This window comes from Muntiacus reevesi, chromosome 1 (assembly GCF_963930625.1).
Source record: "Muntiacus reevesi chromosome 1, mMunRee1.1, whole genome shotgun sequence".
NCBI lineage: Eukaryota > Metazoa > Chordata > Mammalia > Artiodactyla > Cervidae > Muntiacus > Muntiacus reevesi.
The window spans coordinates 56,059,660-56,187,019 of record NC_089249.1 but is presented as its reverse complement, the minus strand read 5'-3'; the positions used below and the strand labels follow the sequence as shown (position 1 = coordinate 56,187,019).

Genomic DNA, 127,360 nt, shown 5'->3' with positions numbered 1-127,360 from the left:
TAAGGTCACCTCGTGGTTGGGGGTGGAGAAAGACTCAGAAGCCTGGTTTGCTGGGCCCAATTTCTGAGATCTCAGAGGACATCGACCTCACAAGAAGTGTCCACTTCTGGTTTCAGTTTGGCTGTAGGCTGGGTTTGTTCCCCCGGAGATCTCTCCCCACCTTGTTACCATCACCTCACTGAACAAGTGTTGGGGTGGATGGACAGGTCTCTGAATGACCCCTGATATGACCAAACACATCAGCTTGGCGGTGGGTGTCTGCGGGTTCAGTCAGGCCATTCCCCTCACAATGGATGTGAGATGCGAGCACTGATCCCATTTTACAGATGGGCAAGTGGGTGCAGAGGTGGCGAGTGGCTGAGCTCTTGAATCCCGGCCATGTTCTCGTCACCACCCAGCTGAGACATCATCATTGAGGCACTGCCTCTTTCCAGTGTGCTAGCTTAAAAATAAAGCAAGAAGGGGTAGGAGGTGGGAGGGAGGTTCAAGAGGGAGGGGACATATGTATACCTAAGGCTGATTCATGTTGATGTATGGCAGAAGCCAACACAATACTGTAAGGCAATTATCCTTCAATTAAAAACATTTTTTTTTTTAAAAAAAGTAAGAGTTTCTGTCTTCCCAGGAGATACAGAGGGCAGGTGGCTTTAGATGACATATTTGCTTCCCAAGAGCTGGCATTTTTAGGGTCAGAAGTCCTTGAGGGGAACCTAGTCAAGGGAGTTACCTGATTGGTCTAGTTCTTAGGATTTGGCGCTTTCACTGCCCTGGGCCGGGTTCCATCCCTGGTCAGGGAACTAGATCCTACACACCACAACAAACATCCTATGTGTGTCAACTAAGATGCTTAATTAATTTCAAAATAACAAACAATAAAAAAATCTGAGAACTAAATGACAAAACGCAGATCTGAGAGAAGCGCATATCAGGCAGAGGGAGCAGCAAGTGAGAAAATGTTGGAGGAACTGAAGGGGACTAGGGCAGTTGGAACTCGAGCAGAGTGGGTGGTGGGAGATGTCAAAGCTGGAGAGTGGGCTGGCCCAGTAGGTCGAAGAATGATGTGACTGGTTTGCACTGTTGAGAACAGGTGGGGGTGGGGGAGTTGGGGTGGACGGACGGCAAGAGGAGCAGCAGAAAATCAGGGAGGAGGGTAGTACAGTTGTCAGGCAAGAGGTGAGGGGCACTGGGCCTCTGCCGTGTGCCCAGAGCTGTGAAGAAGCCCTGGAGATGGGTTTGGTCCCTGCCCCCCGGGAGCTTAGAGTGTCAAGAAAAATGGAACAGCCTCTATGAAACACGCAAAGGCAAGAGCTACCGGGACCGAGGGCTGCTGTCAGCCACACGGCCCACTTCTGTGAGCCTTCACTGCACTATTCCAGCTTTGTTTGGGTGTACTTGGATTTCTTAGTTTGTTTTTTCCAAAAGGAAAAATGTTGGGGTTATATGAGCTTCCCTGGTAGCTGAGATGGTAAAGAGTCTGCCTGCAATGCAGGAGACAGTTTTGATCCCTGGGTCGGGAAGATCCCCTGGAGAAGGGAATGGCTACCCACTCCAGTATTCTTGCCTGGGAAATCCCATGAACAGAGGAACCTGGCGGGCTCCAGTCCATGGGGTCACAAAGAGTTGGACATGACTGAGCGACTAAGCACTTTCATGTGAGTATAAAGGTAACATATATTTAGAAGATGTAAGCACCCCATGAAAGTATAAAGATGAAAAAAAAAAAGTCATCTAAAATTCCATCATCCTAAGATATGTTAACGTTTTGTGAACATCCTTGCAAGATGTTTCTGTTGATTCAATGGTACACATATTAGACATGCTGTGTCATACCTAGTTTTGTTCTCTCAGCATGTAGTGAAGATCTGTACTCAACATGTAGTGAAGATCTGAAGCCCCTAGCAAGGTGGAAGAACCATGGAGGGAGGGGGTGGGGGTGCTGGACAGAGGAAATTCCAAGAGCAAGTCATTCCAGCAAATTTCCCCAAAGCCTGAGGGAGCTAGTAGGAAAGAGTAAGATGCTCGGGACTTTCCTGGTGCTCCAGTGGCTAATAAGCTTGTTTCCAATGCAGGGGGCCCAGGTTCCATCACTGGTCAGGGAACTAAATCCCTCATGCTGCAGCTAAAGACCCTGGGTGCTTCAACTAAGACCCAGAAGAACCAAATAAATAAATTAAAAAAAAAGAATAGAAAAGAGTAAGATGCTCATCAGAGGTGTGTCCCAGGAGATGAGGAGGTGTAAGATGGTGTAGGAGGATTCCTTCCACGGCAGGCATGTCGAACCATGAGACCCATGTCTCCTTATGCTCACATGGGGACCCTGGCCTGAGAGGTCACACCACTGAATGTGAGCCTGCTTGCCCATGAAGACTGGCTGTTTTGGTAAGGGGCAGAGGTTCCCATACTGGTCGTGATCTACAAGTTTGCCTGGGAGCCCAAAGTCCTCTGCCTTTTCCCTAGATAGAGCCCATTAAGATCAAGCTGCAGTGAGGGAGATGAACACCAGGTGGCGCTGTGGACCCACACGGCCCAGTTCACCCTGGGATGTCTTGGGTACCACTGGTGAACCTGATGCGAAGAACTAACCCACTGGAAAAGACCCTGATGCTGGGAAAGATTGAAGGTAGGAGGAGAAGGGGATGACAGAGGATGCAATGGTTGGATGGCATCACTGACTCAATGGACATGAGTTTGAGCAAGCTCCGGGAGTTAGTGAAGGACAAGGAAGCCTGGCGTGCTTCAGTCCATGGGGGCGAAAAGAGTCGGACATAACAGAGACAACTGAACTGAACTGACCACTAGTCACCTGAACTTACCCTGCTCCCCATACATGTCAACTTCTCCGAGACTCCTGTAGAGTCCAAGCAGCAACAGCCAAGCTCTTTGTTCTCATGGATCAAGGTTCTTCCCAAATTTGTCCCCAGACCTACATCCCACTCTCTCCCACCACCCCCACTGGCATGTGCAGGTCCCTATCACTGCAGATCCCCTGGAGGAGGGCATGGCAGTTCACTCCTGTACTCTTGCTTGGAAAATCCCATGGACAGATGAGCCTGGTGGGCTACAGTCCTTAAGGTTACAAGAGGCAGACACGACTGAAGCGAGTTAGCACGCACATCGCTGCAGAGGGTTTCTGGCCTCTATCTCCAGCCTTGGTTTACCTCCTGTCCTCAGAGCAACCCATACTCAGCGCTAAAGCCCCAGCTCATGCATTTCCTCTGTAGAGCCTTCCTGCATGCTATCACTTCAGTCTCTGGTATGGACTGTGGCCCACCAGGCTCCTGTGTCCACGAGATTCTCCAGGCAAGAATACAGAAGTGGGTTGCTATGCCCTCCTCCAGGGTATCTTCCCAACCCAGGGATTAAACCTGTGTCTCCTGCAACTCCTGCATTGCAAGCTGATTCTTTCCTGCTGAGTCTCTGGGAAGCCCAGAGCCTTCCTGACCCCTTCCTGATTTGGGGCAGAACTCTTCCGCCCTAGGAGCCTCCCCACATGCTCCCACCAGCTGAGGCTCTCCAAGGGCAAGGTCTGGCTCTGACTATCTGATGCCCAGCACAGGGCCTGACACAGAGCCGGGTCTGAGTGAATCTGTTAGGTAGTTAGAACAGGAAAAAGGAGTCCAGAATGGCGGTGGCTAAAAGACAAGGGAAAAGCCCGTGAAAACAGAACAAAGGAAGGTCCCAGGACGCGAGTGAGGACCTCAGGTGGAACAAACAGCACTCCTGGCTAGCCCAGTTTACATAGGGAAGGCCCAGAGGGAAGAAGAAAAAACATATAAAAAGAGGAGCAAAGGGCCCGGGGTCTTTCTCTCTCTCCCACACGCATGCTCTCTCTCTTCTCTTCGCACCTTTGGGTCAACATGCCCTCACACCTTGAGGATGTGTTTTCCTTTATTTTCTAAATAAAACTGATCTGTCCAAGAACTATAACACAGACTGAGAGCTGTAACGCGCCAAGGGCTTTTACGTCCATCACTTCAAATCTTTGTTGTGATGAGACAGAACCGAGGAGATTATACTCCCCTAACAAATCAACCCACCAGCTCAGTCTTGGTAGGGCTGACATTTCAGGGGAAGGGCAGGTCATAAAAACCTGAATTTGGACGTAGACCAACCTGGATTGAACCTCAGAGACCTTGATCAAGGCCTTCCCTTCTCCTCTTACTGCATCTGATAGTTTGGGATCAGATAACCTCTAAGGCCCCTCCCAGGGGGTCTCCCCACCACCACCTATTCCCTACCACAACCCCCAGCTTCATCCCCCAAGTGAAGTTGGAAAGTTGAGGAGTGACTTGCCCAGGATCTCCCAGTCCTAGCGCTGCATTTTGATGTGCAAAGACCACTAACTCCAGGTTTGGGGGGCTGCTGCCCCTTCCCCCAGCCCCAGGTAGGGCAGAGTCATCCCTGTCCCCATTGACTTTGGCCAGGGGAGCCCCAAGGGGGCCTCTGACAACCTAGCAACAGCCTCCACCCCCTCCATAAACACCACCTTTGAGCACATGCTGTTCAGCTTAAGCTCAAGGGACTTATTTACTGTGAAAACAATGTAAGCGCTGCTGGCATTTTGAAAAATAGAGGAAAAAAACAGCCAACATCCACAGTCTCTCCAACTTCCCACTGGCCCTGAACTGAGATGAAATTAAAACCAGCAACCAGCCCTGACCTCTTCTGACCTGAGCCTCTTTAAGCCCTTCTCCTTCCCTGCACCCCTCATCTTCCTAACAGCCCAGGGGGGCTGGCAGTGGCAGCCTCATTAATAAATGTGGACCAGGCTCGGAGTGGGAGGGGGCTGTCCGAGGTCACCTGCTGTGACGGGGCAGCCCTGTGAACTCTCAGTCTGACTATACACCTACTACGCCCAGGTTGCCTGTCCATGGGGCCGGAACTGCCTACTCTCGGAAGGTCACATTCCAGGGAGGGAAAAAGAGGGTCAACATCTCCTATATTCATTAACTCAGCAACTGGTGACCTTCTATCAACAATCAGGGTCAGGTGAAAATGTAAGCTTTTAGGGGAACAGAACTGGATGAGAATCCTGCTCTGTTGTGATGCTAGGAGATCCTCTTCTCTGGTGTCAGTACCTACCTCTGGAGATTGAGTATAATAAGGGTACCTGCCTCAGAGGGTTCTTGTGAAAGTAACTGAAACACACAAGATAGGAGCTACACTGCCCAGAGCAAACACAGAAATCACTGACCTCCAAACCTCAGCCACTGTCTGGCCCAGAGGAGCCAAGAGCCTTCCTTTCTGAGCAGGATCCAGCCAGGCTAGGGTCTCAGGCCCCCTGCTTTCAGTCCCGGCTTCCTCTGGTGCTCTGAAAACATCCTTCTGGCCAGACCTCTGGGTCCCAGTTGCCCAACCCTGCTCCTGGCTCTCGCTGGGGCCTCCCCTGGGCCCCACTTGAGCACCTGTTGCCAGGAATGAGCCTGCCTCTTAAAGGAACACACCCATGGCCATAAGGCCTACCCCACCTGCTCTTCCTGCATCTGTGCCTCAGGGCAATTTACTGGCCCCCTCTGAGTGTCAGTGGCCTCATCTGTGAAATGCATTGTGGTGAACATCCAGGGAGACTGTGAAAGGTACTGGTAAGGAAACTTGGGTTCACTGCAGATCTACAGTACTGGCTGATTTTGTTTGTCTTTGGAAAGGTGGATCCCACCCCTGAAAAGAAAAACCTGTCCCGTCCTGTGGGCCCTACCCTACAGCTTCCAGATCCCAGAGATGGGGGTGGGATGGAGATATCTGTATTTAGTCAGCTTCCTAGGGCTTCCCTGAGGGCTCAAACAATAAAGTATCTGCTTGCAATGCAGGCAATCAGCAAAAACAAGACCGGGAGCTGACTGTGGCTCAGATCATGAACTCCTTAGTGCCAAATTCAGACTTAAAATTGAAGAAAGTGGGGAAAACCTCTAGACCACTCAGGTATGACCTGAATCAAACCCCTTATGACTATACAGTGGAACTGAGAAATAGATGTAAGGGACTAGATCTGATAGACAGAGTGCCTGATGAACTATGGACGGAGGTTCGTGATATTGTACAGGAGACAGGGATCAAGACCATCCCCAAGAAAAAGAAATGCAAAAAAGCAAAATGGCTGTCTGAGGGTGCCTTACAAATAGCTGTGAAAAGAAGAGAAGTGAAAAGCAAAGGAGAAAAGGAAAGATATACCCATTTGAATGCAGAGTTCCAAAGAATAGCAAGGAGAGATAAGAAAGCCTTCCTCAGCGATCAGTGCAAAGAAATAGAGGAAAACAATAGGATGGGAAAGACAAGAGATCTCTTCAAGAAAATTAGAGATACCAAGGGAACATTTTATGCAAAGATGGGCTCAATAAAGGACAGAAATGGTATGGACCTAATAGAAGCAGAAGATATTAAAAAGAGTCGCGCAGAAGAATGGATGTTTTTGAACTGTGGTGTTGGAGAAGACTCTTGAGAGTCCCTTGGGCTGCAAGGAGATCCAACCAGTCCATCCTAAAGGAGACCAGTCCTGGGTGTTCATTGGTAGGACTGATGCTGAAGCTGAAATTCCAGTACTTTGGCCACCTGATGCGAAGAGCTGACTCATTGGAAAAGACCCTGATCTGGGAAAGATTGAGGGCGGGAGGAGAAGGGGACGACAGAGGATGAGATGGTTGGATGGCATCACTGACTCAATGTACATGAGTTTGAGTAAACTCCGGGAGTTGGTGATGGACAGGGAGGCCTGGCATGCAGCAGTTCATAGGGTCGCAAAGAGTTGGACACGACTGAGTGACTGAACTGAAGAGAACTGCAATGCAGGAGACGAGGGTTCAATCTCTGGGTGGGAAATATCCCCTGGAGAAGGAAATGGCAATCCACTCCAGTATTCTTGCCTGGAAAATCCCATGGACAGAGGAACCTGGCCATGAGGGTCATAAAGAGTCAGACATGACTGAGCATATGATGGATATTATAGGAATTCTTTTTTTTCTTACTTTTTTTTTTTTTTGCTCAGCTTTATAGTTTTGAGCTCTATGTAGCTGATACATGAGGGCTAATTCACTTCTTTTCATTGTTATTTTGTATAGCATCATAGGAATATATCACAATTTATGCATTTCTCATGCCCATATATCTTCATTTTTTTAACTGAAATCATGGTACATATTACTTTGTAACATCCGTTTTTAACTTATTTTATTTGGCTGCACTGGGTCTTCTTTGCAGCATGTGGGATCTAGTTCTTTGACCAGGAATCGAACCCAGGCCCCCTCCATTGGGAGTACAGAGTCTTAGCCACTGGATCACCAGGGAAGTCCCTATAGGAATTCTTAAGCAAAGGAACAGGTATTGACAGTGAGATATTAGAGATTGATCTAGGCAGTTCCAGCCCCACGCCTGTACCAGCCCCTTGGTAGATCCTGGGAGGGGTCTTGGGCCCTGGGAACACCCAGAGTCCCAGAGACCAGATCTAGAAGGAACAGGAAGTGCAGAAAAAAAGAGTTCAGTCTTCCCTTCCTCGGAGAGGGGTCCATTTGCTATCTGCATCCAACAGAAAACAAAAGTTTCCTGGGACTTCCCCAGGAGTCCCGAGGTTAAGCCTCCCAGGGATCTCTGGTCAGGGAACTAAGATCTCACATGTCCTGTGTGTGCTTAGTCACCTCAGTCCTACAGTGTGACTCAAAAAAAAAAAAAAAAGCAGAGTTCTGGTTTTGTTCCCTGTAGTGTTGCTGGGACCCATAATGGTGTCTGGCCCAATATGTTGTTTAATGACTGAAACAAATGCTGCTGTAGGGCCTGGAAAGAAAGATTTTTCCTTTTGCCTCTCTAGTTATGGCTCGTTTGTTGTAGTTGATTAGTCCCTAAGTCATGTCTTTGGCTCTTGAGCAACCCCATGGACTGGGCCTGCCAGGTTCCTCTGTCCATAGGATTTCCCAGGCAAGAATACTGGACTAGGTAGCCATTTCCTTCTCTAGGGGATCTTCCCAAACCAGGGATGGAGCCTGCATCTCCTGCATTGGCAGGCAGGTTCTTTACTACTGAGCCAGCTGGGAAGCCTTTGGAAGGGATACGTTAATCTCTTCTTTTCACAGGTGGGCAGGGTCAGATAATCTCCTTGTGAGCTAACAAAGGCACTTTAGTTTAACAGGACTTCTCTTGTGGCTCAGCCGGTGAAGAATCTGCCTGCAATGAGGAAGACCTGGTTTCCATCCCTGAGTTGGGAAGATCCCCTGGAGAAAGGAAAGGCTACCCATTCTAGTATTCTTGAGTGGAAAATACCATGAATGGAGGAGCCTCGCAGGCTACAGTACATGGGGTTGCAAAGAGTCAGACACGACTGAGCCACTTCACTCTGCTTTGCATTGGTTTAACAGTCAGGCAGAGGGGCAGGGTCCTCCGTGACAGGCCATTATGTATGATTATAGTAACAGCAATGAAAAGCAAGTCAAAAGAAACAGTTCCAACATAGAGTCAGATATGGTATTCTCTGCAACAGGATGGCAGGCAACACTGTCCTAACAAGCCGGGATTACATCCTCATTTATGTAGATGAAGAAACAGAGGCCCAGCAAAGGAAGGTGACCTGTCCAAGACTCTAAGTTATCAGACACCTGGCTGCAGTTCTCCGGACTCCACCTCCAGGGATCTCCCCAGGGTACCACAGCAACCAGGACTGGAAAGCAAACAGGCCTATCAAAAGCATCTACTCAGAGGAGTGTGGATGTGTTTCAGTAAGAAATGAGTTTTTCTCTTTCCCTTTCCTGAGAAGGAAGAATATAGAGAACAGTGAGCAGCCCTAACATTCCTGGTTGGTTTTCCACTTTCTGTGCTCGGTCACTTCAATCACGCCCCACTCTTCGTGACCCCATGGACTGTAGCCATGGACTCTGTCCATGGGATTCTCCAGCCAAGAATATTGGAGGGGGTTGCCATTTCTTCCTCCAGGGGAGTCTTCCTGATCGGACCCAAGTCTCCAGCGTCTCCTGCACTGCAAGCAGATTCTTTACTGTTTGAGCCATCAAAGAAGCCCTGTTTTTTTAACTGCTCCTAACTCTGCATGTCTATATCTAAGCTTGCTTTTCTGCTTCCTAACTCTGTAGGAGCTACAGTTCATACCTATTTTTCCTTTGACTCTATGCTAAATACACCCAGTATCTGGTGTTTATTCTTACAACACCCTTCCCTTTGTAGTTACATATCAGAAAGGTCACAGAGCCAGACTCAATTATTGAATTACTGACAGTCAGTCTATGACCGTCTTTGAAACAACGCAAGAGGAAGAAATCAAGATCCTAATACCTTTGCTCCTCATCACCGGCTCCTGACTGTGAGTCTTTATCTTATATAAGCCCCGAGACTCGTCTTGAAGCAGGGGAACAGTTCTTGAGGCATTAGCCCACTGTATTCCCCTCTCCACTGGATGAGAATTAAAGCCACCTTTCTATTTCCTCTGAACTCTGTCTCTATAATTTTTATTCTGCTTCAGTAGGCAGAGAAAGCCAAGATTTTGGCCAGCAACAGATGCATGTGTCTCAGTATGACCAAAACGACCAGAAGTGATCACAGGTATCAGGGTAAAGATTGTGGATATAGCAAAAATGCATGCCTACGCAGGCAACCCATGGGAATGCAGAGGGAACTGGAGGTGGGCCTTTGATTCTGGCTTCTGCAAGTAAAGTCGTTCAGTCGTGTCCGACTCTGCGACCCCACGGACTGTAACCTACCAGGCTCCTCTGTCCATGGGATTTTCCAGGCAAGAGTACTGGAGTGGGTTACCATTTCCTTCTCCAGGGGATCTTCCCGACCCAGAGATCAAACTCGGGTCTCCCGCATTGCAGACAGACGCTTTACCATCTGAGCCACGAGGAAGCCCTTCTAAGGTGGAAACAAAGAATCTTAGGAGAAAGCTGGGGCTTTCTCCAAGAGGAGAAAGAACTTCGAAATTTGCCATAAAACCAACATCCACAGAGGGCCTATTCTGTGGGCTCATTCATATTTATTATTTGTTTTCATAAGCAAAGCAACCCTAGAAAACAGGTGGTGTTCTTCCCATTTTACAGATGGAAACACATCTGTAAAAGCCTCAGAGATGTCAAGTAACTTGTCCAAAGTCACGTGGATGGTGAACCTGGGAAGACAACCTAGAACTGACTCCAAAGTCAACATAATGGTTAAATAGTTGTGAATAGAGAGGGGTCCAAGAAGTTTCTTTTTTCCATATATACACTTTTTTTTTTTGGCAGCACAGCGCCTGGCATGCAGGGAATCCTAGTTCTCCGACTAGGGATGGAACCTGTGCTCCCTGCAGTGAAAGCCCGAAGTCTTAACCTCTGGACAGCCAGGGAAGTTGCCATAAAGGTTTCTTAAAGAAAGTAAACCATTTGCGACGCCTTACGGGGTGGACGGGATTCCCTGCTGGCTCAGACGGTAAAAGCATCTGTTTGCAATGCAAGAGATCCAGGTTCGATCCCTGGGTCGGGAAGATCCCCTGGAGAAGGAAATGGCAACTCACTACAGTATTCTTGCCTGGAAAATTTCCCTGGATGGAGGAACTTCGTAGGCCACAGTCGGACACGACTGAACGATTTCAGTTCACTTCACTTCATGGGCCCTTACTACCCTGTGGCTCAGACAGTAAAGCCTCTGCCTGCAATGCAGGGAGACCCGGGTTCGATCTCTGGGTCGGGAAGATCCCCTGGAGAAGGAAGTGGCAACCCACTCCAGTACTTTTGCCTGGAGAATTCCATGGACTGAGGAGCCTGGTGGGCTACAGCCCATGGAGCCGAAAAAGAGTCAGACACGACTGAGCGACTTCACTTTTCAGTTTCACTTTCATGGGGTGGACAAAAGGACAGCGGGAGAAGTAAGGTCAGGGAAGGTCATTTGGCAAAGTCCAGAGCCTTGAGCAAAGGCCATCAGATTTCTTTTTTCTTTTTTTTTCATCAGATTTCTTAAAGCTGGAGATCTGTAGGTCAAAGGCATTAGGAGGGGGCGGGTGAACCCCACAGGCACTGACCGCCCTGGGGTGAGTGGCGGCCTGGGCGGAGCGGGGCTGGGCAGGGGTAGTCCTAGAAGGAGGGGGCGGGGCTCTTAGCCCCGCCCTCTTCCGCGGACTGCACTGCGGGCTCGAGGCCCCGCCCCCGTCCCGCCCCCACTTGCCATCGGAACCATCCCTCCAAGGGCCAACGCTGGCCCCGCCCCTCCCTTCCGGGTTCCATCCCTCACTTCCGGGCCAGGCCCAGGCCCGCCTCCGGTTCGGCTTGGTAAAATCCGAGGGAAACCGGTCCGTGCTGCAGTCCATGGGGTCCGCAAAGAGTCGGACACGACAGAGCGACTGAACTAACTGAACTGAGGGAACCTGCGAGGCTTTGTTCCTCCCGATGCCATGGCCCTTCTCCATCTGTGCCATCAGAATTCTCGTCCTAGGTCAGCGCAGGCCCGGTGTCGGCCGCATCCGGGCCACGCCCCCTCGCCGGGGCCACTCCCCGATCACGCCCCTTCCCAGTTTGGCGCTCTCAGACCTGCCCGCTGGCTCCGTCCCTTAGGCCCCGCCCTTTAGGCCCCGCCCCGTCTGTCCTCTATCCCGAGCGGCTCCGGCGGCCCCAGCCTTCGTCTCAGCTGGGCTCCGGGAACTGCAACCATGGCCGTCACCGCTGAGGGCGCCCGCAGGAAGGAGCGCGTCCTCTGCCTATTTGATGTGGACGGGACCCTCACGCCGGCTCGCCAGGTAGGACCCCACTCGTTCAGAAGCTCCCGTCGCGAGTGTAACGCGGACACGCAGAAGCCGAATGAGTGACTTGCAGCGGCGTAATCCCAGACAACCCGGGACCGCGCGTGGGCTGCCGCAACACCCGGCCCCTGACACCCCAGGGCTGCCCGCTGGGAATGGGCCCTCCTGATTCCTCACGTCACAGCCCACCCCCACCCCCGAGCATCCGCGCCCACGTTCTCTGCATGGGTGCGAGGGGGATGGGTCGGATTCCGGAGGGAAGAAGCTGCGAGCAGGGGCCTAATCCCCTCCCCCGCCAGGTCTGCCTCGGGACACCACCCCCCCCCTCGTCTCCCCAGCCTTGGTTCCCACCCCCAGTTCAGCCCTAGGTCACACCAGTAGCACAGAGCTGGCGTCTGAACCTTGGGTTTCCATACAGGGCAGCGCACCTAAGCGTTAAGAGTCCCGATCGGTGGGCGCAAGGGGGGACTCGGAGCCATCCCTTTGCAAAATCAGGCTGGCCTGCATTTAGTTTCTCAAGCCCCTTCCCTTTCTCTCCCACCTCCATTCTCCTCTTCCAAGGAGGGAGGGCTCTGTACCATTCAGGTTGAGTTTGGGGGCTTCTTCCTCCAGGAAGTGAAGGGTCAGAGGCTGGTCTGGTCTCCCTGGGGATGTTGTGGTACAGGTTGGGTGGGAGTGCGGTATTCTTTCTAAAAGCATCTCTCCGGGTTGATGCTCCAACCTCTGCTCCACACCTAGTTTTTCTCCCTTTGGATCTAACTCAAGATGAGACACCCCACCCCACCCCCACCCCAGATGGGTGCATGGATAAGCAGGCCTCTTTCTTGCCCTCCAGTCTAGGTCTACCAGGACCTATTGAGGGATCTCCTAGAGCAGGAGCCACTAGGTCTGGGTGGCAAGGCAGGGGCTTATAGGAACCCTGGTCTTAGCACCCCCTCCCCTGAATGAGGGCCCTCGGGACACGGGAAGCAATCTGGCCACCTTGCCTTCCCAGGGCTCCCAGGCCTAAACAAGACTAGAGTGTCAATGCTGTCCATCCACCTAGATCTGTCCATAGTACATTTTAAGTTAATTTTTAATTGTATGCATATTCACAAACACATTCTCCTGTAAAGAATGAAAACGTAACCGAGAAGGGTAAAGTCCCTTCTGACTAGTCAGGACTGTGGCCCAGCCCCATCCCCAAAGTCGTGAGTTTGTGTGTGTGTGTGTTTGTTTTTAGCAACCGGTATCATACTGTGTGTGCCCTTCTGCAATTTGCTTTTTTAAAAAAAATAATTGATATCATAATTTTTTTAAATAATTAATTTGGCTGCACCAGGTCTTAGTTGCGGCACACAGAATCTTCGATCTTCACTGCAGCATACAGGATCTGGTTCCCTGAACCCGGAATCAAACCTGGGCCGCCTGCATTGGGAGCTCAGTGTCTTACCCCCTGGACCACCAGGGAAGTTCCTACAACTTGCTTTTAACCATTAACAGCGTGTTTTGGCGCTCTCTCATGTTGGAAACAACCCTGCCTTATTCTGTGCAAGCACAGTATACAATTTCAGAGCAGCTGTGTGCCATTCTCCAGTTGATTAGGTTATTTGCAGTTTTTCACTGTTATAAACCATCCCAGTGAACATATACACCTGGGCAATTCTGGGTGACAGAGTCCTGGCATGTAAAGTTTTACTAGATCTTGCCAGATTACCCTCCAAGTGGCTATACCAATTTACACTCTGACCAGCAACATCTGAGTGCGTTTCTCCTATGTCCACCCTAGATACTGTCAGCTTTGAGTAACAAGGACTGAAACTTATTAGTTTACGTTTCCTTGGAGGGACATTTTTTCAAGTGATTAGTCGCTAGTTGTTTTTGTTTTGTTTTATTTCTTTTTTTATTTTCACTGTGCTGAGTCTTCCTTGATGTGAGTGAGGGCTTTCTCTGGTTGTAGAGAGCGGGGGCTACTCTTCCTTGCAGGTGCTTGGGCTTCTCATTGCGGGGCCTTCTCTTGTTGTGAACACATGCTCTCGGGCTTCAGTAGTTGCAGATCTCCGGCCTTAGAGCACAGGCTCAGTAGTTTTGGCTCACTGGCTTAGTTGCTCCACGGAATACAGGATATTCCCGGACCAGGGAACGAACCTCCATCCCCTACATTGGCAGGCAGATCCTCTGCCCCTGAGCCACCAGGGAAGCCCCAGTTGCTAGTTGTTTTTCCAAGCACTGTCTCATTTAATCCTCAACAGTGACCCTCTCCAGGTTCTACTGTGATCCCCATTTTATAGATGGGACAACTAAGGCAAAGGCAAAGCCATTTGCTCAGGTCATCCTGATATTGAGGAACTTGAACCAGAGTTTGAACCCAAGCGCTTCTAATTTGAAGATCTGGGTTCTGAACCTGACTGGCCCCAGATCTGGGTGGTACATGGACTCCCAGGACTCTGAGCCCTGAGTGAGGGCTGGGTGGAGGGCCCAGACATGCCGATGAAACCTGTGCTTCCCTGCCCCCTGCAGAAAATCGACCCAGAGGTGGCTGCCTTCCTGCAAAAGTTGCGAAGTAGGGTACAAATCGGTGTGGTGGGCGGCTCTGACTACTCGAAAATTGCCGAGCAGCTGGGAGAGGGGGATGAAGGTAAGAGGAGAGGCCAGAACCAATTCCACAGTTGGGTGGTGGGGGTGGAGGGTGTGGGGAGCTTGAGAGACCCCTGGAGCAATGCGCCTTCAAAGACCCAGTCCTGCTTCTACGGGGCAAAGGAAGCAGAGTGAACAGGCAGGTGTTTGCTCCGGGGATTTAACAAACATTTGCTGAACACCTACTATGTGCCAGGCCTCCCTGGTGGCTTAGAAGATAAAGAACCTGCCCGCAATGTGGGAAACCTGGGTTCAATCCCTGGGTTCAATCCCTGGGTCAGGAAGATCCCCTGGGGAAGGGAATGGTATTCTTGCCTGGAGAATTCCATGGACAGAGGATCCTGGTAGGCTACAGTCCATGGGGTCGCAAAAAGTCGGACACAACTGAGTGACGAACACCTCAACATTTACTATATGCCAGGCACTGTGCTGACTAAATGCCAGGCACTGTGCTGACTTTCGAGAAACAGCAGGGAACAAAGCAGACAGAATCCAGCCCTTACATAGTTTCCTTTCTCAGTTCTCCCTGCTGAGTTTTTATTTCCTTATCTTTATGGGCCTAATCAATAACAGCTACCACAGGTTGAAAATGACCTTGTATTAACTTCCTTTCATTTAATCCTCACGACTATGCTTTAGAGTGGGTATGATTATCTCATTTAACAGAGGAGGATTCTAAAGTCATCCTGGCAGTTCTGTGGACCTAGAGACTTCCTCGAGTTTTCCCCAAGGGTGAAAGTGTTAGTTGCTCAGCCGTGTTTGACTCTTTATGACCCCAGGGACTGTAGCCCGCCTGGCTCCTCTGTCCATGGAATTCTCTAGGCGAGCATACTGGAGTAGGTTGCCATTTCCTTCTTCAGGGCGTCTTCCCCACCCAGGTATTGAACCTGGGTCTGCTGCATTGCAGGTGAATTCTTTACCATCTGAGCCATCAGGGAAGCCCCCTTTCCCCAACCCCTTGTCTATTTTATCAGCAAGTCCAAAAATGTCTCCCCGTGTCCAGGTCTCCTGTATCCACGTCTCTGTCACCCCCCCATCGTCCAGGTGCTCTCCCCCTTACCTGGCCCCGCAGCAGCCTCCTGACTGTGGTTCAGCCACTTCTTGGTGGCAGTCAGAGTCAAAAACTGCCCCCGTGCAGCCAGCCTCGATGGCACAGTGATGGAAGTTGTAAAACAAAAGTTCCTGTACCAAGGGCCTATGGGAACGCAGGGCAGAAATGATGTCCTCTGCCAGGAAGTTCTGGGGGACTTCCAGAGGAGGGAACTGGATCTTGGAGAAGTAATGGGGGAGGGCATCCCAGGCAGAAGGAGCTGCAGGAGGGAAGGCCCAGGGGTGTGCTGGGCTTGTGTGCATGTTTGGAAAAAAACCAAGTTGCAAAGGCGAGGAGGCTGGAAAAGCAGGTTGGGGATGGGACAAGGGTGCTTTGAATGCCAAACCAAGGAGTGTGGGTTTCACCTCTCTCCTTGGCTCTGGGTATCTGGTCTCACACTCTCTCTTTCCCCCTGGCCTCTACATGGACCTGAAGTTATCGAGAAGTTTGATTATGTGTTTGCTGAGAACGGGACGGTGCAGTATAAGCATGGACGGCTGCTTTCCAAGCAGGTCAGTCCCCCTGCCTCTCCCCCTGGGTCTTGGGACACTTTGCCACAGTGGAACAGTCCCTGGGTGCCTTCTATCCTGGGGGGAGGGGCCCCGTGCCCACCACCCTCAGAGCCCTGTGTCCCTTGCCCAGACCATCCAGAACCACCTGGGGGAAGAGCTCCTGCAGGACTTGATCAACTTCTGCCTCCGCTACATGGCCCTCCTTAGACTGCCCAAGAAGCGGTGAGAGCCCGCCCCTCCTGGGCACTCCCCCGGCGGGAGGGTGGTAGGCACCGGGTCTCGCAGATGGGCCCTGACTTGTCCAGGGGTGGGTGCGTGTCCCCCGTGAAGTCCCAGGGGGACTGGATTTGAGTTCAGGGTCCTTCTCCTTCTCTCTGGCTCCCCCTCCCCGTCCCTCCACCCGCCCCCTCGCCCCCAGTGGGACGTTCATCGAGTTCCGGAACGGCATGCTGAACATCTCGCCCATCGGCCGGAGTTGCACCCTGGAGGAGCGAATCGAGTTCTCCGAACTGGACAAGGTGCCACCACCCACTGTCAGCCTTAGTCTCTAGGACCTCAGTCACTTGACCTCTCTGAGCCTTTATTTTCTCTTCCGTGAAAAGGATCGGTGGTGGCAGGCTGTTCTGATTTGGACACCTGCTCTGTGCCACTGTTGTTGGCACTTCTGTGTCTTCCTAGCACTGCTGGCTCGGTGACCGCCCTTGGCGACCAGCACCACCAGCTACTCACCTGAGGCAACACCTGGGGCCTCTCTTCCACCTTCCCACCCCCATAGAGACCAACAGTAATTCCTGGGGTTTCAACCTCCAGAGTTGGTCTCAAAAAAATTCCTTCACCCCTGTGTGTGTGCCTCTGCCCCCTGCCCATCCATTCTCCAGCAGCGCCGCTGAGAACCTGCTGAAGCACATCTGGCTGCCCTGCTTAGCAGTCCCTTCCATGGGCCCGCTGGCCAACCTCCCATGGTCTCTGGAGCCCTGAGGGGTCTGCCTGGCTCAGACACCTTCTCCCTGTTCGTCTGTCTCTGGAACACACCAAGATCTCTGTCACCTTTGGGTGCACTGCCCCCGCTGACCTTGACTTGGGTTTTGCTCATAACTCCCTGCCCTCAGCTCTCAGGGATGGGGGCTGTCCCCCAGGCCTTTTCATATCAGCCCATCTCTGACCTTCCCACTGGCTGTCCTTTTTCAACTATATTTATTGGCTGCCTCGGGTCTTACTCGCAACATGTGGGATCTAGTTCCCTGACCAGGGGTGGCACCCACGTCCCCTGCATTGCGAGACACATTATCAGCCACTGGATCGCCAGGGAAGTGCCCTGACCTGCCCTTCTGCTCTCCCCTTTGCTGTCTGCCGCAGCCATGTCCTCCCTGCTAATTCTAGAGACAGCAGACTATCTCCTACTTCCAGGCTGTGTCTTCTCACCTCCATCACATCTGCTCAAGTGTCACCTCTGTGTCACCTTCCTTAAGCATGACACTTAACCCAGCACCACCTTGTACTTCCTCTTCTTCAAAGTTTTCTTTCTTCCCAAGCAGCCTTCACCACCCACTAATCCAGTGAATCACCTATTTTTAAATCTTGATTATCTGTCTCCTTTACTAAAGCTGTAAGCTTCTTAAGGACTGGGATTCCTGTGGCTGTTGGCTGCTAGATCCATGGGCCCAACATATGCCTGACAAAAGTGCTCGAGACATATTTTTTGAATGAAATAGATGATGTTATCCCCATTTTATGAATGAAGAAATTGAGGCTCAGAGAGAGAAAGTGACTTGCCCAAGGTTATGTAGGGAATGAGTTGCAGCCTAAAGATTTGAACTTGGGCTTCTGGTGGCTTCCTTCTGATGTTTCCCAGAGACTGGGTGGGAGTTGGTGACAACTCCCAGCTTATCCAGCTCATCCCCATTTCTGCCCTGGGCCCAAAGGCCCACAGGCAGTGCCTGCGGGCATGGAGACTTCCTTGTTGGAGTGGGTGATTGACCTCTGGCCAAGAACCTCCTCCCACACACATATTGAGAGGTGGCCCTTTCTCAGGCCACCCAGGTTTCCCATCCCAGCTCCACCTCCTACTTGCCCAGCAACCTGGAAAAGTGGCTTCTCTGCTGCATGCCTCTGTTTTCTCACCTGTAAAGTGGGGATGATCACAGTTCCCATCTCATGAGATGGAACACGCTGACTCTTCCCACAGCCCCCAGGGTCTTCTCTTGTATTTTGGGTCTGGTTCTGCCCTCTTCTGATACTGGAGAGGGACATGAACCTTCTGATCTGTGTGCCCTTCACCAACACAGATCTAATACTAATGTTTTACCTTCCTTCAGCCCCTCAGACCCTGAGGACAGGTAGTCCGCCTCCTTAGCTGAGGACATTGAGGCCAGAGAGCACGTGAGCCAGCCTGAGGACACAGTGCTGGTCTCTGCCAAGGCTGGACTTGGCATGTGGAGCTGTCCAGTGGCCAGCCTGGTTCTCTGGAAACAGACAGTGCAGCTGCCCTGGACCATTTATTCTGGGCTTGGGGCACCCTTAACTCTAACACTGGAGCCACAGAGTGGCCTCTGATAGGGGCTGGCCTCCCTGGGAAGCCAAGGCTTTCTGGGAAGGTTATACCCTCATCTCTGCTCCCATGAGAGGCCGTCAGGGTTCATTCAATACACCTCTTATCCTTAAGCCCAGGAAGTCGACTCAGAGTCACGGCCAGGAGGCACCGCAGCTGGGCCTGGGACCTGGGCAGCATCCCTTTGTCTCTCATGTGCTCCCTGAACCACATTTTCAGGCTCCAAACTACTGGCTGCCGCCTGCCTCTCCCCCCTTTCTAGTCCCACCCATCACTGACTGCCTACAGTGCAGACCTGGGCACCTTAACCCCCATGCCCCCATGCTCTGAAATCCTCAGCAGCTCTTGGTTCCCTGGGATGTGTCCAAGCTCCCTAGCCTGGCTTCCAGGCCCTTTGTGAGCTGATCATCCTGCCGAACTCTTGAGGTGGCCAGATGGGGACTGCCCGCCTCAGTGCCTTTGCCACAGCGAGCCTATCATCCGCTCCCGCAGCCATGGCCCCCATCAGCTCAGCAGCTAAGGTGCTCCCCTCCAGGCCCACTGTGGCTGTTCCCCTCTGTAGCCCCAGCAAGGCCAGGTTGGGGAATCCCTGGGCTGGTGAGTGAATGTCCCCTTCTTGGTGGTCGTATATATGCTGCAGACTTCCAAGGTCTGGCCCAGAGGGGTAGGAGCACCACTGTGTTCCCTGGGGCCGGGAGCACATGGGAGGTGCTCAGTGAAGGCACATTGCTGCGTGGTGGGTGCTGTGATCGTCCCCACCTCCTGCTGACTTCTTTGCCCGCTGCCACTTCCCACATAGCTAAGTCGGTAAAGAATCTGCCTACAATGCGGGAGACCTTGGTTCGATCCCTGGGTCAGGAAGATCCCCTGGAGAAGGGAATGGCAACCCACTCCACTATTCTTGCCTGGAGGATCCCATGGACAGAGGAACCTGGCGGGCTACAGCCCATGGGGTCACAAAGAGTCGGACATGACTTAGCATCTAAACCACCAGTGCCACTTACTCACAGGTCTCTGCATGCTCTTGGCTCTTCACACTCTGAGCCATGGCTGGGCTGGGCAGAGCTGACAGGGCTGAGCTCCTCCCTGAGGTGGACACTGTGACTCAGGACTCAGACTGTCCCATCCCCTCAGCCTTCCTCCTTGTCTCTGCTCCAAGACCTCCTTCAGGATATCCTGCCCGAATTCCGCTAGCACACCTGACCCTGAATTTGTTTTCAGGACTTTTGGCCCTGCCACTGAGGCTGGGTGACACTGAAGAAGGCATCGGCCCTCTCTGAGCCTCAGTTTCCTCATCTGTAAAGTGGGGGTCATGACCTCCACCTGGCAGACTCGGTGAGCTCACAGGCACTGTCTGCCCAGCCCAGGGCCCAGCACACACGGCCCCCTGAGCCTCACTCTGCTCCCTCCTCTTCTACAGAAGGAGAAGATCCGGGAGAAGTTCGTGGAAGCCCTGAAAACCGAGTTTGCCGGCAAAGGACTGAGATTCTCTCGTGGTACGTCCACCCATGGAGGACCTGAGAGGTCTGCCACGCAAGCCCACCCCAGGGCCTCACTGCCAAGGCCAGGCTGCACCCCGAGCAGCTTCAGAAACCCTTCCCAGTCCCCCGGGTGCAGCAAGGGCAGGCTGAGCCCACACAGGCAGGGACCCCAGCCCCCAAAGCTTCCCCTAAACCCAGGGAACCCTCACTGCCACCTCCCCCTACAGTCCATTCCCTACAGTGGCCAGAGGGAGCCTTATGGACATACAGCCCCTGTCACACCCTGCTTAGCGCCCTTCCAAGGCTCCTTTTGTCTCCTAATGAAACCCGCCCCCTGCACCCCAGGCCCTGCACGCCCCTTCTCTGCCCTGAGGGTTGTATGGCTCCCGGGCAGCTGCCACTCTGGCTAAGGTCTCAGCTCGGTGTCACCTTCTTGGAGAGCTGTCCCCAGACCACACCAGCTGGGGAGCTTCCCTACCCCTCCACCCCCGACCCCTGCCATTGACTTAAACACGAGCTGAGAGGTGGTCTGGTCACTTCCCACCCCTCCTCCCACCTGGATTGTAACCCTGTGAGGATCCTGAGCCTGTCCATGCCCTGCGCCTGGTGCTCAGTAGGCACTTAGGTGTTGCTGAAATGAATGAACGAATGAATGCAGGGCCTTGCCCAAGGCCCCATGAGCCGCCTCTGCCTCTCTGCTTACCTCGTCTACCCGCCCCTCCCCCCACACCCTGCAGGAGGCATGATCAGCTTTGACGTCTTCCCCGAGGGCTGGGACAAGCGCTACTGCCTGGACAGCCTGGACCAGGACTGCTTCGACACCATCCATTTCTTTGGGAACGAGACCGGCCCTGTAAGTGTGCCTCAGGCTCGGCCCAGGTCCTCCTACCCGCCCGGATCGGGGCCAGGACACGGGGATGATGGGACAGACCTCGTGGAGAACTCCCAGAAAGTAGTCGGTGTTCACCAGCCCCATTACACAGATTGGAAGGCTGGGACCCAGAGCTGGTCGGACACTTGCCCCACGTCACACAGCAAGTCAGGGCCGATGTAGTGAAGAAGGTGGGTCTCCCGGCAGTTCTGAGGAGGGCCGGAGGAGCAGCTGGGTAGGAGCCAGTGTGGGGAGGGGACCCCAGGCCAGGGTGGGCGTTGGGCCCCAAACCTGGGAGCCTTCTCCAAGCACCACGTGTGTACACCTGCCTTCACTGCCCTTCCTCCATGTGCAGGGCGGGAACGACTTTGAGATCTACACCGACCCCCGGACGGTCGGCCACAGCGTGGTGTCACCGCAGGACACGGTACAACGATGCCGCGAGCTCTTTTTCCCAGAGACAGCCCACGAGGCGTGACCAGGGCCCACACCTGCCCCTCAGGACTTCCAGGGAGCTCTGCCCACGCCTGAGAGAGCCCCTGGCCCTGGCGTTGGGGGGTGCCGAGGCACCTCCTCTGGCCCAGGACCCCTGCCTCGTGTTACCTACTGAAGGCCCAGCTCTGTGGGCCCGGGGTCTGTGTGGATGGCCACCCGCAGCTGGTCAGCTCCTGGTGAGCCTGGCTTCCGTCCTCCAGCCTGATCCGATGGCCCTGGCTGCAGCTGCTGCCTGGATTCTTGGCAGAATAGGTTTCTGTCTACGCGGGATGAGTGTGCGAGTGTTGGTACGAGATAGAGCCTGCCCTGCCTGCCTGCCTGCCTTCCGTGGGGTGCAGAGCAGTGGGGACCGTGCACATTCATGAGAACTTTATCTCATGGACATTAAACCCTGTGGAGTGCGATATGAAGTCCGAGTGGCTAATTGGCCCAGTCACAGACACTGTTCCGGCCTCCCACTTGGCAGATGAGAACGATGCATGTGGCAGGGACTTGGCCCAGGTCACATAGGAGGTGCGATGCAGTCCAGGAGGGTGGACCACTGAACCCCAAACAAGAGCTGTTTGGGGTGTCCTCCCCCAGCCCCTATCCCTGGGACCCAAACAGACAGGCAGCTCTGGGCCAGGCTGAGTCACAGTTGAGGGTTTATTGCCAGTGTCAGGAAGGATGGGGCATCCAGGAGGCTGGTGGGGTCTCAGGAGGTCTGACTGGACACTGTGGGGCCACGAGTGGGGCGGCCCAGGGTTGCCGTTACCTCAGTCTGCCTCCTGGTTGGTGCCTAAGAGGGGGGCCTACCCCTGGATGATGGTGGGGGTGTCTTGGGGGTTCCCAGGAGTTAACCTGCACCAGTAAACCTTCCGCAGAGGAAGCCAGGGAGCCTTGTTCCTCAGGGGAAAGGCTTCAGGCCTTGCTTGAGTAGGCCCAGCTCAAACTGGGGCCATTCTGAGTTTTAGGGGGCTGACCAGTGCATCCTAACAGCTCTGGTCTTCCAGCCTCAGGACAGGGGTGGAGTACACATAGCTACAGGGCCGGGATCTTCCTAGACAGTCGCTGACTCCCCATCGTGGGCATTTGGGCCCCTCTTTTACTCAGACTGGATCTCCTAAAGGTGATTCCCTGGCAAGCCCTCCCTTGAGCCCCGTTTTTTCCCCCATCAGGTGATGTGTTCTCTGGAAGGGAGTGTGATGGTGGTGGTGGTGGTGGGGGCCCGCTACCCAAGAGTGCACACAAACACGTCCTGGTCAAAGGGGAGGGGGCTACCACACACTTAAGGGATGGACAAGATGGGGACCACACCTCGGCCACTGGCCTGTTGGTGGTCAGTGGGAGCCTCTACCCCATGGCTTTGGGAACAGGGTCCGGCAAGGGGCCTGCAGGGCTGGTGGTCTCCCGGGCTGAGGACTGTTCTGGCGGGTCCCCCTGCCCAGCCCTGCCTGAGGGGTGTGTGTGTCCACCACTGGGCCCTTGCAGCCGTGAGGGGTCGGCACAGGCCGAGCATCAGTGGGGTTTGTGAGTCAGGGCAAGGGGGTGGCTCCGTCCAGGCTGGGGGAGCTCTGCCCCCAGCCCACTGCAGACCCTTAGCTCCAAGGAGGGCAGAGGCGGCGAGGCCCAGTGCAGCCCAGGGTAGTGGACGTGACCTCAGTTTGGGGTTCACAGCCATCACCAGGCTGCGGAGGAAGGGCTGGCCAGGAGCTCCCCAAACTGCCTCCTGCCTCTCCAGTGTGCTGGGGGGAGAGGAGGAAGGAGCCGGGGCTGGGCCTTGGCAGTGGGGGAGGGGGGCTGTCTCCCTCCAGGTTTCACCCTTCTCCCCTGCAAGAGGCCAGGGGGCTCCCCCAAAGCACTCCCTGGCCTGGCTTCTGGGGGGGGATCCAGGTCCCAAGCGGAGACCCCAGCCCAGAGGGGGAGGTGTGAGTGGCACAGGCAGGGTCTGCCCCCCCGACCCACCCTGCCGGCCGGGCCTGAGGCAGAGGCGAGGGGAGCAAGCTGGTAGGGCAGGGCCCACCGATGCCCTGAGTCCCAGCCCCAGGCCTGACGCCGGCCCTCAGGCTCGGTGGACCCTGGGATGGGTGTTAGGAGGGCAAGAGGGTCCTGTGCGTATGTGGCGGGGAGGGGAGGGAGGAGAGCGCAGATAAGCAGAGAAGGCAGGTCCGGTGGCTTCCGCCTCGGTCCAGCTCACACGAGGGTCACGGGGTGGATGGAGGCCCACACTCAATGTCCACAAGCACAGACAGACAGATGTTCACACCGAGGCCACCCGGGGGGCGCAGGGCTGGCTGCGGCCCGTCTACCCTGTGTGGCTCTGCCCCTCCCCCGGCAGCTGGCACGGGGCCCCCAGCCTAGGAGCCCACGACCTGGCCGGACCACGTCTCGTGGGGAGTGTGTGGGGCCAGCTGGGTGAGCACCACCTCCACGGCTTGGAACTTCTGGTTCTTGGGCGGGATCGGGCACACCTTGTAGGTCACCTCGTCGCCTTCCACTGGCACGTACTCCCCCTCGATGCTGGTGGCGGGGAGAGGGGTGTCAGCCCAGGAGAGGGCCCCTCCCTGGACAGCTCCCGTGGTCTGGCCTGAGGGCAGCCTCACCCTGGGCCTCGCTAGGCGGGGGAGCCAGAGCCAGACTCGTAAGAGAGAAACCAACACCACCCCTCACGATGCTATAACGCAGGGGTCCCCAACCTCTGGGATCTAATGCCGATGATCTGAGGTGGAGCTAATAAAATAATAGAAGCAAAGTACACAATAAACGCAATGTGCTTGAATCATCCCGACACCATCCCTGCCTGGTCCCTGGAAAAATTGTCTTCCATGAAACCAGTCCCTGGTTTCAGAAAGGTTGGGGACCGCTGCTATCACGTGAAGAGTGTGAAAGGACTCAGGGAGGTCCCCAAGGCTCAGGGCTCAGGGACGCCACAGGCCACGCCTGGCATGAGGGTTGGGGTCCAGACCAAGACCACCCCGCCTCTCCTCGCCTCCCTCCAGGCTGAAAGGCCCAGGTGTGGTGGCTGGCCCAGCCCTCTCAGGCCCCCTGGTGTGGGAACAGGATCCAGGACTCAGGCGGTGGGTCCCAGGGCTTCTGGGGTTCCCCCCTCACCACCTGGCCCCAGCCCTCCTCCACCCCTGCCCCTGGAGGCACTAGGAGCGGAAAAAGCTGCCAGGACCACAGACCAGCCAGTGGGGGCAGAGGCCTAGGGAGGCATTTTGGAGGGCCTGCTGGGACCCTGCAGCAGGGCCCAGCTGAGAGCGGGGAGCTGGGAGGGACTCACTCAGACACGTGCACAAAGATGTCCTCCGACCCGTTCTCGGGGGTGATGAAGCCGTGGCCCTGTGAGCGTGAGAACTGCTTACACACGCCCTTGAACACCGGGCCAGCCGAGGCACGGGCTGTCCTAAAGATAGGGTAGGAGGATTGGAAATGTGGCCTGAGCACCCCGCCCCCTGCTTCCCTGGACCCCCACAGCCCTCCTGCACCCTGCCTGCAGAGCCTGCCTAGAAAACCTTCCCTGGCGCAGAAACCACCCACAGTGGGACTAGTTCAGTCCTCTCATTATTCCATTGGACAATAAGGAGACAGGCCCAGAGAGGGAAACTGGTTCCCCCAGGTGGCCCAGCAAGTGGGTCACCTGACTGCCAGCCAGTTCCCCTCTCTGTACACAGAACCCTCTCCAGCTGAGGCTGGTCTGGCTTATGCGGATTCCTGTCGTAAGACTTCTGAGTGAAGAATGTACAGCCTAGGCTTGAATACCTCCCAGAACAGGGAGCTCAGTCTCTCCCGAAGCAGCAGTCTCCATCCCATTCGCTCATTTGTCATTCATCCCTTCATGCATCATTTATTAAGCCTCTGCTCTGTGCCTGGCCTTGGTGTGGACACGGGACAATCAGCACCTCCCATCAGACCCCTCCTTTGGCCAAGCCAAACCAGCCTCCATGTGGCCCCCACAAGTGAAAGTATTGGTCACCAGTTATGCCCGACTATGTGACCCCATGGACAGTAGCCCACCAGGCTCCTCTGTCCCTGGAATTCTCCAGGTAAGAATAGCCATTCCCTTCTCCAGGGGATCTTCCCAACCCAGGGATCAAATCCTGGTCTCCCATACTGCAGGCAGATTCTTTACTGTTCGAGACACCAGAGAAGCCCAAGTGGCTCGCACAAACCCCCTCTTCAATTTGACTCCCCTCAGAGACCTAATTCTGAAGGCCCAGGGCTGGTCTCTGTCCAGCCTGCCCACCTCTCTCCAGAGGTCAGCCACGTGCCATGGCTCTTGCCCAGGCTGTTTCATCCAGCGGGAGCACCCAGCTTCCCTCCTTTCCTGATACATCTTCCAAAGCTAGCTAGGACATCTTCCCCGAAGCCCGATGCTGGGTCCTCACCCCCAACCCTGCCAGCTGTCGAGAATGGTGGAGAAACCCCCTGGATTATAAGCAGCTTGTGGACTGAGGCGTTGCCTTATTTATCCCTGGATCCCCCGGGGAAGGAGCTCCATACAGCTTTGTAGACTGAATGAACGAATGCTCGTAGTTACTAGAAGCTCCTTACACAACTCCCATGTCCTCGGGTGAGGGCAGCAGGGGATGGCGGAGGATGAGGCTGGACGGCCCCAGTTGAAGCCCTGTCCTGGGAAAGATCAGCGGAGCCTGGGCAAGGGGCAGGTACTCACGCTGAATACGTCCTGGTCCGTTTGGTGGGCAGGGGACTGGGCAGATCCCGAGATGAGACACTGCCTCGCTCCCAGACCCTGCTGCCCTCCCGGTGGAAGGGGAAGGTGGGCCAGACAGGGGACTTGGGGGAGTGCAGCGGGGGCACGACCGCGGGCGGCGTAGGCTCCGAAGTCATGGCGGGGCCAGCGGGAGAGCCGGGCGGGCTCCCAGGAGCAGCGGCCGGCGAAGGGCTTGGGCGTCCTGGCGGGCAGGGCCCGGCCTGGCCCTGCTCGGCGGCCTCACCAGCCACAGGCTCCGTCTGGAAGGGGGGAGAGAGAGGTACAGGTGAGTGTGGTCCAGGGTGGGCAGCTTCTGGACACATGTCTGGAGGGCTGGGCCTGCCTGCTGCTCCCGACGGTGAGTTCTGGCCACTCACAGCCCCTCCCTGACACAGGGTCCTCACCAGAAAGACCTAGCAAGGGTCTTAGAACCTTGCTGCGGGGGAATTCATGTGTTGAAATCTGAAGCCCTCAGCCTGAGGGTATTTGGAGATGGGGGTGTTTGGGAGGTGACTGGGTTTAGATGAGGTAGGGAAGGGACCTCCCTGGTGGTCTAGTGGCTAAGACTCCTCGCTCCCAACGCAGGAGGCCTGAGTTTGGTCCTCGGTCAGGGAAATAGATCCCACGTGCCGCAATTAAGAGTTCGCATGCCACAACTAAAGATTCCCAAGTGCTGCAACTAAGACCCGGTGCAGCCAAATAAATAAAAAAGTATTTACATGAGGTCAGGAGGGTGGGGCCCCCATTATGGGATCGGTGTCCTTAGAAGGAGAGACCCTTCTCACCCCTCCCCAAGAGATTGCCTCCTGTCCTCTTGCCTTGTGAGGACACAGCCAGCAGGGGGCGTGCGTGCGTGCTGAGTCGCTTCGTTACTATTCCACTCTTGCGACCCCCATGGACTGTAGCCCGTCAGGCTCCTCTGTCCATGGGATTCTCCACGCAAGAAGTGGGTTGTCAGTCATTCCCCCCTCCAGGGGATCTTCCTGACCCAGGGATCGAACCTGCATCTCCTGTGTTTCCCGCATTGGCAGGCGGGTTCTGTACTGCTGAGCCACCTGGGAACCCCTCGCAGGGGGTGGTCTACAAGTTAAGAAGAGAACACTCCCCAGAACCAGACCAAGTTACCACACGGAACTCGGACCTCTAGTCTCCCGAATCAGAAGAACTAAATGTCTCCATGGAGCCCCCCGTCTGTGGTGTTTTGTTAATGGTGGGCCAAGCTGACAGACTAACCGCAAAGTCCTTCCAGCCTGAAGTTCAGTTCTTCAACATGGGGACCTAGGAGGTGGGATGGGTAAAGGGGCCAATGACCTGGAACACAGTTTGGCACAATTGCCAGCAGCTTCTAATCTACAGACCTGCGTCTGAATCTCAGCTTTGTCACCTGTAACCTGGTGACCTCAAGCAAGCCACTCAATAGTTTCAACACGGTGGGGGGAGGGGAGGGTGGTGTGTGCTCCAGACCCCAATGACCTGGGTTTGAATCCTCCTCTAACTATTGGCTGTGCAGCCTTGGTCAACACTTATAGCCTTTGGCTTGGTTTCCTGTTCTGTAAAATGGGAAGAGTGTTGGTTCTTACTTCATAGAGAGGTCACTGTGAGGATTAGATGACATTCTATGTGCTTAGAGCAGGACTGGGGCATGGTGAGCTCTTTGTAATGGTGGCGATTTTTCCTTAACCCCAGTTTCTTCCTCTCTAAAAGGAAGTTGAGAATGCTTACCATGCAAAGTGACTATGGCTTCAATGGTTTAGTGTGTGTGTGACGGCATCTGACATCTTGTAGACACCCAATAAATTGCTATTATCAATGCTAATCAATAGAAGTTCCCCTGACAACAGCTCAGTGCCTGGATAAACTTAAAAAAAAAAAAAAAATTCATCCTTTTTTTTTGGCTGCATGCAGGATTTCTCCTTGGGTGAGCAGGCTTAGTTGCCCTGCAGCGCGTGGGATTTTAGTTGCCAGACCAGGGATCAAACCTGCATCCCTTGCATTGGAAGGCTGATTCTTAACCACTCGACCACCAGGGAAGTCCCTTGTCCTATATTTTTCTCTGCAGAGGAAGAGAATGTAGTTCCCCCATCCATGCACCCACCCACCCTCTGGGTCCCCTTGGATGGGAAACTCTTGGGCTCCAAGAGACGCTAGACTATTTGTTGAGCCTGGAGCAGGTGGCCTGCCACATCGGGGCCAGCAGGATGCCTGGACCAGGAGAGCTCCAGTTTTGCTGCGTGTTAGATGCTGTCTTGGGTAGCACTTCCACCAGCCTCAGCCTCCTCTTGAGAGTCTCCTGGATTGCAAGATCAAACCAGTTAATCCTAAAGGAAATCAACCCTGAATATTCATCAGAAGGACTGATGCTGAAGCTGAACTCCAATACTTTGGCCACCTGATGCGAAGAGCCATCTCATTGGAAAAGACCCTGATGTTGGAAAACATTGAGGGCAAGGGGAGAAGGGGATGACAGAGGACGAGATGGTTGGATGGCATTACCAACTCGATGGACGTGAGTTTAAGCAAACTCCGGGAGATGGTGAAGGACAAGGAAGTCTGGTGTGCTGCAGTCCACCGGGTCGCAAAGAGTAGGACATGACTGAATGACTGAACATCAACAGCTTCCTCACCTGTACAGTGGAGATGAGAACCCTGCCTCACTCCCTCGTGGGCTATGGTGAGGCTTGACTAAGCAGGGATATAAAGAGTTGCCCATGGCCCATGACATATAGGAGTGACGGTCACAGGTTCTCCACCTCCTCACCCCCATTCCTTCACTCCCCCCACCACCCTGGGACCAGAGGTGAATCTCTGCGCTAAGTCTATTTCTGACCTCCGTCTCTACCCTGCCCCCTGCAAACCCGTAGTTTCCAGGGAAGAGTGTAAGACGCCTTCAGACCCCAGAGCCCTGTATGGACTGGAATAGCTGAGGAGTCACCTCCACTCAACTCCCGTCGTTGGAGCAGGTCTCCTGGCCACTGTTCAATGTCCTACAGTAGGTGGGACTTTTCTGGGTCAAGGTGATGAGCTGGCTCTGCCGTCCCTGGGGGTGGAGATGCAGTGTCCCTGCCCCTCGGCAGGCCCCCAACACACCCCATCCAGCCAGGAGAGCTGCTGGGGCAGGCAGAGGGTCAGAATTGCCCCTCAGGGTCCCTCATGCTGAGGTGCGGTTTTTCTCTCTGAGCCCACTTGAGGAGGCAGGCAGGGGCCAGGTTTGGCATTTTTATCCTCATTTAGTTAACTAATTGAATTAATTAAATCAACCCTTAATATTCATTGAAAGAACTGATGCTGAAGCCAAAGCTCCAATACTATGGCCACCTGATGCGAAGAGCCATCTCATTGGAAAAGACCCTGATATTGGAAAAGGTTGAAGGCAAGAGGAGAAGGGGATGACAGAGGATGAGATGGTTGGATGGCATCACCAACTCGATGGACGTGAGTTTGAGCAAGCTCCGGGAGATGGTGATGGACAGGGGAGCCTGGCATCCTACAGTCTGTGGGGTTGCAAAGAGTCTGACACGATTGAGCAACTGAACAACAACAAACTAATTGATTAACTTTTAAAAGACAGGTATTGAAACTGCCCCCTTGGCAATGAAAGAACAGAGTCCTAACCACTGGACCTCCAGGGAATTCACTTGTCCCCATTTTACAGTGAGGAAAACTGAAACTTCAAGAAGAAAAGCTATCACACAAAACCTGGCACATGAACGTCCACAGCAGCATTATTCATAAAAGCCCCAAAGTGGAAAGAACCCAAAGGCCCATCCCCAGATAAACAGATGAACATGTGGTTTACGTCTATATGTGGCTCACCATGAAATGGAACATGATTCAGCCACAGAGAGAAACGAAGTTTTGATAGAGCTATATGACAGCTGGACTTGAAACCTTGAACCTTGAAGTCACGCTGCTAGGTGGAAGAAGCCAGTCACAAAAGATGGCATATTACCTGATTCCATGTATGTGAAATGTTCAGAAGTGGCAAACCCACGGAGATGGGAAGATTAGTGGTTCTAGGGGTTGGGAAGGGCGAAAGAAAACAAGGAGTGACATCTAATGGGTACAGAGTTTCTTTTTGGGGGTGAAGAAAATGTCGCAAGTTGACTATAGTGATGTTGCATAGCTCTGTAAATACACTAAAAACCACTGACTTGTCCATCATAAACAGATAAATTATATAGTGTGGGAATGATACCTCAATAATGCTATTAGGGAAAAGGAAGACAGGCAGCAAAGCTACCCAGGATGACAGCAGAAAAGCAGGAGATGCCCTGGGGCTCACTCCTGCGTGCCCCCTACCCTACCTAGGTGAGGGTAGCAGGTGGCAGGGAGAGAAACTCAGCCTCCCTTTCTCCAGGAAGCAAGGCAGTCCTGGGCTGCCCACTGCACAGTTTTCCCAGGCCTGGTATTGTGCTTGGCAGTGACAGCCTGTGCTGGGAGGTCGTGGGGGGTGGAGGGGAGGGAAGGAGGTGGGGGAGGGGCTGAGGCGGTCCACAGTGGTTGCCAGGGAGATGCAGCTGAGCTGGGCCCTGCTCCGGCCAGCCAGGCCTCCAGACCCAAGACTGAATGAGCCTGGCTCTCAGGTTCCATGCGATGTGGGCAGTGGGGAGGGGTAAGGGGCACTATCCAAGGTAGGGGTGGAGGGCAGCCTCCTCCTTTCCCTCCCACAGTGGATCAGGCAGCAGAGGAGAAGCGGAAGGGGTCAGAATAACAGCAGTGACAGAACATGTATCCCCTCCAGCTCCCCATCCATCTCCCCACCCACCCAGTGGGGAGAAGGTGGGGAGTTGGCCTTCAGGAAGGAGTTGGGGCTGGGATCCTCCCTCTCTCCTTCCTCTGCTGGAAAATGAGGACTACAAGAGTCCCTCCTCCAAGGGCATCAGTGAGGATGACATGGGATGGAGTGTGGGAAGCAGTGAGTAGGTGCTAGATGAGAGGGTGCTTCTCCCAGGCAGGGTAGCTAAGGTGGGCATAGGGGGAAGAGGGAGTGGGTGGAAGGAGAGACCCTGGAGCCAAACCCACCCTTTATTCTCACCTCTCCTGTTTCCTCAAGGACTCACCCACCCACTAGGTCCCTGCCCTGATCCTCATAGTTTCTCCTTTCATTTAGTTCCTGCGTCAGTACTTTAAGGCTCTTGCTATTATGACCCCATTTTGCAGGTGAGAAAACTGAGGCTCAGGGAGGCTGTCACTCACTCAGGGCCACACAGCAATTAATGTCTGAGCCAGAGCTTGAACCAGGGCAATCTGACTCTGGAGTCATGGAGTGGGGAGTCAGGGGTCCTGGGTTCAGTCCTTGTATTGCTACTGACCTGCTGTGTCACCTTGGACAGAGACTTTGCCTCTCTGGTCCATGCCAGAGCCCTGGACCTGAAGAAGCTGCCCAGTGCAGGGTAGCCTGGGAAGCTAGAGAGAGCCAAACAAGGGGATGCAGAGCAAGCCTCCAGCTCAGAGTCTTTCTCCAGAATATTGCTGCAGAAGGGGGCAAGGGAAGACAGGGCTTTGATCATCTGAATGCTCTATACAGTCTTTACAAAAACGTCGTTTTTAAGTCTTTATTGAACTTGTAACAATACTGCTTCTGTTTTATGTTTTGATTTTGTGGCCACCGTTCATATGGGATTTTAGCTCAGTGACCAGGAATAGAACAGCACCCCCTGCAGTGGAAGGTGAAGTCTTAACCACTGGACTGCCAGGGAAACCCAGAGTCTTTACAGAAATTAGTTTCCATTTTAAAATCTCCCAGTTGCCGAAAGGTTGAAATTACGATTGTGTCCATTTTACAAATGCAGAAGCTGAAGCTCAGAGAAGTTAAGTGACTTGCCCAAGGTCACACAGCAGGTAAGTAACAGAGGCCAGATTTGTCTGAAAGCAAATGGTGTCTTCCTCTGAGGATAAGTTCCCAGAAGAATTTTCCCTGAGAAAGCAAAGGGGAAATAAACTCTGAGAGCAGAGAAATAGATGTGTTTGTAGAACATTTGGTTTAACTCAAACAGAGCTAGAGCCTGACCCCCAAGGGATTTGGTGTGCCTGCCTGGGGGCATCTCTGGCCTGGAATAATAAATACCCTTCAGAACTAGCAGCTCGAGGGCAGGAGGACAGCCTGAGTCCCAGATGACCCAGGATTGACTCCTGGCTCTAGAGTGTCCTAGCTGGGTGACCCTCCCTTAAAAAATATATTTATTTATTTAGATATTTGGCTGTGCCAGATCTTAGTTGTGGTATGTGGGATCTTTAGTTGCAACATGTGGGATCTAGTTCCCTGACCAGGGGTTGAACCCCAAGTCCCCTGCATTGGAAGCTTGGAGTTTTAGTCACTGGACCATCAGGGAAGTCTTGACACTCCCTCTTTGAGACTCAGTCTGGTGGTGGTTTAGTCACTAAGTCATGTCTGACTCTTGTGACTCCATGGACTGTAACCTGCCAAGCTCCTCTGTCCGTGGAATTCTCCAGGCAAGAATACTGGAGTAGGTTGCCATTTCCTTCTCCAGAGACTCAGTCTACCCATCTGTCAAATAGGGTGAATCATAGTCCCTGTCCAGGTTACGAGAGGAACTGAGGAGCTGTCAGTGGTCCCCCTGAGAGTGTTTTGGTTCTGACCCTGCCAGCCAAGCTCCTCTTCATTTCCCTGCATGAAGATCAAGCCCCAGAGATTCCGCAGACAAAAGGCCAGGGGAGGTAAAAATAAAACATCAGAGCTATTCAGAGATAACCCTAGGCAAGGTCCTGATACAGCGTCATGGTGTATGGCTGTGAATGGTGATTCAGCCACATCAGCAGGTGACCATCAGCCTGGTGTTGGGGCTCCTCCAGTTATCAGCTCCCTAAAGAACTGGGCAGGAGATGGTTGTCAGAGTCTTCTGCTGACCCTGTGAATCCCTTTCCTTTTGGGCAAGTCAGGGAAACGAAGCTGGCTCAACCATCTGGTGCTGTGTGACCTAGGGCAAGCACGTGCCCTTCTCTGGGCCTCAATTTTCTCCTTGGCTACATGAATCATCATTGATCCAGATGACGCATGAGGGTCACTCCACCTCTCCTCTGAGGTTGTCAGAAACACACGCGTAACTGAGTGTGATTGCCAGGCACTGGGACAACAAACAGGAGAAGAGACAGCCCTGCCTTGAGAGAGCCCGGGGCCGGGGGACAGACAGACAAGGGACCCAGGGTGGTTGGTCACGACAAGATCATGGCCATCGACGGATTAGTAACCATGTGCCAAGAGGTGTGGCAAGCCCTTTGCCCCCTTTCCTCATTTATCCCTCACAACAAACCTACTAGGTAATTATAGTTACCCCGTTCTTCAGAGGAGTAAACTGCGGCCCAGAGAGGTGAAGCGTCTTGTTGGGGTCGCACAACCAGTTGGGTACTGCACTTTAGCACCCTGGAGATGTTTGGGGGAGCGGAACAGAGGCCTTAGGCAGGAGGGAGGGAGGGAGGACCTGTGGGTCCCTGCAAGCTCCCGCCGCCCCTGCAGAAGGAAGAGCGGGGCTTGGGGTTCTATTTCTGGCTTTGTGCTGACTCAGACCGTGACCTTGGGTGAGTCACTTGCCAACTATGGCAAGCTTAAAAACAACTCCCTCCATAAAAGCATCCCAGCCCAAGCCCCCACTGAGAAGGAACAGACAGGGGGAGGCGTGGGTCCGATGACTTGGAAAGGGGGCAGGACAGGGAACACAGGGTGATGGTGGAAGGGCTTTCCGGACTCTGAGGTCTTACCCAGGATGGGCCTGAGGAGGGTGAGGAAACAGCCTCAGGACCACCAGGCAGAAGCTGGCTCTTCCCCAGCACCCCTGCCCTCCCCCAGCCTCTCAGACACTCCTTAAAATACATCAGTGCCAAAGCTGCTGGAACAGCTGGAGGTGACCTAATTAAACCTGGTTCTTTCCTTCTCCCACAGTGTGTGTGTGTATGTGTGTGTGTGTGCGTACTGGGGTGGGGGGGGGGGCGCTGCCCCAGCCAATACTTGAGCTTAATTGAGACCCTTTAACTCTCCTCCTTGTCACGTCCCCAGGAGCCCTGGAGGGCTCCTATGATTAAGACCTTTGGGCTTCGTGGGCGTTAGTGAGGGTATGGATGCTAGGATGGGCACCACAAGAGAGCCCTGCTCACATCACAGCTCCGCTGGGCTGTGTGACCCTGGGCAAGTTGCTTTCCCACCCTGAGCCCTCCTTGGAAAGAGGAATGGACTGGTCAAAGTCACACTTAAGAGTGGCTGAGCTTGAACTCAAATCAACATGACCCATAAGATTTCCAGCATGCCAGGCCAACTCATCCTGGAGGCCATCATCTTGCTGGCGTGGGGCAGGGGGGAAGAGCCACCCCATTGCTTCTTGTCTCCTATCTTAATGGTCTGCATGGACAAAGGTCCGGATTGCCCCGAGCCCTCCTCTTCCCACCAGGCTTTAGGTCCTGCGCTAGTTGTGACCAGTGGACCGATCAGCTCAGCCAGGCCCTGAGCGCCCTCTGCTGGTGCCACTCCTGGGGACTTGCCTCCAGACTAGCCTGCGGGTTTCCCTCCCTCACCAGCCCGCAGTGTGGGACCCCTGAGTTCCTCCTAGGGAGGCTCCCTCCACGGCCAGTGGACTTCCGTGACCACTGCCCATCCCGTCTCTCCAGGTCTGAGAGAAACCTCTGTGGCCAAGACTGTCCTCTGGCCTCTCCCAGGCCCCTGTGAGCTGGGTCCTACTTACACCTGTCTTTTCTTTTTGTTTTGTTTTTTTTTTGGAGGAGGGTCAAACAGACCCAGAGGGGCGGGGCAAATATGGGAAATAGATGTTTTTGGAAAAGACTTCAAGGAAATGCTGGGGGGAGGAGATATCCAGAATTTGGAGGACTCAGAGGCTTCTGAGATAGAGTCAGGTTTGCAGGACTGGCTCCCCATCCCCCAGGGGGCTGCAGACAGTCCCCTTCCCAGGGAGAGGCCTCCCCTGGAGCCCATCCAGGCGGGCATGCTGCCAGGCTCTCAGAAAGGTGGCCCACCCTCCACCCGGGTGCACTTCCTCCTCCCCTCCCCCAGCCCCAGCGGATGCAGCAGTTCACACTCGGTATTTATTATTGTTCTCGCTCCCTGTGTCCCCCTCCCCTCTCCCTGGGAAGAGTCTGCAGGCTGGCAGATTGGCAGGAACCTGCTGTCTCCCTTGTGGGTGCCAGCATCACCCCCTTATCTCCGCCCGGACTCCTTGTGCCAGGGTCAGGCCACTCGGGGACTTGGCACTACATCCAAGGCTGCCTGAGTCCCTGAATCTCACGGTGGGGGACCCAGCAGACCCTGGCTGATCACCCCTGCCCTCCAGGGGCTGCACCCTGGCAACGGTGGAGGTCAGCGCGAGACCAGCCGGCCTGGGAGAGGAGTGGCCTTGGGAGAAGCAAAAGCTCCTGGTGGGGGTGGCTCCAAGGCCAAGGGGGAAATTATAGCGTGGAGCCACCTCTCCAAGCCAATTAGCCCAATTATCCCCAACACATCGCGGAAGAAACAGAGTCAGGATGAGACAGCTGCTCCAGGTCCAACTGTCTGCCTGCCCCCCACCCCCGACGGTCCCTCCCCGGCCCCAGCCCCAAATGCCAGGGGGAACAATCCATGTCTCTCCCTACTGTGCTCTGCTTTCAGCATCTGGTAGGAACCCAATTATTCTCCAGTCATTTCTCTCCCCCCTGGTTCCCAGACAGGAGGCTGCGGCTGCGGCTTGGCAGGTGTCTGCTGTTCTCTGCCTCTTGAGCCAGACACAAGTCCCAGACACACACACACACACACAGACGCCCTTTCACAGAGAACCACTCAGCCTCAGCTTCCCTTGGGGGCCAGGCAGAGCGAGGAAGGGGGGCGGGATGGCCGGGTGGGCTCTTCCACGCTCACACACGCCTGCCTCTCCTCTGTAAACTGGACTGGGCTGGGCCAGCCCCAGGGGAGGGGGCCCACCTTCCCAGAGCACCCCCTCATCGCACCTCCCTCTGCCCCCCATCGTTAAAGCCAGTTTCCAGGGCTGGAGTGCCCGAGGCCCCAGGGTCTAGCCCCTTACCTCTCCCTGGCGGCCGAGGTCCCACACAGCCTCCTGCAGCCGTTCAGACTCGGCCTCTCTCTGGCGTGCTTGGAGCTGATGAGCAGGGATGGGTCTGAGAGATGTGCTGTGTGTCTGACTGTGTGTGTGTGTGTGTGTGTGTGTGTGTGTGAGCATGCGGCACCTCAGGCCCCTCACTCACTCACACACGCCTTCCTCCTGACGTCAGGAAGAGCAGGAGGGAGGGACTGGGGTGGGAATTTGTACTCCCTGCTTAAAGGGACACCGAGCCCCTGAGTCAGACACGGGCGGTGTGAGAGAGCGAGCTGCGTCTCTCCGGGGCCCCGAAGCTTCTTTTTCTGGAAAGTGGCTTTTATTGCCAGGCCAGGGTATAATTTGCCCTGCCAGGTGGGAGTAGCTGCTGAGGAATGCAAGGGGGAAGAGCTTGGGGACAGCCTGCATTCCTGGCAGTTAGAGAGCAAGGAGAGTGGTGAGTGTGTGTGTGTGTGTGTGTGTGTGTGTGTGTGTGTGTGTCTGCCGGGAGGCCGTGGGGTGGAGGGTGGGTCTGGAAGAGGCCGCAGCAGGCCCCAGGGACTCGCCAACCTCCCTCTCCCTCTGTCCCCGCAGCGGAGTGGCCCCTGCCCTCACTTGGCTCTGGGCTCCTCCTCCGTGAACCCATGTGGCCAAGTCTAGTGGCAAGAACTCATGTCGTCCTCTGTCTGGCCCACGGCGGACCCTGAGCTGTTTCTACTGGATTGAACTGAATCGAAGAGGCCCCTGAAGGAGTGAAAGGTGGCTACACACACACACACACACACAGACACACAGACACACACACACACACGCAGACTCCACAGCCTGGGAAGCTCTCCAGACGCCCTGGGTGTGAGCCTCAGCCCTAGGGCTTCCAAGCTGAGTGACCTGGTCAAGCCTCTCACGACTCTGGTCCCCCGTGAGCTCTGGAAAGCAGAGAAGGAGGCCCTTGCTGAGGGGGCTGTTGGAGGCTCCGGGGCAGCCGGTGTACAAGCCTGGCTGGAGGAGGGCCCCCCAGACTGGCTCCTCGTCCCCCTACCCATCCTTTCTCCTCAGGAAAGAAGAAAGTCTGTCCTTCGCATATCTTTAGTACAGCTGACGCAGCCTGGCATTTTCAAAAGAAGTCTTATTAAAATGAAAAGGAGCAGGGAGTTTTAAGGGAGACCAGAAAGATACAAATTCCTAATAAAAATGGCTAGTGAGAGGCACTGAGGCCAGCCCAATGAGTTGGGTGAACATACAAGTCAATGAACAAATGATGTGGTCAGAACTGCAGGAAAAGATCTTCTCTTGTGCCAGAGAGAAGGGCAGTGACTTTTTAAAAAATATTTTTAAAATATTTAGTTAGTTAGTTGTGCTGGGTCTTAGTTTTGGCAAGTGGGCTCTAGTTTCCTGACCAGGATGATCCCCTGGCCCCCCGCATTGGGAGCACAGAGTCCCGGCTACAGGGCCAGCAGGGAAGTCCCAAAAGTAGCACTTGATTTGGAGAAGTCCTGAGCTGGTTTGGCCCTGGGTGTTGAAGGCTGGGTGGTGGATTACGGGCCAACAGAGGGAAATAGTCAGGGAAGGCTTCTCTGGAGTGATGATGTTTAAGCTGAGCCCCCAGTGACAAGAAGCAGCCAGTCTTGCCAGGGTCTAGAGAGAACTGTGGGAAGAGGGGGTGGTTTGTCCGAAGGCCCTCAGGTGGGTGTGAGTGCTGGTGTGCCAGAGCGCTGGGAAGAAGGCTGGTGTGGCCGGAGGGGGTGAGGGAGGGGAGAGGTGGGCCATGAGTCTGGAGCCGAGAGGCAGGGCCTCAAAGGCCTGCTCTGAGGAGGCTGTGGCTTGGGTCCGCTGTAGACCAGGGCCAAGGGCCTTACCCCCCCTGCACATCCAGCCTCCCCTTCTCTGAGGCCCTCCCTGCCCCGCCGGCGGGCGAGCATGTGCTGCGGCTGCCAGGCAGCCAGGAGCCGTGAATGAAGGAGGCTGGGCTGAGGTTTGAAGTAGTATTATGATTATTCTCCACGAAGACGAGAGGGCACAGCTGTTCATTCAGGAAATGAGCAGCCCAAGGCACCACCCACCCACCCACCAGCAGCTGAGTAACAAAGAAATCATCTGCTTAAAACCAGGGGCTCCCCCATGCAGGCTATTTCTGTGAAAACCCAAGAATTCAAAAGCTCATCTCCTAGAAACCCTCCCTCACTTTGGTGAGGCTGTAGAGGTGGGTCAGGAGAGAGAAGCCCCTTAGTCCTGTTGGTTCCAACTGAACTTTAAAGTCCCCATTTTGTTATTGACATCAGCCCACCCATGGGGCCCCGTCCTGGCCTTCCATGGCGTTGAATCCATAAAGCCCGTTAAGGTACATACACTCCTCCTAAGCTGTTGGTGCCACTTGACAGATGCTGAAACTTTGGCACAGAGAGTTTAAGAAACTTACCCAGCACCCCACAGCTGGTAATGGAGCTGGAATTAAAGCACAAGAATTCTGGCTTCATTATTCTTGCTCTTTCTTCTATACCACATTGCTCTGAAATGTCTTGAGTTCCCTGGACACCCATATCCTCCGCTGTGGAACTCATCTCCAGCCTGTACTAGCAATTTTATTTTTATTTATTTATTCATTTTAAATGTCACTGGTTTGTGCAGCCCTCCATAAGCATCCCATTTATTTATTTATTTTTTAGTTAATTCATTAACTTGGCTGTGCTGGGTCTTTGTTGCGGCTCATGGGCTCAGTAGTTGCCTCATGTGAGCTTAGTTGCCCCACAGCACGCGGGATCTTGGTTCCCCGATCCGGGATTGAACCTGCATCTCCTGCATTAGAAGGTGGACTCTTTTTTTTTTTTTTTTTAATTTTATTTATTTATTTTATTTTTGCCTGTCCTGGGTCTTTGTTGCTGCATGGGGAAGGCACGTCATGCCCTGCCGCCAAAAAGCCAAAAAACCCACAAACGCTGCATATTCAAGGAACTTAGGGTCTCTGATGTGGCTGGTGCAGAGACTAGGAGGGCAGAGGACACATTGTGTGGGGCCTAGGTGGGTGTCTGACAAGAGGTCTGCTCCTCATCTGAAACGGGACAGTGTTGCTGGCATCCTCCTGGCTCGTCCAGGGTAATGGTCAGGGCAGGCAGGATACTGGGGGTGTGGGAGGCTCTCCTGGACTTGCCTGGGGCTGGAGCCTTCCCCTAAGGCATGTGGGTGAGCATCTCCTTGTGCTGTCGCTGCTTGGATCCCCTAAAGTCACTAGGAAGAGCTCTCTGTGATGAGAAGAGGGGGGTCCCTGACCTGCGGCCAGCCTCCCCCGCACCCTTCCCAGAGGATTGGCGCTGGATCAGCCAGGCTGACCCCCAGCTGATCTGGCCCTGGGATGGCTATGAGGCAGGGCTCGATCAGCCATCTGCCCGCAGATACACGCTCCTGAACACCTCCAGCCTTCCCAACCCTGAGCGCTCCCCTTCGTGCTCACTGTCCGAGCGAGGCCATCCCTGACCGCCATGGCCAGAGGGGCAGTCGTCCCTCCCTCACCATCAGATTTTGCATGTGACTTTTCTCAACAGCGGGGCCTGAGAGAGGACCTGCCTCTGCTTGATCTCCTGTTTCCTGTGGGTCCTCCTTGCTGGAGCACAAGCCCCCCAGAGCAGGGCCTTCTGCACAGCAACCCTAACAAACATCTATTGACTTTCTCTACTTTGCTTTCTGGCTCAAACCAGAACAGAGAGTAATGTCCTGGGATGCTCGGTTTAGGTCCCTTCTAGGACCACCGTTCCTAGTGCTCCCCAGCTGTCCACGGCGGGGTGTGTGTCATTCCTGGGCCTTTCCAGACACGGTCAAGGGCATCATCTTGATCCTCACAGCCTCCATGCCTTGAGAACCTGAAGAAAGCCCTCTGAGAGCTCAGAATCAAGAAAATCCAGATACCCAGTTAGTTTATATTTTATAATTGAAACGTTCCTAACCAATTAAAATTGGTTAGTTTCTATTTTGGGCTTCTCTTGTAACTCAGTTGGTAAAGAATCTGCCTACAATACAGGAGACCCGTGCTTGATCCCTGGGTCAGGAAGATCCCCTGAAGAAGGGAATGGATACCCACTCCAGTATTTTTGCCTGGAGAATCCCATGGACAGAGGAGCCTGGCAGGCTACAGTCCATGGGGGTCCCAAGAGTTGGACACGACTTAGCGACTAAACCATCAACAGTTTCCATTTTATAATTGAGATGTTTTTCTCTTTGTTTTGACTGCTAGAAATCTTGGAGCCAAATTCTTCCTTTGTCAATAGCAAGTTTATTTACAGGACCATGCGTATCTCAGGGTTAATGTTTTCTTTTCCTCCTCTGATTTAATCATCCAATAAATATTTGTCCTGGGCTTATTGTGCACTTGACACTTTTCTATGTGCTGTAGTGGGAAATCAACAGTGAACAAAATAGACACAAACCCCTGTCTTCGTGGCACTTACAGTCAGGAAGAAGGAGAGAGGCAGTAAAACAACCTAATAAATAACTATGTCACATGTCAGGAGACAGTGGATGTTATAGAAAGCTATTAAGCAGGGAGGGGAGGGGGGGGTGGTGCTGGGTGATTTGTAATTTACAATGGGAGGGGTGGTGCCAGAGAAAGCGTCATTGAGATGACATTAAAGCAAGGACCTGGAGGAGGTGAGGGAGGGTGCTGAGAGGGAGAATGTTCTAGGGAGAGGAAACAGCATCAGGCGGAGGCCATGAGTGGGGTGGGCCCCCAGAGTTTGAGAAATAGACACTGGGCAGAGGCATGTGTACACACGGTCATAGGGATCAGCGGTGCACCCCTCAGGGGCGAGAAGGCCGTCCCAAGGATTGACTCTTCTTCCAGTGAGATGGAGCATTGCCAGGTCAGGAAAGGAGGACTGAGAATTTCTGAGTGACATGTAGTTTATTTTTAAAAATTAGTTGACTTATTTGGCTGCACGGGATCTTAGTTGTGACATGTGCGACCTTTAGTCACAGCCTGAAAACTTAGTTGAAGCACATGGGGATCTAATTCCCCAACCAGGGATCGAACTCAGGCCCCCTGTGTTGGGAGCATGGAATCTTAGCCACTGGACCACCAGGGAAGTCCCTGATGAAGTCGTTTTTGAAGATGGGAAGTCTAATAGGAGCAGGTTTGTGGGGGAAGAGATGACCATTTTGGCCCAGGTGAAATTTGAGTCTCCAAATGGGAATGTGAGCAGACAGGTGTGTAGGACTGCTCAGCGGAGTCCTGAGACCGCCCACGTCTAGAGGTGGGGAGAGGAGGTGGGAGGAGGACCCGGGTGTGTCGAGGAGGAGGGAGTGATCAGCTGGGATAAACGCTGGAGGACTGAGAATAGCCACTGGATTTGCCAGAGTGGATGCCATTGTTGACCTTGAGAAAGCAGCGTGGGTTGAGAGGTAGGGCCAAAACCCTGACCAGAGCAGGTTGAAGACAGACGGGAAGAGAGGATTTGGAAACAGTAAATGCAGATGACTCCTTCAAGCAGTTTTGCTAGTAAAGGGAGCAGAAAATGGGGCAGTAGCTGGAGGGAAAGGGGGCCGAGAGGGTTTCTTTTAAGATGGAAAAAAATCTTAATTGCTTTTTTTAATTTAAATTTTATTTAGTTTTGAATTTGACTAGGTAATATGTTCCCATGATACAAATTATAATAAGGTTAAAACAATCACTGCACATTTTGCACAAGAATACAAAACTGTGTTCAACGCTCAGTCGTGTCTGACTCTTTGCAGCCCCATGGACTGTAGCCCGCCAGGTTCCTTTGTCCATGGAATTCTCCAGGCAAGAATACTGGAGTGGTAGCCATTCCCTTCTCCAGGGGATCTTCCTGATCCGGGGATCGAACCCAGGTCTCCTGCATTGCCCTTCCTTGGTGGCTTAGGCAGCAAAGAATCTGCCTGCAATGCAGAAGATCTGGGTTTTTGATCCCTGGGTCAGGAAGATCCCCTGAGAGGAAAATGGCTATCCACTCCAGTATTCTTGCCTAGGAAATCCATTGACAGAGGAGGCTGGCAGGCTATAGTCCATGGAGTCACAAATAGGTGGACACGACTGAGTGACTCAGGACATACCTAGTGATGGGAATTTCCCGGCGGTCCAGCAGTGAGGACTCCAACTTTCAAGTGTCCCCGTCTCCCAGCCAGAGATTTCAACTGGCCACTGTTGAGATTCTGATTGGTGACTCTAATGGGTCAAAGCCCATGGACACTGTGCCCCATGATTCCACACATCACAGATTCTGAAGGGCATTTAAAATATTCTCAAAAAATAAAATAAAATAAAATAAAATAAAACATTCTCCCTCCTACCCGGTCCCCCTCCCACATCCCTCAGGCATTCAGTTCCTTGCCCTGGAGACAGCCAGTGTGATCAGTGCACACATACCTGCGTGAACACACAGACACACACAAACACACAGACAGACACACACAAAAACACACACACAGACACACATAAACACACAGACAAACACACAGAGACACCCAAACAGACACAGAGACACAAACACAGACACACACAAACACATAGACACACAGACACACACACAGATACACACAGAGACCCACAGACAAAGACACACAGACACACACACAGATACACACAGAGACACACAGAGACACACACACAAACACACACAGATACACAGACACACATACAGTATTATTTTTCTCCTTTTGACATGAATAGTAACATCCCATATAGACTGCTCTGTACCTTGCATTTTTATACTTAATAATATATTCTCAATATCATTCTCTATCCATACACAGAATGCATTCTCATCCTTTCATATGCCTTTGTGTTATTTTACTCAATGATACACCATGTATCTTTTTTCATCCAGCCCTCCACTGATGGACAATCATCTGAGATGGGTTCTATTATTATCTCCACTTTACAGGGAGGCCATGAGCTGCTGAGAGGTTCACCGGCCGCCGTTGCTCAGCTAGTGCGCTGAGGCGTGGGAACTCCATGCCCTTAACCACCCACTAGACTCTCCTCCTCCTGGATTAGTTTCCAACTCGATTTCTCCCTCACTCCTCCGTTCTTAGCAATTATTTTGGTATCCTTTTGTTCCTTCAAATAGCACGTATTTACAAGCCCTGACCTTGTGCCTGGCACAGGGCTCGGCCGGCAGGATGGAGAGGGACATGACAGAAGAGTCCTGGGCCGGCAAGGAGCTGGCAGACTAAGTCTTTGTGCGTTTTTGTCAGCCACCTCAAAGGTTCCATGGAACGATGCAGAGAATTAATAAGGAGGCCTGGTCCCTGTTTTCACTAATGAGGAAACCAATCGTGCCAACAAATCACTGTTACAACCCCCTGAGCTGAACACCATAAAAGAAGCCTGGGAACCCAAAACATCGAACTTGGTAGCACTGGCCTCTTCACCCCAACCTGGCCGTCCTCCAGTTTCCCATCTCAGTGAAAGCCCTCAGGCCTAGGCTCCTCCCACTTCCATCCCCAGGTCCTGCACCCTATCTGGGACCACCCCCTAAAGACCTCTGGACTCGGCCCAACTTTGCTCTCCATGGCTACCAACTTGCTCGGGCCTCCTCTTACAGGGGCCAACCAGTAATTTCCTCCCGGGTATTCTTTTCTCCACCAGCCTCCTCCTACCCCCTGTTCCTCCAGCTCACATGTCCCAGTGTCATTTCCTGGTTCTAACCTTCCAAGGCTGCTCTTTGCTGCCCTTGGGCTAATAAGGTGGTGGCATAAGCCCAATGGTTAGGATCATTGGCTTTGGAGTCTGAATTCCAGCTATGCCACTTATTAACTATGTGACCTTGAGTGACAGCTATGTGACCTTGAACGACCTACTTAACTTCTCTTTGCTTTGTGTGCAAGTGTGTGCTAAGTCGCTTCAGTCTTGTCCAACTCTTTGTGACCCTACCGACTGTAGCCTGCCAGGCTCCTCTGTCCATGGGATTCTCCAGGCAAGAATTCTGGAGTGGATTGCCATACCCTCCTCCAAGGGATCTTCCGGACTCAGGGATCAAACCCAGTGTCTCACGTCTCCTGCATTGGCAGCTGGGTTCTTTACCACTAGTGCCACATGAGAAGTCCTTTGCCTTGCCTGAAGCAAATAAGCGATGGTGAGATAAATGATAGTGAGATAAATTAGAAATTGATGATGATGATAACCCCTACCTTGTACAGCTGGTGTAAGAATTAAAAGTTAATGGACCTGGTTGTCCAATGGTTAAGAAATCTCCTTGCAATGCAGGGGATGTAGGTTCCATCCCTGGTCTGGGAACTGAGATTCCCACATGCAGTGGGGTGTGGCAAAAAAGTTAATGAATATAATAATAAGTAAGGCCTTTGTGGTCTGGACCCTGCCTAGGGGTCTTCAGTCTTACCAGTTTTTATCTCCTCTATAAACCCACTGAAACATTTTTTGGTTTCCTCAAAGCCTCTGGCTCCGCCCTCCCTCTCCTTCTCCCAACCCCTCTGAGCTGAAGCTGGGCCTAGGAACCAGTTCTTCTTCCCCACTGGATCTCTACCAGCTGTCACGTAGTGTGTTGAATGAATGAATGAGAAAGCTATTGCATTTGGGTTCTGATGGATGAGTAGGAAGTTTTTCAGGTAAAGAAGTGTTCAAGACTGGGCTATAAAAGGACTTTCTCCATCCTTGGAGCTGAAAGCTCCCAGTGACTGGAGGACAGAAGGGAGGTTAGGCTGGAGAGGAAAGTTGGGTTTAGTCCAGAACTTTCTGTGTGGACAAAAGATATCTATGAAGGGAAGGCTTTTGTGATAGTGGGTTGGTCACTTGCAAGAAATACTGAGGCCGGGAGCTTGGATGTATGGTGGCTAAGCTCTGGGGCAGCAATGAAAAGCTCTTCAGGGCAGTAAGTTGTGGGAATGGAATGAAGAAGGAAAACTTTGAGAGTTTTGAGAGAAAGAATTAATATGATCTCCTAAACACTTTTACTGAAGGCATCTTAGAAATGATGTTGGGCAGTTGTGGGAATAAAGAGCTAAAGTCGCATTTCCTCCCAACTTCAAGAAGCTCAAATCCTAGGAAAGGCAGACAGACCTATAAATAATATAGATGCAGGGAAGGCCAAATTTGGTCACTGCAGCCAGACTTACAGAGATATCCCTATATGTGTAAAATCAGCAAATTGAAGGACCATGCATTTCTGAGTGCCTCTGTCATGTACTCCAAGTCTCTTTTTATTTGTTTAAAACATACTGCAGGGACTACATGGTGGCCCAGGGGTTAAGAATTTGCCTTCCAGTGCAGGGGGTGCAGGTTCAATCCCTGGTTGGCGAACTAAGATCCCAGAGACCTCAGAGCAGCTAAGCCTGCAGGTGGCAACTACTGAGTCCTAGTGCTGCAGAGCCCACAGGCTACAACTGGAGAGTCTTTGCACCACAGTGAAAGATTCCCCATGATGCAACAGAGATCCTGAGTGCTGCAACTAAGACCTGATATAGCCAAATTAATAAATATTTCTAAAAAACCACAACACCCTGCAGTGTATTTCCATGACCCATCAACTTTTAGAGACTGTGTAATATAGAGATTCCAGGGGGGCCCTCTTCTGCCATTTAGCAACTCGTGATCTTAAGTTACTAACTTCTCTTAGCCTAAGCCCATGTTAGCTACCATAGGAAGATGAGTGACACTGGAATGCCGGGGGAGAATAAAATGGGGCTGGAGGCCTGTGGGTCGTGTCAAGATCCTGCAAAGCCTTGTGAGCTACCAGAAAGGGTTTGGATTTTATTACTAGTTCAATGGGAAGCCATGATCTTCATCATTCAGAAAACTAAGATCATGGCATCCGATCCCATCACTTCATGGCAGATAGATGGGGAAACAATGGAAACAGTGACAGAGTTTATTTTTGGGGGCCTACAAAATCACTGTAGATGGTGCCTGCAGCCTTGAAATTAAAAGACGTTTGCTCCTTGGAAGGAAAGCTCTGATAAACCTAGACAGCATATTAAAAAGCAGAGACATTACTTTGCCAACGAAGGTCTGTCTAGTCAAAGCTATGGTTTTTCCAGTAGTCATGTATGGATGTGAGAGTTGGACTATAAAGAAAGCTGAGTACCAAAGAATTGGTGCTTTTGAACTTTGAACTGTGGTGTTGGAGAAGACTCTTTTTTTTTTTTTAATTTATTTTTTATTTATTTGGCTGCACTGTGTCTTAGTTGCTGCATATGGGATCTAGTTCCTTGACCAGGGATTGAACCTGGACCCCCTGCATTAGGAGCTCAGAGTATTAATCACTGACCCACCAAGGAAATCCCATGGAGAAGACTCTTGAGAGTCCCTTGGACTGCAAGGAGATCCAACCAGTCCATCTTAAAGGAAATCTGTCCTGAATAGCCATTGGAAGGACTGATGCTGAAACTGAAACGCCAATACTTTGGCCACCTGATGTGAAGAACTGACTCATTGGAAAAGATCCTGATGCTGGGAAAGATTGAAAGCAGTAGGAAAGGGGGATGACAGAGGATGGAATGTTTGGATAGCATCACCGACTCAATGGACATGAGTTTGAGTAAGCTCCGGGAGTTGTGATGGACAGGGAAGCCTGGCGTGCTGCAGTCCATGCGGTTGCAAAGAGTCGGACACGACTGAGTGACTGGACTGATCTGAACTGAATGGAAAGCCACTGGGCCTTCCCAGGTGGCGCTAGTGGTAAAGAAACCGCCTGTCAATACAGGAAACATGAGATAGGAGTTCGATCTCTGGGTCAGGAAGATCCCCTGGAGGAGGGCACAGCAACCCACTCCAGTATTCTTGCCTGGAGAATCCCACGGACAGAGGAGCCTGGCGGGCTACAGTCTGTAGGGTCACAAAGAGTCGGACACGATTGAAATGACAGCATGCATGAGAAGCCACTGAAGGGTTGTTTTCTCTTTTTTTGGTCCCAATTTATTATTGCTTCTCAACTGAAATTTAACTTCCTACAGTTAAATGCAAAGATCTTAAATGTTGAGTTGGATGAGTTTTGACAATTATATACATCCGTGTAACCACCTGCTCAAAGGAGACACAAACATTTCTATTACCCGAAAAAGGTCCCGCCTGCCCGGTTCCGGTTAATTCTCCCCGTTTCCAGAGTCCGGTGGGTCTAAGCAGATTGCGTTTGCTTTTGGAAAGGATCACTCGGGCAGTAGTGCAGAGGACTGCCTGAGACCAGCAAACAGAGGACGTACAGGCTAGGCTAGAGGTGACTGGGTGGCACCCAGGTCGCCTAGCAACCGGAAAGCGTGATCCGAGGGTTTTGACAGCTCCGCGCAGGCGGAAGGGGAGGCTCCGCCCCCGCCTCGCCCCGCCCCTCGCAGGAGCCGGTAGACACCCCCGCCCCGCGCTGGGGGGCGGGCCGAAACTTCTTATTGGTCGGCCCTCCGGAAGCTACTGGATTCGGAATCTTGTCCCAGGTCTTGCTGCTCCGGCTGCGTCTGTGTGCGCGGTGTGTGGCGGCGGCGCGTGGTGAGGGGCTGAGTGTGGCGGGTCGCGCGCCGCTCCGGCTCAGCCAGGAAGCCCCCGCCGCCGCTAAGCCTGTTTTCCTTCTCTTGTTGAATCGGAGCACGCCCCGCACGGGACACCCCAAGCCCTACTGCGCAGCCCGCCTTACCGGCCTGGGGACGGGTATCGCCTATTGGGACGCCCCAGAGCGGACTCGGGGATCCCCACCGCCGCAGGCCCCGGTGCGTGACTGATCCTCCGGCTCCCAGAGCCCCCTGCGCAGGCCGGGATGTTTGTCCTCGTGGAGATGGTGGACACCGTGCGGATCCCCCCGTGGCAGTTTGAGAGGAAGCTCAACGATTCCATCGCCGAAGAATTGAACAAAAAGTTGGCCAACAAGGTACTGGGTCCGCGAGGTCGCAGGCAGGCCTTTAGCACGGGAAGGGCCAACACTGCGTACCCCGCCCGCTGCCGGCCTGGCCATGCCAAGCCTTGGCATTGGGCAAGGAGCTTAACGTCTCAGAACTCGGCTTCTTCACCTGTGAGTGGGGTGAACTCATCCTTTACCCCACTAGGATGTTGGAGAGAATCAAAAATTGAATTCGAAAAAGGTTCTTGTTCCTGGGAAATACTAGTGTCCCCACTTCCAAATTATTGATAATTTGCAATCTAAATCAAGTCATTTACCCCCTCTGGGCCTCGGTTTCCATTTGTAAAATGGAAATAATCATTGTTGTCCAACCGTGCATCTGTGAAGATGGGTGGTAGTTCAACTGTCAGGAGGTTTAGCCATTCATTCCTTCAAAAGAAATGTTTGTGCACTTTTTACGTGCCAGGCCAGCATGCCTTAGTGCCAGTCAGAGGCCTTCCCTCTGTCTTTTCTGAAGCAGTTATTCTGTGCCACATCACTCTTTCCTTCTTAGCACCCACCACAGTCTTTTCTTGCTTGTTTACTTGGTTACTATTTTTCTCTTTTCCTCTGCATGAGGGCAGTGACCTTTTCCTTCTCCACAGGTAACCCCCATAAAGTCTGGCACAGAGCAGATGTTCCATAATTGTTTGTTGAATGAATAAAACAGACACGCTTCTGCTCTGTAGTGTGGTGGGGACAGCAGACAGGAACAAGAGACTCCCATAGTTGAGTGTGTGATGACAAATTTAGGTAACTATTATGAGAACAGGTGTTCACAAGCCCGTGGAATGAGAGAACTTCGCCTAGCAAATATCACTTGCTAGGGGGTGATATTTGAGCTGAGATCTGGTGGTAAGGAAGAACTCACGTAGGATATTCCGGGCAGAGTAGAGCTATGCAGGAAGCAGAAACAGCATGTGCAAAGGCCCTGAGGCAGGAAGGAATATCAAACCTGTCATAGCTTGGAGGAGGCTGGTGTCGCCAGGGCAGAGGGAGAGAGGGGAGGGCAGGCTGGAGAGTGGTGGGAGCCAGCCCATACAGGGCCCGCAGAACTTCACTGGAGTGATGGCCTTCATCTGTAGTAGTCTGAGAAAGAGCCAGCAGGAAGAAAACGCTGGCTGGAGACTGGAGGCAGGTTCCTTCCATAGAGGCTGAAGTCACAGAAGGTGGGGTGTACAGACCTGGGGATTTGTTGGCGAGAACTCACAGAGTCCTTAGTGGATGGTGTCTGATTACTTTGTAAGGTACCTTGACAGGGGGCCTCTAAGGGGACAAAGAGAGAAGATATGAAAAGTCCAAGAAGGGAATGTAGTCCTTTTGTCGCACAGGGCCTTCTGTGACCTGTTCAGACAAGTATTTCTTTTTCTTTTTTTTGGTTGCTCCTCGAGTCTTGTCAGATCTTAGCTCCCCAACTACAGGTTGAACCCAGGTCTTCAGCAGTGAAAGTGCAGAGTCCTAACCACTGGACTGCCAGGGAATTCCCAGACAAGTCTTTCTGCATTTGAATTACTGAGTCATTGGAGAGGAGACCTCTCAAAAGAAGTCCAAGGCCCAGGCAAGGGTGCCTACTCCTTGTGCTTCCAAAACCAGCCAGACTCTGGGCCTCACTGCAGTGAGGTCTGGCCAGGACTCACTTCTCTGAGCTTCTTGCTAATCTGTAAACAGTCCTGCAAGGTCTCTGGGATGTGACGATGCTGGTGTCAGATAAGCAGACACCAAGCGGCTAGTCCTTTGGAGCATCATGGGGTGGAAACGGGATGTGGAGTCCTTGGCCGTTTTGCCCAGTCTCAGGGCCTCCTGTGTATCACTCTGCCAGCCTCAGCCCCTGCGGCCACGTCTGAGTGTCTGAGACTTTGTGAGCTGTGGATCTGACCCTCTGAACTGTGAGCTGCAGGATGGACTTGGGACCTTGGAAACGTGTAGTTTTAACCTCGGGTTCCCCACCCCAGTCCTTGCTAGTAATAGTAATGATCCTTGATTGGAGAGGGTTCCTTCTAGCAGGTGAGCCAGCTACTGAGCTAGGTGCTTCACCTCTGTTCTCTTTGGATTTAATAAGCCCACAGCCTGGTATGTCCATTTTTGCAGATGGGGAAACTGAGGCTCAGAGAAGTGACCTCGCAGGCCACACAGGGGGTGGTGGAGCTGGTGTTGTGACTTGAATCTGTCTTGTCACCGAAGGCTTTGTTCTTTTTAGAGCTCATCTCCTACTGGAGTTCTTTACCTCAGGCAATGCCCCAGTGCATTTAAAATGGGGATACCTGCCCCGTAGAGATGGGGGGGCAGATCTCAGGAGAAACTGCTCGGGGAACTGGGCCTCAGGGTCACTGGGCGTGTACATGGATGCACACAGGTCGTGTACAACGTGGGACTCTGCATCTGTCTGTTTGACATCACCAAGCTGGAGGACGCATACGTGTTCCCAGGGGATGGTGCATCACACACGAAAGGTGGGTGCCCTCTCCTCCTGGGCTTCAGGTTTCTTGGGGCTCAGTTTTCGGTGGGGGGTCCTGGTCTGGGGTTGGGAGACCTGGGGTCTAGTCCTGACTGCTCTGCTGGGAATTTCCTGGGTGGTATGGGCAGAATCTTCCCATTTCTGTGCCTCAGTTTCCCGTCTATAAAAAAAGAGGTGGGGACATCGCTGGTGGTCCAGTGGCTGAGACTCGGTGCTTCCACTGCAGGGGGCACAGGTTCAATCCCTGGTCGGGAAACTAAGATCCCACATGCAGTGCAGCATGACCAATAAAAAAGGGGAGGTGGATGAGGTGATTTCGAGGCCTCTCCATCAAGGCTGCTCCAGCTCTGAGACTGTGGCTGGCTGCGCACGTGTCCCTGGTGATCCTGTGTGCTGGTTGAGCCCTGCCCTGCCTGGCTGTCAGTGTGCTCCGGGAGGGGACAGACAGTGGAGTCGGCATTGCTGATAAAAGTGGGGAGAGTGAGGAGGGGCACAGGAGGCTGGAGGGGGCTGGGAGACCTTGAGGGACTCCAGGGCATAATGGGTAAACACGTGCCTCTGGCTTCAAATACCAGCTCTGCTGCTTATTTGCTGTATGTCATAAGCGGAGCATGCAGCCTCTGTTTCCTCTTCAGCAAAAGGCAGTTAACAGTAGACTAAGTTACAGGACTGTGGAGGGTTACAGAGTTAACACACACAAAGCTCTCAGGACAGGACGTCGGCTCATAGCGAGTCCTGACGGCTCATTGATGTGAATTGTTCCTCTGATTCTGTCGGTCCGCTCGGTGGCGGTCTTCTGGGCTGGCTTGACCAGGGCTGGATGGTGTAGGGTGCTCTCACGTGTCTGGTGGTTGGCACACTGGTTGGGTGGGGGCCTCAGCTGGGCTTCTCATCTCTGCCCCACGTGGTCTCTTCTTTCAGGAGGCGGACTGGGCACCAAAGCACCTCTGGGCCGAGCCTCTGCTCGGATCCCATTGGCCAGAGCCGGTCACGTGGCCAAGGCCGGCGTCAAGGGCTAGAGAAGGACTCCCCGATGGGAGGGGCTGCAGTCACTTTGCAAGGGGATGTGCACCCCAAGGGAGGAGGGCTCTCGGGGAGGAGGTGGGGCGTTGGTCCCTCTCCTGCCGGACGAACCAAGTCAGAAGCAGAGGGCCAGGTGAGATGGCTGGGGGCTAGTCAGGGTGTACACATGCCACTCGCCATCAGCTGGGCGCTCGCCCGTCCGCCCCAGACCCTGAGTCGGAATCTCTGGGGAGGGCCCCGCAGTGATTCCCACCCTGCCCTGACCCCTACTGGGGCATCAGCCTCGGCACAGGGAGATCCAAGCATTCCAGAATGTGCCACGAGGCTGCCTGGTGTGTGTGTCCAGGAATCCAGAGACTTAATTCATTCACGAGGATGCCATGGAGCTCTGAGTTGTGTGTGAACTGGGACGGTCTCGGAAGCAGAAAGGTTGGACAGTGATGTGGAGACAAGGCCATGCGGGCCCTGTTTACAGAGAAGGATGCTGTCCAGCTGAGCCCAGGCTCTGCCTGGGAACAGGGGCCTTGCTGTCCAGGAGACAAGTGGTATGGGGGCCAGAACTTCAAGAAAGACTGGAGAGAAACTTAAAAATGCGGAGATTCCGTCCGTTTATTGGGTTGTTTCTGCTGCTTGGCGTCATTGCTGGTTTTCTGCCAACCCCCTGTACCTGGGTCCCTGGTGTTCCTGGGAGCAGGTGCAGGTGGACCTGGGGTTGAATTCTGACTGTGACCCCGGGCAGGTGACTACCTGGCTCAGCCTCACTTTGCTCATCTGTAAAATGGGATAACATGTGTGGCAGTCAGGCTTCTCCGGGCCCATGGAGCATTGTACAGGGCGAATTGTCGATCCGTGGTGGGGTCAGTGGCCAGGCTTCAAGGCTGACCCTGAGCCCGGGTCCCCTCCCCTGCTGCCTCCCCGGGGCTGTGGCCGAGGGTGCGCTGAGGGGTGCTCAGCACTGGGTCTCTGCCTTTGCTTAGAGGGTTATTCATTCGCCAGTTGCTCTGGCTGAGTTAGGGCCCCACTCAGGGCTCCGGAGCAGCCTGTCTTTGTGCCTACCATTTGCTTTGTTCTTTTCCCTTTTATTTTTTTTTTTTAAGCTGTGATAGAACATAAAATTTACCATGTTTAGAGTATAGTTCCGTGACATTCAGTATGTTTACATTGTTGTCTGACCATCACCACCATCCATCTCTAGCACTTTATTGTCTTCCAACACTGGATCTCTGTCTCCACTAAACACCAATTCCCCCTCCCCTCTCCCTACCCACCCCCTAACCCTAACCCCCCAACCACCATTCTGCTTTCTGTCTCTGTGAATTTGGCTCCTCCAGGCACCTCTTGAGTGGAATCAGGTATTTGTCCATTGTAGACACTCACTACGTTCTAAGGCAACCCTGCTTATCCTCAGCCTACAACTAAGAACAGGTCTTCCTCTTCTTTTTTTTTTTTTTCATTTATTTTTATTAATTGGAGGCTAATTACTTTACAATATTGTAGTAGGAGGTCTTCCTCTTCTTACTGGTTCTTCAGACCCATCCTTTTTGACTTTTTAGGCTTCCCACCTCAGGCTGAACATCCCTCGAACTTCAGGGGCGGCTCTCAGGAGCACAGCACTACCCCAGCTGGCCCTCCACCTGGTCTGTGGCCTCCTTTTGGTTTTTTAAGTGAGATATAATTCACATACCCTGAAATTCACCCTTTTAAGGCCTACAATTCAGGGACTTTCAGCATTGTATATTCACAGAGCTGTGTGATATTGTCACTATTGTCTTAACTCTAGAATATTTTCGTCACCCCCAAAAGAAATACCACACCCATTAACCATCACTCCCTGCCCTCCACCAACCCCTGAAAACCATTCGTCGACTTTCTGTCTCTGAATTTGCCTCTTCTGGACATTTCCTGTGAATAGGATCCTACAGTACTGGCCTTTTGTGGTTGGCTTATTTCCTGCAGCATAATTTCCTCAAGGTTCATCCATGTGGTTCCCTGTGTTAGTCCTTTATTCCTCCCTGAGACTGAACAGTCTTCCATTGCATGGCTGTATCACACTGTGTTCATCCATCCATCTGTCCACGGGCACCTGGGTTGCTCACCATGTGCTTTGGTTGTGGTTGTTCGAGACTCGAGCTCCCTGGGCGCGGAATCACATGTCGTCCTGCCCCAGCGAGCCCAGTGCCCAAGCCCAGCCTGGCACGGCCCTGGCAGAGGCTCCGTGGGGACTTATTAAACTGAGCTGATGGAACTGGGTCACACAGGCAGAGGGATTTTTCCATTCTGTGCATTAGAGACACCAGCCCTCAGCTGCTCTCTCCGAGGTCAGCATGCGGCTCTCCCGTCTCGACGGGACGAGGCCCGGACGGCTGTGCTTGTCCCCTCGCTGGGAAGGATGCGCACCAGCTACCCCCTGTCCTTCCCCCACGCTCTCCTGCCTGGTGGAGTCGCGGGGAGCTGGGGTGGGGGGCAGGTGGACCCCGCTGTCCTTGGGGTGAGCCGGCAGACCAGGCAGCTGAGGGTGCTGAAAGCAGAAGCCTGTGTTTGGGGATTAAACGGGGAGGCAGATTCAACCCCGTGGCTCTGGGTGGTGGTTCAGAAAGACTTGGAGTCTCCCTCTGGCAGAACAGCTGTGTGGCTGTGGGCAGGTTACTTGACCTCTTGGAGCCTCTTGAGTCCAGTGGGGAAGCATGACATGACACGGATGGATTGAGATGGGCCCTGGGTGGCTAGGCAGGGGCAGCCTCATGGTTATTCTCTAGCCCTGGCGGAGTTCAGGCCCTAGACACCGTATGCCTTTGGGGCTCAGTGGGCACCCCCTTTGAGGCGCTCTGCAAGGGGCAGCAGTGATCGAGGGATGCCTTCTGCCAGGTCGTGGAGTCAGTCTGTGATGTGGGCACAGACCTTACCTGATACTTTCCTTGGGCTCATGTAAGTAGGGACCACCTAGGGCAGAACCTGAGAACCCACAGAGGCGCTGTTGCTGGTTTATTGGCTCCCTCCAACCTCCCCACCCCAAAAAAATTTCAGGGCATTTTTAGCATCCTGTTCCAGGTCAGAGCTGCGCCTGGGGCAAACTTTGCCGGTCAGCAGGAGATGGGGAACTTGTTTCCAAAGACCTGGTTCTCTCTGCCAGTTGCTTCTGCCCTTGTTAGAATTTCAAGGAGAGAGCCCGGAGGAAGGTTGAGATTGACTTTGGCATCATTGATGGCCAGGATCTGGGCTCAGGTGTGACTGATGGATTGGGATCGGGCCTGTGTTTCAGGGCCAGTGCTGCTGGCCTCTTGTGGGGGCCAAGCAGTGGCCTTGCAGGAGATGGGATGAGGGTCCCTCCTGCTCAGCTCTCAAGCCTAGGCCCACAGGAAGGCCTGGCATGGACTGCTGGGTGGACTCTTGGTACCACCCTGGGGGTCAGCGTGCCAGTGAGTGAGGGTGGACACCAGCATTCATAGGCCACCCCCAGTCAGAGCGGCCCTTGCTCACGGCCTGCTCATCACTGCCGTGCCATCTCCATTTCCAGTTCACTTTCGCTATGTGGTGTTCCATCCGTTCCTGGACGAGATTCTGATTGGAAAGATCAAAGGCTGCAGCCCGGAGGGAGTGCATGGTAACGTCGGCCCTGCGTCCAAGCAAGACCTGGGAGCACGCGGGGGGCAGGTGGCCGGGCCCCTGAGCCTCTCCAGGTGGTCAGGGGAGCAGCCACCTAGACGAGCAGAACCTGCCTGAGGGGGCGCTCAGCCGTCCGTCCTGTAACTGCGGACCCCAGCCAGCTGGGGGCCTTGGCCAGGAGGCTGAGATGCCCTGAGGGAGGCCCCGGAGCTGGCGGAGGTGACTGGGCCGCCCGCACCCACTGGCCCTGGTAGTGCAGGGTCCACCTCGGGTTTCGGTGGCTGCTCAGGCCAGGCAGAGTTGTGGGGCTCCGTGGTGGAGGAGGGGTTCCCGGGCAGCAGACTCAGGGCTGGCCTGTCTACTCACGTTGTCACCTGCCTGCTTTCCAGTCTCCCTAGGGTTCTTCGACGACATTCTCATCCCTCCGGAGTCGCTGCAGCAGCCGGCCAAGTTGTATCCTCCCAGAGTGAGAGCTCGCGCCCCTCCATGGAAGGTCCCTGGGTCCTGTGACCTGATGCTGCCAGCCTCTGTCCACCCCTCCAGCCTGCATCTCATTTGCCCCCGAAGCACGGCGCTGCCTGTGTGTCCCACATGGGCTGCAGGGCCTCCCTGCCTGCGCCTGCATCGGGGCTGCCAGGCCTGGTTCCAGCTCACCTCGCTGAGGTCACCTCACCTCCCGCCGCCCCTCCTCGGCTCACGTCTGAGGGCTTGGCGCTGCGCGTCCAGGGCTGGTGGAGGAGTCTCTTTGCTGGCTCCCCCATTGTCCCTGTCCCGGCCCGCGCCCTGCTGCACTGGGGTGGTTGTTTCTGTGGGTGCGCCCCAAGACTGCTCACCGGGAGAGACCCCATCTTGTCCCAGCTGTGCCCAAGGTGCCCAGCAGGGGACCCGGCACCGAGGCGAGGCAGGACCCACCTGCGGGGCTGCCACTGGAGGGCAGTGTGTCCCTTCAGTGTGGGATCTGCTGAGGGCGGGGGCCCCGGTTTTGTGTGTGTACTTGTGTGCGCGCGCGTGTGTGTGTACGTGTGTCTGTGGGGGTGTGTGTGTACATATGCACAGGGCCTGGGGCAGGGTCTGTGTGTGACCCTGGAACTTGTCAGAAAACCTGCCACGTCCTATGGAAACCGGGAGCGTTCCTGGGCTGCCTGCCGGCAGAGCACCGTGAGGCGTGCAGAGGCATGTGGGATCGCACCGTGCGGAGCACACGGCCAGCTTCGGCCGGCGCTCGGGTCGACTGTGGGGCCTGTGGAGGGCGCTCTGCACGCATGCTTTCATTACCTCCCCGCCGCAGCCCTGGAGGGCAGGCCTCCCTACCGCCCTGGTATACCGACGGGGGACCTGCGGCACGGAGAGGTTGGGCCTGGCCCCCGGTGGGTGGTGAGCTGAGGTTTGAACATGGCAGCCGGCCTCTGAGGGCACAGGTGGAGTCCGAGCCCGGGCACCGAGGGGCCGTGGTCATTCCCGGGTGGAGGTGCAGCTTGCACTCTGCTCCAAGCTCCTCCTGCTCCGACATCCATGTTCCCAGCCTGGGTCCTGGCTCCATGGGCTCCGGGCCGGCCCGACCTCGCCTCTTGTATGTGGGGCTGAGCCCTCTCTTCTGTGACTTCCTGGGCAAAACACTTCAGCCTGCAGTGGGCTCTTCCTGGGGGTGGGCACTATGGGAGGAACCCCTCAAACTCAGGGCTTCCCTGCTGGCCTGGTTGTTCCCTTGACCGTGTGCCCCGCCCAGCGACGAGGCCGAGCAGGTCTGGGTGTGGGAGTACGAGACAGAGGAGGGCGCCCACGACCTGTACATGGACATCGGCGAGGAGGTCCGCTTCCGGGTGGTGGACGAGAGCTTCGTGGACACGTCCCCCACGGGACCCAGCTCAGCTGAGGCCGCCTCTTCCAGCGAGGAGCTGCCCAAGAAGGAGGCTCCGTACACGCTCATGGTGAGCTGTCCTGATGAGACCCGGGGGCGGGAGGACCCAGCAGGTGGGGGTGCAGTCCCTGCTGTGGTGTCTTGGGTGGATCCTTCTTGGGGAGCCCAGTTTCTGCGGGGCAGGGCGGCAGTGGTCCTTGCGGCGGTGTCATAAAGCTGCCACGCTGTTGGGGAGGGTAGGTGAGTCAGGCCCCTGCCCATGAGAGGACAGCACCAGCTGGACAAGGCTGCTGAGGAGCGGGCAGCCTGAGGAAGAAACCGGGGGTGGGGGAGCTGGGGGGGAGGGACAGGACCCTCAAGGCTGCTCCCACTACAAACCCGAGTGGCCTGAGGGCCTGGGGAAGCTGACCCACCAGATCTGACTTGGGTCCCTTGTCTTTTACCCTCATGAAGCCAGATGGTGACACATGACCCAAGTGGGATTCCAGGGCCTGCAGGTAGGGTTTTCTAGTGGAACGTGGGGCCCAAGCTGCTCACTTTCAGGGTAACTGTCTCTATCAGGAAGAGGAGTGGTGGTCCCCTCTGCATGATTCGGAGGCTGGGGCCCAAGGTCACTAGGCTCTTCTGGCAGGACTAGACCACAGGCGGCTCAGGAGGGCAGGCCTAGGATTGGCACGCTAGTGCCCTTGTGGGCAGGCATACAGGTGAGGGGCCAGGGGCCATGTCCTCGGCAAACCAGCACTCTTCTTTCTGGCCCCGGGAGAGGCTGGGGCGAGAGGAGAGTCCACCTCCCCTCTGGGGTGCTGGTGCAGCTCCTGGGTGTTCCCAGAGCCTCCTGGCTGGCTATGCCCCACCCTCCTTGGGACCGCACCTACAAGAAAGGGCCCCCTTTGCCTCCTGTCCAAGTTGGCTCCAGGCTAAACAGATGAAGCATGCCAGTTCTCTCTCCACCCCTGGCAGGGATCCATCAGCGAGCCGGGCCTGGGCCTCCTCTCCTGGTGGACGAGCAGCTAGCCCTGCGCTGTGAGCACGGACCCTGCCCGACCCTTGGGAAGGAGGCGCAGCTGGCCCTGAAGACCACCGCCACTGGTGCAGACGAGGAGCGGCCTGCGCCCTGCCAGGCTGTCCCCTCCCCTGCCTCTCCCAGAGCTACCCGAGTGCCACAGTCCCCACGGACTTCTGCCCATTGGTGACAGCAAAGACTTAATAAATGAAGACAGCATCACCTGGGAGAGCTGCCCTTGTCTCAGTGATCTACAGTCACCAAGTCGCCACGGCCAGGACAGCACGTCCTTCCTGACCCCAGATCACATCTAGAGATGACCCAGAGGTGGACTTCGGGGTGAAAGGTCCCGGCCACCTCAGGCCAGCTCTGGGCCAGCTGATCCTGGCGGCTCCACAAGTAGCCCAGAGAGCAGGAAGCTGGTCCAGGACAGCTGCCGGGTGCTCGTCAGCTGACCTTCACGGGAAAACCTTCCTTCCCACCGGCGTGTGGAAGGTGGGGCCTGGACTCGGCCAAGCAGCTCCATCAAGAAGTGGCAGCGCTGGGCTTTCGTGAGCCGGGGGTGAGGGTGACCCGCTGTTGTCGTTGTCCCCGCCCCGCCCCCCCCAGCAGTACAGCAGGGAGCCTTGGGCCTGCTGTCACTTTGCGACCTTGGCCACGCCGTGAACATGCTGTGGGTCTGTCTGCTTGTGCTTTGAGAACCTGGAGGCGGGAAAACGCCTCATCGTTTACTCAACAGAAAGGCTTTGCCGGATTCCTCCTGCCCCTCCACTCATTTCTGCCAGAAACCTCTCTTGGGACCAGGACGTGGTTTTATATCCCCACTGGACGCCATGTTTCCGTCAGGCAAGTCTTGTCCTGATGAAGGGGTCACCGTGGAGCCTGCCTCCGGCCCTGGCCTTTCGGCTCACATGGACAGGGGTCTGAAGCTATGGGTGGTGCCAGTGGACGGTGCTCCAGGGAGAGGAACCGTGCCCGCTGCCGCCCTGTGCCAGGGGATGGGGGCAGGGCACATGTGGACTAGCCGTGACCTTGGACGTGGTAGCTGGTCTGTACGACAGACACACACACACACTGCGTGTCTGAAGGGCAGCTCAAAGCCCAGGGGAAGGGGAGGCTCCATGTTGGGCCCAACCCCCCAGGCCCATCAGGGAAGCTACTGGAATGTGGGGATGGGGAGGCGAGGCTGCCCCGCAGGCAGTGGGGCTGAAAAACAAACGCTGTGATGTGGCTCTGGGGGCCCCCACTGACTGGCTGTGAAGGAACCCGTCTGCCCCTTGCTGGAGCCGGTAACAGCAGACACCACCACTCACACAGCCAGTCACTGCATGTGAATTCTTATTTTCCTTGTAAGAGCAAAAGGACTTTTTGAAATCCTTTAGCCACCAGTGAAATGAACAGGCAGGAGAAAAACTTCAGATGGGCGTCTGTCATCAAAAATAAATACAGTTGCATGAAGCTGCTCAAGATCTGAATCGGACTAAAAACAGGAAGACAGGGTTGACACGCTGTTAAGAGCCTCCCCCACCCCCGGCCGTGGGGCACTCCCTGGGCTGAGGAGAGGAGGGCAGGAGGCCGGGCCACCGCATCTCGGAGCAGAGCCACGGCTGGATCCGATCGGATCTGGTTCTGGTGACGTGGAACCGCCCTTGTGACGCCAGAGCCGGGTCCGAGGAGCGGGTCGGCGGGCAGTGGTGGCTGAGCGGGACCTCACTTCTGCAGCTCCTTCATCCTGTTGAGCGCGCTGCCGGCGCGGAACCACTCGATCTGGGTCTCGTTGAAGGTGTGGTTCAGGAGGATGGTCTCCTGGGTCCCGTTGGGGTGCTTGATGATGCACGTCAGCGGCTGTGAGGAGGGACACGTGTGGGCGGACGGCCCCTGGGAACACAGCCCTGGGTTTTGCTAGAGGCTCAGGAGGGTGGGCCACTGCTCCGGGCCCCGGGCCAGCAAGCTGAACCAGGTCCTAGGCCAGGTCTGGGCCTTGGCGGCTGGCCACGGCAAGACCCAAAGACCCGGAGGCCCTGACTCCTGGGACCATAGGGCCCTGCGGGGTGTGGGCTGTGGTTGCCGAGTGCCAGGCCTGGACCAGTGACTGGATGGAATGGAGGCCTGAGCTGGTTTTACCTTCATCTCTGGGAGGGCACTTCCTTCCCTCTTGGGGGTTACCTGGAGAATTCAGGGGCCCTTCGAGCTGGAACAAAGGCTCGCGGAAGGAGGGCCAGGTGTAGGAAGGCCCCTCCCCTCTCAGGAGGGCCCTGGGAGAAAAGGGCGTGGCTGGCCCACCCTCCTTCCCCGCCCCTGACCTTGCCAGGGGCAAAGTCCCTCAGGCCCTGGATGGTCAGCTTGTCCACAGGGTGAATCTTGTTGTAGTCAGCTGGGTCAGCGAAGGTGAGGGGCAGCAGGCCCTGCTTCTTCAGGTTGGTTTCTAGAAGACAGAGGGCAGCAGTCCATAGTGGGCAGGTCCCGTCCCTCCCTTCTCCGTGAGGAACCTCACCAGCCAAGTCCAGTTAGGGCTCTGGGAGGGTCACGTGGTCCTGCCACACGGCGACAAACCTGGGTCACTGACCACAAGGACCAGCTTGGCCGCTCTCCCAGTAACGTGGGGCCCTAGGCGAGTGTGCTTGCGTGCCTGTGTTTCCCTGAGGCCTCTGACAATCAGAGACAGTCCTCTGACCACATGCCCTGGATCTCAGCTGCTCTAAGTGTGGAGGCGAGACCAGTATATGCTGGGGGTGGGGAGCTGTGGTGTCAGAACCGACAAATCTGAAGGGGCCGAGGCTGGAGGCCAGGGGGCTGTGGGGTCTCCATGGACACACCCTGGAGACCAGCCACGTGGCTCTGGCCCTGCCAGGCACTGTGGGCCGGGTGACCCTGGGTTGCCAGTGAGGGAAAGCGGGTGGGGCTAGGACTGGGCTCCTGCTCACCGTGGATCCTGGCGAAGCTCTTGGTGATGATGGCCCGGCCGCCAAGGTGGCGAGGCTCCAGGGCCGCGTGCTCCCGGCTGGAACCCTCACCATAGTTTTCATCTCCGATCACCACCCACCGGATGCCGTGTTTCTGTCAGGGGTGAGTAAGGAGCGAGTTTATGAGGAAGAGGAGTTTATGGCGAGTTTATGGCCCACCTCCTGCTCAGCCCTCAGGCCTCCTAAGGCTCACAGGTCCAGAGCCCCCCGCCTCACCTGCACCCCAAGGACAGGTGAAGTTAGAGCTGAATCCAGCCCCAGACAGGCCCTCGGAAGACAGGATGAGACGGCCTGGCTGTCCGCAGGGCCTGGAAGGTGTGACCCTCCTGTGACCCAAAGCTCAGGGCAGCGGGGGTGACAGACACGGGGCTGCCTCGGTGGCGTTGGGACACCATTCCACTGCAAAGCTGCAAGTGTGGACCCCCCTTTCCCTGAGTGGAGTGCCCGACCTGGCCACTAGAAAGTGCCAGAGAACCCCATCCCTACCCCCCAACTCGGGCCCACCTTGTAGTAGCGGGCGGTGTCAGGGACGGGACCGAACTCCTGGGTGACGGCGTTGCGCACGGAGTTGGCCTTGCCGTTTTCCACGTTGATGGCGCCAATGAGCAGGTTGTTGGAGATGTTGTCCAGATGCCCACGGAACTTGAGCCAGGGGCCGGCAGCCGAGATGTGGTCGGTGGTACACTTCCCTTTGACCTTGGGTGGGTGAGCAGAGAGAACAGAGGTCGGGTGTGGGTTCTGAGTGGTGGATGGACAGGCCCTCTGGACGCAGACAGGGGGACAGGAGAAGCGGGTCAGGCTCTGACACGGGTTGCAGTCTTGGTGTCACCAACGCTCTGGCCAAGAGGGTTCAGGCAAGGCTGTCCCCTGTCCCTCAAGGGGGCAGAGCCAGGCACGGAGGACCCATGTGTTTGCTCACTCGCTCTTCAGCCCGAGGCCCCCAGGTAGGAGATGCCCAGGTTGGAAGACCAGCTGCAGATTCATGCCAGAGACAGATGAGCTCTGGGACGTGTCTGGGCTCTGGCTGCCGATGATCATTTTGTCTACCGTGCGGGCTTTTAACGGGGGCTGTGTCACTGCCTGCAGACGCCGCAGTAAACGGCTCAGTGCCTGTGCGGCATGGCTCCAAGGCCTCTGGCCGCTCTGCTCAGCTCCCAGACACACGCCCTATCCCTGATGCTCAACCATGGGAAATCAACGGCACCAGGGCGTGTCTGGTCAAGCCCAGTGCATGGAGACCTGCTGTGAGGGTCACAGTTGCTCATCTGCCCTCCTAACACTGCGCCTGCCCACACCCCCAGAGGACCCTGAGCAGCTGGCCCGGCACAGGGCAGTAGAAAGGGGGACACAGATCCCCTCACTCCTCCGTAGCCAAACCTCCCTTCCTGCCCCTGCCTGACTCTTGACTGTGTCCTCCACCAGGGCCCATGGGGGCCCGCGTGGTTCCCCAGGCCCTCCTGCCTATTAGGGAAGGGTGCGCTGGCAGCAGGGCTGTTCGCGAGTCCCTGAGTCGCTGACCTTGATGAGGATCTGCAGGTCCTCCAGGTCTCGGCCGTCCCACTTGTCAAAAGGCTCCAGGAGCTGCAGGCGCTGGCTGGTGGGACTCACGTCCACCTGCTGCCCACTGCTGTCCTTGGGGGGGTGCTGGTAGGTGTCCTGTCCGGGGTCGAACTCCTGCAGCAGGCGACAGGGCACATTGGGTGCCAAGCCCTCAGTCCCACGTGGATGGGCTCCCACGGCAGGCAATCTCCCCCGGTGCCAAGCTCTCCCTCCCAGCAAGCACCCTTCCTGGGCCGGAAGCATCTCAGCAGCCCTGAGCCCCAGGCCAAGGTGGGCACGCAGAACGAGTGGCAGAGGCTGCGCCTGCTCACCGCTCGGGGAAGCTCATCTGCGTCTGGAGCCTCCAGCTTGAACTTCTTGCCGTCCTTGCCCGTCAGGAAGTCAGTCTCTGGGTTGAACTTGAGGGTGCCAGCAATGGCCAGGGCTGTGACAATCTGGAATGGAGGCAGCCAGTCTGTCGTTCGCACCAAACCCCTCCCATCCCTTCACCTCAGCAGAAGCCTAGGCAGAAACTGAGGTGGAGCCGGGAAATTTCCAGATTCTCCATGACCGCTCTTCCCCTTGCAGGCGGGAGCTGCGGCAATGTCTCTGGGACCAGGGTCTGCAAAGGACTCATGCACCCACCTCTACCGCCCCCCGGGGCCTGGACCTCAGTGCCTCCTTGGGCAGGGCCAATGCTGGACCCCAAGAGGCCCTGGCACAGAAATGCTCCCGGGATGAGTATGTTCCTTGATGGGCGTCGATAACATGGAAGGGGCCATTTCTTCACCAAAGTATTTCTAGAACGCTCCTTTAAAAAACCAAGTCATGGATTTCCCTGGTGGTTCAGTAGTTAAGAATCCCCCTGCCAAAGGAGGCAACATGGATTTGATCCCTGGTCCGGGAAGATTCCATATGCCACAGGGCAGCTAAGTCTGTGCACAATATCTGAGCCCTTGCACCCTGGAGCCCATGCTCTGCAGAAAGAGAAGTCACCGCAGTGAGAAACCCAACAAGCAACAAGAGTGACCCCTGTTCGCTGCAACTAGAGAAAAGCCTGCGTCCCGCAATAAAGACCCAGCGCAGGAAAAAAAAGGCCACAAGACTATCTGCGTGCAGAAAACTACTAAGTGCCCAGAGCACGCAGCTCACTGCTCATCGTGACAGCACGGCCTCCCTCCTGGCTCGGGCAGCGCAAGCGCCTCCTGCGTTGTTCACGGGTCACCAACGGGACCCATGTGGCCGGGTGGAGGTAGGACTGCCTTCTGTCCCCGGTGGTGACTCTAACAAAACCTCAGACTCCTGGGGCTGAGGGGAGCCAGGCAGGGCACACCCAGGGAACTCGATGCCTGGGGCCGGCAAGGCCTGTGGCTCTTGGTTTCTGCTCTGACAACCCCTGGCCCTGTGATGCCAACATTCCTTCAGCAGCCCTGCAGGGCCCCTACTCCCCTGACTGGCCAGGGCAGGGCCCCCACTCCCCTGACTGGCCAGGGCAGGGCCCCCAGAGGCTATCCCGGGTTAGGGCGGAGCCTCACCTCTGGGGACGTGACGAAGGCGTGGGTCTCGGGGTTTGCGTCATTGCGGCCTGTGAAGTTCCTGTTGTAGGAGGTGACGATGGTGTTCTTCTCCCCCTTCTTGATGTCCTTCCTGCCAGGTCGGAGGGGACACAGTTAGGGACATCTGGCTTTGTCACCTGGCCTGACCTGCCAAGCTCATGGCAGAGGAGGGGGAAATGAAAAAAGACCTGGAAATGGTTACCTCCCCCCAGTGTTCAACTCACACCCACGGAGCAGGAGGGAACCTCAGGCATCACTGAGGTTCATTAGAAGCCACACGTAAGACAAGAGGCCAGACCAAGGATCCCTGACTGGGGCCATGGTGTCCTTTCAGGAGGGTCCATCTGAGCCTCCCTCTGTGTGCGTTAGGATGAGGCCTCCCTGCTCCATCCCACTCCCCGCCCAGGCTTTGGCCAGGTGGCCACTCAGCGCTGCGGTGGACTCTTCCTCTTTATCTCCAGCCCAACTTTCTAGTCCTGCCCGGAAAAGTCTTCTAATATCCTACAGTCCTGGAAGCTCCACCCTAAGGGCATCTCCCCTCAACATCTGGGGCTCTGTACCCCAGGACACAAGGGACCGTCCTATAAAACTGTGCTTCTTTGGCAGAAAACAACAGAATTCTGTAAAGCAATTATCCTTTGATTTAAAAAAAAAATTAATTAAAAAATACATTAAAAAAGAAAACCCTGTGCTTCTCACCTGTCCCATTGGCCAATGCAGGGGCCGCAGGCATTGGCCAGGACGATGCCACCCACATCCCTCAGGATCTGTGCCTGTAGCGGGGAGAGGGGACGGGGAGGGGTCAGGGGCAGGCTGGCGGGAACCCCGGGACACAGGCCCCTGCGTACAAGGCTGTGGCAGCCACGTTCCTCAGCAGAGGGATGGTGGGGCGCAGGGGCGCGGCATGCGGGCACTCACATAACCATCCCGCTCAATGGTGGCGCGGATCTGCTCTGAGCCTGGGGTGATGGTGAACTGGGACTTGCACTTGAGTCCATGAGCCAGCGCCTGCTTGGCCACGGCTGCGGAGCGGCCCATGTCTTCGTAGCTGGAGTTGGTACAACTGCCGATCAGACCTGGTGTGTTGTGGGCGGGGGGACAGACCGTCAGGAGGAGAGTGACCAGAGCTCTCCACCTGACGGCAAACGATCCACCCCTGGTCAAGGGTTCACCGACTCTGCTCCCAACACAGAGAAGTTGGAAGCAACCTACCTCACTGTCTGTCCTCTCAGCCCAGACACTTAAGAGAAACTGTGGCCAGCGAGCGGATGCTGAACACACTGGCAGCGTGTAACCCACAGTCTTAGAGTGAACAGTCTGTATGTGGACGCACGCTGGAGGGCCCCCACTAAGCTACTGACAGGGACCGCTGCTGGGGAAGGACTATGAGGCCCACTTTATTTTATATTTTGTAGCATTCTCTGGCTTTCTACTTGGTTTTCTACTTGGTTTTATAATCAGGAAGAAAAGAATTCTTTTAAAGAAGTCTATCATAGTTATTCAAAAAGCCAATAAAAACCGAATGATATCACACTGTCTATAGAGAGAGACAGTCTGTCTTACCAGTTCAGTGATTTATGCTCTAATTATTAAGCTACCAAAGATTTCTTTTTATTTACTTCAACTAAGAAGGCTGCACACACTGCACAGCACTTCATGCTAGGCTCCGTCGGAAGCTCTCACCACCCCTCAACTCGTCCCTCCTCCCGGCAATTTTAACGGTACCACCCCCATTTCAGAGCTGGGGAACCGAGGCACAGAGGGTGAAGTAATGAGCTCACGGTCACCCAGCTATGAAGTGGCAGAGGCAGAGTCACTCTCAGGCCACCCGGGTTCACATGCTTCACAGAACCATGACAACAGTGATACCAACATGCCAGTGTGTGTGTGTAAAGCATGTAAGGAAAACCAGGCACGGTAGCTGGTAAGAGGAAATGTTTGCAAAACAGAAAATTCACACACATCAGCATGGGCGTATACAAAGAGCTGGTTCTGGCTGAAGGTGGGGATTAGCGCTGTTTTAAAATTCTTGTTTTGTCAATAGACTCTACACGGATACATATTTCTTTCATACCAAGAAAAAATAATTTCTTTAAAAAGCAGTGGAGGGAAAAAAACTATTTTAGAAAGTGCCTGAACCATTCAGGAAAGGCCCCACGGTAAGCACGGGCAATGGTCCACAGCCCTGGGCGGACCTGCAGGCTCTGGGGCTGGAGGCGGGGGTACTCACCCACTCGGATGTCCAAGGGCCACCCCTCCTTCTCTGCCACACTGCCCACTTCTGCCACAGGGTGAGCCAGGTCGGGGGTGAAGGGCCCATTGATGTGTGGCTTCAGCTGAAGTGAAAGAAGCGGGGGCAGGGGTGGGGAGGAACTCAGCTTGGTGTGTGGACAGCTCTCTCCTTCAGAGGTGGCCTGGCTCCTACTCACCCAGTCACGGTGGGCCTGGGAGGCCAGCTCTCATTCTACAGCTCAAACCTTATCCCAGGAAGGGCCCGAGCAGCGGGCACTGTCCACACACCCACTCCTGGAGCCCTCCAATCCCCAAGGTCATTATCTCCTGCCTGCAGACGGCAGAGCTGCCTGCCTTGCCCAAGGTCACAAGCTTGGAGACAGTAGAGGCATGGGATGAATCAAGGCTGCCAGTTCCCTCAGCCCGTTATCTCCCGTGAGGTGGTGCTTCTGGAATCTGGAGGCCAGACATTTTATATGTGATGCTACTTATCACCAACATGAAGCACTGAGTGAAATGCCTGGCACCCAGTTAGCCCGCAATGAATATCAGCAACAGTTATTACATGAATTAGCTCATTCAGTTCCCATGACTGCCTCGGGTTTTACACATGATGAAGTGAGGCGCATAGTGGCTGGCCTTAAGTAAGGTCACAGGCTTAAGTGGCAGAGTCAGGATTTGAACTTGTGCAGGTTGGCGGCAGGGCCTAAACCCTCAGCTGCTCTGTTCTGCTGCTTTGGCTCCTCCAGCCCATCTTTCCTCTGACCTTCCAAATGCTACCCTGATCTATAGGTCTCAGGGTACTGGGGTCGGGCCTGGAATCTTGGACCCTGCCCTCTAAATTCTCACAACAGAGCAAGCTCAAGGGTAAAATCTTGGCTTCTCCGAGAGCTGAGTTAGGGGCAAACTGAACGTTTCTGAATGACCAGCCGGAGAACCAAAAGATTAAAAGCCTTGCTGGGTATGCAGCCAGGGGCCTGCCCAAGCCCCGCCGAGGCCCACCAGACGTCTCCAGATGGCGCCTGAACCACCCCACCCTCAGAAACCCCCTGGAACCAACTCCTGGCCTCACCTCACTGAGGTTAATTTCAATCAGCTGGTCATAATGGCAGCCAGAGTCAGGTACCAAGTGATCCTTGAATTCATCGGCAAGGTTGGCAATGTCTGAAATCAACAAGGGAGGGAGACTGAAGCATGTAAGACAGAACTTGGTCACAAGACTCCATCAGAACCAGTTACCCAGCACCGGCCACACACTCCGGGCCCCGGGCACTGACTGGGCAAACAAAGGAGAAAAACAGCAGCACAGGACACAGTGCCTGCCCCCGGGGATGCCCAGTCCCGCGGAGGCGCCATCAGTGAGCCGGTGGTCACAGCACAACACGAGAGAAGCCCGGGAACATGGGGACACTGAGGAGAGGCACGGACTTGGGGTTCAGAGTCAGGGAGAGGAGAAGCACTGAACTTTAGAGGAGAAGTTACTTGATAATTAAATCAAAGGAAGAGTCTTCCAGGTAGGATTCTATGTACAGAGAGCTTGGAAACAAAGTGACAAGCTCTCCCCAGGTCCCCCAGCCTCTGGCTCCACCAATCGCCTCTCTTCAGAAGACCCAACAAGCTCTCCCCAGGCCCCATTTCCAACTCTGGGTTTCAAAGAAGCTAAGCTCAAACCTCAGGGAAGTTGTTGGGGAAGGCTGAGAAAGTGGTTCTTGCACCAAATGTTTTTCCTCCTCCCCTGCTAGAGTAGGAATTACAAACAGAAGCAAATCCACGTCATTTCCAGAGCTTCCCATAGAGGGCACCAGGGACCAGGCCAAGAAAAACCAAATTCAGACACCCTTTTGGGGGCAACTAAATCCCAAGGATGTCCTTTCAAGGGGAACTAAACCCCTGAGCCTCAATGTTTCATGCTGAGAGGCCAGAGCCTCTGAGAAGCTGACAGAGCTACAGAAGCCCACTCAGGGGCAGTCACACACATAACCTCTCAGAGACTTCCAGGGGCTTCTCAAAGCCCTGAATTCAGTCAGTTCAGAGACGTGGGGGATTGGGAACCCCTACCAGCTCACCTGCCCGGCCAGTCTTGCTCAGGTATTTCTTCATCCTGTGGTTATAAGGGAACACTGAAGTGGTGGCCCCAATTTCTGCACCCATGTTGCAGATGGTCGCCATGCCTGTAGAGAGAGAGAACCCACAGGGCTGGCTGAGCAGCTGGGCGAGGCCCCCACATCTGCTAAAGGTGCACACACGTCTTTGCACCAGGGAGCTGGCACCACTCCTTCCCTCGCTCTCACTGCCCTTGTGGTACAGGGTTAAAAGGATGGCCAGGGAAAGAGAGGCCACGGGGTTAGAGCCCAGTGTCCCGGCTGTCAGGGTGGCTGCTGGACTCGGGGAGAACACAAGATTCTGGCCTTAGGAGCCGAGTTCCAACTCCAGGCCTGGCTGGCCCGCTCGGCAAACTAGATGGCCACCATGTGATGAGAGCTGACCTGGCCAGACCGCCCAGCTGTTGCTGTGTCCATTTGCAGGTGAGGGAACCGATTCAGAGAGGTCCATGGTCATGCCATAAAGCGAATGCCAGTGTGGTCTTCAGGACTTGGTCTGCCTGCCTGATGGGCAGGCCTGCATGCTTTCAGCCATACCACGGTGGAAATGTTTCTGGGCCTGGGGTTTTCCAGCTATAATACGGGAATGACATCTATGGCCTAGACCACAGAGCCGCCCACAGAACTGGAGAGGTTATAGAAGTGCTGACTGCAACCAGCACTCCAGCCCCACGGGGTTGCTCGGACACGGGTCTGTGCTTGCTGCCAACTTCCTAACTGAACGTCCACCAGCAGTAAGGGCTACTTACAGGAGTGAGCCGCGCATCACTGGAGGGATACAAGGGCCAGCTGAACTGCAGCTCTGTGGGGGTGCTATGGAGCTGAGGCAGGCAGGGAAGGCTGGACTGAACCATCTCTAAGGCTCATTCCAACTCTACCTGGATTTCTGAGGGCCCAAGCATGGAGGCCAGATCACCAGGAGTGATGAGGAGGGAGGGGGCTGGCTCCCACCTGGTCTTAAGAGACTAACAGGTGATGGTCTCTAACCCAAAGGAAGAGAGAGAGGCTCTGACTCAGGGAGGGTGTGAGAATGGGGCTGCTCTGTGACTGAAGCTCTGCTCTGAGTCCCCGCCCACCACCTCCACCTTCTGTGGATTCTTCTGGATCACTCAAGGCAGCCCATGGCCACGGCCACGCTGGCTCAGCCCCTAACTCCATGTGGCCACAGGCAAGTGACCTGCCGTCCTTGAGGGGCCCCAAAAACCCATTAAATGAAGGGCCTGGACTAGACCACCTCCCCTCTACCTCTAAGAGTCCATCGCAAGTTCCCAAACTGACTGGCCAGAGTCTCATGGGCAGGCCAGCCGCCGCTTCTACAGCTCAACCACAGGCCCATCGGGCCTCAAAGGCTGGGAGCACGCCCCGCAGCTGCCGTCCTCACCGGTGCAGGAAATGGAGTCTACTCCAGGCCCATGGTACTCCACGATGGCGCCCGTGCCACCTTTCACTGTGAGGATACCCGCCACCTTCAGGATCACATCTTTAGGTGAGGTCCAGCCGGAGAGGGAGCCTGTCAGCTTCACGCCAATCACCTGAATAGGTGGGGCCAGAAAGCAGGCACAGGCCCATGTGTCATGTGCCACGTTCCAAACAGTATCTCCTACTGGAATTCCCACTCAGGCTTATTTATCCCTGCCTCCTTCCCAGAGAGAGCTGAACCTGACGTATGCTCTCAGCTCCTGTGGGTCCCACATCTCCTACTCACCCCACCAACTACCCCTCTGTTGTCACCCCGATACGAGCCCCTCCCCACTTCTCACCTTGGGGCACTTCAGCTCCCAGGGGATCCCAGCCATGACGTCCACAGCATCAGCACCCCCGACTCCAATGCAGATGCCCCCCAGGCCACCCCCATTGGGGGTGTGGGAATCAGTGCCAATCAGAAGAACCCCAGGGTATGCATAGTTTTCCAGAATGATCTGAAAAAGAATCCAAGATCTTAAAAGCCCTTAGCAAAGAAAGGAGCTTAGGGCTCCAATGGGGTCTGCAAGACTGCCCGTTGCCGACACTGGGCCACTGAGCTAATCCGAGGCACGCTGCCTGCACAGGGCCTTTCCAGTGTGGCCGAGATGAGCCAGAGGCCTGGGAGGCTGGAAGACTGGGCTCAGTAACAGCTCTGACAGCTCCTGACTGTGTGACCTGAACTAGTAAGTGCCTCCCTGGACCTCAGTTTTCTCATCTGTTAGCACAGGATTAAGAATGGCTGCACCAACCCGACCCCGGGATGGTGGAGAGAATCAGATGGCCTGGGATACAAGAGTGTGTCCTGTGACAGACCCGGGGACAATGCTGACTGCTGAAAGGTGCCTCCGATAACACTGCCTCACGTGGCAGATGTGTGGAGTGTGCTTATCTGGCTTCTCCAGAGAGCGGACAATCTTCTACGGCCTGGATCCAGCACAGGGAAGGAAGGAGCTGGCAGTGAGCATTTCCCCCCAAGATACCTGATGCAGCCACAGGGGCAGCAATCCCAGAGCAGCCCCGCCCACCACCGGAGGTGCTGGACACGCTGAGGCAGCGGGGTTGCTCAAGGAGAGCTGCGGCCAAACGGAACCATGTTTGGGTCTGAGTTCTGGCCCTACCACCCAGCTGTGAGCCCCAGCAGTGCACTTCTCTCCAAGCCTCTGCTTCCCATCTGTAAAGAGCAGTGGACAATAGTTCTCTCCTCACTGGATCACCGTGAGGACGTGATGGAAGCATGTCCCTCAAGCTGTAATAATACCTGGGGGAGGCAATCTTCTCCTTATTTTGCAGCCAAGAGCCTTCACCTGAGGTTCTGTGGTTCACTGTCATATGGATTTATGCCCCAACACACATGTATATGGATGTCGGGGATGCTAAACGAGATCAGAGCGGTGAAAAGCTCTTATGAATTGTCAAGATCAACTGAGAGATGGGCAGGTTCCCTGGAATATTACAGAAATCCTCCCAGGGCCTCTGCCTCGAGTGAGGCATTTGCTCAGCAGACTGAGCAAGGTCCAAGGGGTCTCGCCTCTTGGGAATGTGGGAAGTTAGAAGACCTGGTTCCTTCCCCAGAAATGAGCCAGCTGGCTGGAAGAGGCCAACATGGAGAGAATCCCTAACAAAATCACTGTTGCAGAGAACACTATTTACCTGTTTCACTTCTCCAGCCCTCCTATCCTTGGTCAATACAAAGATTTAAAACTAGTTAATTTCCAAAACTCCTCAAGGTTGTAAAAGCCTGCTCCATGAAGACCAGACACACAGAATTCATTATGATCACACAGTGTAGAGTGCGAGCATGGTCCACGTCCAGAAAGGAGTGGTCAGCACAGACCCGAGGACTGCAGAAAGCATCACAAAGAAGCTGGTTGTGACAGCGACCTCAGCGGTCAGCTGCATTCGGTTAGGCAGGTGGGGGTGTGGTGGGGAAGAAGTGTATTTTTAGGCTGGACTAACACTGAGAACATAAAACTGGAAATTCAGCATCTATCTGCAGGAGCCACGCGCACTGAGGACCTATTCTGTACTGACCTGGCCGCGGGCCCAGAGCTGAGAGGAGTAAACAAGCCACAGGCCCGGTCCCCACAGGGCGCACGGCGCTCCGTGGTCATATGCGAAGGGTCCCACAGAGGGTCACAGAGAGCCCCGTGCTGGGCACCGGAGGCCAGGGCTGCACAGAGCGAACCAGGAGGCAGCACGGTGGAGGAGGAATCAGCCAGGGCATTCGAGGCAGAGGGGAAGGGACTAAGGTTTGCTGTGGACATGGCGGATTGAAGCTGCCTAATGTGGAGGGGGAGGGGGGAAGAGGAGGAAAGTTGCACAGAGATCACACGGTCCCTAGGAACTTTCTTTTTAAAAACCCTGGCCCAAAAGCTCCCAAAAAGGCCTGGGCATCTGTACTCAGGTGGAACAGGGGACACTTGGATTGGGGTCCCCTTGATGACAAAAAGCCAAGGTTGGGTCCACCTGACTCCCTCGCCCTGCCGCTGAGAGAGGCCTTCTGGCCCCTGAAGACCAGTGTGACCTGCCATTTGCAGGGAGCCCCTTCCTGGCAAGGGAGAGGGTTTGAAAGGGCAGAGCGGTGATCTGTGGGCTCTGGTTTCAGAGTGGGGCAGTGTGGGAGCCCAGGCAGGGTCGGGTTACAGCCTGACTCAGCGCATCTGGAAGTGAGGCCTAGGCTGGAGGTGGGGAGAAGGGTCACCTTGGGAAGGTACACAGAGGCAGGTTTCACACCGAGGATGGAAGGCAGATGAAAACACACCAGCGCACACCCCACACGCTATGCAGCAGTCCTGAGCAGACACCTCTGATGAAAGCTAATCCACCATCTCCCCAGAAACACACACACACACACACACACACACACACACACATGATAGAACTGCCTATCAAGAAAACAGTCACCCCTGGGGACACCTAGAAGAGCTCCTGGCTGATGTGGCCACATGACCTGTGGTATCTCCCCGCTGCAGAACTCCAGCAAGTGGCCAAAGACTCTGAGGGGCACCCTGTACTGAGAGGGGATGAGTGTCCAGTGTGATAGGAGACCGCAGAGCGGGCAGAGCACAGGCCCCAGGGTCAGGCTGCCCGGATGTTCGCAGGAGCCTGACTCCATAATCAGCCAGCGGGAATGTCCCTGGGCAAGGAGATTAAATCTCCATTCCTTAGCTTCCTCATCTGTAAGGTGCAGACAATAAAACCACCAGACTCACCGGGTCACGGCGAGCACTGTGTAGAAGTTACTATCTGCAGAGTACCTGTCTCATCAAGTATTAGCAATCCACCCAACAAGGTATGATGCTTGTAGAGAAAGGCAAAACAAAAAACACTGCAATACGTACCAACGTTCAGAAGAAGGTATAGCACAAAACATGCCAACCTTAATGTGCTGGTCAGAAGGGGCTATTTTAAATTCTCACATGGAGAGTGAGAATGTGTAACTTGACACAATGAAATGTAACGGTTGATGAAGACGTCATCCAGTTGCCCACGGAGGCCCCTGCTCACAGGCCCAGAGGGCAGCCCTCTCCTCCGCCCACCCCAAGGCGGCCAGGCCCTGCTTACCTGGTGGATGATCCCGGAGCCAGGCCTCCAGAAGCCGACGCCATACTTGGCGCCTGCGGTGGCCAGGAAATTATACACTTCCTGGTTTATGTCCTGTTGAGAGAAGTCAATAACCGGGGCATTAGAAACGGTTTGCTCATGCCTCCCTCCCTCCACCTCTTCTCCCCTATGACTGAAATGCTGGCACTGGAAAGACAGGCCCTCTCCTGGAGACCTTCTACAAATAATTCCCAAAGGGCTTGGATGCCGGCCCACAAGTCTCGGCCGGCAGGCCCAGGAGAAAGACCAGGGAACAGAGACGGAGCCCAGTTCTGTGACACATGGCCAGGGATTAGGTCCAGAACAAATCCCTTCCCCGCCCTGGGTCTCAGCTTTCTTATTTGTAGAAGGGTCCTTCTGGCACTCAAGTCCTTGGTCAAGGCCAGCAGTGAGGGGGCAGCAAAACCCCACAGAACTAACTGGGACATGGTGTGGGGAGGGGAACTGTCAAAGGGAAGCAGTGGGATGGAGTGGACCACCCGGTTCCACCATGCCTCATGTTGGGTGCTGTTCTCCTTTGGAGCCTCGGATGCCTTGTATGTTATCCTGGCTAACGTTTACTGAATGCCCACTATGGAAATGGTACCACGCCAAAACAAACCCCATTTTACAGATGCAAAAACAGAAACTCAGAGGTCTTGCTCAAGACCCTAGGGTTAAACAGACAAGTCAGAGTTTGAATCCAGGCCTGTGCAGCCAGAACCCGTCGCTACACTGTAATAAGAACAAAGCTACTGCCCTCACAGAGACTGTATCTCAGAACACCGAGACTGTCTAACATGTGGTAGGTGGGTGCTCAACACTTGGTAATATGTTTCATGGGCCCCAAATGAAAGACTGTCAGATGGACCATGTTCTCAACTGTACGTTTCAGCCAAACAGACAGCAGGATGGTAACCAATATGCCTGTAATTCAAAGGCAACTTCCCCAGGGGGAAGGGAAGGCTACCCCAGAATATAGACATGAGGCCAAAGTTTAACTGGACGACCAAGCATATCCCTGGACAGGTGAGAACTCAAGGACAAAAGGGATGGTACCACAGGCAGAGGAGGGACTCACTGTGGGCTCCACTAGGCCCTCCAAGAAACACCCTCAAAGCATGCAGTCCCCTTCATTTAAACTTCAGACCACTGAACTTTCCCAGTGGTCCAGTGTGGCTAGGACTCCACGCTCCCAATGCAGGGGGCCTGGCTTCAACCCCTGGTCCAGGAATTAGATCCCACATACTGTATATAAAATCTGGTGCAGCCAAATACATAAAGATTAGAAGAAATAATAATAAACCTCAGACCAACCACACATCCTTCTGAGGGCACGTGTGGTTCCCCCAAATGAATGAGTGGCAGACAAAGAGCCTGGGTCCCCACAGCAGTCTCTTTCTGATTAATAATTAATCCGTTGATTTCCTCATTTACAGATCAGTCACTAACATAACTGGTACCGAGGGCAGGAGGCAGGTGGCTCTGGCCACACTTGTTCCTGCGTCTATGCGGGTGGCGAGGGGAAGGCGGGGGAGACGGCAAGGTGGGCACGGAGCGTGCCGCTGTCTGCACCTGACTCAGCCTAGATACCTCTCTGGTGGTCTGTGTGACCCTGGACACATCACTCTGCCTCTCTGAGCTCCAACCAGAGCGAGCCTTTACAAATACATGGAAATCTGACCACTCTCCTGCCCAGAGTCCTCAAGGCCCTGCCTGCTCCTGCCCTACCCAGCTCAGGGCTCCAGGCCTACAGGCCCCCTTCCAGCTCCACAAAGGCGTCAGGGTTCTTCCAGCCTCAAGGCCTTTAGGAACTGTGCTCTGTCTAGAATGTGCTTCCTCATCTGTTCTGGTCTCGGCTTACATGTTACATCCTCCCCGACTCCACACGCATCTTCCAGAGTCCCACACTCTTCCTTCAGCATACATGTACAAACTGGCAGTTACCAGTCTGCGTGACTTGCTTAGCTGCTGTCTCTCTACTGGCCTCTAAGATCCACACTCATACTGAATCTCAGCATAGTGCCTGGCGTAAAATCAATGTTCAATAAACATGGGTGAAATAAAGCAGGAATTGGGTTCTGAGACCCCACGACTCTGTGACTCTCATCTCCAGAAGGTAGATTTTAATCCATAAAGTCAGGGGCGGGCCAACTTACAAGGGGGGTGGCCCTGCTGTGGGCAGTCATGCATCTCTCAGGCTGAAGAGGACCCCGTCATGTTACCAGGTACCACGGCTGCTGCTAACATGGAAACCACGGGTTGGCCAGCGCCGCCAGGACACAGTGAGCGGGTGAGCAGAAAGGGCCTGAGTGGGAAAGCTGCCCTGCGCCTTTCCCAAGGGTCTGAGAGGCTTGCTGAGCTGGGCCGACCCTGGGAGCCGAAGCACTTTCAATTGCGTGCACTGCTCTGTGCGAGGCCGGGCTGCAGCCCTGCCAGCATTCAGCTCCTGCCAACAGCCCCCAAGAGCAGGGCCCACTTCCATGACTGGATGGAGAGGGTGGAGGCCCAGAGAGACTGCATGTTGCCAAGAACGGGTACATACAAAGGTACCACAGCAGAGCCTGGAGGAAGGTGCATGAATTCGGCTTCCTAAGGAAGAGAGAGGGTGATCCAAGGTGTTCAGTGTGGCAGCCAGCCCCTTCCACCTTGTTAAGCCAAAATCACAGAAGAAGAAAGCCCACAAGGGGTTATCAGTAAGTGAGAGCTGGGAGAAGGGTCTGGCCCTAGCCTCACCCCCGTGCAGTTGTGGGACTGCACACAACTTGGACGCCTCAAGTTTACCAGCAGTGACACTGTTCACCCACCTCCCTGCCGAGGTCCCCAGGGGCCTGGCAGAACGAGTGATGCCTCTCCAGAGCAACAGGAGACATGGATCAGAACCTGCCACCTGCACCATTTACCTCATGCTGTTTTATTACAGAAGAAGGACCTGAAGAGAGTACCTGTAGTACGGCTAAGACTACGGGTGATTCTGTTTTCCTTAGGTTTTCTCAGTGTTTTCTAACATCTTCACAAAGAGCAAGTGGTATTTTAGAGGCAGAAGAGAACACCACCACCAAGACTAAACCAGAGAACTAAACCTTAGAACTGGGGGGCGATGCCCTCGTTCAAAGGCGTTGCCTCTCATCCCGAGTCACACCCACCGCCCGCCTCCCCACCACCTTCAGCTCACCTTGGCCCGACGCAGGTCCTTCTCCCCGCCAAGCTGGGCCTCGATCAGATGGTCACAGTGGATGGTGGACGGCACGGCGACCTTGGGCAGGCCACTGCTGATGAACTGCAGCATGGCCATCTGGGCCGTGGCATCCTGCATGGCCACTCGGTCAGGCCGCAGTCGCAGGTATGTCTTGCCCCGCTCGATCTCCTGGTTGGCTGGGTCATCCAGGTGTCCATACACGATCTTCTCTGAGAGGGTCAGAGGCCGGTTCAGCCTGGCGGGAGAAGGGAGGGCTGCGTGATCCTGTCTGCCCACAGCCAGGCCCTCTCAAGTACAAGGCAACCTTGACGGCGGCCAGGGAGGGGACTCTGTGCCCGAGGTGGAGACAAATCGGTACCCCCGGCACACAGCACAGCGCCTGGCACGCACCGGGTCCAAAATCACTTGAGGAATGACAATACCACAAGAGGGGGAGGGGTTTCTTTTCTCCCTGAAGGACATTTACTTTCCCAGCATATTAAATCCCTATTATCTGATGAGCACTTTTTTCATCTATGTCTCACCGTTTAATTGTTACTGTATCCTCATCATTTAGTAAAACAACCAAGAGGTAACAGAGAGACTCAGCGGAGTGATGGTCAAAGCTCAGGTTCTCAGGCGGAAGTCTCACCCTGGATCCTCTACATCTCTCGGGCCACAGCCACCTCCCCCATGCAGTCGGCCCACCGGGACACAGAGAATCCGCCCGGCGACACCCTCACCCCATCCTCCCCGCCCTGCACCCACAACCCTCCACCTTGGGTGCTGGAAGCCTCATCACCCTATTATGCTAAAGCCTTCTTCATCAGCCCCGCTTGCACTCACCCCACTAAGACAGGTGAGGCTGCCAGCTCTCAGAACAGAACTTGACGCCAGCCTCACAAGACCCTGTTTCTAGGCCCTGTTTCCCTGTGGGGCCCGGCCCTCCCTTCCCATCAGGGTCCCTGGGGAGGTGCAGCTGCCTCTCACAGCCTCCCCACCGCACACTGAACCCCCTACGTGGGGGCCACCTCTCACCACCCCCACCCCGACTCGGCATAGCCCATCTGCCTGGACCTCACACTCTTGCCTTCCGCCATTCGCAAAGCTTAAGCCAAACCTGAGGCCTCCTCAAAAGGGCAGAGTTCCACTCATACCCAACGAACCACACACACACACACAAAAACTGGACTCAGAGTCAGGGGCTCTGGGTTTAGACCTGACTCTATTATTAAACCCACTGTGTAACCAGATAAGTCGGGAGCTCACCTGTCCATCTCTAAGGTCTAGGGCTGGTACTAGAAAGAGATAACAGTGCTCATTCAGCACACATTTTTAAGCACCTTCACCGAGGTATAACTGGTGTGTAATAGACTGCACATATTTAAAGGGCACAACTGATCAATTCTGACATATGAACATATCCATGAAATCATCACCACGTCGGGACAACGCACACACCCACCACCCCAAAGTCTCCTCGTTTCCCTTTATGATCCCTCCCTCCTGCCCCAACCCCCGGCAACCACTGATCTGCTTTCTGTCATAGTTTTATCCTAGCGCTTTTAGACCAGCACTGCCCTAAGCACTATACACATCTATACTTGGATGTACAGAAGTCACTTTATTCTCACAACACAGAGGAGCAAGCTGAAGCCCAGTGAGGTGAAGAACCTTGACCCTGGTCATGAGGCAGCGAGTGGACGAGCTGGAAGGCAAGGAGCCACTGTGGCCTTATACTGTCTTCTCAGTAACACCTGGAAACTCAGGGTCCAGCCCGGCCTGTAGCCAGTGTTCCATTACTATCATCACTGCTATTGCTGTTACCAATACGACTCTGCGGGGAAGCAAAGACAGGCCCTTCTGCTGGCCTGGGTTCCAGCCCCTCACCCCCAAGTTGACTTCACTCCGTGAGAGCAAGAGTTCCCTAGGCTGCTGGCTTTGTGGGCAACTGCAGAGCAACTGGCAATTCTGAAAGCCTCTCAGCTCTGCTGTCATGAGAACTTGAATAAAAATAGCCCTGGCCTGGAGTACAGTCTGCCCCCTTTAGTGGAGCATCTCCCTGGCTGGTGAGCAGGCAGTGACTCACTGCGCAGAGCAGAGCCCCTCTTCCTGCGTCCCAGGGGCGATGAAAAATAGCACATGGGCTTTCAAACCAAAGACCTTGACAGCAAATGCCTGGAGCTGTATAAAAAAGCTAAGGACGAGTTCATCATCACATTTCTGTGGGGATTAAGTGGGACGGCAAAATGGATTCTCAATGTCCATCTGTGGCCCCGCTTCACTGAATGACAGAGACTCAGTTCGCAGGAACAGAAGAATCAGGCCCCTCTGTCACAGGGTAGAGGAGTCGCCCCCATGCAGGACCCCGGGCCTCTAAAACACGCTTACATCTAGCCTAATCCTCTAGCATTTTTCTAGAATGGCCCCACTTCCACCTTCTTTTTTCTATGGAAGGGTCTCTCAACTGAGGCACCACTGACGGTTTGGGCCAGATGATTCTTTATTTCAGGGGCTGTCTTCCGTACTGCAGGGTATGTGACAGTATTCTTGGCCTCTACCCACTAGATAATAGTCAACCACCACCCACCCCGGGTTAGGACAACCTACAAAGTCTCCAGACATTGCTAAATTTCCCTGGGGGACAAAAATCAACCCCTCACCCCCACCCTCAATGAGAACCACTTCTCTATGGCAACAATGAAAACGGAACATCCCTAGTCTGTACTAATCTGGAAAATGCCCAAAGTTATTGATTGGACTTTTCTGGTTGGTGCAGGGTTGGAATAAAAAGGCAAAGGAAAACTTTTAAGGGGAGGGTTAATTTCGCTGATAAAAATTAAAACCAAAAAAATTAAAACTAAAGGGCAGTTTTTTGATTAACTTTTTGAAGCAAAGACAAAATGGTGAAAACTCTTTTGTCAACTTATGGAAAGCAAGCTTTTGTGTTACTTCTCCCAAGCAGGGGGAGGTGTTTTTGCAGACTAAAGGAAAATCCATTCTTTTTCCATTGAGCTGTGATTTGAGAGCTCTAAGAATAATAAAATAAGTGTTTTCTGGGTAAAAAGTATTTGCACAAGGTCGCAGAGTGATGAGGACAGTGGTTTCAACCCTGACTGCACATCAGAACCCACTGGGAAAGTAGCCAGCGCTCCTCACAGTCTGATGTCCACTCAGTCACCTGGGGCTCCTGTGAAAACTGCAGATTCTGACTCAGTGGGTCTGGGGTGGGGCCTGAGGTTCTCTATGTCTAACAAGCCCCCAGGGCTGCTTGCTGATACCGACGCCACTGATCCACGAGCCACATTTTGAGTAGTAAAGTTCATACCACCTGAATCAAATGAACACCCTTGATGGACATTAAGAGGTCCTTATTGTAATTAGGTGATGCTATGCTGGAGGCTATTGGAGATAAAGACTAAGACAGTCCCTTACCCTTAAAACTGAGGTGAGGATACCAGTGAGGCGGAAGCAAAGTGGCAACGTGGAGCACGTGTGGCGCGGTGGCCAGAGCACTGGACAAGGTCCAGTCCCTCACTCACTGTGTGGTTCCGTCCACCCGAGCCCGCACGTCAGCTCTACGCGGGGATGCTGTGTGTCCTCATACTGGCTCTCGCATGCTGCCGGGGCCATGTCACCCGACAGGCAGGCGTGAAGCTGTCTGCTGTGGTTCACGCTCCAGGAGCAGTGCTGCTTGGTATGTAGGAACAGCCCCCATCCCTCATCCTCTTGTGGGATCTTGTCCATCCCCTCTCCTGAGTCAGCATCCAGCCCAGAACCTGGCACTCAGAACAGCAGAGCAAGACGGCTGCCACTTCACCAGAAAGAAGGGATGCTCAAGTTCCCATCTGAGCTTCTTTCTGAGTCTCAAGGTTGAGCTCTCCCCTGGGCTGATGGACCAAAGAGGAAATATAGTAATTCCAAAGTCCCTGGACCTGGCAGATCCCAGAGGAGTGGCCCAGGGCCAGTCGCCTGTCCTGGAAAGGGTAGCTGGGACGTTCAGGCCACAGCACCAAAGAGGGCCTGAGATCTTCCCTGGGGCCCACATCTCCAGGCTTTTCCTTGGCAGAGAGGGTGGAAGGCCCACCAGTGATCCGGAATACCCTTCCACAGCAGGGACCGCTGTGCCCTCAATGCCTAGATCCTGCCACCATCGTCCTCCGCCAAGCACCTCCTACATTGTCTGAGAGGGGCAGGGAACACCAGAAACACCAACCCCTCTCGTGGTCTCCACAGCTTGCCCTGCAGCCTTACCGTTTGCGGACAATGTTAATGTTCTTCTCAAGCAGGTCATAGCGGATGTACTCGTTGGGTTCGAAGTGGCTCATGGCCACCTTGGCCCGTTGGCACAGGACTGAGGCCACATGGTACTGCCGCACACCCAGGGCTTTCTGCAAGAAGAAAGACAACAGCGACTGTCAGCGGAGTATTCAGGGCGGTGCACCCCAAGGGATGGCACAGAATGGTGAGAAAAGCAAGGAATTAAAGTGTCTGCAGCCTCACCCCTTGAAATGGTGGTGGCCAGCCCTGCTCCCCTGGGACGTGCAGCAGACTTAATAGCTGGCCAGAATGTGGCACAGTGATGCTACAGGGCCTCTGAGACCTGGTCATAAGAAGGATAACTTCCACCCAGCTCTCTTTCTTTGATTGCTCTGGGGCAAGACACCACTGCTGTGAAAACATTTAGGCACTCCTGAGAGAGGCCTGCCTAGAGAGGAACTAGACCACTTGCCAAAGACCAGCATGACCTTGCTAGGCAGGTAAGCACGCCATCTTGCAAGCAGGTGAAGTGCTCCAGCCAAAGCGTAAGCTTCAGATAACCAGTGGCTTGGCCAACAATCTGGACAGCGATTTACTGAGTGAATCAGAGCCAGAACCTGGCCAAGGTGCTCCCAAATTTCTGGCCCACAGGAACTAGAAGCAAGAAATGGTTACTGTTGTTTTCATCCTCCAAGTTTGGGAGCAACAACTTATTAACAGAGCAGCAGATGAATGATTGTTAAGTTGTCAGGTCTGTATGAGTTCATTTTAAACTGAATGACAAACTTCACAGAGTGTGCTATGACCAAGGAAGAATAAACGAACCCAAAGAAGCGACAGAGGGAAAGAACAGTGGGGCTCTGGGTCTAGCAGCTCCCACCTTGGGCAAGGAAAGAGGCAAATCTCAGGCCACTGCCCCGGGCTCCCTTCTGTAAGTCACCTGAGTGTTTGAGTCCAAGCCCTGCTGACCTCAGCATCTGAACCAACATGAGTGCATCGCGGCCACTCCCTGTTCAGGTCACCCAGGGAGGACAGCAGATCCCATAGGAAACAGCAACCACCACCCCCCCCCAACCCCAGCACAGCAGGAGCACACTCCCAATGCAGACTTCAGGTCCTCTTGCCCTCCAGCTCAAACTCCACCAGGGACTCTACTGCCTGCCCTTCTTCTACTGGGTGAAGAACCTTCCAATCAAAGGACTTTTTTTTCTGGGAGGCAGTACATCATGTGGGATCTTGGTCCCCTGCCCATGGAGCGAAGCATGTCCCCTGCAGTGGAAGCATGGAGCCCTAACCACTGGACAGCCAGGGAAGGCCCAAAGGACTTTCAACAGGCTGTGCAGAGGAGGAATGTGGGACCCCGCAGTGGCAGGTAATAATGCTGACTGGAAAAAAAAGGACAAAACAATATGTTCATGTAGAATATAACTCTGGGATTAAAAAAGGGGGGTATTAGTGAGATGAGCACTGTGCTAAACATTCCGAGTGCATCACGTCCATTGAATTCTCACAGCCACCTGGTGAAGTGGTGCCGATGACGAGCCTGTTTTCAAAGTGAGGCGACTGAGGCCCCAAGTGACCGAGGCCACAGAGCAGCCACCAGGACCCAATCCAGCCTGACTGACCCACTTTCTGCCAATGCCCCAGGCCCTCCCCCTAAGCTCTGCCCCTAAAATGGTGATAAACTCTACACTCTTAGTAACAACTGAATCACCTGCAGGCTCTGTCCTTAACCATGATATGCTCTGCTTACCAACCATGTGCAAACGTCTGTTCCCAACAGCCAGCACTGCCCAAGAGGACCTTCTGCTCTGATGGACATGTTCTAGGTCCTCACTGTCAAACATGGTAGCCGCCAACCACACGTGACTGTGAGTGTGCCCAGGATGGCTGAGGAGCAGAATTTTTTATTTAATCAACTTTAATTAACTTAAATTGCCACATCAGATGACTCAGGTTTATATATTAATAAAGATGGAAAGAGTTTTTAGGAAGCCTGTTTATTAAGTCATTTCTTCTAAAAAGATATCTATATATTTTAAAATCTGGACCCCTTCCAACACCAGGAATTCATCATCCCACACAACCACCAATCCATTGTTGAAAATTTTCAAAATATTCTCCCAAAATATCAGCCAAACTCTTGTTTCCTTGCACAATCTACTTTTTCAGTTGGGGGTCTGCCCTCTCAGACCACATAAAAATAAATCTAACCTGTCTTCCTCAGGACATTGCTTCCCAGGCCTCAGATGCAACAGAATCTCCTAAGATTGTTAAAAATATGTAATCCTGGGAATATTCTAGCAGTTAGGACTTTGGCATTTTCACTGTGTGGGCCCCAGTTCAATTCCTGGTTGGGGGACTGAGATCCCGCAAGCCACACGACATGACCACCACCACCAACAACATAAACCTAAAGCTCAGCCCACATTAGCAACGCAGCTGAGGGTGGGGTCCTCCTCAGCTATTTAAAGACAGGATCTATCATATTCTCTAAATCTCCTCTTTACTAGGCCAAAGGTAGCCCTGAGTGTTTCAACTCTTCCTATATACAGTGTGTTTCTAAATTCTGCAACAGCCCGACCATGCCCTATGCTGAGGGCAAAGAGACAGGAGACCTCACCGCTGACACACACATCACTTCCTACCTCCTAACACCTCAATGGACATCATCCTCACTGACCACTCAAGCCACACTGTACTACTGACTTCATTTTCTGTGCAGAGCTCTACCTTGATCTTTTTTTTCTTCTTTGAAATTAATGTGTGCCAAAAAAAAAAAAAAGAAATTAATCTGTGCCTTTATTTGCCAGTACAATTTAACTACAGGAGCTTGCAAACTTTTTCGATCTAAAAAGTACACTTTAAATCACCGTCCAACAAATACACAAACATATATAATACATATATGTATATAACAGTGAAACAAAAGTATTGACAAAACGTCTATCCTAAGTCATTTTAAGTTTTTTCCTTTTTAACCAAGGATGAACTGCCATCAAGTCCCCAGTTCATCTGAGGGTCCATTTTAATGAAGTGAACAGTGTTGCACATTCTGTGCGTCTGGACAAAAATATGAGGACATCCATCCACCATTACACTGTCATACAAAGTATTTACATCTACCACTACATTGCCAAACAAAGAATTTTCACTGCTCATAAAAACTTTTGTACTGTGTATTCATCTCCCTTCTGCCCCCAAATTCCTAGCAACCATTGACCTTTTAATTGCCTCCATAGTTTTGCCTTTTTCAGAATACCACATAGTTGGAATCTATTTTTCTTCTTTTTCTTGAAAAGGGAGGTTCAAAGCCTTTAACCTCTCATGGCCCACCCATGCATGGACCGGACAGGCTCTAGGTGGCAACCCCCCAACCCCAACCCATCACTGTAGCTTTCTAAGCAACACTGAGCCTTGTTCCACAGGTCCTGCCAACAGCCACGTAGGGGTACAGGGGGACACATGTTGAGTGTTTGTTCACAGGAAGATCACAAGTTTTTTGCGCCCCTTGTCACAATAACCCAGATTCCTGTTTAGTGTGTTATAAACATACCTTAACCTTGACTTAATTTCAGCACCGGTTTCTGTCCACCTCCAGCCCCTTGTGGTCTATAGGAGTCTGGGTCAGTCATCGCAGGTCTGATAGGCTGGCCTTCCCAATGGACGTCAGCCACACACACAGTAGGAACAACTCTCAGGCTGTTCATTCAAGTCTCAGTACAAATGTGACCCATTCCAGGTCAGGCTCCCCAGGGTGGACGTTTGGTCATGCCAAGCTATTTAGTGACACTCCCTAGGTCTTCAACCCTCAATAATAATAACCACCTGACTGAAATGTCACTAAGTCATCACTTATGCTTCGTGGTTAGGGACAGCCTGACTGACCTGTCAATTGTCCTACAGAAATCAACACTCAGCACTCATTGTCTTACTAATCTACTAACTGCAACAAAAAAGTAAAACGATGTTATTAGCTTGGCTGTAAGACTGTAAGCAATTCACTCTGTTCCTCCAGGCCTTAGCTTTTCAAAGGGTGAAACCTCAGCCATGCTCCCTGCTTCAGAGCTGAACTGAGAGGTTTGAAGTGTATGAAGTGTCTATCACATCTAACTCTGAAGAGGCTGACCTCAACGGCAAAGACACCATGTATCATTCATTCACAGACCACGCATATCTCACATGTAAAATAAAATGAACACTAGGCTATGGGTGATCTTAGAATAAAAATAACAGGGACATTCCAGTGGTCCAGTGGCTAAGACTCCTAGCTCCCAATGCAGGAGACCTAGGTTTGATCCCTGGTCAGGGAACGAGATCTCCCTTGGCACAAGGATGATCAAAGATTCCATGTGCAGCAGCAAAGACTCAACAGAGCCAAGTAAATAAAAAAATAAATATCAAAATAAATGGAAAAAAAAAAAAAAACCCAGTCATTACTTATTTAGTACCTGCTCTATGCCACCAGGCATTTTCTGTGTCTAATTTTGTGCAAGATTGACTGTTATTCCCATCTTACAGATGTGGAAACTGAAGGTCAAAGAGGTTAAGTCACAAGTCCTACAGGTGATAAGCAGTAAATCCAGAATGTGAGCACGGGCCTGTTTAAGAGGAGCCAGTTCCCCTGGATTCTGCCTTCCTCCTGCCCCACAAAGCCTATCCTCTCCCATGTGAAGGCAGCCTGGTGTCATGGTTCAGATAGAAGACCTATAGTCAGACCGCCCAATCCAGCACCACCAACCTGATGTGACCCTGGATAAGTTAGTCAGCCTAGCCAAGCTTTAGCTTCCCTGTAGAGAAAATGGGAGATAAGTGTTGGCATTAAATAAAATAATCTAAGTGCTTGGCACAGAGTGTGTTCATAGAATATGTGCTCATTGTATTATTTTCCTTCACGGAGGAGACAGACACAAAATTAGATAAGGTTGTGCTCCTTTTCTGGATTCTGGCGGAAGAGGCATGCCTCTTATTTTGCTTACTGCAAACACAGCTTTTGGTTGATCAGTGTTTTTCAGAAGCCTTAGCTCATGTGGGCCTTTGACATTCCTGACCCTCTTCTGTCTGTCTTAGTATTCCAGCTGTTTTAGTACTTCTCCTTAGTTATTTGCCCTCCTTCCAACTCTGGCAAAGACATTCTGAAAATCTAAGCTGAGGTCTATAGGTCCATCTCTTCTGTCTCTATCTCTCCTTCGGACAACTTGCAATTCGCTAGAATTTGCCTTGGAAAGTCTCCCGTCCTTCTGAAATCCCTTCTACTTATGGGGTCCTGGCAGTGAGACCGCATCTATTTGGTCTCTGAGTAACTCAGAATTTGCTTTCCTCCAGGGCAGTAAACACTGAACTTCCTCAGTCAGTACAAAGCCTAAAGGGTTCTGCCACTGGGCCTTTGCACATGCTGTTTCTTCTGCTTAGAAAGCTCTGTCCATCCCCTCCCAATCTGCCCTCCATGTAGGTAATTCCCATTCATCCTTCAACTTCCAAACTAACTTCACTTTCTTAGGGAAACTTCTTGAACTCTCAGTCCAAGCAGAGCCTCCTCTCACATATGCCCATTTACTACTTTCTAACATTCATTTGTGAGATGCTGTCTGTCTCCACTACTCTGTAAGATCCACTAAGGGAGAGACTGTCTCCGTGTCATAATAAAATTCCCCATATGACTGAACACCAGGTCTGATACACAGGAGGTGTTACATAAACATTGGTTAAATAAACCAATGGATTTTTTTTTTTTAACTTTACCAACCAGTTCTTCGTTATTGAACAAGGTTGAACATAAAGCAAGTTCGGTTAACCTTGTAACAGCAAACAGTTAACAAGACAAATTAATAATTTACCAGTCTCAGATGCTTTTGGTTAGATTGTAAACAGGTTGAACATTTCTGAAAGACAATTAGGCACTACCTATTAAAATGTGAAATGTTTCTACCTTATGACTAACTTTTCTTCTTCTTCCAGGAAGCTATCTCATAAAAATACTCACTTAAAAGAGCACAGAGACTGGCAGGGACATTCTCTACATCACTGTTTCTATAAGAACAACCTAATTGTACAAAAATAGGGCACTGATTGAATAAATTCTGGTCTACCCATGAAGGAAAGCCATTCTACAGCTGTTTAAAAAGAACAAGGTAATGGTGGTGGTCTTCTAACATTGTGGATGTAGCTAATGCCACTGGACACTTGAAAATGTTTAAAAATGTCAAATTTTATATCTATTTTGCCATAATTTTTAAAAGGAAGTAGATCTACCTCTATTGGCAGGAAAAAAAATTCCATGACATTCGGTGAAAATAAGTGGCAAAATAGTACTATGGTATGGGCCCATTTCTGTATAATAATAGTAATTAACAAATGTAAATATGCTCAGAAAAAAAAACTGGTAAGATATGCTTAGACTGTTCACAGCAATTATCTGTAGAGATTAGAATTATGGGCACTTTTATGTTCTAGGCTAAGTATTTCCAAATGCTACATATGTGAACTCCTTTTGTAATCAGAGGGAAAACATGGATGAGACAAATCAATGCAAAAAAAGCATGTTTACTGTAGTATAGCATACATAGCAAGATCAGTGAGGAGCATTTGGACAACAATCAAAAGTATTCTAGTTTTTAAAAATGTGCAAACTCTTTGTTTCAGCAAATTAACTTACCGGAATTTATCATCACTAAGGAAAAGGGGGAAAAAATGTACCTTCACACTACAGGGACCTGGTTACTACCACCTTAACCCAGCGTTCAAAGAGCATCACCAATAGCAAGACTACCTCACATTTGTGCCTCCTGATCAGACAGCATCACCTGGGAAGAATTCCTGTCAAAAAAAAATTTAACTGAATCTAAGAATGCTTTGGGACCTGACTTCCAGTTTAAGGGAAATGCAAGGAATAAAAGAATAACCAGTTACATCCAGAGTGTGGACAGTCTACAAGAAACTGGCCTGGTCTCAACGTCATAGAGGAAAATGGGGGGTGGGGGTGGGGGTGGGGGTGGTGTGTGTGTGTGTGTGTGTGTGTGTGTGTGTGTGTGTGTGCGCGTGTGTGTGCGCGCGCGCGCAGGAGTGGGGAGGGACTGTTCTAGGTTAAGAGAGACTACAGAAGCCACGTCAATGTACTGCAATTTTTTTTTTTTTTTAATTAGGTTTCGATGTGGAAAGAGAAAGAAACCAAAGACACTTTGGGGAGAAGTGAAGAAAGTAAATAAGGCAAAATGTTGATAACTTTTGATTCTGGACAGTAGGTATGTGGGTACTCTTTGTACTATTTTCTGTATTTCCTTATGTGTAAAAAGTCATGACAAAAAAATCTTTTAAGTAACGCATCAAGTACAGTTAAATCCATGTGCTAGATAGAATGGCCTAAATTTCCTTCTTGATTTTTCTGTATTTTCCAAATTTTCTACAATAGACTCATTTTATAATAATTCTTATAATTAGAAAGAATGTAGCCAGCATTAGTTTTTAATTAAATCAGAACCAATTGAGGGTAGGAGAAGGGGACAGAGGGTGAGAAGGTTGGATGGCATCACCGACTCAATGGACACGGGTTTGGGTGGACTCCAGGAGTTGGTGATGGACAGGGAGGCCTGGTGTGCTGCGGTTCATAGGATTGCAGAGTCGGACATGACTGAGCGACTGAACTAAACTGAAATCAGAACCAAAGAAATATTCTTATAGACTGCTTGCAAGCAAACTATTGATAATTCAATCTTTTCATAAAGCAGTTTGTCAATAAGACGCCCACGGGCTCATCCATACGTTTGACCCAATAATTCTGTATCTGAGACTCTATCCTCAAGAAATAATTCTAAATACGTAAAGGCAATAAACATTATAAAAAACTGGGTTAAGATGGAAAATTGTTTTCTCCTATAATTCCCCAAATTTGTATCAAGGTGATACTGTTTTCAGATGGTGTAGAAAAAACCAAAGTTCCCTAGTATCATTATATTTTTGTCCTTGAACCTCAATTCTAAAATCCAACATTTGGGGAAGGTACCAAGCTCAGAGTGCCCACCCCATGGGTCACTTCCCTGTGTGTGGTCTGGTGGACAGGGCAATCCCCCAGGTGACAGGAGGCGGTGGGGGCCAAGAAGGAACATTTGAGGGGTGGGAATCCAGAGATCTGGCCTCGGAGTTGGGTCACAATGTACCCTTGGACAAAAAACCCTAGACTTTCTGTGCCTTCTTTTTTCCATTTCTATAAAATGGGAGAAGCAGATTATTCTGGATGCTTCAAAATCACCTGGGAGATTTCACAGACATGGTGTCTAGCCCCTACAGGCTCCCAGACCTCTCAATCAGAGTCACCAGAGGTGGAACCTAAGCATTAGTCAGAGCGTAGGTTACTCTGACACAGCTGGGTCTCGGAACCACTGGACTAGATGCTCCCTAGAGTGCATTCCAGCTCAGAGATTCTATAAATACTCCTCCCCAGCAAGCAGGCTCTCAGATAAACCCACTAATTCCCCAAAGGCCTAGGGGAAAGCATAGCAACATCACAATAGATTTATCTGCATCTTATCTGCATCGAGGAGGAAAATCCCCAGGGCTCAGGTCTTTCTAGATCAGCCACAGCCTCTGACTTTCGTTCACAGGCATGGAGGTAATGGCATGCACGTGTGCACACATCCAATGCAACCCAGCCCAGTGTCACAGAAAGCCAGCCAGATTCAGAACACTCCATAGATGACTAGCTCCCTGCCTGGTCAAACTATTTTAAAATAATTATTAAATAGGGAGAATAATCCCTGTCATTTAACAAACAATGAACATGTTCCTAGATGCCAAAAACTGTCTCCGAGTGGCTTCCAAACTTCAAAGCCCTTGAACAAAATTCTTCATGGTAAACACACCGGGCTGTTGCTAAAAGGCACCTGGCAGCCTCAACTGTTGGGGGTGAGGTGGGGTACGGTCATTATCTCCGCGCACCTGTATGCTATTTGCTACAAACACCTGAAGAGAGCTTAGTTGTACCACATTTGACTCTAGAAAACCACAATGCTCTCCCTTCAAGACCAGAAGTTGGTGAGACATGACAGACATGGAAACAGTGTGGTAGTGTGTTAGAGTAGCTATTGTATGCATTAGGTACAGAGGTCAGTGAAGTCAGGAAAATATGAGTGGTGAAGTGAAAAGGATGCTAAGACCTCCTCAGGGCTCAAACAAGATCATGTTTGGTTTTAAATAAAGAACACTGGCAACAGACGCAAAAGCCAAACAGAGAGAATGAGTGATTTACTCCAAATCGCATGCCATTTGTGGAGAGTCATCAGGGAAGGAAGAAGTCATTCAAAGTCCGTTGTGGTATCCTAGCAACATCCAAATATTGGCCACAAGATGTTCTGGGCTAAAAGGACCCTCTCAGAGAGAGCTTTCCAGTTTTGACTGGAAACACACAGGCACAAAATACACTTTATGGTGTGATCCAGCAGTAGGTACTTGCCAGTCTGTGTAACTCAAAGTTTCACACCTGACATGGGCAATGTATACTGATAGTTTTTATTCTCTAATTATTTTCATTGTGGTAAAATACACATGCACATATAAAATTTACCACTGTTAACTGTACAATTCAGTGTGCAACCATCACCATCGTCTCGTTTCAGAACTTCTCCACCACCCAAAGTGAGCGGCTGCTCCTCTTTCTCTCCACCCTCCCTGTCCCAGCAGCTCGCAGTTACTGATCTGCTGTTTCTATGGATTTGACTATCACAGGTATTTCATATAAATGAAATCATACAATAGGTGGCCTTCTGGGTCAGGCTTTTTCCATTTAGCTTTCTGTATTATTTTTTTGAAAGTAACTTGCACCCCATTAATTTCATGATCCAATAACAGGTCAATATAGGCAGTTTGAAAACACTTCCTTAATGCAGTCTTTCTGGCACCAGAGACAGGTTTCGTGGGAGACAATTTTTCCACAGGATAGTTTAGGGATGCTTCAAACGCATTACAGTTATTGTGAACTTTATTTCTATTATTATTACATCAGCACCTCAAATCATTAGGCACTAGATCCCCAAGGCTGGGGACCCCTTTCAATTAAAAATATCAAGTGTAATGTATGCCAATGGATGTTAATGAGACTGACTGTGGTCATCGTTCTGCAATACATACATATCTGTAATCATGTTGTATACATGAAACTATTAGAAAGTTGTATGTCAACTGTAACTCAAATTTTTAAAACGTCACTTACAAACATCAAAGCCAAAGAACGAGGGACCGTCACCGCAAGCGTTTGCATCCCCAGGCTCTCTGCAGCATTCTGCTTCCTGCACCAGTGACCCCCCCCTCAGCCCAACCACTTGGTGCCTGTCCACACACAAATATCCACCAGGAAAACAGGGTAAATAAAGGCGATGTAGCAAGCTTTTTTTCCAGTCAAATTTATTACACTTAAAAAACACGTCCCTTGTTGAACCTTCCTGTATTCTTGATGTTAAAAAGATCCCTTAAAGAAATAATGGTGACATTACAGGTGATTTGGTGGGCTTTCTGGTTTGGTTTGCTGCTGTTCTGGTGTCCTTACTTTAAAAAATTTAAAACCTGTAACCTCATGTTGATCCCCTCAATTCCGTGTGTACACTCTCGTGCCCTCTGTCATGCAACTTTCCAGAACAAAACTGTCTTTGGGGGACACTGGAGAAGTAAGATACAAGGAGGAGGAAAAAGCTAGGTTTTAATATTACCCCTATTATCTCAGCAGCAGCCAGAAATCTGAGAAACAATAAGCGGGGTTGACTCTGGTGAAAAACATCTATCTTCACTGTCATTCTGTCTCCCCTCCCTGCTACCACCAAACCTTACCATCTGTTTACTCATTCTGCCCATCTATCAACTAGTTAAGAGTGACTGTGGGTGCCAGGCACTGAGGATACAACAATGAATAAAATGTTTCCGTACTCCCTGCCCTCTTGGGACTGACATTCCTGGAGGTTAAGGGGTAGTGGGGGAGACAGTCAAATAGAGACAGAGAAACAAGTAAAATCTCAGTCAGATATTAGTGTCATGAAAGAGAAGGCAGCAGAAGCAATGGGAGAGTGAATCGGGGAAGTGGGGAGAGGATAGTTAGGAATAGCTTCAGTGAGAAGGTGACATTCTAATGACAGGATCTGCTCACACACTGGCCAAGAAAGCATGAGAGGGAAGTCAGGACACCACTGAGGTTTGGGCCCGAGTAACTGGGAAAATGGAGCGGCTATTCACTGAAATCGGGAAGGCAACAGGAAGAGCTGGCTTGGGGTGAGCCTGGGAGTCTGCTTGTCTGACCCCCAAGTGGAGAGGTCAAGTAGGCAGCTGGATTCTCATTTTAGGTCCCTTCCCTTTAGAACTAGGCTAATAAATGGTCCATCTGGAAAGCACAGATTATCAGAACCCAAGGTGATCCCAGATCACCAAGTTATCTTTTATTCACTTGACAGATGAAGAGTGTCCCAGGTCACACATACCTAGTTAATAGCAGTTTGGGGATTTCCCTGGCAGTCCAGTAGTTAAGACTTTCACTTCTAATGCAGGAAGTGCAAGTTTGATCCCTGGTTGGGGAATTAAGATCCTAGGTACTGCATGGTGCAGCAAAACAAACAAAAAAAATCTGGCAGTTTGGAGCAGAACTCAAGTCACTTAATTCGAAAGTCAACACTTTTCCCACCATACCACCTCCCTAATTAAAACTGAAGTAGCACTAATTCATTAAACACATATTTACCCAGCCTCAGACTTTGTGCTGGGTTTCCCTGGTGGCTCAGACAGTAAAGAATATGCCTGCAATGCAGGAGACCTGGGTTTGATCCCTGGGGTGGGAAGATCCCCTGAAGAAGGGCATGGCAACCTACTCCAGTATTCTTCCTGGAGAATCCCCGTGGTTAGCGGAGGCTGGTGGGCTACAGTCCACGGCTTCACAGAGTCAGACACGGCTGAAGCGACTAAGCACAAGCACAAAAAGACTTTGTGCTATGGTGCTTGAATTAATAAGATAAGCAAGACAAGACCCAGTCCCTTCCACTGGTGAGCTTAGTTTGGTGGAGAAGATAGATATCAAGTCAGATATCACTCATGAGACCATGGAAGCAATGATATAAGTGCTGTGAAAGAAAGGTGATGCAGCTACAATACCCCAACAGCATAAAGCTGGAGGACCCAATCTAGGCGGGGGAAAGGCTTTTTCCCCAATCTAGGCGGGGGAAAGGCTTTTTCCAAGAAAGTGATCTTTCATCTGAGAACTGAAACATGACTAGGAGCTAGTCAAGCAAATAATGTGTGGTTCAGGAGAAGGAATTCGGGGAACCTGGCAGGCAGAGAGAACAGCAGGTGCAAATTCCCCTTGGCAGGGAAGCACTTGGTAGTTGAAAAAAGAAAGAGAAAGCCAGCTTGGCTGGAGCCAAGTGAGCAAAGGGCAGTGGAAATGGCAGAAAATAAAGCTAAGATGTAAAGTAGAGCCAAGTACTGTAAAGGACCTTGTAGATCTATGAGAAAAGCCCCCCAGCAACCCTGAACTAAAGCTTATCTGCGTCTTGGTGGAATACCTGGTGAAACATCTCGCAACACCAGAGGGCAGAAGGCTTCTAAAGGAGCTGTGAAGTCATCTCCCACTCGACGCCTTACCTCCCTGGGAGGCAGTCATGAGACACTTTCTCCTCGCCTCCCAGGATCTGATGAGGGATAGCGCTTTCTGCCCTGGGCTTTTAGAACTAGAACTGCAGAACACAAACCCATCCAACAGCACCAGGGCCGCCGCAGCCTTCGGATCAGTCCTCGGTTCCTTCTGTTCCGGTGCTGCCCTTTTCAGGGTATGCAGCTGGAACCCAGGGAGCGGGCACCTTCAGCTTGTTCTTCTCACTCTGTATCTAAGTAACGAACTGTCTGAACATGACAGGGGTTCACTGCACCTTTACTGAGATCAAGCAGTCAGGCCTTGATCTCTTCTTATAAGTATGTATGAGCTTTACAGTAGGGCATGTTAAACGTTTAACTTGATCCTAAAAGTAATGGGAAGCCATTGAAGCAGGACTCTATCTGCCTTAAAAAAAATAAAAATCGTGGCTGCCATGTAGATAATGCACTCAAGGGGAGCCAAAGCAGAACAGGTTGACAGTGGCTTATCATGAAACCTACTTACTTCCCATGAGCACATCTGTATTTTCACACTTGAGCACCTCTCCTGTGCCAGTCGGACACAGATACCAAGAAGAGTAGGATGGTCCCTACACTTACACAGCCTGGCCGCAATCAGCACATCAGTGCACCCATTGTGACCCGCAGGAAGAATGAAACACACACGAGAGGCAGGAGTACAGCAGAGGGAACAATGAACTCTCCTCAGACAAGCCTTCACTGAGCAGGGCCATTGAGGGTAAATAAGGGCTTGCAAGGCACTCAGAGGACAGTCAGTATGTAAGATGATCCAGAATCATCAAGCGAAGAGAGCAGGAGATTGAAATCACTCAAAATGGTGGGAGGTAAAAGACAAAGCTGGAAGTGGTGGAAAGTCAGGCCAGACACCCAGCAGGGCCGAGGAGGCTGAATTAAGACCTGTGAGTTAAGACCAGTGAAAAGAACTTAGATACAGCTAAAAGGCCCAGCTCCACCATTTACCAGTTGTGTGCTGTCAAGCCAAGAGTTTGCCTTCGAAACCAGTTTTCTTTTTTGAAGCTTTTATTGGGGTAGCAGTCATGTACAGATGTGAGAGTTGGACATAAAGACTGAATGCTGAAGAACTGATGCTTTCAAATTGTCATGCTGGTGTAGACTCTTAAGAGAGTCCTTTGGACAAGAGATCAAGTTAGTCAATCCTAAAGGAAATCAACCTTGAATATTCATTGGAAGGTCGACTGCTAAACTGAAGCTCCAATACTTGGCCACCTGATGAGATGAACTAACTGACTCACTGAAAAAGACCCTGACGCTGGGAGAGACCGAAGGCTATTTATTAAATAGCTTTTACTAGAGTTTTTCCTCCCATTTAAAAAAGTAGGACATGTTTCTTGGAGAAAATTTAGAAAACACAAAATTTTATAACTCCTTGAAGCTCATCCAGAAATACCTACCACCACCACCCCTCCACCAGACTCCCTGGCCTGATGCCAGGAACCCTGTGGAATTCAATACTCGGTGACTCCAAGAAGGGCACTAACCACCAGTCCACGCTGAATCCACATCTCCTCACAGCCCCTAGCACCAGGGTACCCACTGAACCCAAACTGAACAGGTGTCAGAGCTGAGGTGTCTAGCAAAGACAATGGTAGCAATAATAATTACTAGCAGCAGCAGTAATGGCTATGTGGATGAACAGCCCTAATGTACATGAGTCCCATTTAACAGATGAGGAACTTGAGGGCTGGAGGATGACAGTAACTCACCCAGGGTCTTGCAGATACGCCAGCCCTCAAAGACAGACTGGCTCTAAGCCGGAACACTGAAACCTCCCAGTGCCAAGTGAACCCTGGCAACTTTACTGAGTTGGACACAAATGAATTAAAGAAATCAAATAACATCAAAAGGAATAGATGCCAAACTGTTAACAGCAGCTATCCCTGGAGAGTGAAATTATACAGTATTTTGTATTTAGGCAATCTGAACCTTTAACACTGTACATAGATTAATTTTAGAATCAGAAGAAAATCTAAAGAAATATAAGTTATAAATACATTATTATTAAACATTTTTAATTTCGATTACAAAATTTTAGGAACTTTACAAGGAAATATATCAAAATGTTAACAGTAGTTATCTCTGGCTGGGGTGGGTTATCTCTGGGTATTATAAATAATTATAGGTAATTTTTATGGTATTCTTTATACTTTTGTATTTTCCAAGCTTCCTAAATAGGTATCTTTATAAATAAGGAAAAAAAAAGGTAAGGAATTAATTCTACCTTAAAAATAGCTATTACTGAGTCTTATAACATTTGACCACTGTGGCTGGAGTATAAGTAGTCCAGATCAGTATTATTTAAAGAAGGAAGATGATTTGGGCATATTTAAAAAAGAAACAAACAACTTATTGGGGTTTTGTCTTTGTTCTGTCAATCCAAAAGTAAAACATAATGCTTGATTCAACCTGGCCCCAAGGTCATTCCAGCGATTACCCATTGGCCATCCAATCAGATGTCACAACAACTAGGAAATGGGAAATTTCTTCCCCACACTTGCAGTCCAAGTCTCAGGCCTTGTGAAATTCTCATGAGTAAGTACCAGGCCCTTATCTAGAACAGATACTTCCACTAAGCCCTCACCCTCCATTTTCTCAGTAACTAGGAAGTTGAGGGCAGCCTCAAGGCAGAAAACTTCTCTTCAGCAACCTCTACAGGGCCTGGATTCAACATGATTATTCTAGGGAGCTCCTATGCTTCCAGAAAGCCTATTCCACTACTAGACAGTTCTAACACTTAACCAATGATTCTCACACTGAACTGAAACCCACCTCCTTCCTATTAGGCAACGGAAACCGGGGCTCAAATCCCAGCTCTGTCCCCAACAGGTTGCACAACGCTGTGCGGTTTTGTTGAACCCCTCTAACACTATGGGGGTTATTAAAGGAGAGCACCCATGTGAAAGCAGCCAGCCCAGTACATGCTCCCTAGCCCTGTCTTTTAGAACCAGATCAAATGAGCTTAGTCACTCCTCCATGCTTCAGCCCTTCAAATCACTGAAAACCATGATTGTGTCTTCTCCATTCTAAGCACTCCTATAGTATTTCCTTGCTACAAAACTCCATCCACTTGGGTGGGAGTCTCCCCTCAGGGTGACCAGAAAGCCCTCAGATCTGTTTTGGAGTAAACAGCAACAGCTGACCCACTGCTCCACGGCAGCATCCCCTATAACCCTTGCTGAACAGAGCTCAGCCTCCCTAACTGCCCTGAAGATGCAGAGGTTCAGTGACAGCAAGTGGCCTGCCCAAGGTCACACGGCTGGGGATCTGCTGAGCCACACCCTTCTCACTATGCTACAGACCGTGTCTCCCAACCTCTGCTCAGGCTCGGCAGCCAGCTGGGCTCAGTCCTCCACGGGGGCTCAGGGGCTCTGGTGGAATCTGGCTTCTTGGTCTGACCGTGCCCTCTCCCTTGCTGGCTGAGATGAATCTCCAGGGCTCCCAGGCGTGAGGGAGGCTCTCCTGATCTTGTGCTTAACTGACACAGAACAAACTCTGAAGGAAGGACTATAACCAAAGTGGACCCACCAGGGAGTCAGGTAAGAAAAAAAATGAAAAGAAACCAACAAAACTGTGAGGCAGGACCACAAAGGTTATCTTATGTCACCTTTCCAACAACTGGGCCAAGTGGGACTGTCATAGGTCATTTTGTCTTCTGTTTTAAGGAGAAAACAGACTCTGACAGGTGAGAAGGTAGAAACTGCACTAAAATGTAAACTCTATGAGGGCAGAAGACTTGTCTCATTTGGTCACCACGATAGACTCAGCTTAGGACACAGAGAGTCCAGGGCACCAATGCTTGATGACGAGATGGATGAAGGTAGAACCATGATTTGAACACAAGGCTCTTCATCTTGCTTTCCAATTCAAGTTGTGAGCGTCTCTGGCAGAGTCTGTGTTGAGCCTCAGTGCCGGTTCACAGAGCCAAAGCATGGGGGAGGCTGGCTGGGCCAGTTTGATCTCTGTCCACACTGTGAAGCACGCCATACGCCAGCGCTGCCTCAGGGAACGATGTGTCAGAAGGCGCTACAGCTCAGAGCAAGTGGAGAAGGTGGCTGAGCTGTCCAAACAGGTGAGGAGCGTGGTCTCTGAAGGCAGACGCTTCAGCAAGAGACAGAGAAGTCACTGGCCCCATTCTGACCTGTCAAGTGTCACTGCAGAAACACTGCAACCCCAGCGTCTAGAAACAGGAAAGGCATCCACTCTAGAGCTGGAGGGATCTGGCTCAGAACCTCAGCTCCCTTAGCTGTGGGACCTCAGACCAGATTCTTCACTTCTCTGAGCCTCTGTTTCCTTTTCTGTAAAACTGGTGTAAAATAGCAGAGATTTTGTAAGGATTAGAAACAATGTGTGTGCTAAGTCACTTCACTTGCGTCTGACTCTTTGCAACCATACAGACTGTAGCCCACCAGGCTCCGCTGTCCCCGGGATTCTCCAGGAAATAATCCTGGAGTGGGTTGCCATGCCCTCCTCCAGGGGATCTTCCTGACCCAGGAATTGAACCCACGTCTCTCACATCTCCTACACTAACAGGCAGACCCTTTATCACTAGCACCACCTGGGAAGCCCAGAAATAATGTATTGTTTGTAAATGTAGAGGAAACAAAAAAGTGTGGAATGATAAATACAAAATTCCTATCAGTGGTTGCCTCTGGGAACCAGAAGTGGGAGAAGGAAAGAGAGCTTTTATAAACATAGTCTTCCTTAAGGAAAAAATATATAGAAAACACAGAGCTTGGCAGCTGGGTTCCTGGCAGGCATTCAATTCATGTAAGCTGCTGTTCCTCATTTCTCCTGGGAGGAGATGCTGCCACTCACATACCTCCTGCCTACATGTTAAGAGAAAGAACCATGAGCCACTGTTTCTGACCATGCCCTCTGCCCCCCTCCCAGCTGTCAAAGCAGGTCCCTCCCAGAGCAGGTTCCAAGCACCAGGACAGCACATCTCAGAAATGAAAAGGTCTCATCTATCCACTCATTCTGCCCCTGAATGCCTGAGAGGCCCTTTCTGCCAGCAGGGAATGCACTACAACATGAGGCCACCCTTTCACCTGCAAGATGACCTCAAGGTCTCAGGAAGGGAAAGACACCTGGTTCCTCTGACCAAGACCCTCAATGGCCTTTAGCCTCACAGCTCTTAGCAACCAGCTCTTCCTGGCAGGGAAGCCTCAAGTGAGGCTCTGTCTAGGTGAGCAACGCAGGAATGCACATCAGTCAGCACCTTCCTTAAGAAGCGTCATCTCTCCACATCTCTGCAGCTTCTAACAACTGTCTCCCACTCCTGGTAGGAGAACGTCTGGCAACCCTCCTAAGACTCCAAAGCTAAACAACTCCCTCCTGTCCCTAGGCAATCAGTGAGCTTGGTTGCTATGCAACAGGCAGGCACAAAAGTGATGCAGTCCTTTTCAGAGGCTTGGAAAGGGGCCAGGGAGCCATGTCTATCCAAGACACAGCCTCTAAATGGGCTCCAAGGCAGTAGGGGTTCCTTTAAGAAGTCAGTTGATAGATTCGCTCATCTGCCTAATTCTCTTTTGCTGGTGTCTGAAGCAGTGACTCCAGGCACACCATGAACTGCATATGAATTCTGAGCCCTGGTCGGGCCCCCACCGCCCATCCTGGGGCAATAGCTTACTCTGAAAGCTCGACAGGCAGCCTGTGAGGCTGACCCACAGGTCTGGGCCCTCCCTCTCAAGCTCTGCTGGTATTTGGGGCAGGAGGCAATCACAGCCTCCAACATCTCCACATCCCAACAGGGCACAGAGCCAACCAAACTGTGTCCCCTCCATCTAGCCTACTCTGCAGAGATTCAGTTTCTACTTGCTATACTCAGGGGAGTTCTCTGGGGAAACAGTTTGACTGAAGGGTAAAAAGCCTGAGTTCTGCAGTCAAACAAGCCTGCAGTCAAAATCTGGCTCAGCTGTATACTAGTCATAACCTTGGGCAGGCCATGTAAACAACTGGGGTCTGTTTAACTGTTTCACTTCTCCAGCCCTCCTTTCCTTGGCCACATACAAAGATTTAAAACTAGTTAATTTCTGAAACTCTGCAAGGCTAATGACACCTACATGTTAGGTTGTTGTGAAGATCAACTGAGGCAGTGTTTGTCCAACAAGACCTAGTTCAGTGATGAGTAGAGCGGGGCTGACGGCTCAGTATCGGTATCTTCTAAATGCTGAGGGTGCGGCGGGGCAGGCTGAACACACCAGCACTCATGCAGGTAGGACGGGCAGGCGTGGACTTAGCTCACCCAGCACGCCCCCCCCACCTCGCTCCAGCGCAATGTGTTACAATTTCTAAGACCTGGCTTCTTCCTCACCAGCACAGAAGCTCCTTCACAGGCCAGGCCCTTTAAATAAGTTCTGTAGTTCTCTCAGTGAGCAGTGACCACACAATGGTAACACAAATGTCCAGCTGAAGGTGAAGGTGCCTAGCAACAGAGCACTGAAGTGTAGGGGCTGAAGGAACTCCCGAGACCTCTTTGGTACCCCCACAACCGGCCACAGAATTAAAGCTCCCACTCAGAAACTGTCTCAGCTCCTGCAGGGTGAAAGCAGAAACGCTCCTAACTGGGCCTAACTTCCCCAAGGAACTTCATATTTATTGACAGAAATACTGCAAATGTTATTCTAGAGCTCGCCTTCTCAATGCTGCCCTTCAACTTAGAAAATTAAAAAACAAGCCAGTGGGTTCATTTGCTCCTCTTCTCCCAGCTCTCTTAGAGCCGTACCCAAAAGGTTTTCCTGCACAAGTACTACACACCCAATATCCATGGTCATTACAGGAGGAGCAAGCAGTTTCACCAGAGCCACTCTTTTTTACTTGTCAGGCCGTACCACACCACGTGCAGGATTTTAGTTCCCGGACCAGAGATAGAACACGGGCCCACAGCAGTGAAAGCACAGAGTCTTAACCACTGGACCGCCAAGGAGTCCCAAGACTCTTTTTAAACATATAAGCTGAAGATAAATGTTGGGCAATGGAGGCTGCACACCATCTCGAGGAGTGGAGACACAGACTAACTCTCACCAAGCACCGATATATCCTGCATCAGATTTCTCCCACTTTATACACACAGTCCCACCTAACACTCACTATCGCCCAGAGAGACAGAAGGTATGGTGTCCACTTTATAGATGAAGAAACTGAGGCTCCGGAACTTAACTATTTTTTCCAGGGCCACACAGCAACGTTGCTGCCTCTTCCTTTGACCAAGCTTTGCACAATGAATCCAAGAAAAAATCATTCTCCCTGCCTTTTCGGATCCACTAAATAAAGAAGAGCTTCCATACATTCATTCTGGAACAATCTAAGGGGAAAAAAAAATCTGTCCTTTGTCTCAATACTAGAAAAAGCCTATTTCTAAAATAACATTAGAAACTACTTACAAATTTCCATAGTGCATTAGAGTTTAAAGAACCTTCCAAATATTACCCAGTCTTCAGGACCATTCTAAAAATGGACTGTAGTCCACCTGGCTCCCCTGTCCATAGAATTCTCCAGCCAAGAATACTGGAATGGGTTGCCATTTCCTTCTTCCGGGGATCATCCTGACCCAAAGATCGAACTTGGGTCTCTTGCATTGCAGGCAGATTCTTTACCATCTGAACCACCAGCGAAGACCAAGTGTTTAAAAGGCTTTTCAAACGTTACTAGGTCTTCAGGAGCCTTCTCAATTGGAGGGTAGCTATCAATTGTCCCATTTTGCAGATGTGTAACCAGAGAGTGACAGAGGGTTGAGACCATGCTTGAAGCCACATGGTAAGAATGTTAGAGGAAGTCTCTTAAGGTTCCTGATATTCTTTGTGCTGCCTTTTTTCATTTTGTTTCTTTTTTTTATTTGTTTCTATTTTTAAAAAATTATTTTCTTCTGGTTTTATTGATATAATTGACATAGCTGTGTAGGTTTTAAGGTGTACAGCATAATGATTTTACTTACACGATGAAATAATTACCACATTAAGTGTAGTGAACATCCATCTACCTCATTTAGATATAAAATCAAGTAAATGGAAAAATATCTTTTTTCCTTGTGATGAGAACTCTTAGAATTTACTCTCTTGGCAACTTTCATATATAACATACAGTAGTATTAATTATATTTATCATGTACATTACATCCCTAGTACTTAGTTATAACTATAAAACTTTGTACCTTTTAACGAATTTCATCCAATTCCCCCCTGCCCCCTCCCCCCAAAGCAGCCTCCCTGCAGTCCCTCCCCTTCTTCATGCTGAGGGGCCCAGAGCCCACCACTGCCTTCCAAACCACATGCTGGGAAAAAAAGGGGTGTCAAAGAACACCAGGGCCAATGAAGACAAGACTGCTCCAGCACCAGTACTCATACAGCCTGAATGAGCCCTCTCAATTATCAATCAAATCCGTTACTCCACCATTTAAAATCTTCCAGGGGATTTTCATTACACTTGGAGTAAAACCCAATTTCCTTACCAGATCCAACAGGACCCTCGCTCCTGCCACTTGCTCAGATCTGCCTCAAATCACCTCAGCCACACTGGCCTTATTTCTTATCCTCAGACCCATCTCAGGTGCTTTGCACACACTGCTCCTTCCCCTCCTACTTTGGGCCCCTCCCAAAATGCTGAACATCTTCTTAACATTTAAGTATCAGTTCAAAACCTCTTCTGAGAAGCCGTCCCCAACCACTCCAGTCAAAAGCTAAGCCACATCCTCACCTCTGCTCTCTCGACCACACTATCCTGTATCTTCGTTGTCTTACTTCACAGCTAAACTTTCTTGTCCACTTGTTTGTCTCCCCAGAACCACAATACAAGCTCCACTATTTCTATTCATTATTACTCTCTCTGTCCAGAATAGAGATAGGCACATAGTAAGCATTCAATAAACATTTTAGGAACAGGCTGTTCAAAAGGCAATGGTGTGCTCCTCTCATCCTCAAGATGGTGATTCTACTCCCTCTGCCCAAATTTCAGATTGGAAGTTTACTTACTCATCGGTTCATTCATTCACTCAATTCAAATCAACAACTAACTACTGGTCACCTGAGAAGGAACCACAGTGAATAGGGAACCAGAATGATGTGTTTCCCAATTCAAAGCAAGATTTTTTTTTAACGTGGCACTTTACAGAGGCACTTTTAACATCTACAAACCTTGTTTGTAGTTAACAGATTCTTCAGATTTACATGCAAGAAGGTACATGACTTCCACAAGGTCACATGGTGAGAACTCAGCATCCCAGTATCTCAAGGCAAAACCAAAGACCTAAAATGTATCTGGAAGTGCCCAACCCCTTTTATTTTCTATCCATGAATAAAAACTGGAGAATAAATATGGCTTTTCAAAAATTTCACCTCCATTTCCTTCACTTTATTTCTATCTTTCTACCTGGTAGCAGATATCAAACAATACAACACTTTGTGGAGCACTGTTCTCTGGTTTTGGACCATTAATGGTACCCTAGTTGACAGGCTGAGTCTTGATGCCAAAGGGAAGCAGTGGTACGGTACAGGTGCTGGGACCTCAGGCTTGTGAGTCAGAAAGCACCAGATTCAAACCACATCCACTAACAACTAGTAATAAGGCCCTAGACAAGTTTATCTTAATTTAATGAACAAACACTCAAATAGCTCTTTTAGATGCAAGCAGGGTTCTAAGTACTTTGCAACTATGATTATTAATCAGATATACTATTATCCATATCTTACAGGTGAGGAAACAGGCACAGAGAGGTGAAGTAACTTGCCCAAAGCCACAGCTAGTGAATATTAAGAGTCAGCATTAAAGTAAGAGAGTGGGATGCCAGAATCTATGCTCTCAGCCATTACAGTGTGTTTCTGCTCTACTCCTATTTCTTCATCTATTAAACAGGGCTAATAAATCCGCGCTATCTCACACGGTCATGTGAGGCTACTGGCACACAGTTAAGTTAAATGTTAGCTGCTCTTAGTGCTAGTTGTAATTGCCATCACCTTTAGTCCAGTCAAGGTTCAGTCAAGGTCTGCCCAAAATACTTCAGCTGAGAAAGATCTCCAAGATCCTCTGCAGTAGAATATGTTAGAATATAGTGGAAGTTCCATGAGAACAGGAATTGTCTGCTCTTTTCTCCTTCTCGTTGTATCCGGAGGAAGCAGAGGGTACTCAGTTAATATGTAATAAATAAACTGAATGCATGGCCAGGGTTCTGTATACATGACAACTAAGGTAGTACCATCACTTCTCAAATGTAGCTAAACATGAAAGAGGTAAATGTACAGTTTTTACACAACAGTGGAAGCTGGCCATTACTTAAGACAGCCTGGCTATTAGCAGACAGTGTGGTATAATGCTGGGCATTCATCTTAGCTAAATGCAGAAACAAGGAGACCAAGGCTCTCAAGGTCTCGGAGTGTCTATCTGTAAAAGAGGAAGTTGGAAGACATGATTATCATAAATATATTCTTTCTCATCACCTTGTAACAATCATTATAACAATATGAATGGAAGCTGATCACCAAGTACTCAATAAACGTTTGTCAATGAACATAATCTCCAAATGACAGATGAAGAAACTGGGATTCAGTTTACAAGTTCAAGGTCACTTGGATGGGTTAGCATATGGTTAACATGGGGGAGTCCAGCTCTCTTCCTACGCGTGGCTAATGCTCATGTTTTCCAAGATTCATTTTTAGGTAAAAAAATACTGTGATATCAATTCTCTCTTCCAAGCTCAATAAATCTGTAATAATTTACCTTATCAAATAACCTTGTATAACTTCACTAAATCATGTGACAGCAGGATCAAGAAGAAACAACTATTCCACATCGTTAACCTGGAGAATCAAAGCATCTAAAGAGATAATTAGGCCAAATCCCCTGTTTCTGCCCAGAACTGAGAGACTGTAAGTATAAATAAGATAAATGATGACTTCACTTTAAATGGTTTAAATTTAAGCAATGTGACTTAATAAATAACTTCTGGTAACAGAAAACTTTTTGAGGGTACAGTACATATTCTTCAAACCTGTAAGCACAGTTGGCTACTTGATCCAAAGTAGATGCACAAAGTTAAATGTGAAAAGTTGCATAGAATGTCCACAAGCGCTTGCTTACTTTATTTTTATTAAAATATACGCTTGACATTGCACCTTTGTGTATAACAACACCTTCCTAGGATTGTCAAGTTAGGAGTGAAAAAGCCATCTGGCAGTCACAGTCAATTTTCTAGACAGTTCATAACAGGATTGTCAAGGTCAAACTGTTGATTCTTGTACCTTCCCAACTAGTAACTGAAAAGCAACTAATGTGAGCTCAAAATACTCCATTCTGGTACTCTCACAAACACAAATGTCAGCTCTAGGATCACACTCTGGCTCAAAAAGTTCTGCGGGCAGGCTGACATGAACAAAGAGAACAGCGGGGTAGTAGGGCAGATGCTAAGGCCACAGGACTTGGGTAACATTCAAAGAGAGTAGGAACTTTTACCTAGCAGTTTCATCACCTATCAAATGAGAATAATCATCCTACCAAATGACCATATGAATTAAGTGATATGATGAGGAATTGTCTTGCAATCTATGCGAAGGTGAGAGACTACTGTTATCATTACTAATTACTACGGCTGGGGACGGAAGGTCCCCTCGAACTCTTGGCTGTATGTTCTGCAGGATCCCCTCAAGATGGAATAGATTATAGTTTTTTTCCCCAGACTTCGGGTGTGACAACGATTGATGCACTTGGCTAGCAAGTCTCCGCTGCTGAGATGAGAAGTGAGGCCTTCGGGTTCTGGGCCTAGCGGGCTCAACAACCACCGCGTCCCCCCAGTCACCTTGTCCTCACCTTGAGGAAAAGGAAACGAAACCCTATGTGGGAGAAAGTGAGGTCCACGACAACGAGAAAGAGGTACCTCCACTCTTCACCTGGCCGCCGCTTCTTAGACCCAAGCTTCCAGCTGGGCGGGGACATAACAGAGAGAGCTGACAGAGCCAGGGACGCCTTGACCTCGGGCGCCGGAGGAGCGAGCGTGGGTGCTGGGCCCGCGACAGGGACAGGTACACGAAAAGCCGGCCGGAGGTCGGGCCTGCCTCGTCTTGCCTCGCCCACAGCCGCAAGCACAGGAGGAGGCACCCCGCCCCCGCGAACCCAGAGGGCCCTCAGTTCGCTCACCTGCAGCCGAGACACCAGTAGGCTGTAAGGCGCCATTTTGTGCACTGACAAAGATGAGGTCGCTTGAAAGTGACGTGCCACTCAGAGTATTTAAAGCCTTCGGGCTGGGGGCGTGGCCTGAAGAGAAACGCGACCTCGTGAAGGCTGTGCCTCCGCCGAGGCGCCTACTCCTCAGAGCGCCTTGGGCGGAGCTCCCATGTGAGGACTCGAAAGGGGAGAGGACAAAAATACATAGAAACACTTAAGGAAGTAAGTGCCGGCACAGAAATGTCTTATCGAAGTGAAAATTTCACCTTTCCACTTTGCGGTTTGCCTCTTCCCTTCAAGTTCTGGAAAGGTTGTGTTTGTTTTTTTTAAACTTTCAGGCACCTGCCAGGACCTGGCACTCGTTAGGACGGAAATCTGGCTTTGGAATTTGATCTCGCGAGAACCAGCGGGGCTTGGTGCAAAGAGTATAAACGCTGATGGATGTCTAGAGAACCAATCACCGCGACCAAGAGGCAGGAGCAACGGAGGTTAAAGGTCGGACGGAAGTTCCCTAAGTTTCCGGTGGCTTGAGAGGGAGCTATGGCTAAACATCATCCGGACTTGATCTTTTGCCGCAAACAGGCTGGTGTTGGTGAGGCAGCCTTCTGCCCCCGGCTGTCTGGGTGGGAATGGTATTAGAACCTGAGAGGTTCGGGGTTCCCGTCACTTGGTTAGGGTCTTGCCCGGGAGGCGCCACGTTTCCCGCCTCTCGGTTGAAAGTGTAGGAGCGCGCGGGTTTGCGGTCTCTGATGAAAAGAGGGCGGTGGCTCGCGTGCTGGGAGCCGGAGGCAGGCTGCCGGAATGGGGTCGGGAGAAATTCTCAGTTTGCACAGGACCTGTGAGGGGCTTCAGGAGGCTGTGGATTTGGTTCGGATTGAAGTTTAAGGGGATAAGATGGATAGATCCCCTCAGGGCTCACTGCAGCCCCTGCTCCTGTCCCCACCGCATGCTCGAGGATGTTTGTCCCCTCTTCGTCAAAACTTTAATCCTAATTGTGCTCTTTACCATCTTTTATCTTGCAGCCATTGGAAGACTGTGTGAAAAGTGTGAGTGAAACACGCCTCCCTAAAGAGTCCACCTGGCCCACTCAGTTTCAGTAGAGCAAGCAAAAGGGCATTTTCAGCGGTGGCACTAAGAGGGCTTTGAGTAGACGTGACCCGAAGAATGTCAACACAATGCCAGGCTGCAACTAAAGGCCACCCCCCTCACTCCAGCTTGCACGTTTTAGACACTAGGTTTTGAGAGAATCTTTAGCTTTGGACTGGAAGTAGCGTGACCCTATCCCTAACGTACACAGTGTTCTGCCAAATAATTTATATAGACGTATCTACCAGATGCTTCTCTAAGCTCTTTACCCAGTAGTTGATTAACTTTTACTGTGTGTTGTAGAGATTGAGATGGACACGAGGTAAGTCAGGTTTTGTGATGCCAAAGTAGAGGGTCCTCAAGTCACTGTTAGGAGACTGGTGTAGTCCCCATAGCAGGAGGAGGGCAAAGGACTTGAGGTACTTGCACGTGGGTGTAACTCCATTCTCTCCTCCTCATAGGTGATGGCAAGTGTGTGATCTGTGACTCCTATGTGCGTCCTTGCACCCTGGTGCGCATATGCGACGAGTGTAACTATGGCTCTTACCAGGGACGCTGTGTGATCTGTGGAGGCCCTGGAGTTTCAGATGCCTATTATTGTAAGGAATGCACCATCCAGGAGAAAGATGTGAGTATATATAGGAAGCTTTTCATCTGATCTTACCTTGTGTTTAGTAACACTTTGCCATCCACAGCAAACTGTATGGTCTCTAGATGAGTATGTTCATTTAGTCATCTAGGTTATAATTTCTTCAATGTCTGTGAGCCAAACTGGGTGTAGCCCAACAAAGGCAGTTATTTTGTATCAAGGACAAAAGTGCAAGAGAAGCAAATTTTGGTCAACACTGGCAATTTGCAAAGCCCTCTATTCCTTTGATGTCTCTCTCGTTTTTATTCACAAACAATATCCTTTTTTTTTTTTTTTTTTAAACTGTGCCACATAGCTTACAGGATCTTGAACCCTGACCACGGCAGTGAAAACCCAGAATCCTAACCATTAGGCCATCAGGAAACTCCCGATATTCTGCATTTTTAAGTCCTAGCATGGTGCATGGTGTATAATAGCCATTCAGTAATTCTCTTTATTATCATTAAGGACTGTGCGGGTGGATGTGTTGACTTCTGAATTTGGGACTATTCAAGTTTATTTCAGCTCTGAGTAGCTAGAGAATACTTTTGCTTTGATTTTTCAGAATTGCTTGGGATTCTGCTTGTGACATTTTTGCCTCTTAACATTGTATGCTGGCAATGGCAAGTTATTCAACTCCTTGAGCCAGTTTCCAGGATACAGTAGAGACCTATAGATCTGTATCAAAAACAGGCTTTTTGAGGAGGGGAGGACAAACCATGAATCACCTTTTATTCTTATGACAATAAAACAAAGTGTGATACAGTACCAATAGGCTAGTATGAGGTATCTGGTTACCTAATTTAGGATAAGACATAAGGCAAAAAAGAATAAAAAATTATTTGGCCATGCTGGGCAGCTTTGGGGGTCTTAGTTCCTCAGCCAGGGATGGAACCCAGGCCCCCCACAGTGGAAATGCAGAATCCTAACCACTGAACTGCCAGCAAATTCCCAAAAGATAAATAATTATTTATATTTCCTTTTACAAATAGTAGATAATTTTATATATATATACACATATACATACATACATATATATATATATATATATATATATATATATATATGTACACATATACATGGCTTCCCTGGTTGTGCAGATGGTAAAGAATCTGCCTGCAATGTGAGAGACTCAGGTTCATCACAGGTTCAATCCCTGGGTCAGGAAGATCCCCCTTTTATATAGATGTTATCTCCCTTATTCATCAATAACTTTGTTAATTAGGGGTTATTATTATCCCCATTTTACAGCCCCTCTCCCAGCTAATAAGTGGCAAGTCCAAGCTTTCTGACTAAACCTCATGGTGTCCTTTCATAAGTCTGATGTGCCTGTGTTGAAGAGAAACGGTTCAGCCACCTCTGAATCTTTGCAGTTAGATTTTGTCTACCTGTAGTAAGTGGGACATATTAGAGCGGATAAACCTATTTCTCATACCATTAAAGTCTTCTGTTATTTAGGGAGATGAGAATGGTCATAGATAAAGTACCAGAAACATAATTTCAGTTGGTGATTTGAACATTCTCTCTCTTTTGGGGGGCTGCTCTGGGTCTTGTGGTGTGTAGGGTTTGTTGCTCCAAGGCATGTGGGATCTTGGTTCCCTGACCAAGGATCAAACCCATGTCCCCTGCATTGCAAGGTAGATTTTTAAACACTGGGCCACCAGGGAAGTCCCGGATTTGAACATTCTCTTACCCTAAACTCTGATTTGCATTTATCTTTGACTGTCAAATCATACCCTGCTCAATCTGACCCACCAGCTAGGTTATTCTCCCTATAGAGAAAGGACTTTTGTTTTTGTATTTGTCTCCCTTTTTCTCTAGTTTTTGGTATGCTGCTGCTGTTTAGTTCGCTAAGTTGTGTCTAACTCCTTTGTGACCCCGTAGACTGTAGCCCCACCACCAGGCTCCTCTGCCCATAGGATTTTCCAGGCAAGAATACTGGAGTGGTCCCACCAGAGCGCATCAGCCCCACCCTTTCGCCATACTGAGGCCCGCCCTGCCCCCACGCAGCGGGCCCAGCACAGGACCTTCCTGAGAGAGCAGACGAGCGACAGGCAGGCACACGGACAGACACTCGCACGCACCCACGCCAGGCAGCAATGTATTTATTGGAAATGAGCTAGAGATTACATTAACCAAATGAAGATATAACAATGCATGAAGCATAGTCGGTGCAACATTTAAAAGATCACAAAATAAAAAGAAAACTCATTTTCAAAAGAAATATTGTATCCAAGGCGAGCCCTGAACACCTTAATACAATGATAACATTGACTGTGAAGATCCAGAATAAAATTTAAACCGAAAAAAAAAAAGAATACTGGAGTGGTTGCCATTTCCTCCTCCAGAGGATCTTCCTGAGCCAGGGATTGAACCCAGGTCTCCTGCTTGACAGGCTGATTCTTTTTACCCCTGAGCCACCTGGGAAGCCCCAGCTCTTGGTGTAGTCCCGGTACATATTGTAAGTCTGGCCCATGTCTTTGTGCTACTCCTGTAAATCATCTGTAGGAGCTCCCCCTAGACAGTGTCTGGTACATAGTAGGTGTTGGGTGATTATAGTCTATACCATGGTGAGACAATATCAGTGAAAAAAAGTACAAGCAAGTCTTAAACTAGCTAAAACTAGCCAGAGTCTACTAAGGACAACATTTTCTTTAACTTTTCCATGACTGTAGCTAGAGTTCTTATCTGATACACTTACAACCAGAGAGTGCTTAATAAAGGTTAATTGCTGTCTGATTCGTGTGCATGTGGCGTGTGACCTGATCTCTCCGGATCCTTGTGCCTCATTCTAAATGTCACCACTTCCCTTACTTCACATTATACAGGAATGTTCTGAGGATATTTGAGATGGCATCTAGCTTGCGTTTACTCAACAATAGTTTCCAAGGAACACAAAACAGTCCAGTGACATGATCCAGCCTCTCAGCCTTACAGATCATGATATAGATTAAGTGCCCGAGACTTTCCTACACGCAAATCTTCCTACAGCCAAAGGAACCCCTCTTATTGTTCTCTTCCAGCAACTTCCATAATTTATAAGGGAATTAGCCCAGTAAGCTAAGTTAGGTGTCTCTATAGTTTTTTCAAAGCCTCGAGAATACTCAGGGGTCAGGGACAATATCTGTGGGCACTGCTGCCAAAGGACCAATTTGTAGTTTCTTATAATGTGGCATCTTATTGATCTCCCTTCACCCTTGACTCCTTTTTACTTAACCATTTTCCTCAACTCTCCCAACCAGATAACAAGAAAAATAGCAACTAGTATTTTTTGAGCTCTTGCTGCATGCCGGGTACTATATTGGTCATTCTTGTCTAAAAGTTGTGCATGATAAAGATGAAGAAACGAATGGCTTAAAGGCAGGTTTGGCCCAAGGTCACATGATGAATAAATGGCAGATACGGGATTAGAACCCAGGTCTCTGTAACTCTTTCTCAGACTCTTTTTTTTTTTTTGGTGATTGTTTTTCATTATCACCCCTCCACTAAAGGAGAAAGGTTAAAATCCAAATTAAATTTTCTTGGACCACTTGATGGTCCAGTGGTTAGGACTTTGTACTTCCACTGTAGGGGACACAGATTTGATCCCTGGTTGAGGAGCTAAGATCTCGAATGCTGAAAAACTTTATTTACATTTTCTCTACAACAAGAGGAATTAAAGTTGGATAAGATTTTGTTGGGTAAGGGGGAGCTTCAGATCACAAACCACTGTAATGTCAAAGATGTTTTCATCCTTATTGAAGATGCATCATCTAACTCAAAGCACTTACCCTAAACACTCATCGTATTTCTCTTCTCAAGGTGGTTAAGGATGCACCTCTCTGTCTCATGCTATGTCTACCATTCTCTTCTCCCCATTTAAGTAAACAGCAGAGCAGTTAGATATATAGAAAAGATACTTGATATTTTTCAAAGGTAATTCACAAGTTAACCCTTCTCTGCAACTTCCTAAACCTTGTGAAAGTTTTGGGGTTTGCCTCCAGGAAGCTCTGTTACAAAAAACACCAGAGTAGGAGGTAGAAAGCCCAAGTTCAGGTCTTGGCTTTGCTACTAAGATACTGTGTGTGGCTTTGAGGAAATCTCACCCTGACCCAGCCCACAAAGGGTAGTAGTAATCCCTTTTACCTCCTGGATACATTTACTGAGAGCTTAAAGTTTCAAATAGAAAATGTGATGCCCTTGTTAAGGTCTCAAACCAGTGTACAGTCTGGTTTTTACCTTGTAGGTATTCATTAAACAGTTGCTGGAAGAATCAGTGTTTTGTCTTCTAGTTTCTGTTAATCAAGCAGGTCTTGCCTGCTGTTGGTAATTCTTTGCTACCGATTATAAGAAATGGACATGTGGACCCATTTGCTGTAATCCTGTTTTTCTGATATCAAAATTTGTAAGTTGCTTTTTCCTGCATTTTGGCTCTGTACACATTTCCCCATGGTATGTTATGTTTTGGTACATGATCAGTGTTGTTTTGTTCGTTTGTTTGTTTGTTTTTGTTCAGTGTTGGTTTTTTAAGTATTACTTTAAAGTCCTGGATTTTCACCAGGTCCAGGTCCAGGGTAATTTTTGTAGCTTACTTTTGTGCCATGGAAATGGACTTGATGTTCAGCCCTCCTCAGGAAGGAAATCCATAGGCTTCGAGTTCTCCTTGATGGTTGGTAATGGAGCCCACCTTAGGCTTCTCCTGGGGATGTTTTAGGGGCTTCCCAGGTGGCACTAATGGTAAAGAACCTGCCTGCCTATGCAGGAGACATAAGAGACTCAGTTCATCCATGGGTCAGAAAGATCCCCTGGAGGAGGGCCCAACAACCCACTCCAGCATTCTTGCCTGGAGAATCTCATGGAGAGAGGAACCTGGCAGGCTACAGTCCATGGGGTCACATAGAGTTGGACACAACTGAACTAACCTAGCATGCACACAGGGTGATTTTTTTTTTTTTTCCCAGGGGGATGTTTTAATGGACATATTTAGTGTAATGGAAAGAAGCACTTGGCAGTCTAGTGTCTACTTTTTTGTGCGTGAAATTTTATAAATTAAGTGGCCATGCAACATGTACATTCAATTCAAGCTGTAGCTGCCTAAAATAAAAGCTCGCTGTGCTCAGAATGGGGAAATCTGTTACCCTCTGGATTAAACATTTTCATTTTCATGGTCTCCGTTCACAGCCACATTCACAAAAGCCAGCCAGTGCACACATCCTCACTTCTCAAAGTATTGTTAGAATTTGGGAACAACCACTGGACCCACAGGATATGTACAAAATAAAAATAGGAGTTTAGGCAAGAAAATGGAAAATTTATATAAGTCAGTGAGAGAATGCCATAAAAACCAAAGAGCTAATAATCTAAAACATTGGTTTTCCGATGTTTTTTTCAGCTTTTTAATATGTGGAGTCTTATCTTCAAAAAGTATCTTATTCAGAAGCCATGTGTGTGGGTGTGTTAGGTTGGACCATTATGAAATTACTGCTATTTGTTTTGGCAATTTCTTATAATTTATTAAAGGCTGGCTATATGCCAGGTATTGTTCTAAGTACATTTATTGATTCTTAGCTCTGTAAGGTAGGTTCTACCATTGTAGTAATTTAACATGACTAAAAAGAGACAGAAAGGGTAGTAACTTCTCAGAATTCAGGTGGCCTGTCTCCAGAGCCTATAGTCTTAATATGAATGAGGAGAGAGCTGCACAGATCGGGGAAGAGTCCTGCAGTCCCCTGGCACCTCTTGGGACTCTAGGGCTCTATAAATAACAGTCTGTACACATTGACCTCATCCAGTCATCTTGTTTTATAGTTGGATATGAATCCAGACAGAAGTGGTTTGCCCAGTCATGCAAGTCAGTGAGGCATAGTAAACCTGAACAGGCTGTCATCATACCACAAAATTTCATAGCATCCCTAAAGGGCTTAGAGCACTGTCGTGTCTAATAGCACACTATCTTTGGTCAGGAGAGGCAGTTCTTCTGACATTTGTACCAAGATTCCCAGTACAGATTACGTGGCTTACTTGAGTTCACCTAGCACCTAGCACCTAGCATTGGTGGGGCTGGGCTCCCCACAGCCCGGCTCCCTCAGCACACTGAGCTCCACAGACGGTAGTTCTCAGTGTAATACATGGTACTGGATTTTCAAAAAGTTCTTTGGGTTTTCCCATTACTTTTTTTTTTTTTTTTTTTTTAGTTTATTTTTGGCTGTACTGGGTCTTCACTGCTGTGCACAGGCTTTCTCTCGTTGCAGCAAGTGGGGCGCGCTTTTTGTTGTGGCGCATGGGCTTTTCATTGCAGTGGCTTCTCTTGTTGCAGAGCACAGGCTCTAGGTGCGGGGGATCAGTACTTGTACAGGGGCTTAGTTCCCACCCAGCATGTGGGTTCTTCCCAGATCGGGGATCAAACCGGTGTCCACTGCATTGCAAGGCGGGCTCTTAACCATGTGGCTTTGAACCACATGATGGGCACTTCCCCACCAGGGAAGCCCCGCAGTAACATCTTTGCAGAAAAACCTGAAGGAACTTTTTGGCCAACCTATACATGTTTTCTAGAAAATAATGACATGTTAGTGTTGGCTTTGTGTCTTTTCAGAAATTTTTTTTACAGTGTTGGTATTAGTCCCCCAAAAAGAGAAATCAGCTGAATTAGAAATAAGATGTCTGAGGACTGGACTCATTCATTCATTCATTTCATAGCCCAGCGTCAAGCAACTACCTTTGACATGAACGTTTAATAAAATCATCAGATCTAGGAAGGCTTCTTCCAGTAGCAATTCCCCCAGTTTTCCTCTCATCATCCCAAATTAACTGATGGAGCCATCATCCCTGCAAAACAGTTTCCCAGGGGCTTCACTGAAGCCACTCAAGCTCACAAAATGACCAGGGAAGCCTGACATTACAAATCAGAGTATGGACTGTCAACAGCGATCTCTAGCACAGGAGCACTCTTCTCCCAAGACCATGTGTCAAATTAAGTGAATTAATAAGGACACATCAAACTCAGTATTCTCTTATGATACTTAAAATATAAGGCACTATTTCCTAAAGTCCTTAGTTTTGTCCCCTTGGTAGTCTCTCCTTTCTTGGGATAGTGAAAGAGAGTTAAAGAGCTTGATCTGTAATTATTACCATTTCCTGCCTCTCACTTGGAGAAAATCCTTTGAACACCTTAAAGAGTTTTATTTATTTTTTGGGCCACACATCATGTGGGATCTTAGTTCCCCAACCAGGGATCAAACCCATGCTCAATTCATTGGACGCACAGAGTCTTAACTATTGGACCATCAGGGAAGTTCACCTTAAAAAGTTTAAGATTTTGCCTCCACTATCATATTAGCAACAGAAGTGGGTTAAGAATCCAGCATTCTAAGTGCAGACCGCTGGATAGATGGCAAATTTTAGATGCTTAATAAATACTTGATTGATCAAATAGGATAACTGAACTGGTAAGATGAATGGCTAAACTATTAATCCAAAAGTTATTTTTATCTTAGTGTGAAAGTCACTCAGTCACATCTGACTCTTTGTGGCCCCATGGACTATACAGTCTATGGAATTCTCCAGGCCAGAATATGGAGTGGGAGCCTCACCCTTCTCCAGAGGATCTTCCCAACCCAGGGATCAAACCCAGGCCTCCCGCATTGCAGGCAGATTCTTTACCAGCTGAGCCACAAGGGAAGCCCAAATTTTTATCTTAGATTCCTTTCAATTCAAGTTCAGAGACTTTTAACAACTTTTCTGTTTTCCAGAGAGATGGTTGCCCAAAGATTGTCAATTTGGGAAGCTCTAAGACAGATCTCTTCTATGAACGCAAAAAATATGGCTTCAAGAAGAGGTGATTGGTAGGCTGCCTCTTCCTCCCCACATCAAACTGCTGCAGCTGCCCAAAAAAATGCCTACTACTGCCAGCAGAAAGGAAGCGGAGCACAGAGCATCACCTGAATTGCCTATTAGTACAGGGCACCTTCCCACTGTTTCCTCTCACCTGGACCTGGTAGGAATGGAAGAAAGATTCTTCGCAGAGCACTCTGGCAGACTATCAGAAAAATTGATAGATTAGTCCATGGTATTCCTTAAATTCAAGAGGCAAGGATGTGTTATCCACATCAAGAATTTCTGTATACCAAAACCTTCTAAAACAGAAATAATATGTCATTTCCGTCTTCTATTTGAGGAGTCAACTGTGAAGCTACCTGCAGTGAAAATCGTGTTCTTGCAGAATCTCTGATGGCAGTTGTCCTTGATGAAATACCTGCAGTGTGTGGGGGGCCAGCAGAACAATGATTGTGGGCATTTCATCTTGTAACCTTTACCAGGTGGTGCTGGTTCATGTTATTTTTCTTCTAAAAAATTGGAAACCCTTTCTCTTGCTGTTATATTAATAAAGTAGGTGTTTATTTTCTGGTAGTCAACCCCTTCCCAATTTAATTTTAACTAGGAATTTTAGTCACCCAGAAATTTGTGATTCAAAATAGAAGTATTGGGATTAACTTAAGCACCTTGTTCTCTTATTACTATTGAAGTTCAAAACCACTCATGCCTTTTATGATAAGTAAACCAAAGTTATTTTTAGAAACATCACTTTTTCCTTCCTGCCCAACTTGAATTTTGAACTGAAGAGGTTGCTTCCAATAATGGTGAAGGGAGTGAGGCAAAATGTATTCAAATCAATGAGTTAGAAGAACTGAACTTGGTTGACTTTTTTTCATAAAGTGCACATATATACTCACATTAAGGATATAAGGGAGGGACCTCCCTGGTGGTCCAGTGTTTTAAGCCTCTGCACGGAAGTGCAGGGGATGTGGGTTCAGTTCCTGGTCAGGGTAGTAAGATTCCACATGCCACGCTGCTGCTAAGTTGCTTCAGTCGTGCCCAACTCTGTGCGACCTGATAGACGGCAGCTCACCAGGCTCCCCTGTCCCTGGGATTCTCCAGGCAAGAACATGAGTGGGTTGCCATTTCCTTCTCCAATGCAGGAAGGTGAAAAGTGAAAGCGAAGTCGCTCAGTCATGTCCGACTTCGTGGCCCCATTGCCTACCAGGAGCAGCCTACCAGGCTCCTCCATCCATGGGGTTTTCCAGGCAAGAGTACTGGAGGGGGTTGCCATTGCCTTCTCCGCAGGTGCCATGAGGTACGGCCAAAAAAAAAATTGGATGTGAAGGGATGTGTGATTTAAGTAAAATCAATTTTAGGTGTATCCTACCCTAACTCAACCATCTGTACTTTTTGTCTGCTAGAGGCAATAAGCAAGTTATCCGGAGGAGGTGTGTTCATAATTGGAAACTTCCAGTCAAGTAAGCCTTTAAGAGCATGAATTTGAAAGAGCTTGTGAGTCCTGCAGAATCCAGGGACCTGGCCCAAGGTCCCATTGCAACTTAGTGGCAGAACCAAAGAGATGAGTCTTCTGGCCTCTGTTTTGTCTTGAATTGATACTTGCTTATTTATGATGTATTGAATGTCCAAAACAGAATTTAGGTAATTCCTGCCTTCAAAGAATTTAGTGATTGAGCTTAACAGAAACAGCTCAGTGCAACTCAGGGGCTGCACAAAGCAAGGGCCTAGCGAGAGGCACCTTGGGAAGGCTAGAGGAAGATCATAGCCCTAAGACTGCCATGAGGACTCCTTTCAGTTCCCCAAACCTGCTTTCCCTCCTGCCTCTGTGCTCTTTACCTGTAAAGCTCTGTTCTGCCTCTGCTCAGCCAACTGCTACTCGTCCTTCAGACCTTAGCTTAGTGTTTCCTTAAAGATGCCTCGTTCAGCCACCAGAGTCCCTCTGTCATACTCCCACATATCCCCATGAGCATTTTGTTTCTAGCATTTGGTAATATTGACTGTCATCTGTAAGGCTGTATTCCATGATGGCAGGAAGCAAGTCTGTGTGCCCAGCATGTAGCAGGTACCCAGTGTTGAATGAATAATTGAAGTCATAGAAACCAGGTAGTAAACTGCACTTTGAAGGCCATATTGGAACCTCCCAGCAGAGGGGGTGGGGTCTGCTGTTAACGGACATTTTTGTGGGGGAAACAGTTTGGACAGGGTGATGTGTTTGGGGAGCTCTGAGCAGTTTTAAGACATCAGGTGAGGATTATGATATGTCAAAAGTTGTAGAGACCAGGATACTCCAGATTATAACTAGAATCTGTAACTGATTCTAATTAACTTTAGTTAGTAACTAACTTTAGTTTTAAAGTGTAATATTAAGTCATAATGTTTGTTTTACTAAACAATTTCTGAAGTTTGTTCATTGGGACTTCCCTGGCAATCCAGCGGTTAAAACTCCATGCTTCCAATGCAGGGGACTCTGGTTTGATCCCTGGTCAGGGAATGAAGATCCCACATGCCTTGAGGTATGCCCCTCCCCCCCCCCCAAAAAAATTTATTAACCACCTTGGTCCATGTAACATCTTGCATCTACAAGTGTTTGAAAGCTACTGCTTAATTTTAGCAAAACACCACCTTACTGTGTTCTGTGAGCTTCACTGTGTATACCTCTAAAAGGCCTTGCAAGGGAGCTTAAATTTTAATGCCCAGTGAGATTTCCATACTGATCAGTGATAGGCAAGTTCGATCTCAGCCCAGTGAATTATGCTGAATGCTGTTCCTCTGTCACCTAATTTCACAATCGCATTCTCCATTTGCTTGCTGTCTGAGACCAAAGGATACAAGTAAGTTAAGGACCTCTGGTGGCTTAAGACACTGTGCTTCCAATGCAAAGGGCCTGGGTTCAATCCCTGGTCAGGAAACTAGGGACCAAATGCCCATGAAAGTTAAAAGTCCTTCCTACTGCAACTAAGCACTGGAGCAGCCAAAAAAATATTTTTTAAAAAAAGACCATCTTATATAAACGGTGTTCAAGTTCAAGTCCTTAGTTATTGTCTACCTTGAACCTTAGAGTAAATCTTTTTCAGTTTTAAAAATCAGAATAATGACAGTATTAAATCCTCTGTTGAGAAAACATTACTTACAAACTGAATTTTAACCTCTAGTTATATATAGTTCTTTGGAAAGAATTAGAATAATAATCTCAGACAACTGGTTTGCCACAAAAAATCAGAATGATCTTTTAAAAATTACTGTTTTTCTCATTTGTTGAAGTAACCACTACTTACACAAGTCTAGTTGAAATAACTAAATTTATTATAGTCAGTCTAAGAAAACCATTTCATTCCCCAGGTATATGATACTGTTAAGTATTCAGTGTTTAATACATTCATTTCTAGGATCTAAAAAGGGTGAGTGTCTTGCTTCTAGCTTTTCAAATACGATTTGTACACATACGGTAATTTAATCTCCTTTAAACATCACACTTATTACATTGCTCCTGCTCAAAAAAAAAAAAAAAAAATAGTGTAATGAGAAATGCGTTTTCTTTATTGTCAGTCCTGTATTTGAATTCTGATCTGCTACTGATCTTTAGTGAGGCTCTGGGGGCATTTTTTTCTTATCTATTAGATAAGGACATTAATGCCTCCCACTTTGGTTTGTAAGGATTAAATCTGACCTGGTAAATGCCTGACCCTTACTGGAAAGGCTTTAGTTTTTTCAATGGTAATTCTTACAAAGGGTCTCTACTTCATAGATAAACATTTAAGTCCTAGCATTGAAGGTCTTCCATATAGTTCCCCCTCTTCCCTACCCCTCAGGTTTTCCTATATTCATGAAGGGAATTCCTCACACATACCCCATCTTTTTGGCTCCCTATTTCCTTTATTTGAAATACCATTCCACTGTCACATTATCCAGCCAACTCTGTGCCTTTTCTTTCTAAGCTCCTAACATATAAATGCTGCCAGATGCACCATACCCTACAACAATCTCTCACTTGGACTACTTTCACGCCTGGTACATATGTATAATAGAAACCAAAATTTCATGAAATATTTACCGTGTGTACAGGATTTTCCATTTATTCTGTTCTAAAAAACACCTAGAAAAAGTACTCACAGATACAGGAGTCTGGGTGAGTAATATAAGTGATTAAAAGGGAGGGATGGGAGACTTTCTTGGTGGTCCAGTGGTTAATCTACCTTCCAGTTCAGGGGACACAGGTTTGATCCCTGGTCAGAGAACTAAGAGCCCAAATGCCTCGCATCACAAGTACTGAGCCCTCACTTAGAGAGCCTGTGTGCCTCAACGGAAGATCCTGTGTGCTCCAACTAAGAACCAACACAGCCAAATAAAAAAAAATTTTAAGGGGAGAGATGGGACTTCCCTGGTGGTCCAGTGGTTAAGACTCCACCCTTCCATTGCAGGGGGCACAGTTCAATCCCCAGTCGGGGATCATCCTGCATGCCTCATGGTACAGGGGAAAAAAAAAAACATGGGAGGGATGTAAGAAGTGCAGCCCAAACATGATGGTTACTGGTATGTGGCACTGGGCCTCAGTGTCTGGGGGACAATGGGGAATCTAGGAACCTTGGAACCAGAGAGCACAGGCCGTGTCTACAGGAAACAGTCGCTATTCAACTGAAACAATCGCCAGCTTGAATGCCCAGTGTTACCATATCTTTTGAATTTAGAACAAGTGACAAGACATTTTTGTATAACCTCTCAACTTTTAAGTGTTGTCAACTCTTTTCAGAAATTGTAGGGGCTTCCCTGGTGGCCCAGTGGTTATTTATCCACCTTGCAATGCATGGGAAACCAGTTCGATCCCTGGTCTGGGAAGATCCCACATGCCATGGAACAGCTAAGCCCGTGTGCCACAACCACTAAGCCTGAGCTCTAGAGCCAGGGAGCCACAGCTACTGAAGCCTAAGCACCTTAGAGCCCATGTCCTGCAACATGAGAAGCCACTGCAATGAGAAGTCAGAGTGCCCCGACTCACCACAAATTGAGAAAGCCAGAGCAAGGCCACAAAGACCCAGCGCAGCCAATTAAAAAAAAAATTTTTTTTAATGTGTCAGTATATGCCAAAGCAATAGATCCACCAGATGTTGACCTTGGCCTGCAATTAGCAGCTTCTAAATTAAGAAAACTAACTTCCCAGGGAATGAAACTCAACTAAATCTCAAAGAGATTGTATGTCACTACATTTTGACCTGTAGTTCTTTAGAGTTTGAACCAAGGACATAAAGGTGAAAGATTCTTTGCCTTGGAATTTTCCTGCCTTTAAAAAAAAAAAAAAAAAAAGGTTCCAGTTTCCATCTTTTGTCAGTTATTTAGTTCCTTATCAACTATATCCCCAAATGGCCTGCCTGCCATCACCAAGGCTAAAGTGATACTTTCTTTGGACACTCTAGTTTTAGTGTCTTAGCCAAAGACAGGTTTGTTCACTTACCTCCTTTACTAGAGGTAAATGAGGTCAATAAACAGCCTATCATTTGCCCTCAGCATCCATCCAATCACTCTTCTCCAAAGTTAATTTCTGTTGTGGCTGTCTTTGTTCCTGCCCAGTTGGAGCAGTGGATCTGAAGAATCAAATGTTCTATTTTCTTGGATAACTTAAAAGAAAATACAAAATTTCTCACCCAGACATGTGTGTGTGTGAGAGTGACTCACCCCTCAGAGTTAATTGGGGCTAATTATGACCAGCCTGACTTGTCACTACAAAACATCTGGCATAACTTGCTTACTCTCAGACAGGGGAGGTGCCTCCACCCTCTGAGCACATGTTTACTCCTGAAGCTCACCATCTTGAAAACAAAGTGTATGTCTTTCAACCTGTGATTATTCAACATAGGAGGAGACTCTGGAATGCTTGAGTAGGAACTCAGCTCACAATTAAGCTCTGACAAGAGGAAATCACACGTTGAGGAGAGCAAAAAACGTCCACCTTACCACATGATAAATGAAGACTTCAGCAGTTAAGAATGGTGATTACCTTTTTTACTCTCTCTCTTTTTTTTTTTTTTTTTTCCTATTTATATGCTACCCCTTTACCCAGCACTACCACTTGCCATGGAGGCTGAGTTTCTCAGTTTTGTTTCAGCGATATTGGCCCAGACTGGTATGTTTTCAGCATTGCAGGAGAGATTGGAATAAATGCTGGAACGGGCAGAAATTCAACACCTTCTTTCCAGGGATTCAGTCCTCCTTCAGCCTGCACTGAATGGTAGGAAATGTGTACCCTTTATCTGCTTACATGGACTCCACCCCTCCTTCTTGTGATACCCTAGGAGAATTCATTTCAGCTCACTCGCCCCTTTCTCTTTCTGTCTTGTATGGTTTCCTGTTGCGGAATACACACCGAACTGAGCACAGCACATGTAGGATGCAATTTGACCAGGACTGTGACCTTTAACAACAGCAACTATTTGAGACGGTGGCTCAGACGGTAAAGTGTCTGCCTACAATGAGGAAGACCCAGGTTCAATCTCTGGGTCGGGAAGATCTCCTGGAGAAGGAAATGGCAACCCACTCCGTTATTCTTGCCTTAAAAATCCCATGGACGGAGGAGCCTGGTAGGCTACAGCCCATGGGGTTGCAAAGAGTCGGACACGACTGAGCGACTTCACTTTCTTTCACTTTACATACAGTATCAGATTTAATCCCCACACGATCTCCATTTTAAGGATGAGAAAATGTTTTGATGATGTAAAGAGATTTACTGCCATTAAATCAAGATAAAACGATTGGTGGCAGAACTGGGATTCAAACCCACTGATTTCCACAGTGGCCTCCAATAAATGACTACAAATACCAGCATCCCTTGCAATGCCCCAATACGCAACCGCACTCTCCGACCCACCCCAAGGGCTGGGCTCCCAGGCTCTTCGCCCCACTCCCCCGTCCTAGAGGTTGGATCGAACACCCAATCAGGGGCTGCCGCTCCCTGTTCCCCACCAATGGAAAGGCTGTTGCTAACGTACCGGGTATATTTTTAGCTCTCCAGGGCTCCGGAACCCTGAGTCGGCCAGGTCTCGCTGCCTGGTTGGAACTCGCGAGGGGAGGGGAGAAGAGAGGGAGGCGGGGCGGGACGGGGGCGGGGGTGCAGGGGAGAGAAGGGGAGGGGAAGGAGGTGGAGGAGGAATAAGAAGGGGAGGGGTGGAGTAGGCTAGGCGGTGGGGGTGTGTATGTGACGCTTTGGCACTCGCTGACGCACAAGCAAGTAGTCCCTGGAGGTGCCCCAGGGGCTGAAGCGCTGAGTGTGGGGGTTGGGAGGGGGGTGGATCTTGGGTTCAGGCTTCCTCCCGCTTTCGGTCCCCTTGGAGTTTGCCCTCCAGTCCAGCGTTTCTCTACAGCGAAGAGCATTTAAAGCCGCACGTTACCGTTGCTCTCTGCCCCTGCCAAAAATAGTGATCAAGGAAAAACTGCAAACCATTCGTAGCTGGAAACTTTCGGATCTCGCCACCCCACGTGGGTTTGGCGGCTGCTGTTGGGCTGGAACCGTCTGGAATGAGAATTAAGGTCGGGGGTAGGGAGGGAGTTGGGGAATGGGCGATTAAAGAAGGGATAGGAAGACTTCTCATACAAGCTCCCAGCTGTTCCGGGCTTCATCCAGGGCAGTCCCGTCCGCCTGTGACCTCCTTGGAGGCTCAGGCCTCCCTACACACACACACACCCTGCCCACCGACTCGGTGTCTCGCACAGTTACAAAGTAACCGAGTGGCCAATAGCGCCAAGCGCGCGGGTCTGGCGTTTGAGGGTCCCCGGGTTTGGCGAACCTGGGTCAGTCGCCCGAGGGAGTGACTGTCGGGTGCGCGAGCCCCGTGCCTCTGGCCTTAGCAGGAGCCACCCCCGCCGGCGGGGGCTGTTACTAGAAGAAATGTAGCTCGGGGTGCGGGGGGGCGGGGGAGGTGTCCCCGACTGGGGATAACCTTACGGGGGCGTCCGCAGAGGGGCCGAGCCCCGCCCGGAGCGGGCAGGAGACGCGCCCGCGCGGGGCTGGGGCTGGCGCTGCCCCAGACGCGAGGTTAACAGGCGCCAGAGGCGGCAGGGGGGCAGGTTCAGGTGGCGCTCGGCTCCTTTTCCTGGCCGTCTGGCCGGCCTCTGGTCATCCCTTTCTTACACTCACGCTGCCTGAGCCCAGGTTTTCCCCTCGACGTTACGGGTCCCCCTGACGAGGCACAAGTTCGGAAGACTCGGGCCAAGCCGAGTTTGATTTAAAAGGTCCGAAACCTTTCCAGAGCTCGAGTCGTCCCCTCAGCTCCCCGACCCGCGAAGAGACCCGTAACTGGGGCGGTGCGAGCGCCGCGGGGAAGGTCAGTCAAAGAGGCTCAGCCGGAAGGACTCGCTGAGGTGGCCGCGAGGACGGTTCGGCCGAGCAAAACCCAACAGTGCAGGTGCAGGGCCGAAAGACACAGCGAGGAAAACTCCCCCTTTTCCCGCGACACACCCATTCAGCCAACACACCTTCAAGTGAGCACACGGGCAGTCCCAGACCAGACCCACCCCCCTAACCACCCCGCTGCCCTCCCGAACTTGCTGTCTAACCTAGGGAAACACCTTTACATGATAAGCACGATTTGAGTGGTTTGGCGAGGGGCGGGGGGCACGAAGAAAAAAATTAACTACAATGCGGAGTCGCGATGGGGAGGGGAGACGGCCCACGGGACGCAGGCCGGCCAGAGGCAGCCTCTCTGACATCTGAGCAAGGAGGGGGCTAAGTGATGAAGCGGGCTGGCCAGCCATCGGAGGGTGGCACAAGGGCGACGACGACCCGGCCACCGCCGGGTTCCACGCGGAGCGCCGGGCCGCGCGCAGGGAGGGGTTAAAGCCGCCCGCCGGCCGGGAAGTAGTCCCGGCCCGGCGCCGGGCCCCGCCCCTGCAGGGCGGAGGGACGCATCACGCAGGGGTGGGGAAGCCGGATCCGTGCGCAGGGTTGCTAAGGGTGAAACTTTTCATTGACTTTGCTCACTTCGGGCCGGGGCGCGGGAAGGTGCGAGTCCTCGTCTTAGCGGCGAGAAGCGAGCGGCTCGGGCGACGCGCGGCCAGAAGGGCAAGACCGTCCTCCGGCCGGAGCCCGGACCGTCCTCCGCCCCGCGACGCGAGCCACCCTCCTGGTCCTCCCATCCCCGCGCCGTCGTCGCTGCCGCCGCCGGCTGGCCAGCCTGCCCTGCGTCCACCACCACCACCACCAACCCCCGCCCCCCGCGCGCCGCCCTGCTGCTGAGCCCGACCTCCGAAAAAGCGGAAAGAATTACTGAGAGTCGTAGCCCATAAGACCCTCTCACTCGTTCCCCCTAACCCTCCACGAAGCAAAGGACACATCGGCCCCGGGCTCGGCGGTGCCAAGGAAAGGAGAACGACCTCCGCTCGGCTCGCAGGACCACCGTGGAGGGAGAAGCCGCCCCGCGGCCGGCACGCAGCCCCGCCGCGGCGGAGACCCGAGTGAGTGAGTGGGGCCCGTGCGGGCGGAGGGGGATAGGGTGGCCCCCCAAGGACCCAAACAGGCCAGAGACGCTTTCCCCCACCCCCGCTCCACGCCGGCTCTTCGCCCTGTTGGACGCTCCACGTTGCTGTCGCACCCCGTCACACCTGGCCAGCATTTTTTTTACCCCCTTCCACCTCCCCACTGGAGCCCACCTTTTAGCCCGTGCTCCTCTTTCCCTCGCGTTCGCTCTTATCCTAGGGTATCCCACAGCCTCTTTCTCCCAGTTTCAAGTGTGACCACCTCCTGGGTGGGGTGCGTTTCCTCCCTCCGTTCTTAATATCCTAGAGAGTCGCTAGATTTTCCTTGTCCCCCCCCCCCCCCAAACATAACTCTCAACACCATTAAATCAAGAGAAAGGAAGAGGATCTAGGCCTTGCTTTCCTCCTCCTTTGCCCGTGTGCAGGGAAGGCGGGGGGGGGGGGGGTGGTAATAATTAATAGGGTCTATTTTGAGCCCTGAGGAGCCTGAGGGATGGAGAATGGACACCCCCCCCCCCCCCCAACTTTTGGACCGGTCAGTGATGACTGTTCTCTGGTCGCCAAGCCAGAATTCACCATTTTGGCTTGAGCTCTTTATCCTCGTCAGTGTTTCAAGGGAAAACTGGGCGGAAAAAAAGTACCCTTCTAGCAGTATCAGTGGATACTGGTTGACCCTGGTGAGGTGCCTCAGAGGAAGAGCCCTACGCCTAAGCTCCTGTCCAGGGGTTGGACTGTGCCCTTGACCAGAAACGGAGGGGGAGGAGGGAGCAGAGAGACGGGCGACAGCTGGCAGCCCTTTCTCACCCCCTAGAAGAGCCAGAACGCCACACATGAGGCGACAACTTAGCGGCTAGCCGAGGGGGTTCCCGGATGTCTGCTCAGTATCTTAACGCTTCCCCCCCCCCCCCTTCTTCCTACCCACCCTACCCTGGGAAAGGGTCCCTCATCTTTGATTTAACAGCAGAAAAACAGCCCTGTTGCTTTCTTGGGTGCCTGCCCCCATCCCCCTCTTAAGCGGAGAGGGGAAAGAAGCTTGTGTGGGAGGAAGGATTAGGGAGGTTTAACACCCTGTAGGGGAGCTTTGCTTAGGATCTGGTAAATCTGGTCCATAGCGCAGGTCTTTCAGTGGGAGGAGACTCACCAACAATTTTAAGTATTAAAAGATGTTGTTCAGGTGTCAGATGTACCGTTTTTCCTTCCCTCACCGGGAACTCTTTCCCATTACCTAGCCGACTCCGGTTACTCGGACTTGGATTAGGAGAGGAGTGAGGCTTGGGCCCTGCTGGCGTCGGGCCTTGTGATTGTCGGCCCAGCGCCTCCCCGCAGCTCAAAACTGGGAATTTCTTTGGCGGAGAGGACGGGAGAACTGGTTGAATTCCTGCCTGTTCGTTCCTGGCCGTGAGGGTGCTGCAGCGGAGCCCGCTGGGCATTAAGAGAAAAGGGCTCTTTTCTCTGTGAACCCACCGGCCCTACAGCAACTCCAAAAGGAAACCACCCAGCCCAAAGAATACAGATTAAAGTGGCAGGGGTTTGAGGCGGGGGAGGAATGTGACCCTATCTGTCCCAGCCTACCACCTTCACCCAGAAAAAAAACAACAAAAAACTCATTAGAAGCTGATCCTTAATTCAGCAGTCATGCGAGACAGTGAAGAGAGAGAAGGAGGGAAAGTTTAGCTTCTTGAGAAGTCGAGACTTGGATATGGTGGGGTGATACAATACTAGGAGTAGGCTTTAAGGGTAGAATTTATATAAAATGTATTAGGCCGTGGGCGGGGAAGGGAGGGGTGGGCGCCAGCCCGCCACAGCGCGCATGTGCAGCGGAAACTTTTCCTGGATTCTCCCACCCTCCGCCGAGCATGCGTAGTTCCCTGGCTGAGTCTTCGCAAAGTACGCAGGGAAGTGTAGTGTGCAGAGAAAGTAGGTCATTTGCTCCAACCTGAGCGTGAGGTTTCTGAAGACTACAATTCCCAGAGTGAAGAGCCCGCCCCTCTTACGTTGGGGCGCAGTCAGGTCTTCCTGGATTCAGAGAAACCTGGAGTGGTGAGGACGGGCCCACTTAGTTGGAAGGAGCCTTGCAAGCCGGCTTGGGCTTGCATAGTCCATGTTTGAGGGACATGGTGTGAGGCACTGGGTGGGGTGTTGCGGTCGGTCGCCGCAAGTCCTGGAAGCCTTTCAACCACACCCGCCTTCCGGAGCAGTGGGGTGGGGCCATCCCCCTGTCCTGCGAGAGCCAGGCCCCCGCTGCCCAGCACCCGGTTAGTGACATCGACTGTCTTGTCAAAATTGAGATCGCCGAGTCCTCCTCCCACACTCACTTGATTCCAGTAGGACGATTTGGATGTTAAGGCTTGTGGTGCCCGAATGTTTTACAGGTACTCGGAGTTTAGGGGCCCGGTGGGTTCCCTCACCATCCCTCTTTTCCCCCTTTAAAACAACTTTTTCTTCTGAAAACTGTCCTTCACGTTTTTGTCACTTTTCTGGCGCCTCCATTACCATATCGTTCACTTTTGCAGCCACCTTTCAGCTTCTTTATTCCCCCGCTTTTTGACATTCTCTTGAGTGCTTACTCTTTTAAAACACAAGCCAACCCAGGGATCTGAATCCAGGATTCACTTTGTTGGAAGTAAAGCAAGTGAAAGAGGATGAGATTGTAAATAAAATATGACAGGGAATTAATTCCCTGGTGGTCTGGTGGCTAGGACTCTGCACTCCCGACACGGGAGGCATGGGTTCGATCCCTGGTCAGGGAACTAGATCCCGCATGCCAGGACTAAGACCCGATGCTGCCAAATAAATAAAAATTAAAATTAAAAAAATTAAAGACAATTTTAATCTCATATTTAAACTTTTTTTAATGACAAAAGGTCGATTTTGCTATTGTTAAGCACTTAGCCTTTTTTTCTTT

General features: G+C 51.2%; 6 protein-coding genes and 1 pseudogene across 7 annotated transcripts in view; 4 read left to right on the top strand and 3 right to left on the bottom strand.

Moving 5' to 3' along the window:
• The first annotated feature begins 11,202 nt into the window (after window positions 1–11,202).
• Window positions 11,203–21,819, top strand: PMM1 (phosphomannomutase 1). The gene is made up of 8 exons (XM_065944710.1): window positions 11,203–11,692; window positions 14,195–14,312; window positions 15,837–15,913; window positions 16,044–16,135; window positions 16,332–16,431; window positions 19,882–19,957; window positions 20,680–20,795; window positions 21,169–21,819. Exons 1-8 carry the CDS (start codon window positions 11,606–11,608, stop codon window positions 21,289–21,291), a joined length of 789 nt encoding a protein of 262 aa, XP_065800782.1. The 5' UTR covers window positions 11,203–11,605; the 3' UTR covers window positions 21,292–21,819.
• Window positions 21,820–21,961: 142 nt separating this feature from the next.
• On the bottom strand, window positions 21,962–36,597 carry CSDC2 (cold shock domain containing C2). Its single transcript, XM_065944720.1, has 4 exons — window positions 36,018–36,597; window positions 25,963–26,261; window positions 24,571–24,693; window positions 21,962–23,807 (listed from the first exon to the last, which is right to left on the bottom strand). The coding sequence occupies exons 1-4, from the start codon at window positions 36,171–36,173 to the stop codon at window positions 23,645–23,647; spliced, it is 741 nt and encodes a 246-aa protein (XP_065800792.1). The 5' UTR covers window positions 36,174–36,597; the 3' UTR covers window positions 21,962–23,644.
• Window positions 36,598–47,406: 10,809 nt separating this feature from the next.
• POLR3H (RNA polymerase III subunit H) lies at window positions 47,407–58,139 on the top strand. The gene is made up of 6 exons (XM_065944689.1): window positions 47,407–47,842; window positions 50,205–50,301; window positions 54,844–54,930; window positions 55,322–55,385; window positions 56,659–56,860; window positions 57,751–58,139. The coding sequence occupies exons 1-6, from the start codon at window positions 47,732–47,734 to the stop codon at window positions 57,802–57,804; spliced, it is 615 nt and encodes a 204-aa protein (XP_065800761.1). The 5' UTR covers window positions 47,407–47,731; the 3' UTR covers window positions 57,805–58,139.
• A 970-nt stretch (window positions 58,140–59,109) lies between these two features.
• ACO2 (aconitase 2) lies at window positions 59,110–105,592 on the bottom strand. Its single transcript, XM_065944684.1, has 18 exons — window positions 105,444–105,592; window positions 80,664–80,800; window positions 76,407–76,665; window positions 73,214–73,306; window positions 69,946–70,104; window positions 69,567–69,717; window positions 68,150–68,254; window positions 67,156–67,247; window positions 66,082–66,187; window positions 64,770–64,927; window positions 64,551–64,624; window positions 63,831–63,942; window positions 62,628–62,750; window positions 62,275–62,430; window positions 61,261–61,452; window positions 60,718–60,850; window positions 60,097–60,218; window positions 59,110–59,638 (listed from the first exon to the last, which is right to left on the bottom strand). The coding sequence occupies exons 1-18, from the start codon at window positions 105,477–105,479 to the stop codon at window positions 59,504–59,506; spliced, it is 2,343 nt and encodes a 780-aa protein (XP_065800756.1). The 5' UTR covers window positions 105,480–105,592; the 3' UTR covers window positions 59,110–59,503.
• Window positions 84,133–84,251, bottom strand: LOC136156481 (small nucleolar RNA SNORA11; annotated as a pseudogene).
• A 344-nt stretch (window positions 105,593–105,936) lies between the features above and the next one.
• PHF5A (PHD finger protein 5A) lies at window positions 105,937–115,569 on the top strand. Its single transcript, XM_065944698.1, has 4 exons — window positions 105,937–106,062; window positions 106,493–106,516; window positions 107,018–107,184; window positions 114,912–115,569. Exons 1-4 carry the CDS (start codon window positions 106,011–106,013, stop codon window positions 114,999–115,001), a joined length of 333 nt encoding a protein of 110 aa, XP_065800770.1. The 5' UTR covers window positions 105,937–106,010; the 3' UTR covers window positions 115,002–115,569.
• Window positions 115,570–123,919: 8,350 nt separating this feature from the next.
• TOB2 (transducer of ERBB2, 2) overlaps window positions 123,920–127,360 on the top strand; it is a 10,120-nt gene continuing 6,679 nt past the window's right edge. Inside the window, exon 1 of one of the 2 annotated variants that reach the window (XM_065944671.1) lies at window positions 123,920–124,434. The gene's annotated coding sequence lies outside the window, so the exon portion shown is untranslated. Of the gene's footprint in view, window positions 124,435–126,514; window positions 126,828–127,360 lie in introns of those variants that run through there. The other variant, XM_065944678.1, reaches the window with a different exon arrangement.

Excerpts from the sequence above, each read along its gene's own strand:
- PHF5A (XM_065944698.1), top strand. The coding sequence starts at position 106,011 with ATGGCTAAACATCATCCGGACTTGATCTTTTGCCGCAAACAGGCTGGT. Across the intron at positions 106,517-107,017 it reads TGGAAGACTGTGTGAAAAGT|GTGATGGCAAGTGTGTGATC; the intron begins GTGAGTGAAACA and ends TCCTCCTCATAG. Across the intron at positions 107,185-114,911 it reads GCACCATCCAGGAGAAAGAT|AGAGATGGTTGCCCAAAGAT; the intron begins GTGAGTATATAT and ends TCTGTTTTCCAG.
- ACO2 (XM_065944684.1), bottom strand. The coding sequence starts at position 105,479 with ATGGCGCCTTACAGCCTACTGGTGTCTCGGCTGCAG. Across the intron at positions 62,751-63,830 it reads CCTTCGTCACGTCCCCAGAG|ATTGTCACAGCCCTGGCCAT; the intron begins GTGAGGCTCCGC and ends CCTCCATTCCAG. Across the intron at positions 60,851-61,260 it reads ACACCGCCCGCTACTACAAG|AAACACGGCATCCGGTGGGT; the intron begins GTGGGCCCGAGT and ends CACCCCTGACAG.
- PMM1 (XM_065944710.1), top strand. The coding sequence starts at position 11,606 with ATGGCCGTCACCGCTGAGGGCGCCCGCAGGAAGGAGCGCGTCCTCTGC. Across the intron at positions 15,914-16,043 it reads GACGGCTGCTTTCCAAGCAG|ACCATCCAGAACCACCTGGG; the intron begins GTCAGTCCCCCT and ends TCCCTTGCCCAG. Across the intron at positions 16,432-19,881 it reads AGTTCTCCGAACTGGACAAG|AAGGAGAAGATCCGGGAGAA; the intron begins GTGCCACCACCC and ends CCTCTTCTACAG.
- CSDC2 (XM_065944720.1), bottom strand. The coding sequence starts at position 36,173 with ATGCTCACACACACACACACACACACACACACACACAGTCAGACACAC. Across the intron at positions 26,262-36,017 it reads ACCTCGGCCGCCAGGGAGAG|ACGGAGCCTGTGGCTGGTGA; the intron begins GTAAGGGGCTAG and ends CCCCCCTTCCAG. Across the intron at positions 23,808-24,570 it reads ATCTTTGTGCACGTGTCTGA|CATCGAGGGGGAGTACGTGC; the intron begins GTGAGTCCCTCC and ends CCCCGCCACCAG.
- POLR3H (XM_065944689.1), top strand. The coding sequence starts at position 47,732 with ATGTTTGTCCTCGTGGAGATGGTGGACACCGTGCGGATCCCCCCGTGG. Across the intron at positions 50,302-54,843 it reads TGGTGCATCACACACGAAAG|TTCACTTTCGCTATGTGGTG; the intron begins GTGGGTGCCCTC and ends CTCCATTTCCAG. Across the intron at positions 56,861-57,750 it reads AGGCTCCGTACACGCTCATG|GGATCCATCAGCGAGCCGGG; the intron begins GTGAGCTGTCCT and ends CACCCCTGGCAG.